The 121,896-nt window shown below is 50.3% G+C and overlaps 3 protein-coding genes across 5 annotated transcripts; 2 read left to right on the forward strand and 1 right to left on the reverse strand.

Annotated features, from left to right (window-relative positions):
* Window positions 1-1,093: 1,093 nt before the first annotated feature.
* FAT2 (FAT atypical cadherin 2) lies at window positions 1,094-59,203 on the forward strand. The gene is made up of 23 exons (XM_067567412.1): window positions 1,094-4,358; window positions 5,094-5,408; window positions 13,757-13,818; window positions 15,617-15,928; window positions 16,662-16,872; window positions 20,069-20,208; window positions 22,209-22,484; window positions 23,037-23,247; window positions 24,889-28,941; window positions 31,418-31,614; window positions 32,523-32,676; window positions 33,542-33,775; window positions 34,611-35,000; window positions 36,732-36,946; window positions 37,260-37,397; window positions 38,247-38,390; window positions 40,099-40,296; window positions 42,940-43,768; window positions 46,071-46,216; window positions 51,951-52,392; window positions 54,641-54,794; window positions 57,525-58,117; window positions 58,674-59,203. Exons 1-23 carry the CDS (start codon window positions 1,094-1,096, stop codon window positions 59,201-59,203), a joined length of 13,209 nt encoding a protein of 4,402 aa, XP_067423513.1.
* A 10,086-nt stretch (window positions 59,204-69,289) lies between these two features.
* Window positions 69,290-73,512, forward strand: LOC137165258 (melatonin receptor type 1A-like). Its single transcript, XM_067566441.1, has 2 exons — window positions 69,290-69,531; window positions 72,569-73,512. The coding sequence occupies exons 1-2, from the start codon at window positions 69,348-69,350 to the stop codon at window positions 73,351-73,353; spliced, it is 969 nt and encodes a 322-aa protein (XP_067422542.1). The 5' UTR covers window positions 69,290-69,347; the 3' UTR covers window positions 73,354-73,512.
* An 11,854-nt stretch (window positions 73,513-85,366) lies between these two features.
* On the reverse strand, window positions 85,367-121,516 carry LOC137165441 (proton-coupled amino acid transporter 1-like). Of its 3 annotated transcripts, none has more exons than XM_067566712.1 (11): window positions 121,446-121,516; window positions 115,467-115,605; window positions 114,138-114,228; window positions 112,612-112,700; window positions 111,179-111,274; window positions 109,318-109,402; window positions 106,199-106,417; window positions 105,681-105,779; window positions 103,024-103,190; window positions 96,362-96,531; window positions 85,367-87,173 (listed from the first exon to the last, which is right to left on the reverse strand). In XM_067566712.1, the coding sequence occupies exons 2-11, from the start codon at window positions 115,598-115,600 to the stop codon at window positions 86,911-86,913; spliced, it is 1,413 nt and encodes a 470-aa protein (XP_067422813.1). In that variant the 5' UTR covers window positions 115,601-115,605; window positions 121,446-121,516; the 3' UTR covers window positions 85,367-86,910. The 3 variants fall into 3 exon arrangements, with proteins under 3 accessions (XP_067422813.1, XP_067422814.1, XP_067422816.1); XM_067566713.1 differs by lacking the exon at window positions 85,367-87,173 and adding an exon at window positions 87,807-88,233; XM_067566715.1 differs by lacking the exon at window positions 85,367-87,173 and adding an exon at window positions 88,338-88,447.
* Window positions 121,517-121,896: the final 380 nt, after the last annotated feature.

The following is a 121,896-nucleotide window of genomic DNA, read 5'->3' on the forward strand; positions in this document are numbered from 1 at the left end:
GGAAATTGAACCAGTCCTGGTTTTTAGAGAGATTAATCTTGAAAAGGCATCTGGAAAAACAAGTCCTTCTTGTTTAAATTAGTAAGGTGCTAAACAACTGGCAGGTACTTGATACGCAATTTGAATTTAAAAGATGAAGGAATAGCCTCAGATAGAGATCTCCTGGGATATCCAGGGGCAATATAGGCATCTATAAATAGCCTGAATTATCAGTGAATATCCTCGGTTTCATCCCTTAATGCAAAGAGAAGAGCATTTACCTAGCTTTATAAAAGATACCCTGGCCATTTAAAAACCAGTCACCCTCACTAATAACATTTCTCCTTATTAATTGTGCATCTGCTGCCCAATTCCTTCAGTGATGTCACAGTCACGTCTTTGTGACATCACTGTCGCATTCATGGTGATAACATTATGAATCCACAGACTCAAGTGTGATGCTAGTGAAGGAAGCTGGCAGGCCGTGCGCTAGACTTGTAGCTTCCACAGAAACACTCATCTCTTGGTACCAGCACAAGGAAGGAACCTCACAAAGCACACAACAGCTCAGCGAGTTTGAATAAAATACAGGATATCGCCTTAGCAGGATTCAAAGAGGGACTGAACATTTATAGGAATAAAAAAAAAGATCATCCCGAATTATAATAGCGATTGCTAAAAGAGGAGAGTTTGGGAAGGGATATAAAATCTCATGCATCAAGGTTTAATGCAATGTCTAACTATTAGGGATTAGGATGAGATTAGGGCAGATTGTCCCACATCTCCCCGCTGTGGGTTTTCCCTGAGGCACCTGGTGCTGGCCACTGTCGGAGATAGGACCCTGAACTAGATAAACCCCGGTTCTGAACCCGTCTGACAATTCCTATGTTCCTATTTTGTGACAGTTGCTGGAGAGTGATACGGTTTCTCTAAATCGGATCCTGCTGGATCCGAGCATAATGGGTCGTTCAAACATGTCCTTAGCTTTTGTTACATCTTCCGTGTGCTGTAACTTCCTGAATTTAATAAAACTGCCCCCATCCATGTTAACCAACACACTAATTGTTCGTTCTTTGTTTCCTTTCAGGGTCCAAGGAGACAGGCACCCCACACCATGGACGTTGCTATAAAGCGGCGAGTCCTGAGCTCTGCTTTTATTCTGATACATTGTCTGGCCTGGGTGGGGAGCCCTGAGAAAGGCAACTCCTCCCCCTTGCACTTTACCCATCCCTTTTATAACGCCACGATCTATGAGAATTCTGCCCCCAAGACCTACGTCGACAGCTATGCCAAAATGGGTATTTATATGGCAGACTCACAGTGGGCCATCAGATACAGAATAGCTTCCGGGGACAGCGATGGCCTCTTTAAAACCGAGGAGCATGTGGTTGGGGATTTCTGCTTTTTGAGGATAAGAACAAGGAGTGGGAATATGGCGCTTTTGAACAGGGAGGTCAAAGACAATTACATGTTGATTATTCAAGCCACAGAGAAAGCCTTTGCATATGAAGCGTGGGCCAAGGTGCTGATCCACATTCTAGACAGGAACGACCTGAAACCTCTCTTCTCACCCCCCTCCTACAAAGTTACCATCAGAGAAGACACGCCGCTGAAAACGGCCATCGGCGTGGTCAGGGCTACGGATGCTGACGTGGGCCAGAATGCGGAGTTCTACTACGCCCTCCCGACTCACTCCCACTTGTTCATAGTGCACCCCACCAGCGGGGTAGTGATGACGGCCGGGAGGCTGAATGGGACACACCGAGGGAAACACCAGCTGCAGGTTCTGGCTGTGGACAGAATGAGAAAAATCTCTGAGGGCAATGGGTTCGGAAACCTGGCTAGTCTGGTGATACAAGTGGAGCCATCTGCCAGAAAACCCCCCGCTATAGCCTCAGTGACGGTGACGCCATCGGACTCTGCGGAGAACCTCCTCTACGCGACGCTGTTTGTGGAAGCTGGGGGTTCAGAAGCCGGGATCGACTCAGTTGATATTGTGGCTGGAGATCCAGGAAGGCATTTTAAAGCCATCAAATCCTTTGTTGGGAGCAACGAGTTCATGATAGTGTCAGCCAAAGAGATCAACTGGCTGGCTAGCCCCTCTGGTTTCAATCTAAGTCTGCAGGCCAAGGACAAGAGCAAACCACCTCTCTACTCTCAGATTAGAATTATCCACATACCACCTTCCAAGTATGTCTCTGCCAGATTCGAGAAGGAAGTATACAGGGTCCAGCTCAGTGAATTTTCCCCACCTGGTAGCCAAGTTGCTATGGCTAAAATCTCCCCAGTCTTTCCAAATCTGAAGTATGTTTTGAGACCCACTCCTGATAGCACAGGGTTTAAAATCAACCCTCAAACTGGGTTGATAACTACAGTCAGAACGATGGACTTCCAAGACCAGTCTCACTTTGAACTTGAAGTTACAACTGCCAACAGTCAGGCCTTCACTACTGTTGTCGTTGATGTCATTGATTGCAACAACCATGCTCCAAGTTTTACTCAGTCGTCATACCACGGCACCTTTGATGAAAACATGCCGCCTGGCACCAGTGTCTTAACAGTGAGGGCTACAGATCACGACCACGGGGAGAATGGTTTTGTCACCTACACCATAGCCAACAAGCGAGCAGTTCCATTTGTCATTGACCCATATTCAGGCATCATCTCCACCTCCAAGCCAATGGACTATGAACTGATGCAGAGATGGTACCATCTCCGTGTCTGGGCATCAGACTGGGGGTCCCCCTTCCGCCATGAGACTGAGGTGTACGTTTCCCTCGTCCTGAGCAACTTGAATGACAATGCCCCGGTGTTTGAGAAGGCAAACTGCAATGGAAGCATCCCCCGGGACTTATCTGTTGGGCACCCTGTGGTCACAGTATCTGCCATTGATGTAGATGAACTGCAGCATGTGAAGTACAAAATCATGTCTGGCAATGAGCTGCAGCATTTTGACCTGAACCCTGCCTCTGGAGTAATTTCCCTTAGAACCTCCCTCAGAGATCTACCTGCTGGGCAGTCACCCCTCTATTCTCTGAAAATAAGTGCAACAGATGGAGAGAACTATGCTTCACCTACATCCGTTAACATCACGGTGGTCAGTCCAGGCTTCCCAGTCCACATGCTGTGCGAGGAGACGGGGGTGCTGCAGCAGTTGACGGAGAATATTATCCACTCCATTGAGTCTCTGTCTCCAGACGAAAGTCTGGAGGAGGAAACCTCTGTGAATCTGCATCATGTGAATCATCATGCACCTCAGTTTGATGACAGCTTTCCAAGGTCTATCGATATCATGGAGACTATCCCAGTCAACTCAACCATTGTTGACCTTGCAGCTGGTGATCCCGATTCTGGCTTCAATGGCAAACTGGTCTATGTGATCACTGATGGAAATGAGGACAGTTGCTTTACTATTGACATAGAAATGGGTCTCCTCCAAGTTCTCTCCCCCTTAGACCATGAACGAACAAGCTTCTACATCCTTAACATTACTGTGTATGACCTTGGCACTCCTCAGAGATCATCATGGAAACTCTTGGCGGTGAATGTGTTGGATGCCAACGATAATGCTCCTAAATTCCCACAGGGTGCATATTGGGTGGTGATACCAGAAGATGTAACGCCCGGAACAACTGTAGCACAGATGAAAGCAGAAGATTCTGATACAGATGACAATGGGAAGGTAAAATATTCCCTCCTAACCCCCACGGATAAATTTGCCATTAACAGTGTCACCGGGGATGTGACGGTGACTGGCCCCCTGGACAGAGAATTGTGGCCTCGCTATGTGCTAAAAATAGAAGCCAGGGACCAGCCTAGAACTGGCCACCAGCTTTTTTCGGTCACTGATCTGGTAGTGACTTTGGAAGATGTGAATGACAATTCCCCACAGTGCATCCCAGCCCTGAACAATGTGAAGGTCCCTGAGGACCTGCCCCTGGGCACCATTCTGCTCTTCCTGGAAGCCTTTGATCCTGACGCCAGCTCTGGGGGAGATGTAAAATACAGCCTTATTGATGAGGAGGGGAGGACATTCCACGTCGATAGGCTGACGGGGGCTCTCCGGGTGGAGAAAGAGCTGGACTATGAGAAGAGGGATCTTTACAATCTGACCGTACAAGTCAGCGATGGTGGGCGGCCCATCTCCCGCTCTTCCTTCTGCCACGTGACAGTTGAGGTCCTTGATGTCAATGAGAATGTACACGCTCCTCGCTTTGCCTCCTTCGTGTTCAGCGGTTGGGTGCAGGAGAACAGTCCAGAGGGGACGTCGGTGATGATGGTAACCGCTCAGGATGGCGATAAGGGGAAGGATGGGGAACTCCAATATTTCATCAGAGAGGGCACTGGCCTGGCTGTCTTCCACATTGAAGAGGACACAGGTAACGATGGCCCAGTGTAAGGGTATATGGGGGGCACTGTGAAGATTGGTTTAAATGACATCCTGTGGTTGGCCTGGAATTTGACCCACCAGAACCTTTCTGTATTCTGTTTGCAAAGTCCATGGGCTCAAATCATCCTTGCTTGTGCAGGGAACTGCAATGTGCATCCCCTTTGGGAATTCATCCTAATGGGGAGCAGGTAATGTGTGGACCTCCTGCCTCCCCAGGGTTTCTGCAAGGGGAAGATAGCTTGCAAGGGCAGCCAAAGTCCCATAACAGCACCACAAGCTGAAGATGCCCAGGTGTGCTTAGGATTGGGGCACGTCCCAGACATGCTTTCCATGCCCCCTTCCTGGTTTTCATTGCCCACACCTGGGACTGCCTTGGCCAGCCGTAGGCCCCACAGCAGAGTGAGGTTTGCATGCACCTTGTTCAGTTGGACCGATGGGGTATTAAATCAAGGCTCCCTTCAGTCATCAGGATCTACGGCTGCAGCATTTCAAACCCTTTTCTCCCCCTCCACCACCCAACAACCCCAAGGTGTGCAAGCTTCATCTCTCAGATAATCCCTACCCCAGGCACCAGATCCAGTGCTGAGGCTCAGATCTCCTGCATGGTAACACACACCTGCTAGTGGGCCATGCACAATTCCAACCCCGAGTTTTTAAGGGGATAGTTGTGCATGTTTTTTTGGAGTTCTTGGAATCCACTGAAAGCTTTTTGTAACTCTCCTAGGTACAATTCAGACCGTGGGCCCACTAGACAGAGAATCTACGTCTCATTATTGGCTGACAGTGTTAGCCATTGACCAAGGTTCAGTTCCTCTCTCCTCTGTGGCTGAAGTTTATATTGAAATCGCCGACGTCAATGACAACCCGCCCCAGATGTCGAGACCAGTCTTTTATGCCTCTGTCATGGAGAACTCCCCAGCGAACATCTCTGTCCTTCAGCTTGATGCCTGGGACCCAGACTCCAGCTCCACAGGGCAGCTGACTTTCCACATCGTAAATGGCAACCCCCAGGGGTTCTTCACCGTTAACCCTGTCACAGGTAAGGACTAAGCAGACTCAGAGTCTCCATAGAGCACACAGAGTGTTGCACAGAGCATTCTCGGTGCGGTAGAATGCAACACTGCCAAATTACAGCTGGTCCCTGACCAAGTGTGTCAGTTTCACAGTGACTCTTCCAAAGATCCAAATTGCCAGGCACAAAGTCTGCTCAGAGGCTGATTGTCTGTAACTGGCACTTCCACAAGCGGTAAGTCTTTATCTGCAGCCAAGTGGCTCTCAGAAAGAAACAAGATTGTTTTACCTCTTTGAGAGCATCAAAGAGAGCCAAAGGAATTGTTTTGAATATTTTGCCTTGCAATCAACTGCCCCACTGCGCAACGTGAGCCAGTGGCAAGTGTATCAGCCCCAACGGGAAATGTTTTTCTGGAAAGTACTTTTTGGTCATAGAGCAGAACTGTCACTATAAGATGTAGTCAATACAAAAATTCTACTATACGTGGGGATTCCTCTGGTTCTCCAATGCTATTAGTGCAGTGTTGACTTCGCCTCTTCCTGCCATCACTTTAGACTACCTCTTTCATCTCAGCACTAATTGCCAGATCTGTTAGCGCCTTCCAAAGCCCACTGATGTTTAGTGTAAACAGCTTCCTAAAACTATCGTCTGACATTGGGCCGGTCTAAAAATGCAAGCTCTGCCATGCCTCTCACTGTATCAGCTCTTGGGATCCGAGGGGAGGGGGGGGCCAAGAACATGCGTATGATATAGGGTTAATAAATGAGTCTGGCGTGGCAGCACCAGGACAGTGCAACAGGTTGAAGTTTTGAACTATGCTTATTTCCTTGATCTCAGTCTGCTACAGCAGCTGGGATGTATTGAAGAGACAAGTGAACTAACTTGGCTCTTGGCAATGTGTGTTGTTCATCAGTCTCTAGTAACCGCCTGCCTGGCTTGTTGAGAAGGGGAACTGGTGGGATCCAGATGTTGAGATATTGTAGGGTTGACCTTGGGGTGTGGGAGGGCATAGGGAAAATATGATAAAGGGAAAATGGTGAAAACCTCCAGGTTTCAATAGAGACTAAGAGACTATTTATACTCCCTATAAGATGGCACTGAATGTGAGCCAGGAATGGTGGACTCCTCCCCTGCATCTGTCTTTTTTGGCAATTTCAGCTCTGCATTCTTCTGCACCGCCTGTAACTATTCACTCCGTTAGAGAGTTGCAGCATCCATGTAAAAACCATATCCTAATTTTATGTTGGAATAACCAGGCTTAGATCCAAATGAGTTGAATCACTTCTAAATACAATGGCTGCACACAAACGAAACTGACGCACTCCCATATAAACCATCTTCTATCCCTCTCTCTGCACTCTCCATCTCAGGGGTGATGTGCATCGGACAGAGATGTGCTTATCAGGCCTGTGAACACATGTGGTGACCTTATCCCTTGGGGGAGGACTCTTCTTTAAACTCAGTGCTTGGGAGCAGCAGGAGGGCCTGCTTCCAAACCTAATCCAGATTCCTTTCTCTTCCCCTTTCCTTGCATGTCATCCAAAAACAAAGCAATTGCCTGGAACCATTGGCAAGCACCACATGGATTACATGCAAGTAGATACTGAAATTAAAAACACAGCACAGATTGCTGTTGCCAGAGAAAGTCACAGCTTGTCTAAATGTCTGGGCTGTAGGCAGTTTATGGTTAACACAATACTGATTTCATGACGAGGAAGGGAAAGTACCGGTCACGGCACTAAAATGGCTAAAAATTACAATCTTCTCTTGTGTCATCCTGAGACTACCGGTGGCAGAAGGGTGGAAGGTGAACTGCTGCTCTTTATTATCAGTGACCATTTATAGTGTGATTGACATGGGGATCCACTTGACCATCTCAGGCCAGGGAAAAGCCATCATAGTTGTGCAAAACAAAACAAAAAAATCACCACAAAGTAATGTACAATGGGTGACTTGACTTAAATTTAAAGATAGGGGAAGGGGGCCCAGCGAAGTTTGTAGCACCATGAAGCCTCTGGAGTTCTTAACATGCTCTGAAGTGGTTTTTCCAATAGTCTAGGTTTTTATTTTGAATGCTTTTTCAAAGGTGAAAGGTGCCTAGCTTTCTTTACTAAATGGAGGAAAGAACATGAAAGATCCTAGAAAGGTTTGAATTCCAGAATTAGCGAAGTTCTAAAAGAGGTTAACCCTAACCACACTTACTCTGACGTCAAACTAGCAGGAGAATATTTTGAGTTATTGAAATTGCTGAGGCAGAAGTGTTTATGACGGGACATGACTGGGCATCTGACTTTCTCTATGTTCTTCGGTTATGAGCTATGAGTAATTTCAAGAGGAAACCATGGAGACTATTGTTGTTAGTCATGCGATTTTAGCAAATGCTGAAGAGATGAGAGTCACCATGAAGGTGTCAGGATCATGATCCAACAGCACACGCAGAAGGCAACTTCCTCCATTTGGAGACCACCACAGTCTATTTCTCCAGAAATATGTGGCCCCTCCTCTCCCCCAGTCTTCTTCTTCTTACAGCTTTTCCCGCACTAAGCAGGGTCCCCATGTTCCTACTGGGTTAATGTCATCCCAGAGGTAACTCCACTGTTCCCTACTTTTTAAGTGACCAGTTGTGCAGCCCTTCCTCACCCTGGTGTAGATAGCCCCATAAGGCTACATCTGCGAATACGTGCCCAGCAGCGTCGGTGGAGGTGACAGCTACGCTGCTGGGTCCTGAGCAATCTAGCTGTGGGCTTTGGGGAGTGAAGCATCCAGCAGGATTGTCTAAGCGTTTGGACGATATGAACCAGAGCCCTGGATCCCGACAGAGAGTAAAAGGGAGAACAGGATTTGGGGAAAGAGGCATGTCATGGGGTTCTCTGCTCATGGCTGTGGCACCTCTTTGCGGCTGTGTCTGGGGAATAGCTCTGCCTGGTCAGACACCCCCTTCTGTCTTTCTCACGCACTGCAGCCTCTCTCACACTCCAGCAGTTGCAGTGCTTCCTCTTTTGAGTCAGGCTGCTCCCTCTTCATGGCGAGGCCTTCCAGCCAGCTCACTATGTGTTTCCCCCTTCTGGGATATCAAAGTCTTTCCACATGAATTGTCTCAGGCAGCTTTCCAATTCACTGCCCAGGCTGTGCCATTTCCCTGGTGGCTAGTAGGGGAACCCGGCCCTGCCCACTACTCCAGGTTCCAGCTTTGGGATCCTTGAATCACCAGCCAAAGTCTGCACCATTCCAAACGTTGCCACCATTTCCCTGAGCCTTTTCCTACTCCACCCTTATCGGGCTTCTGCTCCATCATCCTTCTAGTAAACCCTTACATCAGGGCCAGGCTCTCAGAGCTTCTTCTCTCACCCTGGGTCTCCTTTCCCTTGCAAAGCCCAGAGAGTAACTGCAGGCTTCCACCTTGCAGCCCTTTTCTGCTGCAAGCTTCCTGGCTTTATGACGGCCTCACCTGCTCCTACTCAGCTGGGCTCCAGCCTTAATCAGCACTTGCTCATCAAGGCCAGCTCTCCCTCAGGTGTGGCTTATTGGGTTACTCTTGTGCCGCATTAACCCTTTCTGGTCTAGTGTGGGATGAATACCCATAAGAGGGAGAAAAAAGGAAAGATCCAGAGTTAAAGTCCGGAGGGGACCAATATATCATCTAGCCGGACCTCCTGTATGTTACAGGCCATTAACTTTCACCCAGTTATCCCTGTAATGAGCCAAATAACTTGTGTTTGGATAAAGCATCTCTTCCAGAAAGGCATCTAGTCTGGATCTGAAGGCATCAAGAGATGGAGAATCCACCACTACCCTGAGTACTTGTTTCAACGGTTAATTGTCCTCATCATTAACAATTTGTGCCTAAAGACAGAGAAATGGGTCTAATGAGGAGGAAAAATGAGAGAACAGAAGAAAAGAAAGAGGGGGAGGTAGAGTAAGAGAGGACATGAGGGGGGAGAAATGAAAGAGAGAAGAGGATGATAGATAAACTGGAGAAAGGATTCCAGGCAAGCAGCCTCCTCCTTTCTCAGGATCCTGTAATAAAAAGCTCAGGTGTCCTTAACTTTGGCGCTCCCTGTTTTCACTATTTGGGTTCTGCTTTTGCCTGGGCTGGGCATGAGGTAGCACCCCATCCCCAGCTCTGCCAGCAGAAGGTGTTTGATGTTCGCTGCTCCCAATGCGCTGTTGATCGCTGCTCCTGTTCCAACATGACGAGCTTTCTGTTCCCTTATTCTGACAATGAATAAGGCATTCTGTTGCTGCAGGCAGAAATGATCTGTTTCCCCGTTGCTCAGCATGTGGGCTCTGACAGGCTGCAAACACAGGGCTCATGCATTCCTGGCCTTGCAAACTTATCTCCCAACTGGGAAGAATTAGGCTTTAAAGCCGGTACAGGACATCAATTAGTTTGCAAGAAATAATCAGGACCAGCCTGAAGATCATTATTAGGAGGAGAAGATTTAGGAGTAAACGTGGTTGTGTTGGTTCTTGTACAGGAGTTTGTAAAAAGGCCACCCCACTTCACGATTAACCAGGGCAGTAAGAGCCTAAGGGAATTAACAGTTCCAGAGGCATCTAATCTCCATGTTGTGTTTAAGGGCTGAGTTGGCCTTTGGAACGCCAACCTCCAGGCTAGCCATCGTGCCTTTCCAAACGGTGACAAGGTACCTGAACTATTATAGTGCACTGGGGCAGAGACAAGGAAATCAGCCAAAAATCCCAGAGTGGATTTCAATTGCCATTAGAAAACCTGCTCCGTGTTGGCCAAATGAGAAAGGAAAACAACAATTACTAGGGGGGAAAGGTGCTTTTTCCCCGCTGCTCCTAGGTGGTGGTGGTTCAAACAGCTGCGTGTTGACATCTCTTCAGGGCACAAAAGCTGATGGAAGTTTCCCTTCAATAATGGTTTTACCTTCCACTCTAACCATCTGGCTTCAGGGTGCCTGTAACACAATGGCAACCAATAAAAATAGGTATTAATTCCAGCTGGCTTCCCCTGAACATCGCGTCCAATCACAGCCTCTGTGGCTCCGAGTAATCAGCTGCCGGAGTCTGCCTGAACACAGTTTGCATTTGTGTGTCTTGGCAGGGGCACAGCGCTAGGGCTCTGTTTGGGAATTAGAGTAATTAACCATTAACCACAAGCACTTTCTGATCTCATGACAGGGTGGTTAACAAACCATGGAGAGGCATCACCAGCTGCAAATGGGCATGGGGTGGGGGGCCTGGAAACAATTTTGCCCTAGTGGAACTTGCCCCGGAGTCAGGAAGAGAAGCCAACGGAAGAGAGAGAAACACCCACACCCCCCATGGTACACAGGAGTTATGGGCACAAAGCAAAATCAGCCAGTGATGACTTTTTAAAAGTGCTGGTGGTCGGGGTCCTCCATTATCCCCAGAGAAGGTTTGGCGTGGGGAATGATATATCTGCCATAGGATGACGACCAGTAGGACCCGGTCCACCTGCCTTCTCCTCCGTCATTTCCCAGCTACTGTGAGGCTGTGCTGAATCCAGTTTGTTTTCAGCTCCACCACCAGCCCAGCCCAGAGAAGGATCTCAGTTTGGCCTCTTTTTTGTGACTAACTTCCTACCAGTGTGACAAGGTGGGCGAGGTAATATCTTTTGTTGGACCAACTTCTATTGGCGAGAGAGACAAGCATTCGAGCCACACAGACCTCTTCTTCAGGTCTCAGAAGTGTGTCTCTCTCACCAACAGAAACTGGTCCAATAAAAGCTATTACCTCACGCAAAACACACCTTGTCTCTCTAATATCCTGGGGCCAACATGGCTACAACTACACTGCATACATTCGTACCGATGTGACGCTTCCACCCACATTCCCCCTTTCAGATCCACTCGCCCACCATGCATCCACCCACCTGCCCCATGTATGCACACATAAGCCAGTGCTACAGGATTCAGCCGTCGCACCAGGCCACCGGTGCTTATGACTCAGCATTTAGGCCCTGATTCAGCAAAGCACTTAAGCACGTGCTGAAGTGTTTGGCTAAATCAGAGCCTTACTTAAATTCATAGGTAGACTTGTTCATGCCTCAGCGTGGGGGGAGGGGTTAGATGATTTCTTGAGGTCCTGTCTAGCGCTACGTTTTTGTGATTCTATGACAAGGGATGGATTCAAAGATTTCTGGATTGCTGTATTATTGCTTCTTGCTCTTCTGCCTCTGCTTGGATGTAGAAATGATGATTGGGGGAGGAAATCATTCACTTGTATGCAAACACAGTCTGCTAAGCCAGGTTTACTGGTTTGAATGCATCAGATCAATGTTTATAGTGGCAGCTGACACAGCTGTGTGGTGTTTCCTGCACCCACATGTGATTTTCTGCTGCCTGTGGCACTTGGACACTTGTACACAAAAGTAACTATGACAACATTTAAAATAATAGTATCTATCCAGCCAATGCATTCACCCTTTGATCAGAAACAGGATATTAAAATATTTGTGTTGCTGCTTTTGACAGCCTTGCAAACGTCTGATGGCATTTGATGCATTCCACTCTCTTTTTAAAGGCAAATCCAACTGACAGCAGGTGGTGGAATGAAAGAAGGGATCATATAAGCACAGCTTTGCCAATGAGAATTATGTCTCTGTTAGACAGACAGCTACATGCCCGCACACGTGCGCATACATGCTCACGTATATCCACGCTACCACCCAGGCACTGTGTTCAAAAATTACTGTTCAGAAGTCCTGGGTCAGGCCTCAGAAATCAGGAGATTCACTTAAAATCATGAGTGTTTTTTAAACATAAATTTGGGATTTATTTGAGTTTGCCTTCTGGTTCCTGAACTTTTGGTACTCCTCTCTGCAGGGCAGTCATATCTAAGTCTAATAAACAAAGACAGACAAGGAGGAGGAGAGGACGTTTTTGTCATGCTCATTATAAATCATAAATAATAACAATAATACCTAGCTTTGCACTGGCAGATCTCAAAGTGCTTTTCAAAAGATGACACTATCATTATACCCATGTTACAGATGGGGGAAACTGAGGCACAGAAAGGGTAGGTGACTTGCCAAAGGTCACCCAGCAGGCCAATAGCAGAGCTGGGAATAGAACCCATGTCACCTGAGCATTAGTCCAGGGCACTAGCCACTACTGCCTAGTAACAGGATGTTAGTCTAATGGTTAAAGCAGGGGACTGCCAGAGAGGATCCCCAAATTTTATTCCCAGTTCCGCCGCTGACTTACTCTGTGACCTTGTGCTAGGTCCTTAACCTTCACTGCTTCCATTTGTCCATCTGGAATAAGGACATAAAAATACTTACATTGCAGAGATATTAAAGGTGCCAAAGCAGCTTTCTGAAAGTCTGGAAAGCTGTCTGAGTCTCTCAGATGGAAAGTGCAATAGATTGCAATTACACTTACAATGATAGGTTATTGTGAGTATTATTTTTGGTCCAAATCTGAGGTCCCTGCTCCCTGTTAGCCCAAATTCCCATTGACTTCAGGAGGAGTTTGCATGACTAAAGGCCCTCAGGATTTAGCCCATAACAAATAAATAATAAACCAAGCAGTGACTGCTGGTCGTGGCAGACACAGGGCTGGGACAGAGAGAGCTCATAGACACAAGGCTGTTCCACTGTCAGGAAGTCATGCATTATATATAAAATTTCCATCAGCTAGAAGAGCTGGTTTTGAAAACAATGCAGAGCTGGTTTTACCAAAGGTGATGCCTCAGCCCTTCTGAACAGGATCCCTGTTAAGACAGGAAAGGAGTCACCGCCATGATCCAGTCTTCATGATCTAGCCCTTTTGGAAATTCATCAATTCACCAATCGAAAAGCCAGGAAGGACCATTATGATCATCTGGCTTGTCCTCCTGCACGACACGGGCCAGAGAATTTCACCTGCTAGTCCCTGCAACAAGCCCATGTGAGAGCATATTTTTTGGAAAGCCATTGACTCTAGACCTAAAGACTTCAAAATGATGGTGCATCCACCATCGCTCTTGGAAAGTTGATCCAATGGTTAATTACTGTCACTGTTAAAAATGTGCGCCTTATTTCGAGCCTGGCTTTCTCTAGCTTCAGCTTCCAGCTGCTGGCTGGGGGAGATATTCTTCCCCTCCGAAAAAGGAACACCAAACATTTGTCCAAAATACTGTAAAATGTAGTGATCAGCACTCAAATTGAGCAGCAGGAGGTGACATTTCCACATTGTATAACCACTTCTACGTGCAAGCATGGGAAGTTTCCTAGGTTGGGACCAGGAAATGTCCTCCCACTGTCTTCTTGCTCATTTAATCGATTTGCTTAAGGAGTAATGTCGACGTTGGAGTCTCTGGCTCCGGCTGGCATGTCAGAAGAGCGATTTGTGCCTTCCCCTCCTATGGGGCTTGGAACTCAAAGATTATTTCTTTCTTGGCAGGTCTGATTTCCACCACCTCTCGGCAGCTGGATCGAGAATACAAGGCTGAACATATCCTAGAGGTGCGTAATGACGAAGCTGTAATTAGTTTTATTTACCAGCAAGTGTTTCAAGTCCTCAAAGAATGTTGCCTTGCAAGTTGGAGCACACACAAGGGTCTTGTACCATGAGCTCCCAAGTGCTGGGAAAGATAATTAAATGTTCCGCATCTTTTTTTTCTGTGTTGCCCCAAGTGCCAGCTGCACAGTGTTTTTGAAAAGTGCCTCAAGATTTCCTAACGGAAGAGTGGTGCAAGAGGCCTATTGCCAAGCTGTGGGCTTGAATGAAGGATGAGATTTGCAATTCTATCCTCTAACAAGACGGACAATGATTCGTTTGTAAGAGGCCAAGCCAGAGAAATTCACCCTTATTTATCTTAGAGTGCGACATTATGAGGGCCCAGGCCTCAGCTGCATTGAGCCCATGCTGGGTGCAGTTGGACTGGAGGGAAAGGAAGAGTGCCTCCCCAATCCTGGAACTCATCAGGGACCAGACTAACCCCTGGGACAAATTAGAGAAGGCAGAGCAACCCGATGATCCATTCCACCAGCCCAGGCTTGCCAGAGAACTAACACGGCCCCTACTATGCAGAAAGGGAAACAAGGGTGGGACAGAGCCAGCTGTGCTGCCTTTACATTACCAGGGGGTTCCCCTATAGCAGGGTGATTTCCATAAAGCTGAGATTCCCATTAAGCTGATGGAATCCCCAGCTGCCCTGAGGAATCAGCCATCTGCCCCCTAATAATAATGTTTAGTAATTCTAGAACCCTTTACACACACGTACTTTTTCATTCTCACAGCATCCCCGAAAGATCTGATTGTCTCCATTTTACAGATGGATGAACTGAGGCATAGAGCTGTTAAGTGACTTGCCCCAAGCCTCAGGGTGAGTCAGGATTAGAACTCAAAAGCTCTTGTCTCCAGAGCCTGTGCACAGTCGCTTCAGTATATGTGTCAACACCTTCCTTGTTTCTAAACACTCAATAGTTCCAGGCGAAGGTGAATTTTCCTGCCCCTTTTCTGTATTTTTGTGGATTCCATGATCATTTGGAAGATATTTCAGCACACTCTTTATTCTGCATCTTCAGGACCTTTGTGTTCCTTTTCTCCCACCCTTCAGGAATTTCAAACACATCAGTGAAAGCAGCCAAATCCTAAACAAAGACAAAGCAGCTCCATCCCACTTATTACAGACCCTGTATAAAACTCATCAATAACTTGTCACACCAAGGTCACAGGTCAGATCTGAGACCTTGTTCCCAGTCGAGATCAAGACACCCTTTTAATGACTTTGGGCACGTGATTGCTCATGCATCCAGAATCCCAGAACAATGTATACATTTGTGTAGCAATATTAGGACTTGAGTCAACCACACCTGTTTGACTCCACTGACTTCAGTGGAATAACTCCTGATTTATGCCATAGTTACAAATGGGAGGAGAATCAGGTTCTTAGAGTTTATATTTGTAATGACCCATGGCCTGCTAAAAACAGGTGTCTCTAGCCCATCAGCTCAAGGTGTAGTTGTAGTAAATGCACACCCTCTTATGTGGAGCAGCCCTAGACAACACCATGTAGTGTGACTTACACAACTTCTGCAAACTGCAGACGCCAGAGAACAACTTGGTCACATGCACTTGTATAGGTTTGAAATTTCATCCAGCAGGCGGAAGCGACGTTCATATCGTGCGGGGGGGACAAATGCACATATATGCAAACACCACAATATTTTTACCGCTGCCTTTCATGAGGGGGGTTGGGTGTCGTGCCCTGGCTCATGACAAGATGTTCCTTCACCGAGGCCCCGGGTTTGCTTGCAGGTGGCTGTTTCAGACAATGGAGATCCAACCCTGAAGTCCACTACCAGAGTCGTGATCCAGGTCCTCGATGCCAACGACAACCCTCCCAGCTTCCCCCACAAACTCTTCATGGTTCAGCTCCCAGAGAGAGCTGCTTCTGTGAGTCCACTGCCAGTCTGTCGGTTGCTTGCCTCAGACCGTGACGTGGGGCAGAATGGACAGGTCACCTACACCATTGAGGAGACTGATGAGGGGATATTCACCATCAACCCTACAACAGGCGTGGTGCTCTCCAGAAAGGCTTTCCCTGCCTCAGAATACAACATACTAACGGTGAGTGAGCATGCACCTGAAGGGAGCTGGGCAGCGTGAAAGAGGAGAGGGAAACGCAGAAGTAGGAAGGAGGGAGAAGATGAGAGAGGAGAGAAAGAAGGAGATGGAGAAGCTGAGAGGGACGCATGGAAGAAAGAGTGTGTGTGTGTTTGGGCGGGGAGAGGGGAGGAGAGATATGCACAGATGGAAGGAGAAAGAGAACCAGAGGAAATGAGATGGAGGTGTGAAAAATGGAATGTCTGAGGTGGGATATGTCCCATTCTTCCAGGGAGCCTATCATGCTCCACACAATCTCACCTGGGCTTGGATCTGAATCCGAACTTTCCTATCGTTTGTGGGGTGTTTAGATTTGGGGGTCTGGTTCCGGCCTGTTGCAGAAAGGAGGACAGGCCCAACTCACGAAGTTTGGATCCAGGATCCTGGCCCTGGTTCCACTCTGCTTTGACGCAAGCGTGGTTCTGATTTGGCGTGAGCCTGGGAAAGTTTGAGGGTTTACTCTGTGACCCAGAGGAATGTGGTTTGCATACCTGCGTCGTGAAAGCAGGTGAAACTCAGTCCCTGTGAGTGGGATTTGCTTTTGTGGGTTTTTGGGCACGTTCAGGCTTGAAACTCAAAAAGAATTTGCAAGGAAGTATCAGGCAGAGCCCTGAGAACTTCAGCCCAACCAGATTACTGTGCGGGATTGCTAAACCAGCGCTTTTCTTTGAAACCCGGCTTGTGTATTCATTGGCAGGTCAAGGCAACAGATGGTGGTAGCCCTCCACTTTCCTCCAGTGTGCGACTTCACATCAGTTGGGTCTCTAGCCCCAGCCCTTCCTCAGAGCCACTCGCTTTTGACGAGCCCCATTTTAACTTTGCCGTGATGGAAACAGACCCTGTGAACCACATGGTGGGAGTGATCAGCGTCGAGATTGGACCCAGCCAGCTCTGGTTTAACATCACAGGTGAGGCACGAGTGTGAAACCAGTGCTGGGGTGGCTAAGAGCTGGAACAATTCTGCCCCAATTCCCTTGGCATTCAGCAGCCACCTGCCCTGAGATAACAAAGCTGTTTACTTAGGATTAAAGGAGGATCCTCCATGTAAGCATCGAGTGGCATTCAGGCTGACTACACGGTAAACGTAGCTACCCCTCAAAAAGAGCTGGTGCCAAAGAACAATTACCTATCATACTATACAATGACAGTTCTGGCACTTGCCCACCGCTAATGAAATCTCTTGCACTGGAAGACGCCGCGGGGGAGACAGACCCACGTGGCTCATTGGAAATATGTGGCAATCATGGCCCTGCAGCCTGATAAAACACCTTTCGGGGGCCCTGAGTGGCTGACCTGGTTATCATGCTTGCTTTGCTCCGGGCACTTTATGATTCCTCTGGTAAAACAATTCTTTTTTGGCTCCTCCTCTTCTTCCTCCCTGAATCTTCTCTTCAGTACCCTATGCTTTCCATCAGCTCAAGCTTGTTGTAGATGGAGTGTCTTTCCCTTAATGCTGACAAAGGTACTTACACGTGACAGTTCTCCAGGTGAGGGAGATTTAGAACTCACCTCCGGGACAACGCTGTGGCAAGGCAGACTGTGGAGCTGGGCTGAAGGTGTCCATGGATCTCACTGGGCAGAGGTAGCGATTCACAACTGGCTTGTTTTTGAGTGTGGACTGTGCTCCTAGTATTATGTTGGGACCTCCTTTTGAAGTGACACACTAGTCATGTGCCCATTTGGCTTAGTCCCAGCTGGGGTCAAGTCTGCAGGGATTGCCCTTCACAGGCAGAGCTTTAAGTGTGTGAGTAAATACTTCTCCCTCTCGTGCATTTGGGCAAAGATACTGAAGTACAAATACAATTAACAATGAGGTTCGACACTGTACAGTGCTGACTATGCCAGTGCAACGTTTCTCTTGCATTATGACCTCTTGCCCAGATTTTGTAGCCTGGGGGATATTTACCTCTGAATTTAATCACAGCATTTATCTTCCCTTATAGCGCAGGCCCCTTTTGCCCTCCTGCGTGCTGAATGCCAGATTCAGAAAAGGCAGTTGTTAGTGCATTGGATGATAGTCGGTGCTGTGTGCAGTGCTGCATCAATTTGAATGTTGCATGCATCTGAAACCCTGCTTTTTAATTTATTTTATGCTGTTGATGACGTTGTGCTTTGCAGCAGAAGGCTGCACTGCTCATGCTGCAGAAATCAGGGGGCCTTGGTGCATAATCTGAGATTAGCCTTTCACAGTTCTCAGGGTTTTTCCTCACTGGAGGGCAAGGTTTGACAGCTGAGGGGGAGGGAGCCTAGATTTAGCCACCTAGAAGTGGGTAGCAGCTGACAGGAGAGGAGGGATTTCACATTTTCCTCGGGGGGTTATGAGCATCTTCTTTCTTCTCCTATTTGGTGACTGTACTTACCTAATTTTCTTCTCTCCTCTGACCCCACTTCCCCATGGAAGTGAGGAAGGAAATCTATGTGTCTATTTCTTTTCCACAGCCTCGGCATTTTTTCCTCTCTCTTGCACTGTATCAGTCAGGATTTTCCCACGTGCTCTGATAGCTGCGCCGTTAGATGCTCATAGGAAAACAAGCTTGATTCAGAGTGTCGGGGAATCCTGGCTGCTGCCTGGCAGAGGCGTTGGGCCACGCGATAAATAGCCCAAACAGCCTCTAACTGTCTGTAAACCAGACTCTTCCAATGGCATTTTGCATAGCCTATGTAAATAACCAGGAGATAGAGTGAGAGGCAATGAAAGGGCTGTCATCCTTGGGCTGCCTAGCAATTGCATGAGGAATGACTCTCTCCTCTGAGTTCCTCAAGTCAGTGCTACGCGGCCATCTGGGCTGAAGGAACGGGCCTTTGCTCACACTGGGAGCGCCGTCTGCTTCTGCAGCTGTTCGGCGTTGGGTTTCTCCGAGCACTTGCGGGCGCCCAGCCGCGACAGGGAAGGACACCACGAACTTACTGTCAGTGCGACCTTGAGTCTGAAATCCGTCCCAGCCTCCCCTTGTGCAAAGTCACCCCCTTTCCCACAGCTGACAAGACTGGAGCTGGAGCTCTGAAGCAAATGAGGTCATGCCCTAATTTTCAAATTTGAATATGCATGCCCTCATTTACATAAATTTGCTCTTCTCCCCTTCCCCTCTGCCTCCCATCTGAGATTTCCCTCACACCCCTTTGTTTCTGTTTGGCTATTTCACTGCTACAGTGTCCCCTGGCCAGCCCTCTGGCCTAGCTTCCCTCATCTCCATCTCCTTTCTGGTTCCCCTCTTTGTCCCTCCAGTTTCCCATTGACTACCCACAATGGGAGGCCCTGACCATAGAAACCCTGCCTGCAGTGCAGACCCCAGCCCGCCCATGGCTACAGAAGTACCGCTAAAGCAACTGCCTACATAGCACCGTTCTATCCACGACCCATCTGCTCGCCAGCTCTGGCTGTGAATGAGCTGAGGGCTATGGTCAACAAGGCCAGGGCTCTATGGTTACCATTCTGGAAGGCTCCTAGGGGTCTGTATGGTTTAGATCCCTAATGCTTCCATCCAGGGCTCTTACCATAGAGATGCAGCCTAGAACTCCTTCCTCCAAATCACTCCCCTGCTCTCCCAACGAGTGCAATACACGCCAGTGCCCAGGGATGGGTGTCCAAACTGGGGAGTCTCTGGCCAATCTGAGAGACTTAACAACTCTGCTTTCCCCCACCCAGCTCCGTGGACCCCAGGGTTCCCCTCGGGGAGTGGGGAAGGAGGAAAAGAGAAGGAAATGTAGTTAGTGCAGTTGGACACGTCCCACCCAATATGAAGCCAGCACATTCTGTCTCCCCTGACAATTCTAGGCCGGGGTCATCTTCAAATTCCTTCTTGTCCGCTGGAGATACGCCCACGTTCCCTCTGCCTCTGAGCAGGCCTTTTAGACTTTATACCAAACAAGAAGAAAAACAAGTATTTCACTGAGCCATCCTCCGCCTTAGACCACCCTCCTGCCCTACCTACAGACTTCTTTCCACGTCATTTAGTGCGCCTGCCAGCTGCCAAGGTTCCTTCCACTGCTGTTACCCTCGCAGGGCTTTAATTCACACACGTCCCAGCTTCCTCTGAGCACAATTCTTATTCTTATTATATTGCTTCCCCCCCGGCTCCATTTTATTTCTCTTCCCCGTCCCAGGTGGTGATGAGGACATGGATTTTGATATCGAAAAGAGCGCGGGCAGCCTGGTCGTTGCAAGAGCCCTCGATGCAAAGAGGAAGTCAAGCTATAACCTGACAGTCGAAGTCACTGACGGGTGGAGTACCATCAGGACCCAGGTAAGTTCCCACGCTTAAAGTTCATTCTTTCCACTGTCTTCAACAGGCGTTGGATTGGGCCCCAGGTATGCAAGTCTCATTGCACTGCGCCCATTCGGGCTGGGCTATAAATCCTTCCTCCTCCCCGAGCTCAGGGTTTACCTGTTGCCCTAGAGTCCCATGGTGCAGGAAGTTGAGGCCTGCGCCCTGAGGACTCTACGCTCTAATATAAACTCATAAACTCGTATGATATAAGGCAGTAGAAGCAGAAGAGCGCCGCAGGCAATCAACCAAAGTGAAGGAAAGGAGTTGCGGGGGAGAGTTAGGGGTAGGCTGTTTAATCCTCTTATCAGGGTCTTTTGGCTCTGCTCTCCCTGTTGAAGGAGAAAGGGTGAGACGGTCAGAGAGGACACGTAGCACTGGCAGAGCAGCGGGCATACAGCTCCGTGCACAACAGAGACGCGAGGTCCTGAGAACCGAAGGGATGTCCGGGACTGATTTAGGGGGCGACCCACCCATTGAAACGTTATTCCCGTTTCTTCCATGTCTGGCACTGAAGCTACCTCTCTCATTCTCGGCCCAAAGGGTGCTGCCCTCAGACTGGTCACGTGGAGAGGAGGTTGAGGAACAGAAAGGAGGAGAGCAGGCTTCTCTGTGCTACCCCTTCCTCAACGCTGTGGCCAAAAGCACAGTTCCTTTCCCCTTGTGGAGGTTGAGGATGTCCCACCTTTTACTGTCCCGGAGAGGGGTGTTCAGGGATCGCTCCATCTCCAACCGTTACCCTTCAGAGACAAGGGGAGGTCAAAAATCAGGAAGCCTTTTACACCAGGGCTCTGGCCTTGACTCATCCGTCGGTGCTCCTTGTGGTGACACTGTGGGACATGCACTGGGGTGGTTTGTAGGGGGAGGGAGGTCAACAAGGATGTTAGACGGGCAGAGGCTGCCAATCCACCGAAATTCACTGGTGACCAATTGCTGTCTTCAAGGTCACAAGCCATTGTTCCAGATAAAAAACGAACCTCACCGCGGCCGATGTGCGTTTCCTGCCTCCCAGAATCTCATCCTCCGTTTATTTTGGCCCTGGTGGCAATTGCTGGATGCCAGCGAGCTTGCTATTGCAAAGCACCGGGGCCTGTTCGATTTTGTGAAAGGAAGCAAATCATTACAGCGGGCTGGCACTTCCCAAACCGTGGTCAGGGCAGCGCTTAATTTGTAATGAAAGAGGTGCCGGGGCTCAGGCAATTTCTTTTACTTTTACAACTGATGCAGCAAGCCCGGAGGGGCCGGGGGTCAGCCCTAGCACAAATGAATCACTGGGTGAAGAGGTGCAGAGGTGGGACTGTAGTGGCGAGGGGATTCAGGACTGTTGGACAATGGAAGGAACCAGCCAACCTCCTCAGTAGAAATAGGGTTTGCAGTTTGCAGACTTTGCCAGAAAAATGCAAGGGGGCTTATTGTTTTGTATAGTAAGTGTAAGCTACAACGCTTGCTTTTGCAGCCATATTTCCATGCTGCTCCTGATACGAGCGAGCTCCTCTCTCTTCCACCCACCATTTCCACTCCCTCAGTTTCCCAATGTGAAATTAATGAGGAGCGGCATGACATCAGCCAGCAAGGCCAAGAACAGTGGCTGCATGAATGTTTTCAGGGCAAACTGTGAGCGTTTCTCCCTGCACCAATAGCAGACACTTTCAGTTTAAAAGGTTTTTTAGATTGAGAGATCAACAAAACAAGAGCAAGCAAAGATAAAGTCTCAAAGGAAAGAGCACAGTGTGCATCTTCTCAGACAGCCTGCACTGAAAAGAGCACAAAATGGCTGCCTCTCTTAGCGGAGTCCTAAGGGATTTAAAGGTGCAGCATTCAGAAAACAGAGGCATAACTGGTGCATACCTAAATGTACCACACTACCCAATATCTACTGGTCAGTCTGTGCTTTTAATTTTTCCTGCAACCCTTTGATTTGGGGGGATTGCCTGCCCCCCAACGGGATGCCCTTGCATGATACACTTCCTCCTCTGCAGGCCTACATCCATGTGATTGACATTAACCAGCACCGCCCCCAGTTCCTGGAGAGCCATTATGAGCTGACAATTCCTGAGGACACGCCGCCTGGGACAGAAATCCTTCGGGTCAGCGCAACAGACGAGGACAAAGGGAAGGGTTTGATCTACACCCTCCATGGCAGCGTGGATCCCAGAAGCACGCAGCTTTTCCAGTTGGACCCAAGCAGCGGCGCCCTCATGGCTGCAGAGCGGCTAAGTTCTCGATCCATGCTGCAGCACACTTTAACGGTGATGGTATGTTAGAGTCAAAGCAGCAGCCTGCCGCGCTAGAGCACGGTGTGGGGTCCCTTTGTCCGTCGGAAATATGGCCGGGTGACCTGAGAAGTTTAAACTGGGGCCAACGTTTTTAGAGGGGAGGGAAAGACAGGCCTTTAGCTTTCACCATGTAACACACCAGATAAATAACGCTGATCCACACAGAGGTTAAGAGCCTATTGCTACAACCACTGAACAAAGCTACGCCTTCAACTCAAGGGGTAGAGGCCTGGGCTTTGGCTCTGAAGGCCACCGGTTCAGTCCTTGCTGAGGACTCCCCCCAGTAGTGGGTTATTACAGTAAGGGTGACCAGATAACAAGCATGAAAAATCAGGAGAGGGTGGAGGGGGCAATAGGTGCCTATATAAAGACACAGCCCCAAATAGTGGGACTGTCCCTATAAAAGCGGGACACCTGGTCACCCTAATTACAGTCAAAACCTCTCAGTCTTGCTGAGCCTATGGAAGAGTAAGTGAGAAACACGGCCCTCCCAGGCATACTGTTAACCGGCTTTTCCTCTCCGCCCTTCAGGTGCGGGACCAGGAAGTCCCCATCAAACGGAACTTCGCCAGGATTGTCATCCACGTGGAGAATTGCAACATCCACCCGCCCCGCTTCACCAGCATCCACTATGAAGCAGAGGCACGAGACTCAGAGGCAGTGGGCACAGAGGTTGTACAAGTCAGAGCCCTGGACCAGGACCACGGAGCCAATGCTGAAGTCCACTACTCCCTGCAGGCAGGTGAGGGACATGAGGCAGGGCAGTGTTAGCTCAGAACAGGAGACAGACACTGGATCCGTCTTGTCCAGTTAGTGGGAGCCGCCATTCAGTGTCTGGACCTGTTTTCTGTGTAGCCTCACCTGCTGAACTCTTATGATCTGCTGACACAGAGCTATCTCCCTTGCTGCAGGGCATCAGGATCTATGCTGAGCTTCTGTCCTTGGGAAGCTGCTTTTACCTGCCTTGTAGAATCAGACCTCCTGACATACTCAGACTCATCCAATGTAGAAAGTATCTTTAGGAACCATATGCAGCGTGGGGTTGGTCATCCAATCTCATTCCTCTCTGGGTTCTGGTAGAAGGAGACAGGCGGCCCCTAGGCAATGGAGACAGATCCTAGAAAGTCAGCACTGTCGGGTGAACTGCAGAAGGAGACTTGCTAGGAATAATACCTCCTGGTGTTTCTTCCTCCTGCCCAGTCCCCTGGCTCTGACTGCAGTTCAGCACAAGCTCACGTTGTTCCCTATCGCCTCATATCTTCAAACCACCAGAGCCTAACTGCCGCCTGAACCTCCTTCCAGGGCGCATTTAACCTCTCTAGTTGCTGTGCAGCCTGACCGCATGCAGTCAGCGGAGCTGAACGAGTTCCAGATTCCTGGATACCTTAAAAAGGACCACAGCCTGCTAAGCCCAGCATAGCACTTCGTGCCCGTTCTGACGGCGATGCCTATCCCAAATCTGTGTTGGAAATGGGAGCAGTACATGGATGCACATTTAGAAATTGCTCACATTACAGAACATTAACATACTTTCTTAGAGAAGATCATTTCACCCCAGGTCACTAGTTCAAGTCTAACCCAAGACGGTAGTGACTGAAACACTTGGACCAGCTGGAGCAGCTTCCGGGCTGCTGTTTGATGGCCTGTGTGAAACAAGTGAGCCGCTAATGGACTGGTGTCCACATCCCCAAACTTATCAGCACCTTTCTTGCTGGCTGTCTCAGTAGATGTGCCAAGGAATTAAATGCTACCGAAACTGAAGTGCCTCTTTTCAACTCCTAAAGATGGTCCATTCAGTTCAAAGGCGCCCACAGACTGCAATGGGCACATAGTTTATCACTCTAGCAGTTAAAACACAAATACTTAAGGATGTGCCACATTGGGTCCTTAGATTGTCAGCTCTTTGGAGCAGGGCCTGCCTTTTTGTTTTGTGTTTGTACAGCACCTGGCACGTTAGGATCCTGGTCCATGACTGCAGCTCAGAGGTTCTACTGAAATACAAATATAATAATAATAATAGTAATGGCAGAGTAGGGTGAGGAGAGCTGGCACAGCCCACGCTGTATCTGTTCAGTACATAATTAGAAAATGTCAAGTGCGCATTAAATTCACCAGCATTAAATTCACCTGAATTAAAGAATAACTTTTCTAACAACCCTTATCCTTTATTTACAAGTTTACCTATAATTTACAGCAGGATTGTTGTGTTGACAGTAACACCAGCCTATGCATTAATATAGATTGTTATTTCCCAGTGAAAGAAACAGACAAGGGTTAGCACAAGTCATTTGATAGGATACCAGGAATGTCCCTGGAAGCAGTGCCAGAGAACGCAGCCAAGAGGTATAATCATTTCTTCATTTTGCCATTTCTTTTATTGCAGGTAACAATGAAGGGTTCTTCAGTATTGACTTGCTCTCTGGAATTATTACAGTTGCCCAGAAACTTGATCAGTCCAAACAAGACCGGTTAACGCTCATTGTAAAGGCTGAAGATCAAGGATTCCCCCAACTTAAGGACTCCGCAATGGTCCATATTCACATTAAGCCCTCCGACAGCACCCCTCCTAAATTTCCAGAGGCGGAATACGTCGCAGAGATCAGGGAATCTGCCACCGTTGGCTCTCCTCTTATTCTGGTTTCAGCCACAAGTATGTCACCTGTCAGCTATGAAATCAAAGAAGGAAATGGGGATGGTGTGTTTTCTATGAACTATCAATCAGGCCTTATTTCCACTCAGAAGAACTTAGATTTTGAGCAGGTCTCATCTTACCAACTGAAAGTCCGAGGCACCAACATGGGAGGAGCATTTATGGATATAATCGTGCTTATCTATGTCATAGATGAAAACGACAATGCACCTGCCTTTGTTAAGCCTTGTTTCTTTGGCTGGGTCAATGAGAACGCTCCATTGCAAAGCATGGTTATGGATGAGAACAATGCCCCACTGGTAGCACATGCAACAGATGCTGACCAAGATTCCAATGCCTTGCTGGTCTATGAAATTTTGGAACTGGAGGCACTGAAATATTTTAAAATAGATCCGAGCATGGGAACGCTTACCATTCGTGCCGACATCGATTATGAGCTCATCCCGGTTTTCCACTTCAGCATACACGTCCGTGACAGTGGCAATCCTTGTTTATTTGCATCCACGTCGGCCAAGGTCATTGTCCGCGTCAAAGACGTGAATGACTCTCCTCCGGTATTTTTAAAAGACACTTATGACCTTTCTGTCTTGCTGCCTGCCCACCCAGGCATGGAGCTTTTGGCAGTGCAAGCGGAAGATGCAGATTCAGAGGTGACGTACAGCATAGTGGAAGGCAACTTTGACAATGCTTTCAGCATCCACCCACTCACAGGTCTCATCTCAGTGCTTAATGCTACCCTCCTGGGACGTTATCATGAGCTCATGGTCAGAGCCGATGACGGCTTGTATAAGAGTACAGCTCTGGTCAGAATACATTTAACTGAAGCCCAGGTTACTGCCTTAAAATTTGATCAGGACACGTACACAGCAACAGTGCTGGAGAACTCTACAGATCCAAAGACTCTGATTGTTCTTGGAGTCAGAGGGAATCAGCTAAATGAGCCGCTCTTTTATTCCCTCCTAAACGAAAAGGAGAGGTTCAAAATGATCCAGGCTTCAGGAGTGCTGCAGACCAAGGGCGTGGAGTTTGACCGTGAAACACAGGACGTGTATGAGGTGGCCGTGGAAGTAAAGGACAGCAGAAACCCACCAAGGGTGACTCAGGCTAACGTCCAGGTTTACGTGGAGGATGTCAATGACAATCCACCACGGTTTGAGAATGTGCCATATTACACGTCCGTTCAGGATGGTACAGAACCAGGCGATGTCCTTTTTCAGGTATCTGCCACTGACATGGACATAGGAGATAATGGAGCCATTACTTACTCATTAGCAGAGTTCTATGAGTACTTCTGGATTGACCCCTATCTGGGGGACATCTCGCTCAAGAAACCCCTTGATTATCAAGCTTTAAATAAATACACCCTTAAAGTTATCGCTAGAGATGGTGGCGAGCCTCCCTTGCAGGCGGAAGAAGAGGTTTTAATCACTGTGAGGAACAAATCCAACCCTTTGTTCCAAAGTCTTTACTATACAGTAAAAGTGCCAGAAAATATCCCCCTCTACACACCGATTCTCCACACACAGGCTCGTAGTCCTGAAGGCTTGCGCCTCATCTACAACATCATGGAGGAAGAGTCCCTCAAACTGTTCAACACTGACTTCAAGACTGGAGTCCTTACTGTCACTGGCCAGCTGGACTATGAATCAGAGACAAAACATACATTTACAGTGAGAGCCACGGACACAGCATTGGGGGCTTTTTCGGAAGCCGTAGTGGAAGTGGAAGTGGAGGATATTAACGACAATCCACCCGTATTTTCTCAGATGCTTTACACTGCAACTGTCTTGGAAGGCTTGCCAGCTCAGACCCCTGTTGTCCAGCTCTTTGCTTCTGATAAGGATTCAGGAAGAAACAAAGTAATTTCCTACCAGATCTTGGATGACAGTTCAGACGCTACCAAGTTCTTTGATATGGACCCTAAGACGGGAGAAATAACAACGGTCCACGTGCTGGATCATGAAACGAACCATCAGTTTCTCATGAAAGTAAGAGCCACAGATCACGGAATGCCCCCACTTAGCAGCGAAGCCCTGGTGATTGTTGACGTGGCAGACATCAATGACAACCCCCCTGAGTTCAGCCAACCTCAATATGAAGCCAAGGTGAGCGAAATGGCCACCTGTGGCCACACTGTGATAAAAGTCCAGGCCTTGGACCCTGACAGTGGAGACACCACCAGACTGGAGTACGTGATACTCTCAGGCAATGACAACAGACATTTCACCATCAACAGCACCTCTGGAATAATTTCCATGCTCAACCGCTGTAGAAAGGACCTGGAATCATCTTACAACCTCAGGGTCTCTGCTTCAGATGGGGTTTTCAAGACCGTTGTGCCCGTGTACATTAATACCACCCATGCAAATAAATACAGCCCATCTTTTTGGCAGAATGTGTACGAAGCAGAGCTGGCTGAAAATGCTGAGGTAGGAACCCAAGTGATTGAGCTTCTGGCTATCGACCCAGACGACGGCCCCTACGGCACTGTGGATTATACTATCATAAACAAACTTGCCCATGAGAAGTTCTCCATAGACAGCAAAGGTCACATTGCCACACTGCAAAAGCTGGACAGGGAAAATTCCACCGAGAAGGTCATCGCTATTAAAGTCATGGCAAAGGATGGGGGCGGGAAGGTGGCTTTCTGCACAGTCAAGATAATCCTTACAGATGAGAATGACAATCCCCCTCAGTTCAAAGCCTCCGAGTACACCTTGTCCATTCAGGCCAATGTAAGCAAAGGCTCCCCGGTCATTCAGGTATTGGCTTACGACGCTGATGAAGGAGTGAATGCAGACGTCACCTACTCCGTTGACTCAGTGGAAGGCATTGCAGAGGATCTTGTTGAGGTCAATGCTGCCACTGGGGTTGTTAAAGTCAAAGAGAGTCTTGTTGGGTTAGAAAACAGAGCATTTAACTTCAAAGTCAAAGCTGAAGACAGCAGACCGCCTCACTGGAACTCTCTTGTCCCAGTGAACCTTCAGATTGTCCCCAGAGAAGTGTCCTTGCCAAGATTTTCTGAGCCACTGTATACATTCTCAGCATCTGAGGACCTTCCAGAGGGTTCAGAAATAGGGTCAGTTAAAGCTGTGGCGGAGGATCCCATCATATACAGCCTGGTGAAGGGAACCACCACTGAAAGCAATAAGGATGAGGTATTCGTGCTGGACAAGCAAACGGGGGCTTTGAAAGTCAAGAAGGCCGTGGATCACGAGACGACCAAGTGGTACCAGATTGACGTCATGGCTCACTGCTCACACCAGGAGACCGAGCTGGTCTCGTTGGTCTCCGTCAGTATCCAAGTGAAAGACGTCAATGATAATAAACCTGTTTTTGAGGCGGATCCCTATCAAGCTTTCGTCATGGAGAACATGCCATCAGGAACCACAGTCATTCAAGTTACGGCGAATGACCAGGACACAGGGAGTGATGGGCAGGTGACCTACAGCCTGGAAGCAGAACCTGGCAACATCAGAAGACTCTTCACCATAGATGGCGAGAGTGGGTGGATCACGACACTGGAAGAGCTGGACTGCGAAGCTCAAGAGAGCTACCGTTTTTATGTGGTAGCCACAGACCATGGCAGGAAAGTCCAGCTGTCTTCCCAAACTTTGGTGGAGGTCACCGTCGCCGATGAAAACGATAACGCTCCACAGTTCACCTCAGAGGTCTACAGAGGTTCGGTGATCGAGAACGCTGAGCCTGGGCAGGTCATTGCCACGCTCAGAACCACCGATGCGGATATCTCAGAGCAGAACAAACGCGTCACATGTTACATAACCGGTGAGCTGCTATTAATTTTAAATCTTGAGCTGGCAGGAATTTAGAGTATAAACTTAGGGCCAGATTCTGATACCTTTAGTCACACTGAATAGTACCTTATTCTGCAAGTGGTCCCATTGCAATACTTCCTGTGTGCATTGTATACATTTTTAAGTACTTTCGAAGAAGGGTGTTGCAGCAACCTCAGAGTGAGTCATAATATTTTGTTTCTCATGGAGGCTGTGATCTGTATTTAATGTCTTTAGTCCTGGTTTTCTCTTATAAGCCCATCTAGCCAGCACACACATCTGCAGACATACATATACTGTGAATGTATATGTAACACACACACACATACAGAGTATGTACCTGATTTTTTGGTACCGAACATGTTCAGAAATCAATGAGATCTATGAGCACATGGCACTTTTGAGAATCAGTTCTTATACGTCTGTAACTGCGCACGCTTACCCAGTAGTGTAGTCAACCCATTGTCTGTATCAAATAACGTCCAATATTGTTGTTTCAAACATAAGGAAGATTTCCACTATTAAGAAACCGTAAAGAGGTTATTGCACACCCAGAATGGAAGTCAGAAATAAGTCAGCCAAAAAAAAAGAATCCAAGTCAAAAGATTATTAAAAACTAAAATGTCCATACTTTATTTCAACAGGTAACGGCATGATTTTCTTGGGTGTTTTGACTGCAGGGGGGCTTTCTCAACAGTTAAACAAATGCTTAAAATTAAAATGTTTGTTCCAGCTCAGATGAAGACCCTGCAGGGTCAAAGCATTTAGCCAGATCATGCTGTAGCCTGTGATCTGTTGCAACCTTTTAAAACAGAAGGAGAGGATCTGTGTTTTCGGTCTCTTTTTAGCCTGTTATTTGAAGGCCTGGTTATTTTTAACTGATCTGACAGTGTGTTAGGCTGTTTGAATATTTCTGGCTACTTTCGGCACTGGTTTCAGATTACTTTATGCCCTTGAAAATGCACTTTCATGTTATTCCGGCCTTTTTTCTGTTTTCTCTATTTTGGGTTGGGCGGTTCCCTATGTAGTTAAAATTCTAAACAATAAATGTATGGCCCCAGGGCCTACAAACTGTAGCAAAATAACAGAGAAGGCAATCAAGAAGTGCTTATCCTTTAGGGCCCATAGAAGAGAAACCAGTTAGATCATTATTTTAGGGGGTCCTCTGATGCACTCTTTCCCTTTTCTCCCTTTAAGTGAACTGCCTGGTTTTTTTAGCAAATGGGGAACATGTATCAGAAAGAAAAGTGGTGTTACCAGGAGGCAGGTTGTAAACCGATGCCCAGTCAAGTGCTAGTGGACTGTTACAGGGGACACGTGTTTGTGGGTATTGCTCTTCTGTACGCCAAGGCCACTTTGAACTTCTTGGGGTCAGTGGTGGTGGAAGTCTAAACCCAAAACGCAAGGCTCTGTACTGCCTAAGGCAATGGTGAGTTTCACATTGTGAGACCTGTGGTTTTGTAGCAGGAGGATCTGAGCTCTATTCCTACGGCTGCCATGAAGTTCTCAGTGGCCACCGTGACTGCTGTGGATCCTAGGTGGCCACTGACTTGTCACTAGATATTTTAAAACATAGGGCAAGTTAAAAATAAAAATGCTAGGGCTTGATTCTCCTGGGGTGCAATGGAGAGAGCCAGTTGTGATTCCCTGATTCTCAGCCACCCAATCCCAGTGTAAACGAAAGTTGCAAGGAAGCAACTCTAACTTATTCTGCTGGTGTAAGGTGCTTCATGGACCTAATGTAGTGGTGTCTATATCCCCCCCCCCCAAATTCACTCCCATCACCCAACACACCCTCTGCCAGCGCATTTCCAGTGCAGGCCATCAGTTCTTTGCCACAGGAGATTCCCACAATATGGGGGAATTCTCCAGGATTAGTTTTTGGCCACCTTAAAATTCGCTTTCCATCATGTAAGTAGCATAGAGTGAACTTAGCAGATGGGATAATCTGGCCCGCCAGCATTTACGCAACTACCTTCAAGATTCACTTATTACATAATTTAAAAGAAGCTACAAGAGATCAGTTGCAACAGCACATTGAAAAATAAAATCTATTCTTTCACTGCAATAATGAATAATCAGCATAATTCTATTGTGTTTGGAGAGAGAGGGGGAAAGACAGACTTTAGGAAATGAGATATATTTTGTGCTTTCATGCTGGCTCATATGAACATCACTGGGACCCTTTTGAAAACACAGCTGAAGCATCCGAGGTATTTCCTGGGAGTTAATGCGCAGTGAGGAGGAGACAAAAGCCTGAGATGGAGACAATAGGACATTTCTGCCCGTTACTCCTTACAACTGCTACTAACACAAGCAAGTTCTGCAGCTTTCATAAGCAGGTTGCATGGAGTGGGTGAGGTTGTACAGGAGGGAAGAAGCATATTCATCCTCAGCCCCTATCCTTTCACGCTTTCAGTGCTCACTGTGTAACGCATTTCCTCACTCTGGCTTCTATACCTTTCCAGAAGGAGATGTTTTAGGACAGTTCAATGTTAAGCAGGTTCAGGAAGAGTGGAAAATTGTTTCCAAGAAGCCTCTTGACAGGGAAGATATAGAGAAATATCTCCTCAAGGTCACAGCGTCCGACGGGAAATTTCAGGCCGTCACTGAGGTGGAGATTTTTGTCCTCGATATCAATGACAACAACCCGGAATGCAAGCAGGTAAGGTGATCGTCTGTACCGGGGGGGAAAGGCACAGAAGTGGAACTGATGACAGATCTAGCACAAGTTAAGGTTGTAATTCTTGTACAGAGCTATCTCCTTATTACTTTGACCGTACTCACCACCTTTTAATTAAGCAACATGGTAACGAGAGGGTCAAACCCACACTCCAGATGTGTAAGGTAGCTGTGGGTTATGACACAAGCAGTACGACGAGAACATATAGAGACAAAAAGTGGGGTGAGTTTTCTAGGTAGGGGTATATAAATGGACAAACCATGTATCCCATTAGGCTAAAGGACGGGGGATGACTAAGGGGTTTGGCAATAGGATAGAGACCTGTAGGTCACTGGTGTGAATCAAGTTCATGCTGGTCGTGATCCAGAGTTGTTACTATCTAAGGGATGTTCAATGGTTTATGTGAAATGAGTTTGCTGACGTCAGCCCGGTATCCAGTGGGCAGATTTTCTCATCACAGATGCTAATTAACAGCCTGGAGGCACTCTCAACACACACACACACACACACATCAAAAAGATTTCCCATTGTATCAAATGGAAGCAACGAGTGAGATCTGAGGGGACCTGCTGTGCAAACCTGAAGCAGTGCAAACCTGATCACCCAGTGTTTCAGAAAACTCTGCTAAAGGCTCCCGCAGACAGTAAGAACGGACTTAGGTCACCAAAGATGTGACTTCTCCATGTCCATGTGCTTGGAGAAGACGTGAGGGAAAAGTAGGAGAAGGCTGGATGAGGTCAGCCTTTGTCTTACCAGCTCCCCGCCCACCCCCTTTATTTGAAATCACAACATCTAGCCATAAGCTTTTGTTATGTTGGCTGAAGCACGCATGTTCAGTACACAGAGTGATACCACACCTGCCTGATAGTAGTAACATCTCTCCTTTCCAGATTCTCTACACAGGGAAAGTCTCTGAAGATGCCCTCCCTGGGTTTTTCATTTTGAAAATATCAGCCACGGACTCGGACGTTGGCAGCAATGCGCAAATAACATACAGTCTCCATGGCCCTGGTGCCGAGGAGTTCAGACTGGACCCCCACACAGGTAAGATCTGCACCTACCGCGCAGCACTTTGCAGGGAACTGCGGGTTTATATTCTCTTCCCCACCCACTGAGTTTAGAGATCAGCTTGCAGTTGCAGAGGAGGCTCCCTCAAGCTGCCTGCCCCTTATCTCTTGTTAAATAAACAAAAGAGCCCTTGATTTCAGCTCTGCCAAGGTAGCAAGGGATGAAAGAGGGACCCTCCTTAGTTTATTGCAGTATCTTTAGAATACTGGTTCTGTTCTGGAGTTAACCGTGTGCCCTGCCCACTAACTTCCTTTCAAAATGTTTGCAGTTACTCTGGTGGGTTTTCAGTTTTGTGGAAGGGGAAGGACTGATATTAACTGTCTTCAGCCAGGCATAAGAGGAGAAGGTAGGTGTTAGGGGGAAGGGCTGAGTCAAGAGACCTGGGTTCCCTTCTAAACTCTAGCAAGGTCTTTCTGCGTGACCTTAGGCAATATTTCATGTCCCTGTGTCTCAGTCTCCCGGTCTCTAAAAGAGAGATAACACTTATCTACCTCTCAGGGGTGATTAACTCTCAGGAGGCTAAACTCAATGTTTGCAAAGACGTCTGAGCTCCTGCTGTCCAAGTGCAATTTATTGCAGTGCGGACACATCCTGCGCAAAGTTCTCTTCCATAGAGTTTGGCCTGTTCTGGGCCATTCCTGCACAAAGGCTGACAGTAATATCGGAATAGATTGTAGCACTAAGACATGGACGTTTTCACACAGCTAACTGGGCTGGAGCTAGTTTTGAACCCAAGTCTGCTGTCACCCAAGGCTCGTGCATTGACCTAGTGTGCCGTATAGCCCTCTTTACCAACATGCTCTTCGACTGAAGCCGTGTCTGTCTTTTATGATTTCACTAGGGGAGCTGACCACTTCTGCACCTCTAGACCGGGAGCAGAAACCTACGTACCATCTTGTTGCCAAGGCAACAGATGGTGGAGGCCGTTCCTGCCAGGCAGATATAACCCTAGTCGTAGAGGATGCGAACGACAATGCTCCAAGGTTCTTTCCCAGTCATTGCGCAGTAGCTGTCTTTGATAACACCACAACGAAGACACCCATTGCAGTGGTCTCTGCCAGGGATCTTGACGAAGGTGAGTCGGAATGGGATTTCTAGCCCGAGTTCCTTTACATCGTGGATAGAAGTTCTGAAAAATACAGGGAAGGGATGCTGCGAAGGACATAGACGGTCGTGACTTGGTGGAAAGGTGCCTGATCTCTGAGCCAGTCTCTGCACTGCTTACACATTCCTGAAGACCCTGTAGGAAACTTGATACACATGTAAACTTCAGACGATACCAGCTGAGGGTATCTTAGTAGCTTAGACGTAGCACAGTCAAGTAAAAGACTCAGATTCCAGTCTCGACTGGCCTCTTTCTCGTTGGACTAGTAGATGTGGGAGTACCGCAGAGCTGCTGGATGCAAATACCACCACTGATGGAGAATGGGAGCCAATGGAAGTAGTGATGAATGCTTATAAATGAGGGGGTAGGCGGTGGAAGAGAGGGTGAGGGAAGAGAGATAAAACCGGTCTTTATGAAGATGCTCAGATTTTTCTTGTGACTCCAGGTTTCCTGAACCTTGGATAGGGCTCCTGGAAGAGTTCCTCTGTGATGATTTGATTTACAGGGGGTAGATATGTGAGACTGTGAGATCTGCTTTTGGATGAGGGTGGAAATAAAAATAATGAATTCAAAAAACAGGGAGCACCAGCACCTCAGAGACGAATATCAGACGGATGGCTGCAGGGAAGGATAAAAGGTTGGATCCGTATATGGATGGGTGCACACATGAACTGGGAGTTAAATGCAACCGTCTCTCTCGTGGGTTTAAGTTCATTTGGGTATGCATAGTTCTACTGATTATGAAATATGAAACGATGTCAGTCCTGCCACATGATTAATCAAGTCTGCCCCGTTATCCTTCCAGGCTGCAATGCAGAAGTGATCTATTCTCTCACTGATTCAGCCAATGGACACTTTTCAATCGAGGAGAGCACTGGGGTGATCCGGCTAGAGAAACCCCTGAAGGATACTCAGCTCTCAGCATTTGAGCTGACAGTTCGTGCGACAGACCGGGGCTCCCCACGCCCCCTCTCCGCTCTCTCCACCGTCACGGTCTCGGTGGTGGATCTGAATGAATACCTGCCGGTTTTCCTGAGCACCGAGTATGTGGCCATGGTAACGGAAGACGTGGCCGTGGGCACCGAAGTCCTCAACCTGTCCACACTGACGAGGGATGGTGCTGAGAACACGGAGATCCAGTATGAAATTGTGAATGGGAACGATCACGGGAAATTCCAGCTCAACTCAAACACAGGTAGAAGGTCTTGTTCCATGGCACGTCCTGGCAGGACTGGCACAATGACACTGTCCTAGTCAGTGCCCGTTTTCCTGTTTTCTCTCTGTCTGCCTCATTCTGCTTCTCCCTTTCTCCTCCATATTGTACTTCATGCCGCTTGTTTGAATTTCATATGCTCTTTACCTGGCTTCCCTCTTCTATTCTAGCCCTTCTCCTGAGCCTTAAAACTTTCCTCTCCTCTCCTCTTCCTCCCTTCCCCCCCTTATCTTTCTCTGGAGGTCTTTTCTTATCTTCTTTCATTCCCATCTGTCTCTCCCCTTCTCTCTCTTTTGATCTTTCTCTCTCTCCTCTCAAATCTTCCCTGCCTTTGTTTAACTTTTTCCTCTGTCTCTCCCCCAAGAGCTTTTTTTTAAAAATCACATTTCATATTTTAAAATAGCTTCTCTCCGCTTCCCCAGCTCAACCGCTCCCCGCCCCATGCCCTGTCACCTACCCTCAGCTCTGTGCTCTTTCTTACCCAGATCTGTAATATGATTTCTGAGGGGGGAGGGATATGTAATTCTCCACTACAATGGGAATGATCCAAAGCCCACGGAAGTCTACAGAAAGTCTCCTGTGTGCTTTGAATCAGGCTTCTGGAGGATGATGCATAAACAGAGAACAGAGTGTGGAGATTTTTCCTCTCTGAATGCTCAAGGTGGTTTAATTCCCTTGTGGTTTGGTACGGTAGGAAAAACACTCCACCCTGAGCCCACAGGGAATCTGAAGGGCCCAGAGTGCTATAATAGGTTTTATTAGGTAGCTGTTCAACAAGCATGGATAAAAACGGAGCTATTACTCATGCAGCAGGTGCTGAGTCAGTTTTTACTAGCTAGCGTCATGCGCTATATTGTTTAACCAACGAGACGATAAAGGCTGCTTATAGCAAGACCAATTCCAGCTGCCCGGAGATAACCACTTTGATGTGACAATGGATGTCTTCAACCCTTAACTATATCATCCCAATCCGAGATGCTGCCCTTACTCCTTATCTCTATCACCCAACCTCAAAACTCTCTCTGACTTTTCCACAAAGATCACTTCTTCAGAACATCCATCCTGCTTGGAACAGAGTAATTCCCAGGGAAACGTGGGACTTTGCTAATAAGTTCATCTTTGCCTTCATGTAGAGCTTGGTTTCTCTCCAATCCATTGAGATATACCCTACCCTTCTGCTTATATACCCTCAGGCAAACCCAGACACTTGTGCCACCACTTTCAAAGGGGACAGCTCATGATAACCATTTGATACTTATCTGCCAATTGTCTCTCATACGTACAGCTAGGCTTCAACAAGTACCTTTTCTTTCCTGCACATGACACTTTTGATTGAATACCTATCTTGTTCTGGTTTCATCAGAACCCAGCTGATCACCTTATGTATCTTTCTACTGCTCTTGTTTTATATTGTCCCACAGCTCTTCCACATATGAATCCAGAAGCTTTTATGCAGTGAAAAGATATTTTACTTCTTCAAGCATTTGACAGCAGCGTTGGGCTAGTTATGACAGAGTCTGTCTGATTATTGCTAACTTTATGTGAAGTCACAATTTTTAGTAGCCTGATTTGATGGGACAGAGCTGTGGTCAACATGGCTTTGTCTGCTAGTGGTGTGCCAATCATTTCCTTGATCGATCTGGGTCTCTGTAAGACACTACGTGCCCTGCGTTCAAAGCATCTCCTCTCTTTGCTGTCTGTACCCATATACAGGTATCTTGTACGTTAACGGGAGTCTGGATTTTGAAGCGAGCCGTGAGTATTACTTATCGGTTGAGGGCACAAGGAAGGGCTCGGCTTCTCTCAGTGACGTCACCATGGTGGTGATTAATATCACCGACATAAACGATCACGTGCCAAAGTTCACCCAGGATCCTTACATCACCGAAATCCGTGAGGATGCTGCTGTTGGGGAAACTCTCCTTACGGTAAGATGGAAAGGAATGACCCTTGCTTAGAACCTTAAAGGAAGGCTCATGGCTTCAACCAAGTATCCATCCGCACTCTTATTCGCACTGTGGTAGAACCTCTGTTAGGGATGGAGATTGATTAGTGGATCCCCACCCCAAAGAGCTTACAGGCGAAGTGTGTGACTGGAGACAACAGGGGGATCCAGAAAATGAGGGTTGGGGGGGAAAGCACAAGACAACAAGCTCCCACCCCCCAAACAACCAGCAAGATTTTTGCCTCTGTGAAAGGAGACATTTAATCAGGAGCCCCCTCTTATAACGCCCCCAATAGGTGTCCGCTGATGACCTGGATGGGGCGATGAACAATCAGCTCACATATTCCATTGTGGGAGGAAACCCACTGGAACACTTCGCCATCCACCCCACGAGCGGACAGATCCGTACTGGCCAGCACCTGGACAGGGAGGAGGTGAGTTGCAGTCCCTGGATAAGGGCCACCTCTGGCTTGACGCTGCAAATGGGCGAGTTGGAAAACAAGGTTAAGTCGCACCTCCAGGAGGAGGCTGAAAAAAGACTGGGGAAGCGCACTGCGCTCCTCTGTCTGCCAGGCTGGGAGCCGTCCACTTGAAATATTGTGGACATTACCCTGGCTTAGCCGGCCAGGGTAATCAGTTGCCAGGCACATGAATGCTCTGGACCCACAGATATTGCTGACGGGTCAGGAACAAACAGTGGCATACTGAGTGGGAGGTGTGAGGGGGCCATGCCCCTGGGCACCGGTTTGGGGGGGGGGGGGCGCCGGCCAGGCCCTCCTTGGAGGAGCCGCCCCCCCGCTGTCGCAGGAGGCCAGGGGCTGCCAAGCATTAACATTCCCGGCAGCCGCGCTGATCCCAGCTCAGGCCTCCCAGTGGGGCCAGGCAGCCAACCCAACGGCAGGGTTGTAAGTATTGGCCTCCAGGTGCCGGAGATCCATGGTATGCCACTGGGAACACAGGCTTTGGCAGTGTGGTGTAATGGTTAGCGCACTGGACTAGGAGTCAGGGGACCCCTGTGTGATCCTCAGCCAGTCCATTCCCATCTCTGTGACTCGGTTTATGCACTCCTGAGCAGAGGACAGTGATATTTACTGTCTTGGTGACTCACTTTGAGACAGACGGATGGAAAGCTCCAGAGAAGGGCTAAGCATGAGTATCATTAAACCGTACCTTACCTCGTGCTCTTTAGTAAGCCTGCACGTGGGGACAAGAAAACATCAGGACACGACACCCAGGCTTTCCTCTGCTTCTCTAATAATCAGCGTGAGCCATGTACCTTCTAGATTCCCAGCTATTCCCTGACGGTCCGAGCCACAGACAGCGGCCAACCCCCGCTGTTCAGCGATGCTGCAGTGCGCGTCCGGGTGACCGATGTCAACGACAACCCCCCCAGGTTCTTCCAGCTCAATTACAGCGTGGTGGTGCAGGTAAGGCAGAGCCTCTGTTCATTTCAGAACACCTAAGGGACCCTCCGTGAATTACACCGGGGCTGGGGGACAGGGAGGCGGTGCTGGTTAGCTCTGAAGGGAGATTCAGCTGTGTGTTTGTGACAAGCAATAAGCTAATAGCACTGGCCAGAGGCAGATATGCTGCCAGCAGGTGCTTTCACCCCCCACTAGACCTGCAAGCACCTTTTGGCCCTTTCAGTCCTGAGCCTTCAAAACCCTTGGGTCCTGACCTGCAGCCCCCTCCTCCCTGCTCTCTTTGGTCTATCTGGCATCTCCAGGGATGCAGGAAGGAAACAGTCCCTGTACGTCTTCCTGGTCCTTCTGCATGCTGTGCCTTCCCACACCACAATCTGCTCACATGTCATAATAAAGGCAGCTTTGTACTACGGGTGACCTGGGTTCCCTGGTTAAAAACTGCCCAGGGCTTTATGTAGTTTGGGGCATTTGGTGGGTGGGTGGAATAGGAACAGTTTAAGAGCTACAAGAATGATTTGTGGTCTTACAATACAGGACCCAAAGAAGCTCAGTCTATTTCAGGGGTGGGCAATCATTTTCGCAGATGGGACACTCCACAAATTTGGTAAGTCGTTGCAGGCTTGGGCCACGTCCAGCTTCTGGTCACATGACCGTAAGCAGGCAGTTCGGGATGCGACTGGCCAAAAGCTGCCTGACACTCCAGAGTATCTTAAGCAGAGTGTCGGCAGCAGAGGCAACAAATTGGGTGGGCCTGCTTTCGCCCCTGCATGGCGGGCCAGACAGAAACGTTAGATGGGCAGGATCCGGCCCGCAGGCCGTATTTTGCCCACCCCTGGTCTATTTAGTTAAGAGGCAATTTAAGTATGGTTTATACGTACTAAGGGAGAAGACGTGATAGTAAAGGGCTCTTTAATCTGGCTGACAAAGGCACAGCAAAAGCCAATGGCTGGAAGTTGAAGTCAGCAAAGTTCAAACGTGAAATAGCACATTTTTGACAGTGTGGGTAATCAACCATTGGGACAGAGATGCCATAAATTCTCCATTACTTGGAGTCTTAAAATCAAGAGTAGTTTTAGCCATTGGTTGTTGGGCTAGATGCAGAAATAGCTGGGGTGAAATCTATGGCCTCGGTGATGCAAGAGGACAGAGTAGATGGTCCCTGCTGGCCGTCCACTCTGTTGAACCTACCCAACTGAATTCAGTGAAAACCTTGAGAGCTGCCAAGCCATGGGCTGCAGGAGAGGCTAAGAGAGCCAAAGCTGAGCAACCACATGGCATTCACATGAAGGCCAAGACAGTGAAAGCCCAGGGAGAATTTTAATTCCTCGAGAGGCAGGGAAGGTTTCCATCTCCTCCCAAAGTTACAAAGGGCAACGAGAAGCCTAAGAGACTTCAATGGAGTTTCAGCGGTTAGCCGCCGCATTGCGTCCAGCTCTGCTCACCGTTCTTCCTGTAGCACAAGCAGAGTTGTAGTTACAGGAGCTACGTTAACAGTTATTTGGAATGTAAAAACTGGGGTAACAAGACCATGCCTGAGCTGCTGCCTATTTCCTTTTATGTTTTCATAGACGTCTTCTCAGGTCACCACGACCACCCTATGCCTTTTCAGTGCCACAGTCAAACAGCAACCCTCATGAAAGAGCAGTTCCACCCTTATCTGGGCCATTTATCTTCCCTTGCTTTACTCAACCCCTTTTCTCTCATATTTCAGGAGAATGCCCCAGTTGGCACAAGTGTCCTGGAGCTGATCATGAGCGACAGAGACTCCCCTGAGAACGGGCCACCGTATTCATTCCAGATCACCGAGGGAAATGACGGGAAAGCCTTTGATGTGACCGTGGATGGTCTGCTAGTGACATCATCTGTTCTGAATAGAAGAACAAAAGAGCAGTACCTCCTACAGGTCCAGGTATATAAATTCACCAAGGCCAGGGCAGTAACAATGGAGGCAATGGAAATTACAACCAAAAGCCCCGACATAAACACCTCCAGTCTTTGGGGAAATTTGGATCCATCTCCGGAACTCACTTCTCAATACCTTGAAACTGGGGGGCCAGCTTTTCCAGCAGAAAACCTGCTGGTGTAATCACGGGAACCTCTGCGGTGCAAATGACCCGGTATGATGCTTTCCCTGACATAATTCTAGTGAGCTCCCATTTCAAGTGAGACTCACGTCTGTTCCTGAAAGCATCACCTACGTACTCCAGCAAGGAGCTGTTCATTTTTATTCACACTCCCATCGAGTAACCGAATGAAGGGAAAATACCTTCTTTTCAGCCTGACCCGGTTTTCCTGAGGGAACAAATCAATGGGGGTCGGGAAATTATTTTTTATCTGTGAGTTAAAAAGCCTGGGCCGGCTTCACCCTCACAGCTCTGCCAGTGCTCCTCAGTGCTCTGTGGCAATGCTCTCTGCTATTCTTCCCCCCCCCGGCGCCTCCAGCAGTTTTACTTCTGGCGCTCTGCTGAGCCCAAACCGACCATTCTTCCAAACTACATGGAGGTTTGGTGATGTGCCCAAATTCAGGGATTCAGATAGGAGCCATCAAAATCACATGCTAGTAAATAATGAAAACGAGAAGCCACGGCCTCCAGAGATGCATTGACGCACTAATCCACTGGGCCACCCAGAGCATGAGAAGAGGGTAAAAAGATTAGAGAGCTTGATCAGGTTCCCAGTGAAAGGCGTCACCAGCTCAGTTGTGGAGGCACAGAGCCTAGGACTATATATACTTGAAGAGGAGAGGATTTAGAGGTGACATGACAAAGAAATATGAAGTGTTGGAGCCATGTTGGACCCAGGACATTGGAGACACAGACCTGGACTGTAGATGAGATCTGTGTAGCTCAAAAGCGTGTCTCTTTCACTAATAGAAATTGGTCCGATATAAAACATTATCTTACCCACCTTATCTCTCTAAAGAAATATGACAGAACAGATGCTTCAGAGACAGTAACTTAGAATCTCTTATTTACCAATACTAGTTCTAGGGATCACCCAAAGTCACCCTAAATTTAACACGGATCAAAGAAAATGCTAATTTTGTTTTTATATAATGAGTAATTAACCAATAGAACTCTCCACCTCCAGGTATCACTGAGGCAAAACAGACAAGATCCAGAAAAGGATTAGACATTGATATGATGAAGGGGCATCCACAGGAATAGTCAATAAGCTAAAAACATATCAGGGATCTAAATCTTCAGTAATAATGGATATCTAAAGAGCTGTCTTATTATTAACAGCACACTGACCTCAACCACAAAGTGCCAGAGGTCAGGAAGAAACATCCCCTATGGTCTGATTGTTCCATAGTTGTCCATTATGAGGTTTCTTTGCCGCTAGTGCTGTCTGGCCACCATTAGAGACAAGGCCCCGGCCTAGATGGATCGCCGCTCTGATTTGGCGTGTCAGTGCCCCTGTAGAAGGTGTGGATTGTCAGGATTGTGTTTATGTGTACAACTGCATCATACAGCTGTGCATTTCATATGGAGGTACAAAGGCTGCAGCTGCACGCACAATCGTAGTAATTTTGCACAGAACTTGGGCATCCAAATGCCTATGTGGTTTTGCACGCACAGTTGGAAAAATCTGGACTGGCCTTTTGATTCGTCAGAAGATCGGCAGGCATTCCTGCGTTAGTCACTGGTGTTACGGCACACCCCCAGCAGCTGGCAAGTGTGAGGCTCGAAACGTTGAAGCCCAGAGGAGTGGGTACGGGGTTTCTTTTGTGAAACCTGAGTAACCGCAAATCTGCCTCTGGGGCTGCTGCATTCCCACGCGTTCCATGAGCGTTACTGGGGAGACCCTCTTAGACGGTGACTTGCAGTCACTATTCCTGTAAGGGATTTTTTTTCCCAGCCTTGGAAAGCCAGGCTGCTGCATCATCCCCTGCTCCAAAGAACGTCACTGAAGAGCCAAATAAAGCCCAAGAAATCAGAATTGCTGAGGCCTGTCATCTGGTGACGAGCTGCACGCCAAATGTAGATACATGCCCCGGGTTAACTCTGTTAATGACCACGCCTCCCTCCGCTGCCTTCAGGCTCCCAGTTCTTTCCTGGTGAGGCCTGGTCTCAGGGGGGCACTGTTTCAGACCCACCAGCCCAGCTCCCTGAGAGTTGTGATTACAAAAGCCATCTCCAGACTCCGCCCTGCCATTGCTGCCGGCTGTGCCCCGCTGCTAATCTTCCTCCTCCATCCCGCAGCCCCAGCTCCTGCTCTCCCAGCTCCTTGATACAGGAAGCGAGAGGAGCTCTGCCCCAAAGCACCCTTCTGCGCCCATCTGATGGGGAGTGGGGGATGAGACACACCAAGTCTCTAGAGACTTTTGGTTCAGCCATAGAGACTAGGAGTGGGTTGGGGGAGGGGGAGGAAATAGGAAACCGGCTCAGGATCAGCACTGAGATGCATCAGCAGAGCAGCCTGGAAAGCCGGCCTAGCACCTCAAACACAAGCAGTGCCACCCTCCTCTTGCTCCCCAGCCGAGGGGCAGGTGAGCTGGGAATGGGACTCAGCACAGGGCTGTAATGGGTCCTTTTGTTCTCCTCGCCAGGTCTTGGACAGCGGCATCCCTCCTCTTTCGTCCTCTGCGTTCGTGAACGTCCAGGTGATGGAGCAGAGCCAATATGCACCCTCAGCGCTGCCCTTGGAGATATTCATCACCACCAACGAGAGAGCTTTCCGAGGTGGCGTTCTCGGCAAGGTCCATGCCACGGACCGAGACCCCCATGACATCCTGGTGTACACCCTGGGGGCAAAAGTGCCCCCAGAGGGACGCTTCTCAGTGGGAGCTACGGATGGCAAGATCATCGCGGGCGAGAGGCTCCCCCATGGCCACTATGCCTTGAACGTGACGGTCAGCGACGGCACATTCACGACCACCACCACGGTCAACGTCCACGTCTGGTGTTTCAGCCAGGAGGCCCTAGACAAGGCTGTGGTCCTACACTTCCGTCACCTCTCCCCCGAGGAGTTCGTGGGTGACCACTGGCGCAACTTGCAAAGGTTTCTGGGGAAAACCCTGGTCACAAGACGCCAGAACATTCACATGGCTAGCCTGCAGCCCGCAGCAGCCTCTGATGGTGTGGAGCTCCTCCTGGCCGTCGGCGAGCCCCACGGCTCCTTCTATGAGCCCCACGGCTCCTTCTACGAGCCCCACGTCCTAGCAAACAAGATTGCTCTGTCAGCTGGGGAGATGGACCAGCTGGTGGGGCTCCAGATGCAGAAGGCCGTTCACGTGCCATGTCAGGGGCCTGATTGCTCCCGGCGTGTCTGCAAGGAGACAATTCAGCTGAACCCGGGCCTGGTGTCCACGTACAGTACTGCCCGGCTGAGTGTTCTGACACCCCGGCACAGCCTGAAGCAAATTTGTTCTTGCAATGGTGAGAAATCCTCCTTATCGCTCCTGAATTCTCCTCCTTAGGAAAACGGTGCCAGTCTCTAGCATCCTTCAGCATAGAACCATAGAAGGTGAGGGTTGGAAGGGACCTCAGGAGGTCATCTAGTCCAACCCTCTTCAAAACAGGACCAACCCCAACTAAATCATCCCATCCAGGGCTTTGTCAAGCCAGGCTTTAAAAACCCCTAAGGATGGAGACTCCACCACCTCCCTAGGTAACCCATTCCAGTGCTTCACCACCTCCTAGGGAAAAAGATTTTCCTAATATCCAACCTAGACGTCCCCCACTGCAACTTGAGACCATTGCTCCTAGTTCTGTTATTTGCCACCACTGAGAACAGCCTAGCTCCATCCTCCCTGGAACCCCCCTTCAGGTAGTTAAAGGCTGCTATCAAATCCCCCCTCACTCTTCTCTTCTGCAGACTAAACAAGCCTAATTCCCTCAGCCTCTCCTCATAAGTCATGTGCTCCAGCCCCCTAATCATTTTTGTTGCCCTCCGCTGGACTCTTTCCAATTTGTCCACATCCTTCCTGTAGCGGGGGGCCCAAAACTGGACACAGTTCTCCAAATGAGGCCTCACCAGTGCCAAATAGAGGGAAATAATCACTTCCCTCGAGCTGCTGGCAATGCTCCGACTAATGCAGACCAATATGCCATTAGCCTTCTTGGCAATACCTTGTAACGCTCGGGGAGCTCTCATGCAGTTACCCTGTTCCATTAACTGGCCATTCTGGCTTCGATTTCAGGGCCTAAGTTAGTATCCTTGAGTTTTAAATTTCCATCTGGCCCGCAGGAAGAATTCCATGGGCTAATGCTAAGCTCCTACCCTATGTCATTACATAATAACAGGACCTACGTTGCCCCTGAAGACAGGAAAGTCACTCAGACATGGAGCAAAACGCTCTGGGCACTGCAGGTAGAGCTTCAATCTTTGGGTTCCCCTGCCCTGTGCCCAGCGAAACCCAGACTATTTAAAGGCGGTGAATCAAAGCAAGCCAAAGAATTTGTGCTCATGTTTTAGGTACAGTAGATTCCATTTAATAGCAACCCGGCTATCGACAACTTCCAGTTAGCAGCAGCCTTTTGCCAGGCGCCAGCCCCAGTCCCATTCATGGGATTCGGGCATGGACAACGGCATGCTGCTTCTTACCAACGGTTTCCAGAAGAACGGCCCTAGCAGCGGGCAGGGAAGGAAGTGCTGGGACGTGCCTTCTCTGGCGGCAGCCCCACAAACCTACCTGCGTCTGCAGCTCAGCCCATCCCAGTGCTTCCTGCTGGGACTGCAGCCTTGCACACGGGGACCACCCAGGATGTAAGGGGCTTTGGGCTGGGAGGGGAGGCTATTGGCAGGGTAGTAGCGGGGAGGGGCTGCAGCCCGGATGCCAGATACCCTGTTGGGGGACTACACACAAGGAAGGAAGCACTGGGACGTGCTGAGCCCATAGGTGCTAGGAGGAGGGGGGCGGCTGCAGCTCCTGGCGTGAAGTGGTTTCCCGCCTATGTATGGTTTAGAGTTTGGTTCAACAGCTTTCAGCACCCGCACTATACAGATTGTTCCCGCCCCTCTGGCTGAGCCCTGAGCCCCGGAGAGTGCAGGGAGAGGCACTGTGATGCTTCATGGGCCCCCAGTGCCTCCGGTCCCCATGAAAGTCCAGCATCCAGGCTGCAGCTAGGGAATGTGTGTCCCTGGGCTTCCTCTCCGGGCTGCTGCTTATTAGTAACTGCTGGGTAATAGCAACTCCTTGCTGGTGACCAAAGGGTTACTAAGAAGTGGAATCTACTGCGTGACCACATTGCCCAGGGCAGAGCAGGGCTTGGCAAACTGGGAATGAGCTGTCCCGGTAAAGCTGTTTGCAGCCCCCTCACAGGACTGTCAGGGGACGCTGCAGGACAGGACGGAGATGCACAGGCAGAGCCACATGTTATAGGTCAGGAATATCAAGAGAGGCAGCAGCTCGGGACTGAAGTGCATTGGCAGAGATAGGGACGGCTCAGGCCAGGAACAGGAACTGCTGCAGATCAGGACGGGGTTGCAGGTCATTATGGTGGAAGTGCTGTCGGGGGTTGCCCAAAATGTGAATAGCAGGGGGCATTGCAGGTCATCACAAGCTTCTCGGGCAGAGCTGTGTGGGGACAGGGGGCAGCAAAGACTACTGCAGGTCAGGCTGGAGTTACGATGGCTGACAGGGGGGAAAGCCCAGAGCTGGGGAAAGCGCTGGGTGCTGTGGGTTGAACACAATCCAGAATCTCAGGCTGTTTTCAGATGACCTGGTTACATTTCCAGGCACGGCTGTGAGATTCAGCGGACACAGCTACGTATGGTACCATCACCAGGAGAGAGGGGACTGGCAGCTGCAGGTCCGCCTGAAAACCCACCAGCTGCATGGTGTTCCGCTCTTCGTCAATGGGACCAACACTGCCGTTTTGGAGGTAGGCTTTGCAATAACCTGAGGATTTATTTCTGCACTGATGAACAGTTCCGTTGTGCACTGGCAAATATAACCAAAGAGAGGCGCTGACTGCTCAGAGAAATACCCGCCTGTCTGTAGGTGTCAGCCATTGTAACATGCCATGTTGTGAAGCCCAGTTGGTTACTGTGCAACTTGGGATGTTCACCTCAGCAGGTGACACGTTGTGATGGGCCTTTTGCACCGATGGATTGTGCCCACCCCTAGCCTGTACCAAAGCAGCCTTGTAATACTGCCTCTCTTGCTTTACCCCACCTGCTTGTTTGTTTCACCCTTCGGTTACATCTGATCTATTTGGCTGTAGGCTCATTGGAGCTATGACTAGTATGGGCGGGCGGGTTTCAAAAGCGCTTTGCTCCCATTTCGCCCAGGGTAAAATTCCCACCGACTTGAACAAAAGCAAAGTCAGGCCAGGGCTGAGCACCTTTGAAAATGTTGCCTTACACGTTCGTACAGTGCCTGGCGCAATGCGGCCCCAACCTTGACAGCAAGAGGCCTGCAGTGCTGCTGCCAGAAGCAGGGCCCCCACCTGTGGGGGGGAAGGGTACACTTTACCAGGGCCTAGAGGCCCTGAGAGGCCCAGCCCAGGTTGCAACCCCCATTACAGGAGGGGGCCTGTATTAAAAGTTTGTACTGGGCCCGAAAAAATTATTCTTGGGCCCTGGCAATAAGTAATAATAGTACTAGCAGCATAGGAGACAGCTCAGGAACGCCAGAAGGTAGAGTTCCCATATACACACAGGAGTCACCCCGGGAGCAGGAGGATCCAGATTCTCGGCTGGTGCAAGCTGACACAGCTCCACCGACTTCTGCAGAGCTGAACCGACTCACTCCCACTGAAGATCTGGCCCGGGGTCCCTACATACGCACAAATGGCTCATTCAAGGGCCTGTGAACATGGTGTTTCCACCGACCCACGAGCTTGTACGTCAGCAACCCGATCCCACTTACCCCCCAGGGAATTAGTCAGGAACTCCTAAACAAGATGTTACCCATTAACTTAGCAAAGGAAACAACAGCTGCTTCTTCTCGTTTCCTAGTGGCTGAGGTGGGCTGAGCCTGGATCCAGTGGCCATCCAAGGAAATACAGAGAAGGTGTCCAGATGGACACCGGTGGATTAAAGGCCCTTGTTTTAATGGAGGGCAGGGAGAAGGTGCAGGCAGGAGTCTTATAAAACATCATCTTGCACCATGTGCTCTTTCGTGAGCGATCCAGGCATCTGGAGGCAGTGGAAGGGAGCAAACCACTTCAAGCTTAAACTTGCAGGCCTCTTAGTTTACGTGCCCTTCGTGGGTTTCGTCATTCAAGGCAGCTGCCAGAACCAGGCACATCATCATCTGAAATCTCCCCTTTCTTTGGCCGCACTTGCTGAATCGATAAAGAATTCAAAGGAGCGTGTGTCTGCTCCCGTGCACCTTGGCAGCAGAAGGAAAGCAAGAGCCCTCCAGAAAAGGGCTTTTTGTCTGTTCCTCATTAATGATAATGGGCCTAATTTACGGCTGAGATCTTATAACTCTCTTATTGACTTACTGGGGGTTTTTCCTGAGCCCATTGCTGTGTAATCTAGACTTACAACATATATTAAATACAGCGCCATGCTAATTTAAAGGGGCATGGTCAGTTTTTAAAAATATCTTCCAGTGCTTCTCCAACCCCTGAATCCCCTGCCTATTTCTTTGGCGTTTTCCTATTTTAAAATAGTTTTCTCTTCACTGCTATGGCATAAAAGACCCACACAAACAACAGGAGAAACGGACTGGCAAAGGAATCAGTGGATCTGGTTACACACAACGTGCTGTCAACTGAACAACCTGAAAAAATTCAGAGAAAAATATGGTTTTTCTTCTCTAATTTCTTGCTGCTAGAGCAATTTTAGCGGTTACTTAGCACAGTAGCGGGTAAATAATATTCAGACAGGAGGATGGGTTTTTAAGATGACCTTGTCCATTTAAAACTGCTCAGAAAAGGCAGAGGAATGACCCCTTCCCTGAACCACATGGCGGCTTTAAGCCATTGGCCGTATAGTGTGGGGGGAGATGGGGAAAGGGTCTGCTTTCCGGCAGGAATCCCTGGAGGAATTGTCTCAGCCATAATTCCTTCCTGGCCCTGAGGATGAGGACGGTAGGGCGGCAGCTAGAGGGTGCGCCCCTTCGCAGCAGCTCAGATCTGCTGGCCCCTCTGGTTGAAAGCAAGGCTGGTGCTAGTCTTTGAGCACAGAATGCAGGGACCGAGATTGCCCCTGCCCATTGCACAGGAGTGCAAAAGCTGCAGACGGCCCTGTATCCTTTTCTGCACCTTACGCAGCCAACAGAGGCCAGAACCAGCCGATGCTTGGAGCAAGACCGTGACATAAGCAGGGGCACTCCAGTGAAAGCACCTTGCCTCCAGGTCTCGAAGCAGCTCACTAGAGACTGGTCAATAAAATCAGCTCGATTGATATCCTCCTCTTTCCTCAGGTACCATCCTGAGGAGTGCACAGCACCCAAGGAGACAACTAATTAGCCAACCCTGACACACAGGGCCCGGGGGCAAAAGGCTAGATTATGACTGAGTTCAAGACATTCCCCTGCCAAAACCCTAGTCTTCTTTAGCTATAAATAGACAGAGGAGCCTGTCCAATGGGTAATAATAATCAATCCTCTGCCCTGCAGCTGGAGGGGCAGCGATGCCTTTGACCAATTGCTTTGTCACTCTATTCATTGAGATGGACCAAAACGTTGCCAGCACATGTTGCCCTCAAGACTGCAAACATAGACAAAGACGCACAAGTCACTATCATCGGTTATTTATTCACTTACGAGATTTGTAGTTCGTGTTTTGAACAAATTCCTCCCTGGGAGAACACACCTTCCTCACCCTCATGTTCTTCAAGCACTTCAACCATGCTGAAATGGCATTTTGCAACAAAAGGAGGAAAAAGACAGTCTTCCTGGAGGAGATTTGTAAATCCATTTCTTTTTGCTTCAGGGGCGTTGAATCCTAACTTGTCCCCAGAATCTGAACAAGCCACTTACTGATGCTCATCTCTGAACCCATCGTGTGTTTAAAACACAGGAGAACTACAAAACCTTCTCTGATGTTCTCACCCCACAATGGAGATATTTACACACACAATTCCCCCAAGGGTCACCCCGTGGAGATTATACACCAGCTTCTACTAGTCCTTCCAAAACAGATTTCCCCTTGTCATATAGATATATATTCTTTCAGATTTATCCAGGTGCATTCCCCTCTACCCGCTAGGGATTCTTCCTAGAGAGATGCATTCTTCTAGTCTGCTTTGGGTTCATCCAAAATAGTCCCGGGTTTGCAACCCGGGTAGAACTGATGCAACCTATGACCTTTTCCTGACTGCTATGGATTCTTCCAAGGAGAGCCCTGCCATTGTTATCACCATGAGCTAAGACTTGCCTTACGGAGAAAATTGCTTTGCCCAGGATGAATCTCTCTACACCATATGGAATTAACTAGCAAGCTCCGAAAGATCCATTTGAGTCCCTAATGGAGCTTGCACCAGCTAGACAAATGAAGGTTTGAAATTCTACCTGTGCACTCTCCCTGTTCCTGCTTTCTATTGAAGATGCTCCCTTACGAATCAATGGGGAAGGGGGAAAGAGGGATTTTCACCTGAATTCACCCTGAAGCCACAATTACATGTTTCTTTCTTTTTTTCGCTATCCCATCAAAAGTTTGAAAGAGAAGTCACAGGTTAGTTATTACAAGCTCAATGATCTGATTGTGTCATGCCCAGCCCCTGGTGCTGGGGAGGGAGTATTGGGTTGCAGAGTAGATTAGCGGCTTTGGCCCTGGTTTCCAATGTGCTGATAAAAAGCTGGGTACTACAGCAGGTTTCTTTCTTTCTTCTTCGCCCCCTTCACCCACTCCTACAACATAGCACTGCCAGCGGCTCTTGCTTGCCTCGATTCTTTCAGCACTCCTTGTTAATGCCAACAGAGGAACCGCTCCGGCCGGGGCAGCTTCCACACCAATTACAAGAGACCAAGAAATCACTTGGCAAATGGAGTTCACCTGTGCCTGGTGGCAGAGGCACGGGCGTCCTGAACGCCAGCACTAGAGTGATCCCAATTAAACCCCACTGCGGCAACCAGCTGGGAAGTAAAGTCATGCAACTTCTGCCTACTGCCCACCATGATGCCCAGTGGCACGATGCTGTGTTGTGAGAGAGGCGGCTTGGTCTGGGACACGGAGCACAGAACTGGGGGACAGATGTCTCCTTAGGGTGGCATGTCTCTCACTGTGCCTTTGTACAGCACCCAGCACTGTGGGGCCCTGATCTCTGTTGTGGCCTGTGGATGCTACAGTCATCCATATCATACTTATTACAGCATGATGAATCACAGCACAGAGACGATTCCTTCCCACCTCCTGGCTCTTTACAAAGGGAGGCAGGAGGAACTAAATACTGCCTGTCCTGACGCGCGTCCTGAACCGATGGGGTGATGCAAGGAGTAAGTTGGAGCAGAATTTGGCCTTGCGTGTGACAGGAGCCCCAGGGGCAGTTAACAACATAGATTTGGCAGGACATGACAGGAGCTGGGTTTTAGATCCAGAGAGAACGAAAAACAAAGGAAACAATCAAATGCTGTTTGGTCTGTTCACATTAAGAATGGTTTTCTCCTGCCCCTCTTCCTCCGCATAACTGGAATGGTCCAGCAGTTAGAATGCGATGATCCTAGCACAGTCCATACCACTGCACGGCCGCGTCCTCTAGAGACCTCTCACTTTCCAGGTCACAGACTGCCCAGCTGGCCCAGCATGGCCATCTGCCCACATGGCATGGCTCATTTATAGATGCAGTTCCCATCTAGCTGCTGGGGAAGGCGCTGAGTCCCTCATGCACCCATATGCGGAGTACTTCATCTCCTTTAAACGCTGGCTAAAATTAGGGCGAAGCAGCTCCTGGCTTTGCAGGACATCCCGTGAACAGCTGGGATTCCCTCTCCACCTACCAGTCAAGGGCTGCAGGTGAGGCCTGAGATAGAACTGTGTGGGCAAGATGAGGAGGACGAGTCGTTTTCCAAAATACGAATGTAAACCTTGTTTTAAAGTAGGTTTTGATTCTTGGGTGTGAAGTTTAGCACTGGCAAAAGGGGGCTGCCTTCTCCAGGCCAGCACCGACCGACCTATTCGGAGGGCAAGCTTCCCACAAGACCGCCCTCCCAATGCGCCAGAAGGACGGTTGAGCTGAGGTTGGTCCTGCTTTGAGCAGGGGGTGGGACTAGATGACCTCCTGAGGTCCCTTCCAACCCTCCTCTTCTATGATTCTATGAGTCTAACACCTTGGGGGGGGGGCAAGAGAACACTTTCATTTGCAAGGCTCATGAAGCCCTTCCCCTTCCCGCTAAGGCTGCCGGCATTGTTCACGGTGAAGGTGGTAGTTCAGGCCACCGGGAACTTTACTGCAGTGAGACACGTTTAAATGCAAAGACGTGCACGGGCGTCCCCATGTGGACAGGCCAGTGTGCTTTCCATTTCTAAAGCCAGGCAAGACCTCAGGATGTTTGGCTGGTGGGAAGGTCCCATTGGCTGAACATTCTTGGGTCCTGGAAACGATTTCAGGAGTTTGCCTCTTGCCTTGCACAGAACAGCGGCCACGGGGGCGTTTGTTGAAAGCCAAGCGGCACGACGGCATGTGCATTGCTGCTAATTCTGCCTCTTTGGGTGTGTTTTGCAGCTCGTTAATGGAGTGCCTCACCTCGGACACCGATGCAGCGGTAACATGAGCGGGAATCTCTCCTCCTTGGGTTTTGTGAGTGACGGAGAGTGGCACTCGGTCCTTCTGGAAGTGAAAAGCACGTCCCTCCGCTTGCTCGTCGACAACTTGGGAAACACGTCTCTCCGCCTGCCTGTGGCCTGCAGCGTCTCCCCTTCCAGGAGAGATCTGTTCTTTGGAGGGATTGTCCAGTCCCGACAGCCTCGGCGGGTCACTCAGGGGTTTAGAGGCTGCCTGGATGCTGTCAGAATTGACGGTGAAGACGTGATGCTCCTGCCTGGGGACAAGCAGGCAAACGGGATTGTGGAGGAGGTGGGGACAAAGCAGTGCTGCTCGCACGCTGGCGCCTGCAGCAGCAGCCCCTGCCTCAATGACGGGATGTGCGCCGAGATTCACAGAGGAGGTACGTGGCTATCCAGCCGTTCCATTCAGGGCAATAGGAAATCCGTAGTCTGGAGACGAGTGTGGAAAACAGCTGAACATAATGGAGGGTTTAGAGTGGGCTGCCCCGCAGTTCTGGACTTTCACAGCACTGCGTCCCCCAGCTTTGTCAAGGGGAAAAGTCCTCACTCAACCAGTGAAACAGCGAGTCGGAAGCCTGACGCCATCCGACTATGCAGTCACTGGCAGATCGGACGGGTGGCACCACTGTTTCTGGGAGGAGGGATCTGGGCCTGGTATTTGGGCAGGACGTGAAAGGTTTGGATTCAGTTGTATTTTCATTCAGGCTTTTTCAAAGCCTAAAAGAGCCCTTTGTGGGGCTGGAATAAGGTGAGATCTGGTCGTCCTGGGATGTTTCACTCCCAGAAGGTGGAAACACTGTGGCAAGACAAGATGGATTTATTCCTGTTTTATAAGTGACTCCCGGGGGTGGGAACCCATGAAAGTCATTTAACACAAGCTCGTGCCTGCAATTTTCGGGTTCATTTGAGCCTTGTTTCTCAGCAGTTATTTGTATTTCACCATATCACATCGAAGCTGTGTCTCTCTGTGCACCTCATCAACGTATCTACCTCACAACCCCCCAGGAGGCAGGGCACAGCTATTAACCTTATTTCACAGAGGGGGCACTGAGACGCTAAGTGACTTGACCAAGGCCTCACAGGAAGCCTGTAGCAGAGCTGGGAATTGAACTCACATCTCCCAAGTCCCAGGCTAGCACCCGAACCACTGCCCCACCCTTCCTCTCTGGAAGAGCTTGCTTTGATTTCTGGGGTGAACGCAGTGTGAGGGACTCCCGTGGCGAGATTGCAGCACTGAGCTCCTTGAGCCAGACCCTGCCCATCTCAGGCTTTCTTGCTGCGACTTCCATTCCCCTTCCGTGGGGGCATCCAGAGGGGGCCTTGATATGGCTACATGGTGAGGTGAGATGCACACAGGGGAACCCTTTGAACGGCCGACTGCTTATTGATTCCTTTGTTTTTCGGCCCGAGGCCTGCTGCACGGTCCCACGCCCTGTTGGGTTAGCAGCAATCAAAGGGCTGAGAGCACACCTCTCTCTCAGTCCCTGCCTCCCTGTCCGAACCCTTGGGCAACAAGATTTAGATTCCTGTCAGCTCAGCAGCTGTTTAGCTCAGGTGAACTTGTTCGAGATAAAGTTCAAAGACACAGGGTGCGTGAGCGTGCAGGCCTGCAAAAGGGTGCTTGCCTGTGTGCACGGGCGGGCAGGCGTGCACACGTGCATATGTGCAAAGGCGCTTGTGCAAGATTGTGTGTTTATGCTTGAGTGCAAGGGTATGTGTGTGTGTGTGTGCACAAGAAATTGCGTGGAGGTGTAAATGCGTGTGGATCTCATGCAAATGTCACAATAAGGCCAACCAGCCAGTGACTGGTTCAAGCTGAAGGACGCAGCGTGCGCAGGTGTGTAAGCTTATTTTGCATGTCTGGCTGCTTGCACCTTCCATGTGCATGAGCGTGTGCACACGTCTCTACCAGTGAAGCAGAAGCGAGCTTGAGAGCTCGTCTGCCCTCTACCCACAGAGACATTTATTTTGTGGGTCATAATCAGGGACTTTTCTAGGATGATGCACGGTGGAAAGGCTGCACTTCCCCAGCTGCACTCACTAGACTAGAGAATGGTGCGAAAGAGCTCAACAAAGCAGTTGAAATTCCCATGATCAGAGCTAGATTTGGACAGATACCAGAAAAATAGACTCCCAGCCACCCAACCCATTGGGTTTTCTCTCCTGCTGTTGACATGACAGCTCCTACAGGGAAGAGGAACACAGCATGTCCGGACAGGCGCTGCCTAGCACATGGCCTCTTGCTGGGCTGCTAGGCAGGCTAAAGACTGGTGAGAACGGAAACCAGTGTTGGACTTGGGATCATGTTTAAAAGCCGGTCAATCGGCTTTGCCCTCTCGGAAAGGGGGTGGCCACCGGCTACGTTTTAGGACCTCCCTTGAGCCAGACGTTGGCTACCCCAGAGTTACAAGACGACGCCTCTTTGCTCTTCCCATGGTGCATTCAGTTGAGTCTCAGTGCTAGGAGGATGTGGTGTGTCTTTTTATGCACCCTCAACCTCAAGTTCAGCCCCGCTGCTGTTTCCCAAGGTGTCAGATTGTCTGTGCTCTCTGGTCCAGAAACCGTCTCCAACACCAGTTCCCTCCTAGCTGGTGCTGCAACCTCACATTTCTCTATCTCCCTCTCTAGGTTACACTTGCATCTGCCCGGAGCTGTTTTCTGGTGACCATTGTGAGCTGGGAGACAGCCCATGTGAATCCAAGCCCTGCTTGCATGGGGGGACCTGCATCCTCTCCAAAACAGGCTACACCTGCCACTGCCCAGATTGGTATCTGGGGGAAAGGTAAGACCAAGGAATGGCTTTTGACCACGTGTTCCCCTGTGTGGAGCCCTCAGATTACAAGAAACATTTAACCTTGGGCACCGTTTCTCATGATGGGGGTGAATACACAGGAATTGCCTGTTCCGGCAGCGTACCTGGTCATGACCCTTAACAGTACCCGGCCAGCCAGTCCAAGACTGATTGCCACATCACATGCACTTTTTGGATTGCACTCAAACTCCAGAAGGCAGAAGTAACCAGACAATGAATTAATTTCTCTCTTTTTGCATTGTCACCAGCGGAGCTAAGTACACACAGTTATTAGAGCCTGAGAAAATAGTCTCGTTTACTCAGCGCTTCGCTGGATGTTTGTGAATGTTTTGTTTGGTGCCAATTCAAAGTGTTTCCTTGTGACAGGGTTGTTCCCAGAACTGTTCTTTTAACAAGTACACACTTAACTCTGCTGCGTTACAAATTACCCCCGACATGTCAGGGCTCCTTCTTGAAAATGAGCTGACGAGCACAGAGGAGGCATTGTTCTGTTGGAGACCGAGGACACCACTGTACCTGACACAATAGAGTTTTGTAGCTGAAAAGCAAGTTGGTTAATATCAGCCAAGAGACAGATCCTTGCAGTTACCATGTCAGTGCTGGTGGAGACATCAGTCCTGATACTCCAGGGACCACATCTGCCAGACACCAGGTCTGCAGTGCTTAGGAACAGAGGCATGTCTACACTGGATCAAACCCAAAGTCCATCCAGCCCAGTCCCCTGTCTCTGATCATCTCCCCAGTTTCAGAGGAAGGTGTAAGAATCCTATAGCAGGCAGATGTGGTATAATCTGCCCCCACACTGGGTCTCATCTTGGTCTCTAACAGTTAGAGACTGGTTTAAGCCCGGAAGCACAAGGTTTAATGCCCCTTCCCAAATTATTGTTGTCATTAATTCTGGATAGTCTTCATATCCACTTTAGTGCATGTTCAGAATAAGCATTCAGCACTACAGCACTGAAAGAGTTAACACGGGTCCAGAAGTCGTTTTCACTATCCATGTCACCTTGAATCATCAGTAAGGAAGCAGTTATGCCCGCTGTGGCACATGTCCCTTTCTGGGCTCTTTGCGCCTGCCTGCCCCACAACATGACAGAAAAGACCCCAGCTCAAGTTGAATTTGAAGTGGATCTAGTGCGTCTCTGCTGCCTTTGAAAGTTGGCCCCCATGCGGACGGCTCTGTGGATATTAAGGTTGAACTGATCAACCCTGTTAATGGGGAAATATGCAACTGATCACCAGGTGGCATTGCTGCGCCTGAAACAACCGCTCTCTGGTCTGACAAGGTTGGGAAAGGTAATATCTTGGACTGGATCCACTTCTGTTGGTGAGAGAGACAAGCTTTCGAGCTACACAGAATTCTTCTGCAGGTCTGGGACAGGTACTCAGAGCGTCACAGCTAAATACAAGGTGGAACAGATTGTTTAGCATAAGCAGGTAGCCTTAAAGCATGTGTGAGTGTCTCCGTTACATAAATCTTTATGCACAAGAAGCATTGAGGGGAAGCTGAAAAAGAAAAAATACTGTGATAAAAAAAAAAAAAGACGTCAGTTAAGGGTGGTGGAGCTGTTGCTACTGGGTGGGAGGATCCCAAAGCCACCTTTCGAACCTTGAAGGAGTTCAGAGTTCCAGAATCATTTTGAAGTTTATGGGATTCCTGTTCTGTTCAGGAACGGGAGAGAGTCAGGTTTTGAAATGGGGGCGAAAAGAGAAATCAGTATTTTGCTCTTGATTCCTCGGATTTTTCATAAAATTTCTAAGTGCCTACGGGCAGGTCTGTACTAGAGCTCTTAGGAATTCACGCCTTTGTAAAAGCTAGTCTGGACACGCCCCAGATGTTTGTTCCAGGCTGCAAACATCTGTGGCTTACCCTCCGAGTCAGCCTAGGGTACACTACCTCTGAGGAGGTTTCTTAAAGACGAATGCAACTCCAAGTGTCCCTGTGTTCTCTAGCCTGATTTATCAGAGACTTCAAGAGTAGAGTGGTTCCCAGCACCCAGTTTCCCACAGCAAAGGAGAAGGGTTACTGGAGAAGAATCTTCCTCTGCCTTTGGAAGGAAGATTTGTGCCTCTGAGCCTTTGGTATAGCAATGATTCGGTTTATGTCTCTGTGGTGAGGTGAAACGTACCGAACAGCTGAGGGAGGCAGAGGCATTTTCGAGGTTGCTGAGGGGACATGAGGGGGTAATGCAGAAAACCAGGGAGAAAGGACTTTGTGGTAGCCAGTGCTACCATGAAAGGACTTAAAACGGGGGTAAAGCAGCTGCTCTGGACCTAACAAACTGCAAATGCGGATAACATAAAAGAAGCAGAGATAGCGTGGGTCCAAGTTTGCCTTTATGAGCTGGCCACTCCCCTGCCCCACCCCACAACCCTCCCGCTAGCCGGCGTAACTGGGGACGAGGCAACTTTGCAACAGTTCCCTGAAAACTCTCTTAACGTATTGCCATGGACGTGCCCCTGTGGTTTTCCCCTCCCTTCACCGTTAGAGGGAGCAACGCGCCACATTCCTGAGAAAGGCCCAGTCAGAAATAAACCTCCCAGGCCTCCCCAGCTCCATCAACGCTAGACAACTTGGGAACGTGATTGACCAAAAAAAAAAGTCCTACAAAATCCCCTCACTTCAGCTGGGGAGAGCTTCTTGCAGGTGCACCCCCCAGCAGTGGCACTGACGGCCGGTGTCTCCCTCCCTCCCCGCAGGTGTGAGAAGGTGGCCGAGGAATGCCAGGACAACCCCTGCCAGAACGCCGGGCGCTGCGTGAACGCCGGCGGCTCTCCCCGCTGCATCTGCCCGGGGGAGTACCAGGGGGCGTTCTGCACCCAGAGGATCGTGACCCCGGACATAACGCTCGCCGAGTGGGGGATGGGTCCCGAGGAGATCGGCGAGATCGTGGCCGGGGTGCTGGGCGTCGCCATCCTGGCGGTGGCCTTCGCCTTCGTCCGCAAGCGCTACTGCCGCGGAGTCAAGGCGCACAAGGCCGTGGCCAGCGAGGACCCGGATCTGCTCTCCAAGAGCCAGTTCTCCAAGAGCGTGGGGGTGGCCACGCAAGCCCCGCCACCCATCGAGCTCAACATCCTCAGAAACGGCCCCCACAACAACCTGGACCGGGGCCCACCGGACCAGCGCAAGCCCGTCTCCACGCCGGAGCTGCTCACCTTCACCTCGGGCCACGCCCAGAAGCCCCGGGCCACCGTCGTGTGCAGCGTGGCCCCCCACCTGCCGTCCGCCGTGCCCTCATCCAACTCGGACAACGAGTCCTTTATCAAGAGCTCCTGGGCGAGGGAGGAGATGGGTCAGTGCACCACCCTCGCGCTGCCCTGCCTCCTGAGAGAGGCGGCTCCCCAGGGAATTTGGGGCTTGGGCATCGTGAAGAGCCAATGGCACGGGTAAAAAGAGCCAGGCCTAGGGTGGGCAGATGCTGTCCGAGCCGACGCCACGGCCCTCACATTGCAGTTCAGTCCCTACTGCTACACCTGGCTGCTCCCCCCCACGGCCCCGCCAACGCCCTTCGATCCTGACCTGCTACACGCCCTTATCCCCCCCCCACACAGCCCTGCCAACGCCCCTCACCTCACTCCCGACATGCTACACCCCTCCTTTCTCTTCCTCTCTCTCCTGTATGCCCAGATTTGGGTGGATGGAGGGGGACAGAGAGAGGGATGGCCTGAGAGGAAGCCGAGGTAAAGAGATGCTAGGTGACGACATGTATACTTAGGTACACTTAATTCTCTCTCGGCATGGGGGATAGACCAGACGGCCTCTTGAGGTCCCTTGCTGCCCTACGTCGCTGTGATTCTATGTCTGAATGGCTATGGACAGTTGCTAACATGGTTCTGATTTTATTCCAGTATATCCAACAGAAACCACCTACTGGCCACCCAGGTATCGGCCGTCGGACGTTCAGGACCATCTCCACGGTGACGTCACTCAAGGCCCTCTTCCGCCCTCTCCCCGTCCTCCTCTTCTTCCTCCTCCTCCCCAAGTAGACTCGGAGCCAGCTGGCCTTTACGGTGGCTTTCCCTTCCCGCTAGACCAAAGCAATAAGCGGGCCCCCATCCCGCCCCGCTACAGCAACCAGAACCTGGAGGACTTCCTGTCCCCGGGCCCCATGGAACTGCCAGCCTCACAGTGCCAAAACGAGTACACCGCCATCAGCTACTACCCTTCCCAGCTGCTGCAGAGCGAGGGGACCCCCCACCAGCCGGACAGCGGCTACAAAAGGGTGAGCATGCGCCTCAGCGTGGCCCAGCCGTCCTACGCGGACTGCGAGGTGGGGCGCCAGCCTGGCTTCAGGGCCCAGCCCCTGCCCCCCCCGAACTACGAGGGCTCCGACATGGTGGAGAGCGACTACGGCAGCTGCGAGGAGGTGATGTTTTAACGGGGAGGGGCGAGAGGGGGAGAGGGGCGGCCGCCTGCTCGAAACGAGACGGAAGCAGCAGATCCAGGTTGAGCTCTGGAACGTGCGTGGAAGGAGGAGTGACCTTGGTTTCGTCCCCTCGCTCCTGGGACATACAACTCTCCCCATCCCCTGTTAAGAGTTTCCCCCGCCTGAATCGGCCTGTAATTTAGCACGGACTCGCGTCCCTGGCGTTCTATCCATCGCTCCTGCTGCTGCTCCGGCGTGGATCTCAGCTGGGGGGAAGCCACGCAGGCGGCTGCCAGGAAACGCCAAGGGAATTCGCGGACGCCAACAGGCGCCCATGGCAAGTCCCTCCTCGTGCCAAGTGTACTTCTGCAGACATGGAGGCAGCACCTCTCCCTGCCCGGGGCATGGAGCCTGGCAGGGGGAGAGAGGACCACCGAACTTTGGGACTGTCTGTCTGTTGCCGGGGCAGCAGGAGGTGGGACTGGACGGGTTACTCGCTGGAGTCCAGGGAGATCTGATGGGTGGGAGTGAGGGGTCCCTTGTGCCTGAATCCAAGGGCTTACGGTGGGCTAACAACTCCCCTAGCAGTTTGGATGACAGGCTGCCCTCGATGCCATCCGTCCTCCAGGCTTGCGCCCCTCATGGCCAGGATGAGCGAGGGAGAAGGGGGGAATGTAGCTGTTACGTCAGTTCATTCCCGGGCTTGTCTCCCTGCAACTGTATCGAGTCCCCCCAAAAATGCTCATTTCTGCCGGAGAAACTGAGCAAAGAACCCCGCCTCCCTAACCCACATCATGAGGTACCACAGGCGGCTGGCAGTAGAAGGCCCAAGATCTGCAGGTGGGCCTAGAGTTCAGAGTAGGTAGGTGTTTGATTGGATAAATACCTGTGCACCTTCCCATCTGGAAATCTGCCAGGCCGCATCTGCACTGCAGGTGTTACCCGTTGTCGACCCCCATCTATAGCATCCCTCCTGCTGGGGACATGGCTCCGTTGTCATCAGAGAAAGGAGATTCTTTATTAAGGTTGCTGGGTCCAGACGGGACCCCGGGGCTCCCTCTGGCTTGCTCATGCCCAGACTAAATACAGCCGATGCTGCCTAGATCTCCACCCAGGGTGTCCCCGAGTCCTGGCCGGGGGATGACTGTCACCGAAAGGACTGCTGACTACATTACAGCAGCTCACCATGTGCAATGAACCACAGACATGTGAATGCGAGGCCTGGGCGTGTGCGTGCATGCGTGTCTGTATGTGTATGTGCACCTGTGAATATGCACACGTCAGCCGGGGGAGGAGATTGTGTGCTCACTTCTCCTAGGTCCCCTCCTGGCAATGAGAGGGTTATTTAATATGGAATTCAGCTGTATCTCCTTGTGCTTGGGCATGTATTGTTTCTCTGAGAGAATTTATCTTTTTGTTTGGTTGGTTTTTGAAAGCAATAAAAAAAAAAAGGATTTTTTTTAAATTATTATTTTCCTTGAAAAATAACTGGGGCTCCTTTATAAACATCCGGCAGCTGTCTAGCTCAGAGGAAAGACAGGAGTGGGGTGCAAAATTTGCGTCTGGATTTCAGAGCACCCCTAAATTTCAGGCAATCAAATTCTGGCTGTTGATTCAGCCCATTTCAAAGACAGAATCCAACTGCAAATTTTGGCTCTGGATCTACCTCAGATTTCAAACATCCTCAAAGTCTGGAGGCATTTGGATCACATACGGACAGGAACAAAACTCCAGCTTCCCTACATGTTCTCCTAGCGGTGGGACCGAGATCCCTCGGTGTTACCAAGGGAGTGGCCAGGACTTAACACCCTTGGCCAACTTCCCCACGTCCATCAGAAAAGTGATTTTTCCAGGAATGGGACATTTCACATGAGGCTTCCTTTTCACGTCATTTATCGGGCAGCTGGAAGCCATTGCATGTCGTACGTGGAGGGCTTGCAAGCAATGTGACCCCCTCCCAGCATACCCAGGGGCACCCCCAAGTTGCAAACCCAAAGGCTTGCACCACGAGACAGTAGGTCACAAATCTGACTCACTCCCAGGCCAAAAAGATCCACAACGCAGGACGTGCCCAGCCCAGGAACATTCATTCGCAACCATTCAGAAGCCAGGTCACTGGACAAGGGGAGAGGAAGATTGTCCCTGGTGCTCACTGGCTGGCATTACTAGAACCTCTCAAGTCCCGAACTGATACATACATGATTAATTTGGTATTAGGAAGGCAAGTGGTGGTGACCCTGCCCACTCTCCTAGACTCCCGGAGGGTCATTACGGCCCTTATAGGAACCAGTTGTCCCAGCAGGTGCAGGAAGGTTTGTTTGGACAAGATCTGCACTCAGGGTATGTCTCCATTGACGGCGGCAAAGTCGCCGCCGTCAGTTCGACCTATCTGAGTGGTCATTGAAGACCTGCTCAGTTGATCCAGCAGTCGACGCAGTTAAACCACCCCTTCAAGTGGCATAGCACTGCATTGATGGGAACACGGTTCCCATCGGCGAGGTGCAGTGAAGACGCCACGCAGAAGGGAAGCACAGCAGTTGACAGGCGTTACGCAAGCTACTCTGCGTAGCTTGCATAACTCCCGTCGACTGCCGCCGAATCGCCCGGTAAGTGTAGAGCAGGGCTCAGAGAAGAAATGCAAATAGCACTTGGTTGTCCCCGGACAAATGCCCTTTGGAGGGCTGAGTGCATCCATGGTTAATGACGTTCTAGAAGGACATCGTGCCCACATAAGAAGCAATAGGTAGGCTGGTCCAAAGGAATCCCACAGGTATTAGAGCAGTAGACGGAGCAGGCCTGGCAGACTGGGCCAGGATCAGGAGGAAGACCATCCCAGAAGAGCAGCAGAGGAAGCAGAGACACCCCCCGAGGACACAACGATGCACCAGGCTTTGCTTGCAAAAGTAGGGCACAATGCAAAATAACAGCGCCCAGAGACAGGCTCACCCCACAAACCACTGAGCACTGCATCACGGGCAGTGGAACTGCGCTCTCAGCCAGCAAGCCGCTCGATCCTGGTCAAGTGGAAGAGGAAATACAGGACGTGTACGGCTTGGTCCAATACCCCATCTCCAGTCGACAGTGTTCTGCCGCAGGGGTACTTTGGGCATGTTTGCCAGCGGGTCCATTGTTAACGGCGGGAGGATATGTCAGATTTCAAGACGGCAATCCAAGAGCTTTCCTCTGGCCCAAGCTCCCATCTGCACAGCTGTTGCGAGCACTCATGACTTGCACTTTCCATGTGTAAAACATCCCCACTTGTACAAATTCAGGGGCAGCGAAGACCAAGAGCCGGACACACCGATCAGAGCAGACGTGCATTTTTATTGGAAGGAATATTGGTAGATACTTGTTTGCATTATTCAGCCGGCTCCTCCAGGGGTGGTGCCCGTCCGGATGAGCAGGGAACTCCCCCTCTCCCAGCCATGCCAGCCTGATGGAGCTGCAGATACAGCGCTGTGATTGCGTATTAACCCCTTCCAGGCTGAATGAAATGGGGCTGTCTGGCACAGATGGCTACGCCCAGGATGTTGGATGCATCGGAGGTTTTTAGAGGGAGATGGGGACAAAAAGCAGAAGCATTTATCCAGCCCCCTCCCCCCTGCTGCTTTCCTGCAGCTGAACTCCAGGGGCCTGATTCTGTTCTCACCCTCCACATGCCGTATTGTCAGTAAGCCCATTAGAGTCCAGGGAAACATTGCAGTGCACGTGAGTGGATAATCCGGCTCTCGGGCGTCAGCCAGCATTCTCTTCCATTCTAGGTCGGTTCTTGTCCTGCCCTCGTCACCGTAGCACCCGAGCGCCTGCCAGCGGCATGTAAAGCAAGAGGACTGGACTAACTAACCCCTGTCCCGTGTGCTTTGTTCTCTCTCCCATGCTCCCACGAGCTCCGTGTTCACAGTAAGCCTCCCCAGGCAACAAAAACGCGGGACCTTAGGACAGAGACAACTTGTCTCAAGGCTTCTCAGATCTTTATTGCACGAGTGCACGTCAGAGGCGGGGCACGTTCACCCCGGGGGCCAGGGACGTTCCCTCGAGCCAACCGGCAGAGCAACTCTTGAATGGTGCGCGTGACCTGGAACCCTCCCAGACTGCATGTCTACGCAAGCCAAGAGATGAACGTGACCTCGCGGGCTAGTCACAGTGTGGGTCCCACGAAGAGAGACCTTGGGTAAACATGGACTGACTGAGACGGTTTCGACCGACATGCCGGCACTAGTTAGATCGCTAGCACTGCGACAAACAAAATAACCTTCCCCCTCCTGCCAAGGCCTTTTTGGAAAACGGCTGCTTTTTCAGGGCTTCTCTCTAAGAGCCCCTGGCTCAATGATCCCAGATGTGTCACTAGGAGCACGTAGACGTGTCGTCCTTTGAACTGGAAGGATAGCGGGATGATGGAGGGAAAGGCTCCCCTAGGCAGCACTAGAGGCTCTGGGAGCTGTGAACTGGCCCTTGCAGCTCCATGGGATGGTGTGAGCTGCATGAGAAAACCCCATGGGGATGATAGAGCTGGAAACAACTGCTCCACTCATCTGAGTGGGTGGGGTCTGCATATCCCCCTCCTGAGTGCTTCAGAGCCTGTGATATGCATGAAGTATGCGTGTTCTCAGCTCCCCACCCAACGGGGCAGAATTTCCCAGAACCTGGCTCACATGGGGGGCAGGGAGGAGCCTCAGCCCCTCCCAGAAAGGGCAGCAGCATCCCCAGAACCCGGCTCACAGGAGTGAGGGGTGGGGACTGGAGTCCAACACCTGTAGGTGGACATGGGCCCCTCAGATCCTAGAACACACATGGGGCCAGCAAGAGGGGCTCAGACAGCCCCAGAAGGGACCCCCGTATCCCAGCCCATAGGAGGGGGACAGGGAAGTGAGCTCAAAATACCCAGGAGAGGCAAGAGCGCCCCAGGTCTGGGCACATACATGGGAGGGCAGAATGTGGGGCTGAGAGGTGCCCCTCCTCCTATTTTACCCCCGTTACTCTGCCACTCACCCCTTCCCAATGTCCCACTCCTCCACTCCCTCCCCTGAGCCCCCCAAACCGCTCTCCTCTCCCCTACACTCATTCCCATTTATCCCGTGACCCTGCCCCCTCACTGCAGCCCCAAACCCCTCTGCCCCATTGCCTCTGCCCCCTGATACCTCTTCCCTCCCAGGAAGCAGCCATATGTCTAATTTCCCCCAAAAATACTTATATTGCATCCCTCGCCTGCATAAAATCCCCATGCATGGCTCACAAATCCCAGCACCCTCCAGCCATTCAGTCCCAAACTCCTTTTGTCTTAGGAGGGGGGTTAATTTACCTTAATTTATCTTCAGTTATGTTAATTGAAGGGTGAATGCACAGCCAGCAATCTCAGTGAGGTTGTTGTGACTCAGTCATTCCTGCCTCTCAATTCATAGTACAAGATAGTAGAAGGAAAGTGGCTGGGGGCGGGGTCTGTAACTTGGAAACTCCTCTGTCAAATGATCCCCAGTTTGGATCACCAGCCCTATCCCACGTCCCCATGAGACGCACCAAATTTCAAAGCAATCCAAGTAACCACTGGGCTTTTAGAGCACTTACAAGAGTCAAGTTTTAGAGCACATACAACGATGAGGATGGGAATTCTCTTGCCGTTTTTCTCTATTTACACATGCACAGTCTATAAAGGTCCCTTTCTTGAAATACCGGTCTCCGTTTGGGTCCCCCAAAGATTGAGGGGATCCACACCCCCCTTTGGTAAAGGTCAATAGCTTGCGGCCATTTTGACCTGCATCATAGCAACAGTTTGCTCTTCAGTTCTGTGCAAACAAAAAACCGCCAACCTAGAAACTTTTTGCAAAATGGCTATTTTTTCAGGGCTGATATCTTTGCAACCCCTAACTCAAATGATCCCAACTTTGGGACACAAACTCTACCCAGCACCCTTCTGAGGCACACCAAACCTCAGAGGCATCTGATGAAGCATGTCAATTTTCAGAGGATTTAGAAAGGTCGACCTTTGAACAGAAGTCATGATGCAACCTTAACTATGGCCACTCTGCTGTAACCAGCACTTCCTATTAAGGAAGGGTGACATTGAACTGCACCAGAGTCAGCTTTGAATGTGTCACACAGGCGAGTTTAAGGAGATGGTCTTGCTAGGAAAAATCAAAGTAACACCCCCTTCTCCAACCCTCCAGCCCCCGCAGTGTGCTGAAAATGTGCTTGGAGTGGTAGGGAGTAGGGGGTGGACAGGCTTATTCTCTAAAGGAGCCTTTGTTAAGGAGGGCATCTGCAGTTTATTACTCTCCCCTCCCGGCTTTCGGTTGGTGTACAGAAAATGAATTGTTCTTTATTAACAGCCTCTTCCAAGACACACGCTGTGTGACTGCGATTCCCCCCCCCCCCCTTTCGTGTAAAAAATTGGACTGATTGGTTGGGGGAAGAGGGGCGCCTTTCGTAGGTCAGTGTTAGGAAATCTCTCTTTGTGCCGGGCTAATGAAAGTGGGAACCAAATCAGAAACGCTGGTGTCTCTTTGGGATGAGATCGACGGAAATGCGGCTGCAACTTAAATGATTCCATCCCCCCCCCCCCTTTTTTTAAATTGACTCTGCCATTGGAAAAGGGAGCGCTCTTGCTCTCTCTTAATCTCCCCCACAAAGGAAGGGCTCAACCTCCCCCGCCACCCTCACCAGACCCCACGGGCAGAGCCACGTAACTCGGAAGCCACAGTAAGGAAGGTCGGCTCGGAACTAAAGGGAGAAGCTACTGAATGCAGCACGACGCACGCAGAGGAGGTGGCCGCTTTCCTTCCTCCCTTTTGAAGAGGCAAGGCAGGAGAAGTGAAGTGTCAGAGGCCAGAAGGGGGTTCTCCTCTCAGATCATTCTGGGAGGAGAACGGGGGGATGTCCATGTCTCCCACCACCACCAGAAGGAAGAGGGGTTCCCGCCATCCCATGGTCTCACAGGATGCTTTGGAAGCCAGTCATCTGCTTGTAGGCTCTGGGCTGACTCCCCAGCCCACGCCCCAGGTTTATTCCAGGGGCAGATGTCCGTAGGCCTCTATGGACAAATTCCCATAGTGCAGAGATGGCTGCATTAACTCTCCGGCATTGCTTGGTGATGGAAGGGGCAGAGATGCACGCCCCACACACACACACACACACACCCCCACACCCACTGGCCCTGTCTCCAACCCTTCTGCCACAAGGAGCTTCTGCCCGACAAAGGCCACTTGACAGGGACCCGGAAAAGGGGAACCCCAAATCCCAGAGGTGGCTGACCCCCCCTACCACCGCTCTCCACAAGAATGGAGGGTCTCCAAGCAGGGTGGGTCCTTTCTGCACACTGATCACTGGGGGACGATCCCGCTTTTGGATTGTTTCCTCCTTCTGTGAGCCCGAGAGCCAAACTCCACCCTGGTGGAAGTGGATGCTGCAGCTCCATTGTCTTCAGTGAAGGTCTGCAGAGGGTGGAGGGCGCTCAACCAACCCGTCTCGGGGTGTCCGCTGTGACCATCCCCCCCCCCAAATGCAAGAGAACTGGCTCAGCCCAGGGTCAGTCTGGGTTTGAGACCGTGACCTTCTCGTGAGCAGGGGATTGAGGGAGTGGCTCCAGCCCCACATCCACACCACCGTACCCCCGAAATGTGAGTTACGGGTGAACAGCCAGCAGAGCACCCAATGCCCTGATGCCGATGGCTGGTGTGGATTGGTTTAGCGCTCCGCACCTCTCCTGGCCCACTGTGCGTCGTTGACTGGCCTCTGCCTTCTCCCCAGCTATGCCTTTTCTGAGCACCCTATTGCTGGCAGGCATCCACCAGCCTTAAAGGTCTTGCTGGTTTTTACTGACCACGGGCTCACTGCCGCTCTCTGCTACACCCTGGTCAATCAGGAGTGCCCCGCTGGCCTCCCAGCAGGTTTACACCAGTATCCGTGAGACGGGATCTGGCCCTATGAACTCAGCTGGTTCTCAGTCTCCCCAACAGCAGTGGATGACCTCAGCACTGACGCCTAAAACTGATTTCGATGTCAGAGATGTCACCAGCGGTTGCCATGGAGTCAGACGAAAGGGAGAAATGAAGGGGCTGGCCTCGCATCCCAGGGCATAACTGACGGTAAAATCTGTCACTCCGCCTAAAACCCCCTGCAATCAAACTAACCCTCAGCACTTTGTGCCCAGCGACGGACAAACCGTTCGGGCTCCGCTCACCCCTCAGAGCACTACGGGGACCACGTCGACATGGGGATACTCGGGAAAGTGCAGGCGGAATGGCCTCCTGCACAAGGCGTGTGAAGAAGGGGCATCCTCCGTGCAGGTTTGGGTCCTGGGCCGTGCCAGGCATGTGTTGCATATGCAGACAGCATGCTGCTGTTGGAGGGGGGGGGGTAACAAATGTGCATTGAGGTCACACCTGTGGTTGATTTCCCTTCACTTTCAGCCCCCAGATCCAGTGGAAAGTGGATGACCCAGGTGAGCATCCCCCTCAGAGCAGCAGCAGCAGCAGCAGACCAGGATGACACCGTCCCCTGTGGGAGACCCAGCCTGGCTCCTGGAGGCCGGAGGCCACTGGCACATGGCTCCCCGGTGCTGCTTTGGCAGCTGGCTCTGTGGAGTTCGCCCCAGCCTCCCTCTGGCTGGAAGCGCGCACACAGGGAGAGGGAAAGGGTGGCAGACCCAAGTGGGAATCCCGGCGCAGGGCCTTCCCCTCCAGTGACCAGGCCCCAGAAAGGCAGGAGCAGGGTACGGGGAGGGACAGAAAGTGGCCAAAAGAGGCCGAGTTTAGGCAGCCATGATTTGCAGTGATGCCTTTGATAGTTGGCTCCGGGCAAAGAGGAGACGCCCGGGTGGGTCTGGTGGCGTGGCCGTGGCCAGCTGTCCGGAGGGTTCCTTTCCTTTCCTCGCACCCCTGGTCACGCCTGCAGCGAGGCCGGCTGGGTGCGCGTCTGGCCAGTGGTGCGCGATGCGCCGCTGCTCCGCGGGCGGGGAGGAGTTAACAGCCTCTCGCCAGGAGCCGGAGGAGCTCCATGAGCGCACGTTAGCCTATAAATGCGCCCAGGAGACGGCTGGGCTGCCGCGGCGGTGCGGAGGCTGAGCATGGAAGAGCGGCTCCAGGGTGGCTGACGAGGCTGTCCTGGCCCAGAGCTGCAGGTCAGGGGCGCTCCCCCTCCCCCCGGGGGGGCTGGGAGAGGGGCTGGGGGGGCCCAGGGGCAAAGAGGAGAGCGTGATCAGGCAGCACCGCAGGCAAGAGGGGGACTGGAAGGCGCAAAGCCCCCGGCGGGGCTCGGCCAGCGGGGCCCCGGGGGCAGCGTGGCGCACCGGCAGCCTGGCGCACGGCGGCGGAGAGCGGGACGAGGGGGGACCGGTTCCGCCGCCGGCTGCGAAGTTTCTGCCCACTCCTGGAGAAGGGGAACGGGGCTGAAGGGATGAACGAGGGGGGACGAGCATCAGTGCGCTGGAGAAGCGCCTGGAGTCCGCCCCCGAGCCGGGCGCTCGGCACCCGGAGCGCAGCGCGCCGCAGGAAGCGCCGCCGAGCAAGGGGCCGGTTGCGCTGAGCTGGGAGCTCGCCTGCCCCTCACCCCGGCCTCCTGGCGCTGCCTGCCGGAGGGGGGCTTTACCAGCCAGCCCCGCACGGAGCAGCTGACCTGGGAGGGGGGCAGCCCCGTCCGCCCTTGCCCCGGGAGGCGAGCTGGACGCAGCGGCTGGAGATCCGTGCACGGCGAAGGACACAGCCTCGGGGAGGGAGAGGGGCCGGGGCCGGAGCGCTGGAGAGCAGCAGAGCGCGCTGCGGGGCGGGTGCCGGTGCGCACCGTGGCCTCCCTCCGGCCCCAGGGCGAGAGACGCGTGTGCGCAAACCTGAGCTTCGCGCCCGGTGCCCGAGGCGACGATCGGCCGGAGGAATCCTCCTTCCCCGCCGGGGCCTGCGGACAGTCTAAGAACTCAGGGGACAGAGGCATCCCCGGGCCAGAGAGGAGTGACCCTGGCACGCCGGAGGAGGGACAAACTCCTAAGGGACTTATCCGGGCGGGGTAGCGCCAGTCCCGGGGCATGGAGGGGGCAGTGACCCTTTCCTTGGTTGAGCCCTGACCTCTTTGCTCTCAGGGCCTGGAAACTCCTAGTCCTGACCCGCTGGGGACGCTCCCAGACAATCGGCTCCGCCCTGCCGCCCCCAGGAGGAAGGTTCGATGCCGGAGGATGGAGGAGGAAAAGGCTCTGCTGAAGAACCTGTCTGCTGGCTTGGGAAGGGAGGCTGGGCTCTACCCCTCCTGGGTGGTGACCACGCTGGCTGCCATCCTCATCCTCACCATAGCTGTGGACATCCTGGGCAACCTCCTGGTGATCGTCTCTGTCTTCAAGAACAAGAACCTGAGGAAAGCAGGTAACGGCCTTGCTGGGACACGGGGGCTTCCATCTCCAAGCATCCGCAGGGCCTCCGGAGAAATAAACCAGTCTCCCACCCCGCTAGTGCAGCGACCCTCCAGAGCGAGCGGAATCTGTCTGTGTGTCTGTGTGTCCGTCTGGGTGTGTAAACTTCTCCTGCCCGGCACAGCTGGGATTCAAAGCAAACTGTTTGTGATGGCCGAGAGCCTGGCGTTGGCAAGGGTAGTAAAGCAGGGGAAATGCAGCTGTTCATATTGATCTAGTGGACCCCTGGCTTCTATGCCCCAAATACCTCACACCCACTGGTTCACAGTCGCAGCCAGATCTGCGGCCAAAGGGACTAGTGATTCCGGCTGCTTAACTTGAGACACCTTTTAAAAGGGCCCAGTTTTTCAGAGGGTGGGTGCTCAGTGCTTTCTGAAAGCCCTTTTAAAGGAGCCTCAGCTGGGGTACCCCAAAACCTGAAACGCCCCAAATCACTTCTGAAAATCTTGACCCAGATTCCACCAGCAGGCTTCAGTGCTCAGCAACACCCTCTCCAGGGGAATTCTGGCCTCATTCCTTGTGGGGTTAATTTCTTCTGAGCTCAGTTAAGGTGTTTTGAAGATCTAGAGCTCCCCCCGCCCCCCCAGCCTCTCTGATGCTTTTGTAAGTGCCTGCGTAGAATGTGACACAAAATAAATTACAAGAATTGTTCCAGCTGTCACGCTGGGAAACACAGCTCTTTTCCACTTGCACTGCCTGATTCTGGCAGCGGCTAGAATCCAGCTGGTGTTCAATAAATCAGGGTGTCCGGGGTTTTGTCCATCTTCATGCACTAGGAAAGTTACCAGTAACTCTCAGGTTTAGGTTGCTTCTTCTGCAACAAATCAGCCAATCTTTCTGACCTCACACTCCGCTTGCACGCCTCACATAGGTCGAGAGTTTTTCCATCTTCTCTCGCTTATAATAAACCCAGGTTACAAGCCAAGGTCTTGGTTAATAATAATTAGCCTCCGTCTCTGGAAAAACCAGCCAACTCCGTCAGTCACTTCAAGTCACAATACTTTGTCCTTCTGCAGCTTTGGACCCCAAAGCATTTTCGAAGAGCAGCTAACTAAATCCGACTCACAACGCCACCAGGAAATTATTTTACGTTGGGGGGAAATGAGGCACAAACTGTCTGTGTGGCTTATATTATCAAGAGTTTCCACTAGCTTTGGGTGGGGGGACAAACAGGGCCTGATTTTCAGAGGTGCTGAGCATCCACGAATCCCAGGGACTTCAGTGGGAGCCAGGCAAACTCCACGCCTCTTAGAAGCAGGCTCTCTCCTTCTCAAGCTGGGCTCTCCAGAGAAAGTGATCCAAAGATAGCATACTTGGGAAAGCTCAGGTCTAAAAGACAAAGCCAGGAAAGGAACCGAGCCGTCCTGACTCCTAGTCCTGTTCCGTAACTGCTAGACACACTCCTATACATCGAGTTGTAACCTCCTTATCTTTGAATGGGTTCTCTCCCTTGCAGGGCAGTGGCAAAGGAGTCCTTAAGATATTACAGTCTTTGCCGTGGAGCGGTAGAAATGCCGTGCTCCAGCACAACTGAATTCATTGGCATGACCAGTTATGCAAGTGTCTGTCAGAGGTGGATCCGCTATGGCCAGGGCTGAGTTACGTGCTGCAGGGATTTACTCGCCAGCAGGAAGGTGTTTGCACAAAAGTCAGTGTGGGCTAACTCTCCGCCTCTTCCCTTACACAGCGCCATCTGAATGGTGTCCTGCAGCCGAGACTTTGCCCTCTCCGTGCTGCTGGGCTTTGGCTTTCCCCTAACACCGAATTTTCTACACCACCCAAAGCCCCATTTCCTGAGAGCTGCCCAGTGCTTAATTTGTAATGAAAGAGGTGCCGGGGCTCAGATCTGGCATAAATGAAGCATTGGAGCTGCCCCCAAGAAAGGCAAAACCCCACCTCTCTTTTGTCATGGTGAGAAAGAAAAAACCTCCATGAGAGAAGACCCTGCCGGGGGGTAGGGAGTCCTCTTTCTTGGGGGAGAGGAAGCACAGATAGCTGGGCCAAAGGCGACGTTATCCCTTTAATTCCCAAATCAGCACAGCACAGAGCACGCACATGACTGTGGACCAAAGAACTGCAAAACACCCACTTGGCTTTCCTTACCTGAGTGATAGACGTGAGGCTCTGCCTGGAGAAGCGACTACGGAAGGGCCAGCTGGGGCGGTTCATGTTGGCTTTTGAATGAATCCAGATCGAGATAAGAGTAAAAAAGTTGCCCACCCTCAACAAATTCAGTCTGAAGCTGGGTTTGCTGTAGTTCAGGTGTCACAGCTCTGGAGATTCTGCAACTTGAATTCAGTTAGGACCAGAGAGCCGGGGAGATTCAGGTTCGATATCTGGCTCTCCCACAGACATTTTGGGCAAGTAATTTACAGCCTGATTTTCAAAAGTGGGTTTCACTTTTGAAAAAAATCTAGCCATTAGTCCGTCTGTACCTCAGCTCCCCATCTGTCTTAGGGGGATAACAGCACTGCCCTGCCTCCCAAGAGCATATGAGGATACATATATTAGAGGAATGGTCAACATTAACATTATTTAAATTGTAGTAGCACTTAGAAGCTCCAATTAGGGAATCAAGGCGTGGTCATGCTAGGTGCTGTACAAAATTAATAAAACAGTCTGTTTCTGCCCCAGTGAGCTAAAAATCCAGGATTGTGACAAGATGCAATAAGGGGATAAGCAGACAAACAGAGGTGGGGGTACAAGGCAGCGGCGAAAGTGGGTAAGTAGTCTTGATAGTTAAAGCGGTCATAGCTTAAGCCATTCTGCTGATGATGCACAAGACAGAACAGAATTCAGCTCCCTCCCCCGGACCAGTCTCTGCCATGTGTAGAGAAGTAAAAAGTCAGTAAAGCGAGCAGATGTCATTTGGAATAGGCACAGGAAGCTGATCTATTGAGCAAGGAGAAGGCGTTTTCCTGGCCCATATCCGCTGCGTTATGATCATGGGTTCTAACTGGGTTTTGTTTTTGGTGTGTTCCCCTCCCCAGGTAATGCCTTTGTGGTGAGCTTGGCCATTGCAGACTTACTGGTGGCTTTTTACCCCTACCCCCTGGTCCTGACGGCTATTTTCCACGATGGCTGGGTGATGGGGTACCTCCACTGCCAGCTCAGCGGCTTCCTGATGGGCATCAGTGTCATTGGCTCGATCTTCAACATCACCAGCATCGCCATTAACCGCTATTGCTATGTCTGCCACAGCCTGACGTACGAGCAGCTGTTCTCGGGCACCAACACCCTGTGCTACGTGGGGTTGGTTTGGGCCCTCACTTTGCTGGCCATCATGCCGAATCTCTTCATGGAGTCCCTGCGGTACGACCCGCGAGTCTACTCCTGCACGTTCGCCCAGTCAGTCAGCGCCCCGTACACCATCGCCGTGGTGGTCATCCATTTCTTCTTGCCTATCGCCATCGTCAGCTACTGCTACCTGAAGATTTGGGTGCTGGTCATCCGGGTGCGGCGCAGGGTCAAGCCGGACACCCAGCCCAAAATCAGGGCCCATGATTTGTGGAACTTCCTGACCATGTTCGTGGTCTTTGTGCTCTTCGCTGTGTGCTGGGCGCCGTTAAACATCATCGGCTTTGCGGTGGCGGTCAGGCCCACCCTAGGCTCCTCGATACCCGAATGGCTCTTCACTGCCAGCTACTTCATGGCCTACTTCAACAGCTGTCTGAACGCTGTGGTTTATGGGGCGATGAACCATAACTTTAGGAAAGAGTACAAGAGAATCATACTGACTTTGTTCCAACTGGCTTACAGGACTGATGGAGACTAATACCAGTGCACTGAGCCAGAGGTGGTCCGGTTTTGCAGTATACACACACGATTTTGCAGTATACACACTGCACACACACGATTTTGCAGTATACACACTGATCCCCTGCTTCACTTTTAAGTGAAGTGCAAAGAGTGCAGCCAGAACAGTGAGCAGTCAGCAGAGGACACAGTTCCATATATAAGCTGCCTGCAACAAGAACAAGCCGGCCCACCCTCTTCTGCAACTTCCCATCTCTTGAAAACTGCCCCTTCTTGCTTCATTGCACTGGTACGGCTCACCCCCTCCCCAGCCTCAGTGGGATAGGTATGCTGGAAACAGTTAAGGCCGAGAGCTTCGTAGTAAATCATTTATTCAGTGAGCGGCATCTTACAATTTTCTCTAATTGTCCATTATTCGCCAGCTAATTGTGTGCATCTCAAGAATGTTTGAGAGCAGCTAGCTGAGTATTAGATAACCAAAATTCAAGCTATTTTGACTGGCTACATTTGGAGCCATGGAATAATTACTGTTGAGCAAAATTCCTAGAATGAGGTTTCCTGCGTGAACACTCACATCTATGACTTGGGATCTGTCTTCCCTAAATATTATTCCCTTATTCATTGACTATGTACTGTTTCTGCTACTACCCTACCAGCGAACTTGTGTTGGCTCCAAGGTTACTCCAGAGTGAAAACAGAAAGGGGTGCAAACTCAGCCAAAGGGAATTCAATATTTGTATTGAAGTGGTGTTACAGTGAGAAGTCCGGCCCATCTATCTCCAGTAACTTTATATTTGCGCTTACCCCAGACCCAGTACTGAAGACATGGCTCCCAAATTGTTCTGTCCGAAGTGTAAAAATCCCATCAGTAATGGAGAAATTAACAGGCTGCCGCCTGTCCCCGCCTTGAACAATCATCGCATTGGTGCTTTTCTCTAAGAAAGATCCTTCCCTTCCACCTACCCCCGCACTGTGTTTAAAACAGGACGGGCACATTCACCAAGGCCCCTGGAGTCTAGGCGTAAAGGAGAATGTTTGGGGTACTCGCCCTGCGGCTTTGGATTGTTTGATCAGCAGCTGCTGCAGCCTGCGATAAATCCACTGCTATCAAATTTCTGAATGAGCTCGGGGCAGCAGTGTAATCCGTAATCCAGGACACAACCTGGCTATCACAGAGCCCTGGGCTTGGTTCCCAGCGGCTGGAGGTGCTGCCACATGCTGTGCCTGCTGGCGGCCAGAGGAGAGAAACAAAAATTGGGCAGGTGAACTCATGTTACAGGCAGCAACGTGGTCAAAGCAAGGCTAGAGACACTGATTCAGGAAATCACTTTACTGAGGATTAGTTTCGCTGTCCAGAATCCCAGTCACCGCCCGGGATCCTGGCTGATCTTTTAGCTGTTTATGTAAAGCAAAGAGGCATTCATGATATAAAACCAATGTGAGCCATCTTCAGGTCTTGAGGTTTTGTTTTAAAACCAAGCTAGATCCTCCCAGGTTAATTCATAGGGTGTTGCCAGACTCATGCATTTTGGTATCTCTCAGAGAAAAAACAGACAGTCCCACCACTCGGTCTCTGCTTCTCACACAGAGAACCCAACCCCAGCCACATTATTTTAGATCTTGAAAGAACAGCGGCCTCTAAACCTACGAAGGTGTCACATCATCCTCTTATCTTAGTACATTACACTTGGGGGGGGCGAGGTCCCGAAGCAAGTGGCAGGGAGGGGGGCAGAAGTTACATCCCATAGTGATAGAGACCTTTGATGCTCTGAAGCTGCTCAAAACTAGTCAGTCACGTGACACACTGTTAAAAAGCAAACACTCGCTTCATTGATTTGATTTTTACCCAGCATTTTATCATTTGGATTGCATTACTGCAGAGAAGCTCTCTCCCTGTCAGATAAAATGAAGAGCGACCACACACTCAGAAACAAAATCAGCTCAGACTCCGCCACACAATATAATTTGGGACCAATTAAACAAACAGAAATCAGTCGTGATCCTCTCCCGCTCCTCCCCAGTATATCAGTTGCAACTCCACCCAAATTAAAAACTTTTTCTGACCCACCCCTCTCACAGTCATTTCTGTCACCTTCACAAATACTGTTCCCCAAACCAGTCACACACTCAACCTTCCCCACAAAACCACTTTGGACAGCTTCACACAAATACCCCCCACAATAAACCCCTCTAAATAAAAATCACTTAACACCCCACCCATGAAATCATTTCAGACCAAAGACCTCAATAACTGACCAGCAAAACAGCTGGGCCTCCAACACACACCAAGCGAAATCACAGCTGATCCTCCACAATAAAATTGTTTACAACCCATCCCCTGAAACCATTCCTTATTGGCCACAGAAAATCAGCTGCAGTTCCACCCTGCATGCACACACATTTCTGGTGTCCCCGCCCCCGAAAAAGCTGCAATTCCCCCAAACAGCAAATGATACCCAGTCCGAGCTCGCCCCCAGGAACCCCCATCACAGCTCCCTGCCTGCCCCCTCAAGCTTCTGTCTCAACCTGCTAGATCACAAAGGAAGAACTCCTAAGAAAAAGTTAGTGACTCCAGCTGTTCAATCCCCTTCCTCAGCCCTGCACCACCAAGGCGATTCTCTGTGGACTAGAAACCCCGACTGGCCAGCAAAGCCCTCCCTTACGGGCCAAAAACGTCCCTTCCCTGGCCCCCATGGCCCCTCTTCCTACCTGGTTCACTTGCTGCCTGGGATCTTCCTGGCGCACTCCTCCAGCTGGTGCTCTCCCATACCGTGCCGGCAGGGGGTGGGATGGCGCTCTGTATCGAGGCTGCTCAGATGCCCCGCGGCAAATCCTTCGCCCCGGAGGGGTAGAAGCAAACAGCCCAGGAACGTGCTCTGACCTCAGCCCTGCGCCCTGTTTTCAGGGGAGGGAGGTGCTCTCTCTGGGGCGGGAAGTCACTTGCCCAACCCAGAACGTGCTCCGCCGGGCTAGACCTTGGCAGCTCCTCCCGCCCAGGACTTCGCTCAGAGAGCTGGAGAGCCCCGGTCGTCCCCCGCATCCTCCGTGACCCAGAACGCACTGGGGAAAGGGATTGAACAGAAAGTTTGTTTTTCAAGTGGGGCTGAGCCCCCTTAGACCCTCCTTCCTGGCTGTCCCAGGATGCTCTGCACTCGGTGACAGCATGCCAGGGCGTCCTGTGGGCAATCCAGTCACTTACAACCGGGGCTCGTAGGCCTCGTGCCTTCGTATCATTCTGCCGCAGCTGCTGCCCACTCCCCTTCCCCAGTCTGTGTGTCAGACGCCAGGTACAGGCAGGGCCAAATACAGCAAAGGTCAGAGAAACAAGGGAGCCTGGAGGGGCTGCAGCACCTCACCCCATAGGGGCAGGAGACTGACTGTTGGGGGGAGAAGAATCTGCTGTAAATTCCAGGCTGCAATCAGACCAGGAGTTAATACAGCTGGGAGCTGCCCGAGGGTTCCACCAGTTGCAGCACGGCTCCTGTGGGAGGTGGGGGAGAAAGCGCCTGGAGCATGGCTGCCCTGTCTATGCAGGTGGTGCCTGGCTCCACGCAGCACTGAATGAGGCAGGGTCCCGCGGTCCAAAACAGCGCGCGATCACGTCGCTGCAGACTGTCCGACAATGCATACGCGCAAGGGGACAAACGGGAGGTTACACACGCAACCTGAACTGTGGCATTTCCTAACTTTTCAGGGCTTGGCTTTGGACCTTAGTGGTCTTTCAATTAGGTTTTTCGGATGTCACTTCCTACGTTTAAAACTTAACACTGGAAAAAATGTTCAGCACGTGGAACCATATTGATCCCCCACCAGGAATCATCTGCAGGCTTGGACTGCTCAGATGGACAGCATAGATCTCTACCACCATTTGAATGGACGGAGTAACTAGTAGCAGTAGAAGGTTATCTTCTCTATGGCCCTGCTACTGCAAGGGGATGGAGAAACACACTTTGCCAGAGGGGTTCAGAGCTCTTCATTAGACAGCAAAAAAGGCAGACACTTGGCAATAATGGGTTCAGTTCCATGGAACCCTCCTGTTACAGCCTTTCTCTTTCCAGCTGTTTGCCCTCCCCCTGCATTTCCTTCCTGTGAGCCTTTATAGTGCCTTGCTAACAGCCCAGCAGCTGCCCCCTATCAGCCCACTCCATGCAGGCTTACTCAGCCGGCTCCAATTCTCCCTCAGTTAGGGCTCCGGTGGCACTGGGCTGGCCCAGCCTGTTTTCACCCAGCCCCGTCACAGCGAGGATCCATTTCCAGCCTTTTATGACACTGCACGCTCCAGAGTGCCTCGAGTGCTTCAGAGAAAGCAAATGCAAACACAACGCCTGCACTTGGGGAAGGCGAGCGGAGGAGACGCGTGTTCTGTTAATATACCCAGCCGGCTCTTTCACAACATCGAAGAGTGAAGTTCAGGGTCAGGAACTGCAGGGAGACCACATCTTCTCAGAGCTGACGTTACCATTAGGACTCTGACCTTTAAGAATTAAAAGACAAGCGGCAACAAAACTGCACTTTCCAGCCTCAAGGGGACTAGAAAGAGAAGACGTAAGACTAAGATTTCCTACCCTGGCTCAGACTTCAGTCACTGCTTGATGCAGCTGCTTAGAAAGAGACAGCAACCTGCACTGCATCTGGCTGATTATTGTACAGCAGTGTACAAAAATCCGTCCTTAATGCCTGCACTCTAGCAGTGATGGGAGCGATCTCCTGAGTGTATATTGTAGGGGGTCTTTAAAAGCCTTATTATAGCTTGTGAAATAAAACTGACATCACAAGCCAATAGAAACTGAGACAGCTTGAGAAAGTTGGTCACAACTGTGATTTGTAATCAAATTCCTTGTTGAAGTTCAGGGAGACACAGCAAAGAAGACCCCAACTGCAGAGATGGTTTCCCCTTTCCTCTTCCTCCATGCTTTGATCTTGAACTAATGAAGTCTTTGGGATTGTTATCTTGGGGTAACAACGATCGCATGGCCTCTGGAGCTGCCAGAGGTCCCAGTGTTTGCAGCTGGCTGTGACATTCCCTGTTGAGGTCATGTGGCAGGGGGCGGATTGGCTAAAACTAGTAAGCTGAACTCCAGGCCTGAAGACCTCACTGCGGCGTGGGAGCTCAGTTTAGTCTATTCCTGCCCTTTAGCATGGTCAGAACCTCACTCCAGCCTGGGATGTGACCTAGCTCAGAAACTTGTTGCAGCCTGGCGGTTTAGAGCCGCTCCAGTTCTGGGAGCCCATCCCAGTTTCAGAAGCTTAATTTGAGTTAGGAGCTCAGCCTAGACTAAGCTGCTAAATGTTAGGTAAGGGTTTCAATTAAAAAGCCTTCTCCTCTTAAGGCAGGGGGATTTCTTTCTTTAGAAGCGGCTAGTGGGATATGGTAAGTTAAATGAACAGATGTTGTGGGATCTTACATTAGACATTCTTTATTTTCGACTGGACTCCTGGCTTTTTTCCTTGACCCACAGCTCCATGCAAGGATGGTAGTGTAACCAGAAAACCCACAGGCATTTAACCCAACGTAAATACAATGCATGAAAAAAAAAATAAGCACTCTCCTTACACTTTCAGTGAAACATGTAGAGGTGGCAAACAGACCGAATCAAGGTCTCCGAGCAAGCTCAACTGATTGCCTTCAGCGCGTGCTGAGGACACCCGGCCTTTCAAATGAAAGCGACCTTAAATTAGTAAACTCAGATAGAGTCGGAAGTGATCTAGTAAGGGCAGCTTGGCTCTGAAGAAAACAAAGTTCTATTAATTTGTAATCCATCTGAACCTGGCTGGGCCTAGGGTATCCCCTGCTCTACTAAACGCCCACTCACACTGCGAAGGAGGGGGAGAGCTACTTGTGAGAGCAATGGCCATACTGTACATGCTTCATTCATGCCCGGGGACTGCTCTCAAACTGATTATTTAGCTTATGTAAACATTGGAAATGTATCATCTTTCCATTAATACTGAACTCATTCCAGAGGGTAGCATCGTTGCCTGGCTCCAGTGATCAGTACACAGAACAAGTCACTAGTTGACTCTCCTCCCTCAAAATGCAGAATTCACGTTGTTGAACCTGGAGATTATCCCTCCCCCTTGCCCAAGGCAAAGCTGACCCCCTCTAGTCACGGATTTGGGTTGGTCACTTAGAAGTCTGAACTTTGTCATCTGGCTTGAAGAGGTTATCCTCCAAGTGCCAGGTTCACTCAGTTCAATGCAAGGATGTTCCCTCTTCTCCCACAACCCAAGTGGCTGCCGGAATTACAGGAATGGGGCCATCCACACAATGGATTGGTTTACAAAAGACACAAAGGGCCGGTGGGTGCCCACATTGCTAGCTGTGTCTTCGGCAATCTCTTTCATAGCAGTTCTCCAGGCTGCGTTCTTGTCTACCCCTTTTCCCTTTCCACCAGAGATGGCCACTGATGCAGAAGCCAATGGTAGGGTAGGATGCGCTCTCAGAACTGCTGGCTGGCTGCTACACTTCCTGGCTGGAGCAAAGGGGTCTTTGCTCCTGTTCATGGGGTCATACATCCCTAGGGGCCAGGCCTTCCATCCGGTAAGGATAATTTCTTTTGCTTGGAAGCCAAACATCTTTCATACAGAGAGATTCATTTCCTTGGAGTTGATTTCCCAAAGAGCCTGACAATGACATACAGCAGCAGCATGAATTATTCAGCAGGATCTGCAGCTAATTCAAGTTACAGCATTGTTGCCATAGTTTCCCAATGAATTACTATCAAAGAGTGCAGGTTGAATTTCAGTTACTCTGCGAGTCATGTCACCCCGTTGGGTGGATCGGGTACAACTCTGCATCCAGATGGCCCCAGACAGACAAAGACCCATACACAGGAGGTGGATCTATTGACCTTTCTTATATTGATACCTTCTGAAAACCCTAGCTGCATTTGCTGTTTAGAAAGAAAACTCCATGTCTGTACTATAGCAAGGTGACTATGTCCCACACTGGTCTCCCCCACTGAACTGAAGAACAAATGAATTTCAATTTACAAGTCACAACCACTGAAGCCACAAGCATGACCTGCTAACTGAAGATCAAGCTTTTGCTTCTGCTTCACACACTGGAACCAGCCGTAAAGATTCTGTAACGAGCATTTAGGCAGCAATTGCGTTGATCATGCAGCAGGCCAGCAGAACGCAGCTAGTTGTCCTGCAATACTCATAGGAAAACGTTTTGACTAAAACTCGACAGCAAAATGAACCGAACCCAAGCCTTCCACACAGATGCAGAATTAAGGCATTGTTTTAGTCACTCTTCTTCCAAGGAGGTTATAAAGTGAGGTGATGGTCAGAGCTTATTACAGGAGAACCATGGAAAATGTAATACTGAATACTTGTAAGTCGGGCAGTTTACTAGAGAGGAAAAATCATCTTACAGTGCAGGCACAAGGAGGAGGAATCAGGACACCAAGGTCCTATTCACAACTCCACTGCAGCTTCCACCATGACCTTGAGCAAATCACTTAAATTTCTCCCTGCCTCAGTTTCCCCACCTATAAAATGGGGATATATGAATTAACCAGCCAGTTAGTTCATTAGTGTTTGTCATGGCTGTGAGATCCCCGGACATGGAAGTGCTATACAAGTGCAAAATCAATTCACGAGGTGTACTGTACAGCTTCTCCTGTCAGCACGGGCTGTTAAACTCTCTGCACTTCCCTCCTCTTTGGCTGGGTGCTTGTCTACCCTGGGAAAGTGACACTGGCATGGTAACGGTATTAAACACCACATAGCATTCAATGTTCCCAGCTAGCTTGCTTGCAATTCCCCAGTGTAGACAAGCTCCTTGGACAAAAATAAAAATCAGGGTCATGCCACACGAGGGAAAACAGGCCAGGGTCTTTTCATGAAGCACTTCCTTAGCATAACGCCCAGTGACATTAGCAGTTTCTGGGCCTCCTGGTTTGCATCTCTTGGGCACATCGCAATGAACACATTCAATAACCCACCCCTGACCAGTTCCTGTTGAGGGAGTATACATTTCTTGCAGAGGAAGAATTATCTGTGAATTATCCAATGATGTAGAAGTCGTCACACATTTAGATACAGTGCTTGAAATTGCTGGATTTACAGGGTCTGCATGTCCACGGCAGAAGGGCTGGCTTCAGTCTCTCTCAAAAGCACTATACTAAAAAGTGCTGGGGACAGGGAGGAGAGAGGGTTAGAAGCAGTCGACAGAGATTTTCAAAGTAGCCTCATGACTCAGGAGTGTAGGTCTCCTTAGAAATATCTAGGAGCTGGGCAGCTATTTCCCCTGGTGGCTTTGAAATTCCTGCTCCCCCAATGCACTTTATAGTCATTATGGCCTCTTCCCTCCCGGTCAGGGGAGAAGGAACCAAGCTGCACACATCTGGGATACTTTAGAACCAGTCACAGACTTTCTGCTAAAGTCACAAGCTCATTTTATGTCGCACCTGCGACCTCCATACCCTCACTCCCCTGCCAGCTGCCTTCTCTTTCGTTTTTCCCTTCCCGTCATCATCATGACCTCAAACCTGAGTCCCCAAGGTTCCTGAGGGTCAACACTCCACTCTTGCTAGCATCAGCTAGAACTGAGACTCCTTAACGCCCAGCTCAGCTAGACAGCTCCACTCCTGGGCCCCGATTAGTGGAACACCAGAGATCCTGACTAGCCTGCTTCCTCTCCCCCCCACCTCTTCCTTCTCCTGACTTAAGTGGGGGAAGTCATCTGTGCAACTGAGCTTCACCCTGCTCCCCCAGTGTTAACCGCTCCTGATCCTTACCAGCCTGATTCCTGGTAACGGACTCAGTTCCTGACCTCAGCTCCTGGTTCTGAAGCCCATCTGGCATGGAGACCCGGCCCCTGCCCTACACTAACCCCTAGGCCCAGTCACCTACGTCCCACACCTGACAGGTGTTTCATCATTTACGTGCCAAGCCCTTTGGGAACCGGGACCCATGGCTTAAGGTCATTGATAAAGCTCCTTGCACATTTTGGGTGCGAAACAATATTTAACCGTGCTAAATAATTAAAAACAGCCACCTGGTAAATACAAATTATTACCGCCAGTTAAGCAAACTATGGACATTGAACCCAAAGGGTAACATATATCCAACATCTAAAAAAATTAAGTTATTAGTGTAAAAAGGGCATCATGGAAGCCTTTAATAAAATAAAAATAGACCTTATTTATTGAATAAAACAGAATACATGATCCAGGTACAGCACCAAATACAAATACGTTCTTTCACTGTGCAGATATACATACTGTGTGCTAGCAGCATACATACATACTGGCACAAAAAACATACACATCAATAGATTCAATACATATAGACACTTTTCCTGGTCACTGACCTGCTGATAATACAGAAGTCAAGTGGAAGGTCTCCCCGACCATCCAGTCTAATGTTGGCTGTGACTACCTTATGTCAAAATACATTTCACTCAGCTACTATTCAGTCAGTCATTCATGGATAAGTGTATCCCCAGGTAAATGCACCCTGCTTCTCATCCCTTTATTTTCATTTAAATACAGGTGAAAGGCCCAAAATTTAAGCTATTCAAAAAAATTTGAATAATCTTATCCTGATCATAAGAATCTACAAGCACCTCAAACGTGAGGGTCTCAGCACTGATTACAGTCTAAATTCACAGCTACTTGAACCGCCAGGTCAATCATTTATTCTGAACACCAGGGCCCAAATGCTGTTCTCATCAGGGAGTAAATCCAGCAAAACTCCATTGACTTGGAATGGAGCTACTCCTGTTACACAGGGATAGATCTAAGCAGAATTTTGTCCTGGGTTTCTTTACTATTGCAGAGGGGTGTGTCATACACTCCATCCCTCCACTGTGCCATGAAATGCCCTTCTCATTCCCTTGATTGGAGATGAGTATCACACCATAACTACAGCCCCAATGGGATTGAAGAATGAGAGCATGATATGCATGTAAAATGAGACCAGTGGCTCCAAAAGTAGATATGACCATTTCTGTAACATCCTTTTAAACATGATCAGATGGCCAAGGCAGTTAGTACCAAGAAGACCGTTTTCCCCCTTTTCTGAACGAGCAGCGAGTTGCTAATATTCAGAGCAAATAATCCCATGGTATCCAAGTGCTCTGCAAAGTTATATTTAATCTATGTTGTGTTCTGGGCAAGAGTGGCCACTGAGCCAGACCCCAGATCTCTTCAGTAAAGTGCCTTTTCCGTACAAGGCTGGTAATAGCAACAGCGTTGAAATGGAGATGGGGGAGGAGGACGGAGACTATAAGTTATCCCCCCCCAACAGTACATGTGACATCAGCAATAATTCTGACATGCGTATTTTACATGGAGCGAGAGAGGGAAGGAAGATGTAGTGCTGGGGTTAACTTGAACTGCCACTTTCCCCTGGGGAAATGGAGAAGACACAACCCCAGTTGCCGATCAGGACTGCCGGGAGGCCAAGAGCAGCACATGTGCATGGGTAGGAGTGGCCAAGGCAGCAATACACCCATTAGTGTTCCATCCGATGCAATAACCCTTACACTGGCTGGCTGGCCAGGAGATCATGGTTGATAACAGAAGGCAGTAGGTAGTGGCTATCACTTGGCACCAAGGAGACAAAGCCATGAAGCCAAGAGAAACGGTTCCCCGAGACTCCAGCATGCAATGACACTGGGTAGAAAAGGCGAGGCACAATGATTTGCATCTCAGCAACGAAATCAGACACTGGAGAACAGGCAGAGTAGGTGCTATAGGAGTCAGTCTACAATGACCTTCTTTTACGGTGCTCTGTCCATATGTAGTGTGCGCGTCGAACTCCATTCCTCGCACAGGTCCATGGAACAGGAGCCTGCTGACCCTGATTTCAGCGCAGCTACTTGCAATTTACACCAAAGCAAGCGACGTCGGAATCAGATCCTTGGTCTTAAAGGGGCGCTGCTCCAGCTAGACGTCAACAGGCAATTCAAGAGCTTCACCTAAGTAAACAGTAACGAGCCCTCGCTGGCTGCTGGGGTCGCTATACCCTACTGCAGGAAGGCTGCAGATGGCACAAGGTTTTGCTTTGCAGCTGGAGTTGCCCCAGATGATGCGAATAGCAGTAAACAGGTAAATGAGCATAAGCTATAGCTACCTGCAGCTTAAAAACGCTACGCAGGAAGACACCAGGCCTGGGCGCACTGGCGTAGAGGTCTCTACAATGTACGCACAATGCTGAACTGAAAGCAATTTCTATACAGCGTTCGCACGGCAAAGCAAGAGGGGCTGAGGTGCAGTTTATTACATCGATGCTCATCTCCAGATGGTTTCTCATGCTGGCGTTTTTGTCTTCCCTCAAAAAAGATCTAAGCGTAGAAACAGGAAGCCAGCGTGCAAAGTTTGCCTACATTTCCTCAAGTTCACTTCAAACCAATCACAGTATCCCTTGCTCAGCGGAGGGCTGGCTTGTTCCTAGAATCTGCTGGCTACAGCAGAGATAGTGGGATATCTGCAGGAGAGAGGGAATCACTGAAAGAAAGCGGGGCCCCTGGGGAGGACGCACTTTGAGGATTCAAAGGAGAGGTAGACTTATGCTAACCAGAAGGAAAAGATTTAAGGCCTTGCCTACGTTAGCACTTATGCCAGCAAAACTTTTGTTGCTCAGGGGTGTGAAAAAAACCCCCTCCCGAGTGACATGAGTTTTGCCAGCATAAGCGCTTGTGCACCTGCACTACGTCGACAGGAGAGAACTCTCCCGCTGACATACCGCTGTCCACACAAGTGCTTATGCAGGCAAAACTTATGTTGCTCGGGGAAGGTTTCCACACCCCTGAGCGACAAAAGTTTTGCTGACATAAGTGCTAGTGTAGACGAGACCTGAGTCAAACTCTGTATCCATGTCTAAGATTGCTTATTCTATTCCTCTGGTCACTGACATACTGTTACAAGCTGCATGAATGGGAGATACGATATAGCGTCGAGCCGTGCCTTGCCAAAGCATGGCAGTGGCTGAAACGAGATTGAAACGGCTTATCGTTATCTAGAGATCCAATGCAAAGTAAAGGGAAATGAATGAAAGAGGAACACGAAAGAGACAGCTCCCTTCCCTCACTAATCAAACCAAGTTGGTAGAACAGATCATGCTTCTTCCTCCCTAACAACTAGGGGGGTCACCACTTAACTAGTTGGAGAACAAGCCAGATCTAGTGGGGGAAGAGAAGAGGAATGCAGGAACATTATAGCAAAGTGTCTTCGGTTCTCGTTTACATGATTCAACATTTGTGTCATCAGTGATTTACAACAAACAGTGAGGTAGCCCTGCCTGCAGGGTGCTAGCCATGGTGGGTGTAAACACAAGGTATCTCCTTTGTGCCGGGTGCATTCCACAGGGTGGGGGTGGTGTTTAAAGAAGTAGTGCCAAGGGGACATCACTGTCCCATGCACTTTTTTGAAAAAAAGATGTGAAGGAAGGTTGGCTCCTACTTCAGGAATAAAATAACTGCCTCAGCAGATTAGTACTTTGAGCCTCCAGACATCACCACAGCCTGCTTTGTGCATACCTTGTTCCAAATGCTTCCAGTCAACCCCACATCCCTTCTACAGTCGAAAAAGGAAAACAAATCCCACCTACATTGAGACAAGGATTTAGCACGATCCCTCAATTCCTCCCCCAAACGCGCACAAAGGTTTGCCCATCCCACGTCCAGCCTCTGCAGTTCTGCTCACCATAAAGCCCAGGAGCACCTCAGACCTAAGATGAACGGAGCCTGAGATGGAGTGTGGACAGGATCTAGGCTGAAAAACACCCAGAAAGAAGGGTTTGTAATGTGGCTTCCAATAAATAATGTCATCTAATGCTAAGTGCTGCGGTCCCCATCCTAGAGAGCGCTCTGTCCACTGAGGCCCTGCTCATACACAGTGTGTGTCAGCCAGGGCTGTGACTGTCCACTTGCCACGACAGCGCACACGAGAGATGTTCTCTCACTGTGCAGTTTCCTGCTCTCTCTTCCCCTTGTTGCCATTGTAATTTTCCAGGTCATACACCACTGAGAGACGAGGGCTCTATTTTGTCGCTCGCCTCCTGGCTGAAGCTTCTCTGTTGCCATGAATTCAAGTGCTGGAAAAAAAAAGAGTTGGCACAAGAAAAGACTGGCACGGTCTCTTTTTCTGGGGAGCGGGGAAGTTTGGGAAGGGCAGGGGGATGGGGGTTGTGATGCAGTCATCTAGATCCCTGAAAGAGTCCCAAGGTTTCTTCCCAACTCTTGGTACTCTGTAGCCTAGAAGCATGTCCACTTAAAACTGGAGTACCATGGCACCTGTACGTCTGCCACCTTAATCTGCCAGAAGGATCGCTGCGGCGCAAAGGCAGGCATTCCATCCTAACCAGGGGCCACGAGTCACCTCTGCAGGGCGCCCAGACCCAAGCAATAAGACCCCCGAAGTGGGAATTGCACTCTAAGAGGCGAGGAAAAGGGGATCAGGGTCCTGCCTTTTCAGGTTGTGCACTCACCCTTGCTTCACCTGGACAAATGCATGTAAAGAGAAGGAAGGAAGGGTCGCTGCAACTCCCAGGATGAAAACCCAGTGAGCTACCAATAGGCTGCATGGCGTGGCCGGGCTGGAGCAGGGAAAAGGAAAAGGTGTCAGTGGCCCAAAGCTAGGGTGGTGTTGGAAGCAGGGGGTGTGGCCAGCGCCCAAAGAGACTCATAGGTCCCCACCACAAAGCCCAGAAAGCCAAGGATGCTGATCAGGAGGTCTTTGGCAACGGTGATGGGGTGCATGCCTTCGGAGTAAAACGTGGCGATCTCCAGCAAGGGAGGGATGATGAGGGCAAGTGCACTGCTGCTCACGGACCCCACCAGAGAGATGACGATGTCCAGGCGGGGGATCAGGATTGCCAGCAGGCCTGGGAAAGACAGAAACACACAGTGCTGTGAGTGCTGGCGAGAGCACGCCGTCCTCTCACGAGGTGGGAGCAGACAGGCCCTCGCGCTGTAAGGTGAATGAAGCAGCAGAGGTCTGCGTTTGGCCCTGGGGTTCTATCTGTGCCCCATCCCCCCAGTCAAACCCAGCTTTGCTGGATGCCAGCAGCCCGGATGTCTCTTCCCGCCTCCCTCCCTCAGAGACCGTTAAATTACAGCCCACGTCTAGCGTGCAGAACAACCCGATCCAGGCACAGCCTCCCCCACCCCGGAAATACACTTGAGGCAGCACAGGCCAGTGGATAGGGCACTCCAGCGCCCTGGGCTTTCCTCCTGGTTCTTTCTGCCAGCTGACTCAATGCAACTTGGGCAACTGCGATTTTCTCCAGGCATCCTCCGGGGATAGCTCTATATAAAGCTGAGAGTGCTACAGACGAAGGGTGCTCGTGTCGTTAACCAAAGCAAGCAGTAGATTTTCAGTGGTTGGTCCTCCTGACCAGCCCACTGGCTTTCTGTGTTTAGAAGCCATCTGGAGCTCCACCTTGGTCCAGCGCACACACAAGATTGGTCACCGTCCCTCTAGCCAGATAGGAGGATTCTTCCTCCCGGCACGCGTGAGGGTGCCCAGGGGAACCATCCCGCACAGGGACTGGGCATCGTCATTCCTGGACTCACAAAACGTATCATCAAATGATGAGAGACAGGTGTGGGGCAGTGCCCAGAAACCCCCAGCCTGGCTGCTTCACTCTGGGAATCAGTCAGGTTCACGGTACCGAGAACCGTGGCCCTTCTCTCTTCCCAGAAGAAGACTGGCACTTGGCCTTGCCCTCTCCCCTTCTGCGTGGGGAGCTTGGAGTCCCCTCTGGCCACCAGACTGAGGTGTTTTGGTTGAGCGGGATTCAGATCCATGCCATGCTTCCAGCTGGCTAGGCCCTGGAAAGGCCTGCAGCCCTAGGGGTCAGTGTCACCTCAGCAATGGGGAATGCTGCTCTGCTGCAGAGGACAGGTTCCTCCATCCTTGGTTTCTGGACTCCCTTGACCAAGCTGAACATAAGGGGGAAAGCTAATTTAGAGTTTAAGCTTAGGGCCTTCTACTGCCATCTTAACCCTCCCTGCTCCCCCCGGGTTCTGCAGTTTCTGCGGTAAGGTAGGGGCTGGATCATCAGTGCAAAGAGCTGCTTGCGCTGGAGGCCGGGAGGAGTGACTCAGCCCTCTCATCAGTCAACCATTTACAAGTTCCAGTCCCGCCCCGGGTAGCCTGTGGAATAAAAGCCAGCTCATTAGGGTTCAGCGAGGCCCTGACGTGGGAAGCAGGAGCAGCAGCAGCACACACCGGGCAGGATGCATTCAGATTGCGCTCTGGAAAAATGCACGTTGAAGTGAGCCCCATTAATGTCACCATGGTAACAGGGCTGGGCGAATTGCAGGGCTTGAGTTTTATGATAAGAAGGGCTTATTGAGCTTATTTCTAGAGGGCCCATGTCGTGGCAAGACACCCGCTTATAGACAGAACGGCGCTCCCCCTGAGAACAAGAACTGAAACGCAGCTTGACGCTAAACAAGACCCTTAGCATCGTGCCCTGCAGCCTGCTGGACTCCGGCTCCGACAGGCTACAAAGGGGAGCGAGCTCTCAGCTGCGAATGCTCCAAGGCCTTATCATTCTGCGCACAAACGGCGCTTTCCAGCTAATCTGGAGTCACGTCCCACCCGTGCCAATCAAGGACACCATTTTCAAAATCGAGGGGGGGGGGGTGTTAAGTTCAGATCTAGGTGCCCAACTTCAGGAATCCACGCTCGACATTTGTGCCAACACCACAGAAGTTGACTGCGTAACAGGTGTTCAGATACTACGCTTGTGGGGACCATAACAGCAATAAAGAGGACTTCTGAGAGATATTGATCTTCCAGGGCTGAGGGAGGGTTCAATAAGCATGGCCTGCTGCGTGTAAGGAACACCAACAAATCCCGTCCCCATAGCTGAAGGGTCGAGGTAACACTGCCCTTGTAGGTTACGAATCGTGGTTATTACGATAGAGCCCGAAGAACCAACCGTGGCTGGGGCTCCGTTATGCGAGGCCCTAGACAGTATTATGGGGGGAAAAGAATATGGAAGAATGATTAAAGGCCAATTACAAGAGACACCTGCTTCCTGCAGGACACAAAGAAACTGGCCCTTCACCCTTGTTCCAAAGTGCAAGTGTGTATCAGAGAAAAGCCCGCCTTGCTTGTATAAACAATTCAGTCAAAGGATACAGTCCTACGGGCAGCAGTGGCACAGTATTGCACCAGGACTTTAGAAAACCGACTATGACCCAATCCCTTATTGGAAAAAACATTCAAGCAGTTACTGAAAACTCAAGCCGATTGAACTAGATTCGCTGTACTGGAGCGAGCTGCATGGGAAGTGAGGGGCTCGAATCTTTGGTATGCCTGCCATTAACAACTCTCTCTGCTCACTTCCTCTCCGCATCCCATGGGCCTGCCTCCCCATAGAGACTTCAAGGGATTATAATTAAACTCAGTAGGATTCCCAGCAGCGTACAGAGTCAGTCTCTCGACGCTGGTCTCTGGTAAGACTTACAAACACTCAAATACTAGCAAGGTAGACCGTGTGGCCCAGTTACATTGAGAACCAGGCTCATTCAAAGGCAGGTAAAGAGCCTATAAATAAATCTAGAGAGGATTTTAGAGTTAAGAAATTCTTTTAAAAAAATCCAGAGATGGCCTAGTTATTCATCTGACCCGACAAGTGCCCCCAAGGCAGTGCCAGGTTCATTATTCTGAATTTACTCAGTTGCTGGGGAGAAGTGTTCCCAAGATGGCGTACGTCCCCCCCACCCCTAGCCATTGATTGGGTGAATGCAGCTCTTGACAGGATTTATATAACTGGTTGAAAGTTTTTTATTGAAACGCTATCCAGGAAAACATGGCTTTTTGTTCAGGACAAAAAGAAAATGTGGAAAAATCTGTTTTGGTCAAAATTTTAATGACTGAAAACCCTAAATTGACAACTGAAAAATTTAGGATCCTCTGCCCCCAAGCCCACTCAGTTTCCCCCTGCTCTTCCAGTTGGGGGGAGATGAAAAAAAAAAGACAAAACCTCCCAAATTTTGTTTCAAGCCATAGTTCTGTTTAGTAAAAACCCACAAAATTCCATGGACGGTGTCAAATAAAACAAAAATCTGGTTCCCCCCTTTAACATTTACAGAAAATACTTACCATGGTTTGACTGTCCCTAACGACTTCCCTCACTGAAGTTGCACATTGGGCCCTGGTTGTGACTCTCTCTCCTCAACAGAAATGGAGAGAGAAACTCCAAGCTAATTGTGGAACGTTCTCTCAGCTGCCAGCCACATTAGCCTGGGTACGTGCAACGTCACTTTTGGTAATCTTAAGCAGAATGATGAACTTACAACACTGAAGAGAGACGTCCCAATGGTCAGGGTACTAGCCTGGGATGCTAGAAACCGGGGCTCAATCCTCTGCTCTGCCACAGCTGTCATGTGTGACCTTAGGGGGAGTCACTTAGCTTTACCATGCCTCAGTTCCCCATCTGTAAAAGGTGATAATACCACTTCCCTACCTCATGCAAGTTTTGTAAAGATTAGTGCATTAAAAAGACTAAGGCCAGATAAGTACCATAGATCGAAGTTCAATAAAGCAATTTAAAAAATTGCTTTAAGTGCCAAAGTTCAAGACAGCCAACTTATTAGGAAAGGAAAACACAAGGTGGGTAAGCCCTTCAGCTCTCTTCATCTTTGGTGCTCAATGGCATTGTTAAGGCCTTTCTTTCAGTTACAGAAAATCCTAAGGCAGGCAGGCAACTGGGATTCTGCACAACAAAAAAGACTCAATGAAAGTAGGGCACTTCAAAGCGTAATCACCATGACCACAGAGAAAAGGAAATTGGTTGATTGCTTTGATAACATGGCCTGTCAAAAAAAATATTGTCTGCTACACGCTCAGGGGTGGGGGTGCAACTCCTTGAGCCCAGGATATAGAAAAAAACAAAACAAAATTGAAGGTCTCTAAACATTGCATTTTTGCACCCAGGGCTTATTTGTTTTAATATGGGTCACCCAAAAACGGATCTCTTGGGCAACAGAACAAGAAGTGTGCTGGGAAGAAAACGTGGCTTTGTTCAGTTGTATCACAGCCCCCAACACCAAGGACTTCAGTCCAGGGGTCGTTCTGCCAAGACAGCTGCTGTAGGAGGGCTGGGGGCAGTCGCTTAACGCAACCACCTTTCATCTCTGGAGAGAGGGCAATTCAACTCTGCTACAGCCACTGGATCTGAAGGATCCGACACCTCCTTGTCCCACCCCAGAAGACTGCATGTGACTAAACAAACCAGCTGCAGCTGCCCAGACCAGGAGCCTGCATCTAGTTTGGTTGCTTAGCTGTCCGGTGACATTCAGAAAGCGAAGCACAGATCCTCCGCTGCAGGCACCTGGCACGGGTTAGCTCTTCGGCCAGAGCTTTCTACTGATGTCACAAGATCCGAGCCTTGGAAGTTACAGCATGGGCAAGCCTGACTGGTTAGCTAACGGTTGGCCACCTAGGAAGTCCAGAGAGGGCAGAGGAGTTACATCAGAAATCTGTTCTCTATCAAGTTTTGCTGGAATTAAACACAAACTGATGTGTCATAACACAAGAAACAACTCCTGAGTTAAGGCCCGTTCATCATCCTTCAGTGGCTCCGGTGTGCTTAGACAGCACAGGACCTTCTCTAGCATAGGATTTTGCAGCTATATGCTACAGTCAGTCTCCTAGTTAGGTTATAGCAGCATGAGACCAAGTGCAGAGAGCTCATCCTACCCCTTTCCACTGTAAGGGAGACCTGAAGAGAAAAATCGGGTCTGTGCCCTTGCCTCACTTTGCAACTTATGAAAAAAGGGGCGGGGAAGTAGTCTGCGGGTTTGTCTACATGTATAACACTGCGCTGTCGGAGTGCTTAGCAAAGGCACTACCTATGCAGACAGGAGAGCTTCTCCCATTGGTGTAGGTACTCCATCTCCCCGAGAGGCGGTAGCTATGTCGACTGGAGAAGCTGTCTGCACCAGGAGTTATGTTGGTATAACGTCTGTAGTGTAGACCAGTGCCAAGTCCGGTCTTCCACGTTCTGCTGTAAGTCTCCCTGGGAAGAGTAGGAGGACCGGAGCTGAAAGCGGTCCAGTCAGACTGAGCTAGAACCGTCTGAGGGACAGAGGTTCTAAAGCACATGGACTGAGGCTCTTATGGTTTGGAGGTGTGTAGCAAGTAGCCACAATCCACTCCGCCGGCTGGAAGAAGCTGTTGCTAAAGTTGGCACCAGGATTCTGGGACATTACGGTGCTTTCCTAATGACGCGACATCTTTTTGCCCGTCCACGAGAAGACATGCAGTACATAGCAAAGGAGACCACACGTTCACTGATTAAACAGCAAAGAGGATAGGACAGATTATCACAATCAAGCAGCTCACCCTAGTAACGTGAGAGATTCCTGCTACAACCTGTTCATAGTACAGCATCCTCTAACGCCAGTAGGGGGCACCTTTGAGCAATTTAGGAACTTGTAGCATTCCTGTATTACTACCACAGCACACTCAGCCTGGAGTTCTGTGATTTGTTCTAGACAAACATCTGTGCATTTAACTTTAGTGCCACCCTGTTCACCTAAACCTAGTAAATCAGCCCCGTAAGCTTAACTCAAGCACAGGGCTTGTGCAGTTTTGGCTCAGGCTAAGGGTTTGAGTGGATGGGAAGGAGGGATGCTTGCTGAGGGGTAACAGGAGCCGGGCACTTTTGCACTCACTTTCCTCTCTCCTCTCCTTCCCCCCACAAAAATAATCCCCACATCTCCTGCTTCCGAAGGGCACAACCCTACAGAGACAATTCACAGGACAAGCAGAGAAACGGGCTGCTAGATGTGCCATCGTGAGCCGCCTACAATTCCTTGGATTGTGACGGCTCAAAGTAAACCAGATTAAAACCCCACTGAAAACAAGCAGCAAAACTAAATCACCAGCTGCAGTTCCTCAGCCTCAGGGGACAACTGGGGTGCTTTCCACGGATATTAGTTCAAAGCGCTTTTAACTATGTAGGTTTTGAAGTGCTAAGCTAAAAAAAATCCAAACTGCGCCTCTCTTTGGACACTGAAGCGATGACGCAGGCATGTTCCAAGGCCATGAGATCATTCCAATTAATATTCATGCAAATGACTGAAGTGCTTTTCTCCTCTCTGAGAGCCTGCGCTATCTTACACTCACACCCCACCGATTGCACAAACCTATCAGGTGCACCTGTGCACGACAAAGGAATCCCCACCGTCCCCTTAGTTGTGACTATTGTTAATCCACCACCTGTGGGATTGCTGCAGTCGCATGCTGATATAGCTACCAAAACCCTTCTGCTTTAACCTTTGTTCTTTCCCAGCCTCTTTACATATCTGCTCGCTTCCAGCCTTGAATTCACACCAACCTAGTCCACTCAGCTGCTTGAAATTGTCAGGTCCGGCAACTCTGACCTGGAGAGATTGCATCGTACTGCACGGCTGAAGCAGTCATGGCCGGGAAGCGTTCCCTGACACTGGGGGAATGTTCCAATAGGAATCTCTGTTCTACCATGGTCTCCCGTGGTAAGGAGTCCTGTAACACAGGAAGGTAGAAGGGTCCATTTTTTTGTGCACACACCCTCTCTAATTCATCTCTGCCATCCCACTCTGGCACTCCTGATGCTAGCAAATTCCTATCCTCTTTAGGACTGGCATTCAGAAGGATAAGTATGATCCTTCCAATGTTATCCTTAGTTCAAAGAAGAGTGGAAAAGGAGAATACCATACCTGCCGTGAGATCTTTTTAATTCCACTTTCTGTTGGCTACATCTCTTTTCAAACTCAGGGAGGAAGGAATAAATCACTAGAGAATAAAAAACCCCACCCTGATCATCTGGTTGGACAACAAGTCTCAGAGGTGTGGTGAATGAGATTAAAACCTTTAAGACAAACTCTTCTTGTGTCTCAGAGATCAAAGCTGGATCTGTTCTGAAGAGTGGCAACTAGAGCAGCAGGGGGGCTCACCCTGGCTGCACCAGGAGAAGCAAGAGCTCAGCACCCCACAGACCCAGTGGGGGTGGGGGGAGAGGAAGTCTGCTTCTAGCAGTGGATACTGCTGTTGGGACAAACTCTGGATGCAGGAAAATAAGCTCCACTGAAGTTACTGGTCATAAAATTGTTTGGAACAGGGGTGGCACTGATGGCTTTGCCTTGCAGCCATCCCGCTCAGCTTCTTTTGGTTTACTAAGTCAGAAGAGAAAGCATCAGCCAGGTGTAGGGACCATCTACACAGCAATTCTCACTGATTCAGTAACTCGGCTAGATCCCATCAAACACAGGCCCCACCTGGGGAGAATTGCTTGGTACCAAAGTCTTTAGCCTGTTGCAGAACCTAGAATTTCTAATACTCACCACTGTGGTATCTAAAATAATCTAAGAGAGCAGGGCTAGAGCAGTCTTGGCAGCAGCAGAGTCTCTGCAGCCCCTAGCATGGAAGGCTATTTGTCTGCTTCCAGTCTTTTAGGGAAGACCTGCACACAGAAGCATGCCTTCGCAAGATCCAAGTGCAGAGCATGCCTTGGGCAAAGACACACTACTAAGAGCTCGTCAGCCTCTGTATCTGTGTTGCCTTGCACAGAGAGGTAGACCAGAGGTACCTGGCGTACTGACAGCTTTGATGAGGGCCAGGATGTTGAAGAAGATGCTGGATTGGATGGGGAGCATCAATACAACAAGCTTTCGATTGGTCTGTCCTAGGAGACTGGCTTACTCTTGCTGTTGCTCTAAACAAAGTTCCTGCAGTGACTCAAGATAGAGGTGACACACATTGTTATGATGGCTAGGTCGGCATCTGAGGGGAAGGAGCTCTGTCTTCCCACTAGCCGGAGATGGGCTGCAGCATCTCTGGCGGCTGTTAATAACCGAGTATCCAGGACAGCGATAAACCCAGACTCCAAGATTTTCTCTGCAGAGGATGAAATCATCATTGCTGCCGATTCTTTGATGCACAGGTAGTCTGCACTTCTTCCAGGCAAGACCAACTCTAAATACTTGCCACAGCACCTGCTCTCTTAGCCTTAGAAGTTTCTTGAGGTTAGGGCTTCTTTTTGGGCTAGTCAGCTTCCATGGAGGAGACGTAGGTGAGCCTCTAACCCTGCCCGGAGGATTGTTCTGTTTCATTTAGCCAGTTCTCGGTTAAGATACTGTGAAGTAGGTCAGTTATATATGAAAGCGTGTGGCTGGCCGATTTAACATGCCCCCTCCCATCCAGCTACTGTATTAGCCAGCAACTTCTGACTCACTGGAGGAAGTTACCTATTTGTGAGGGGCTCACAAGCTCTGAAGCATGAAAGAACAGCTAGAAACGGTCTGCAGAGCGTGTATCCGTCAAATACGTACGTGCATTAGCTCCACCCAAGGTTAGGCACACACCACAGGGAATGCGCTGCACTGTGTACCCAGTGAATCCCTGATATCTGACCTACCACGGGTAAGCGTTGTGCAAGCTTCCTCCATGCTGCTCCAACACACGGTGCCTGCTGCTCCCATCCTGCGTGCACGGAGAGCCAAGCATGGCAGCCTCTGATTAGGGCGAGTGGCAGGGAAGGGACAGATGCTGGGCAAGTTTACACTGCACAGTCCTAACCTGCAATACCTCTGCTCCCAGGCCACTGGCTCTCCTGGGCAGAGCCTAACAATTGTGCCAAGTGGTGTCAGACTGGCCGGTGGATTTGTAAGCGTCCGGCAAGCACTGAGTGAGATGCTGGGATACACTGCCAATTCTTTCACACAGGTTCCCACAAACGATTCCTCCCCTGCCGTGAACTCTGCGTCTCACGGATGCGTGCGCTCGCCCAGGAGAGACCATTTGAAAATGCGGACGACGGGAATAGATTCTCCAGAGAGTCTCTAACCACAGCCAAGAAGGCGGACAAGGACCGTAGCCTGAGATCATGAGGGGAGAGGAGTTGAAGACCTTAGAGGGGGCATAGCCCTGCCTGCCGCCTAGGGGTCGATTAGAGATTTAAGAGAGGGAAACCACACGGACCACAAGCTGCTCTGGCTTCTCGAGTTATTTAGGTCTCCCCATCCCCGCCCTAGAAGGGGAGCAAACCGAACGGGTTTGGCTCCTACTCACATGTTACGCAGACGAGGCACGTCCTTAGCAGCAGGTTGATCCACAGCGCCCAGCGTTCCGGCACCTGGGAGACGGCAACGGGCACGACGATCTCCGCGGGGACGTAGAACTGCAGCGCGTAGGTGAAGAAGATCCCGATGGAATAGAGCAGCTTGACAGATTGGTATAGCCTGCAAAAGGAACAAGGAGAGATCCAGTTAGCGCCACGGACGCTCCCAGTCCCCTCCGAGGCAGATTTTAGACAAAGCAAAATAAAAACTCAGCGACAAAAGTGAATTTAGAAGGGAGAGAGAAATGGGCTTAATCCCCTTGTCCGTGAAACAAGGCAAGACGCGTTCATCCTGCCGCGTGAGCCCAGGGTAAGGGGTGAGCGAGCATGCCATTCCCGAGTCAGGGCAGCACTACCCTAAGGCACTCAGCATGGCGACATGGCTCGAGGAGAGAGATCTCAGTGTGGGCTGGTGCCCTAAGGGACGACAGGACTGGAGTTGTCGAGGACTAGCGTTTCAAGCGCTCTGATCCCACCCCCACCATCGTGAAGGTACAAAGAGTCAGATTTACACAGGTATTTAGGTGCTTAAAGATGCAGCTAGGTGCCTGGGGGAATTTACAAAACGGCCTAAGGTAAGAGCCTGCCATTGCAGACAATGGGAGTTAGGTGCCTCGCTGCATTTCCAGGTACCTAAATACCTTTGGCTTCTGTGGAAGCTCTGTGGGCCACACGTTCAGCCCCTGGCTTAAAGCAGACTGCTGCTACCCAGTTCCTGAACTCTGCAGCTTGCACATGTGTCTTCTCCCACTGCTCTGTAAGGGGGACATTTCACACACTTGTCAGGGTGGTTCCTAAGGGCCAAGGATTTGAACTTACAAGCACCTGCACACACAGCAGGACACTGTCTGCAAAGCTCCTACTGACTGGAGTCCAAAGGCTACAGGAACAGAACGGGCAGCATGGGGGGGAGGGGGGTAAATAGGTGCCTATATAAGAAAAAGCCCCGAATATCGGGACTGTGCCTATAAAATCAGGACGTCTGGTCACCCTACCACCAGCAACCCACGCTGGCTGTGGGCCAGGGACCTAGAATTACTGAAGTTGTACCTTATTACCTGTTTCCTGGGCTCTCTCTCATCCCTACTTTTGCTAGCAAAATTTGGGTTCTTTCTGGGAGGAAGAAAAAGCTCCTTTTCTCCTCGCTCTGCGGCAAGCATTTTACTCAGTTCCTTAAAATAAAAAGATCAAGGATACCTTCAAAGCGGTTTATCAGCTTTAGACATGAATATTCACAGTTTTTGATTGCTGCCTTTCCCCCCAGCTAGGGGGAAGGACTGCACTGCCAGGATTAGCACAGGCTTAGGAAGTTAAACGCAATGCAGACGTCACCACCGCCTTCACTTTAACCTGCTCGATTAAAAAAAAAAAAAAAAAAAAACGGGCTATTTTTGGAGCTCTACACAGAGCGTTTGGGGGAAGGTGCTACTAAAATGGCCACTCTGGGCTAGTTCTGGGGCCTGGTAGAGAACCTCGCTAACATATCAGTTCCCAAGTCAGAAGGGGTCTCCCTAGGCACTCATTCTACAGCAACAGACACCAGAGATACAAAGGGAAGGAATTTGTCTTCTCTGCTTGAGAATGACCCCTGATCTCTGACCAAGGATGGCTGGGGGATGCCAATTGCCGTGCAACGTCAAGGAGTCCATGGGCAAGAGAACCAGCCTTTTATAAGAGCGCTGTATAACCCGGGCCAACCAGCTGGCTAGATCCCAGGATTGCATGTGCCAATCTAAATCCCCGTCACCAGGTCAGGCTTCCAGTTAGCATGCCTGTGTGTGTGCATGCCTGTCTGTTTGGAAAAGTAGGAACATGCATGGGGGAGCAGAGCTAGACAGAACTTGTGTGGCACTGGGGAAGACAAACGGAAGCTGGAGACACAAAAACTCCAGCTAGGGCAGGAAGGGCCAGCCATCTTTGTATAATCCTTTAGCATCCATAGGCTGGAAGTGCTGCCCCCCAGTCATTATCCAAGGTAACAAAGCAAAGGATGTTAGGAATTGCAATGCTCTGAAGTCAAGGTTGGTGGGCGGGGGGACCTGAACACATTCACATGGGCAAGGGACTTTTGAGCATTGCAAACCACCAGTGAGATATTCAAATCCAGGAGCTGGGCAGCTGGGGTAAGGGGATGAGAACCACCTGATCGATGGCGCACAGAACCACTCTTAAGCAGGAGGATTAAGCACTTTGCAATTCTAACCTACAGACAATCAAAGTAGCCAATAAAAATCTCTCTTCCCTTTGGGAATCAGTTTCGAGCCGTGCTGCTTCTCTGCTCCATGCACAAGCTGAGGGGGGTTGGGGTGAAATGACATTGTTACTGCTTTAGCTGGGAAGATCAACTCAGTGGTGGCAGTACAGGGAGAAAAACTCCACCCTGGCTCAGGAAGTGAGGCGGACATGTGAGATACAAAGTGCAAGCCATACACAGGAGCTGTATTGGAATAGGTCTCCCCTAGGTAATTCCTCTGTAAATATGCCTGGAATTTCTTTTATAAATTCTCTAGTTACTTCATGCAGTCTTCTTCAGATAGCCGGTAACTCAAGAATTCTGACTACATTGCCCACGGGGGATTTACAATTCATACGAGCTACTGAAAATGTCCATACCTTATCAAGGCAGCTTAATGTGTGAACAGCTACGGGCAAAGTTTTCACACTGGTGCAAATGCAACTTATGGGTGTTAATACCTAGGTGCTTATGCACATTGGGGCTTGGGGGATAAGCCACGTTTTGCATTGCATCCAGGTATGTGAGTGCGCATCTGAACATAAGTCACTTGTTTCTGGGTTTGGTTTGGTTATAGTCCCACTGTGTCACACTAAGTGACTACCAAAGATGGGGAAAGCTACAGGGCACTGGCTCCTATAGCAAGAGATCTGTATTATTGTAATGCACTTCTGCAAAGATGCAGGGCAGGCTAGCCCAGAAGGACTCTGCGCAGGTCACAAGGAGTCAGCAACTTCGCCCCTGCGCTGGTCCCAAGCACAACAGCCACCTAAGTGCAGAAAGAGAGGCGGGGCCGGGTGGTGGGGGGCTTTGGGGCCAGGAAGGGCTAGGAGCCACAGCTCAGCCTCCACCCACAGCAAAGATGGCCCCGTTCAGGGACAATCATGGAGTCACGCAGACTATGTATGGTGCACTCTGAGGAGCAGACACGTCCACTTCAGAGGTCATGCTCCAGGACGTCTCACAGAGGCTATGTCCTCCACACCAGCCCCCACCACGGGCTCTGTCACAAGGTCACAACAGAGCTCAACAGAGCTTGATTTTTGTTCTATTTCCAAGTTATCAATACTTATTTACAACTTGCTCCAAGTGTTCTGACTGGAAGTGAATTCATGTTTGCACAGCGCTTTGAAAATGCTCTGCAGGCCAGGTGCGGAGGATTCCATTTCCCCAGAGACTGTACTTTCCACCTCATGAATAATCCACATCATGCTGTACTTTGAATACAAAGCATAAGAATGTGGGATAATCCTGAGGATTTACATTCATATACACACGATCCTTTGATTATAGAGATCAGTTCACGTTCTTCCCTTCCACTCTAGGGGGTTTTGTGGAGATGAGGGGGGCAATTGTCCTTTAAAGGGAAAAGAAAGCAATGTTCCTTTAAGAAAGACATGCTGGGAGTTTTCTGCTTTCAAGAGTGCTCAATCTAATGCATACTCCAAGGACGTGCAGGGGACCAAGACGTAGTTCAGAATCCGGATGTTCTGCCCAACATTTTTTTCCCACCTCCTCAAACCCAACACCACAGAGTTTGGAAAAAGCCATCGACATTTTAGAAAGCGGATGGTCTGCACAGAGGAAGGATGGGTTTGTAGTTAAGGCACTGTGGAGAGCTGGGTTAAATTCTTAGCTCTACCATACATTCCTTGTGACATTTTGGGCAAGCTACTTTTGTTTCTCTGCCCTTCAGTTCGCCACCTGTAAAAATGGGGATAGTAATACTTCCTCTCCTCTACCCTTTCTCTTGCCTGTTTAGACTGTAAACTCTCTGGGGCGAAGACCGTCTTACTGTGTGTTTCTACTGCACCTAGTAGAACGGGGTTCTGATCTCAGCTGGGACCTCTAGGCGCTACCATAACACAAAAGCATTTTTTTAAGTCTCTCCTGCACCGCGCTGATTGAGTGGCAATTTCTAAATAAGCACCACACGCGCATAAGTTCTGGTAACAAGGAAAATAAGACCAGAAGTTGGAGTTACTCTGCATCCCAGTCCAAGGTTATTGTCCCAAGAAGGGAGACCTACTGCACACCCCACCAACAACCATCTTCCTGAGTGGCGGAGGTAGAAACCAATGTCAGGAAGTCGAGACAAAAAGGGGAAGTTACACAACATGCTTTCTCCAGGACTTCAGCTGGCAAATGTTAAGCCTCAGACAAACAGTTTCAAAAGCCTCACATCTGTGGGCCTTATTTAATCAATTAAAATAGCCTTCAAGTTACAAGTAAACGGCAAAACGCAGCCCCTAGCTGCGAGCAGACAGCACTGGGCTTTTCATTAGTTCCTACTCCTCCGCTACGTTAGTTCCTTAGGGTCCTTTGAAACCTGCCTCTTATAAAAGAGAAGGCAGCTGGAGGATTTAGATTAAAGCAGCTGGTAGCACCTCTGTCTGGGTCCCCGGGAGCCAAGCAATTTCCTTTTGAATCTCATTCTCTATGACAAGGCTAGGGTGACCAGAGAGGAAGTGTGAAAAATCAGGACCGGCGGGGTAATGGGGGAATAATAGGTGCCTATGTAAGACAAAGCCACCCTAAACTTTTCAAAGATAGGGGAACTAAGGCAGCAAAGTTAAATGATTTGTCTAAAGCCAAAAGAGAGCCCTGTTTACAACCTGTCTCCCACTCATACCTTTCCCAGTAACCTACAAGTCAGGCACCCAGCAGACACTGAAGAACTCTCTTTAGCTACCAACCATCAACTCCCTAATGAAGACGTTAAAAAAATCCCTTTGGACAAAACTGCCACTTTCGGATTCAAAAGATCAGCCATCCTTTTAGAAGAGGTGTGACAAGGCCCCCACCCTGCAGTCTAGCAGTTAGATCGCTGCACAGACTTACAAAAAGTTTATACTTGATTCTTGGTCCACGGGCCTGCCAGGACTAGCAGCATTTGGAAGTCTGAGCACTTGGCTCCTTGAAAGAAGAGGTGTAACGCATCCTGCTTGGCAGTCGCCTTCTCTGCCAACTGGAGAACTAAGTTGAGAGGAGACTTATCTAGGGGCTGGTAAGTGCAATGCAGAGCTGTACGTGTGGGAATTCTAGGGCCCTACTGGGGATACAGCACACGTGGTTATACTGTGGCCCCTACTTAATTGTTCACCGGGTTTGACTTTTAAAATAATCTGTGTGTGTTTAATTTGGAAAAGATAAGCACTTGTGCTGCTTTGAGATCTTTGCTGTTCCTTCCTGTGAAGCAGGATTGAATTAAGGAGACTGCTGGATCCTCTCCCCTGCATCAGGTGTGATGAATTGGAAATCCCAGCAAGGTTTCCACAACAGAGAGGCTCGGTGTCCAAGGGAAAGGGACAGAAGTAGCCCTTAACCAGACGTGTGCCAGGAGAGAGAAACTCTGCAATCGAAGCACCAGCTGGGGAGCCGCAGGTTCAAGACCCAGCAGGACCAAGCTCAGTCCGTTTACACATGCCATTTAATGTCGGTCTTCTGGAGGAAAGCTTTAAATTAAAGCTTCTGTGGCACTTTTCATCAGGAAAGACTTGGTGACTTTGGCCAAAACCTCCCCTTCCTTTCATGACATGCTACATTCCACACCTGGAGTGGCTGCATTTCACGGATGCATTTCACAGCCTATGGCGCCTTTGGGATAGAAAGTGCTGTGTTCATATTAACCCTCCCTCTCCGATATCCCTGTGTGACGAAAACAAGTAGCAGGCTTCATGACGGTAGAATGCATGCATTACTCCTACACGTACAGTGGAGAGATCAGGACAGTCTCGGACCCAAACTGCTATGGAAATGGCAGAGATGCTCACTTTCGCTCTCCCGCTACAGAGGAAGTGACAGCAGACATGGGACAGGGCGACGGCTTGGCAGGGCCATACACCAGCGTCAGTCATACCAGGCGTAGGCCAAGTGGTATCCTGACAAGCTCCTCGGGACAGCAGGCAGGTCTGGTCAAGGTACACAGAATGTAAGAACGGCCAGACCAGGTCAGACCAATGGTCCATCTAGCCCAATGTTCTGTCTTGACAATGGCCACTGCCAGCTGCTTCAGGGGGAATGAATAGAAGAGGGTAATTTATTGAGTGATCCATCCCCCGTCATCCAGTCCCAGCCTCTGGCTGTCAGAGATTCAGGGCAGGACACTCAGAGCATGGGGTTGTGTCCCTAACCATCTTGTCAAATAGCCATTGATGGACCTGTCCTCCATGAACTTATCTAGTTTGTTTGTTTTTAAACCCAGTTATATTTTGGCTTTCACCACATCCCCTGGCAACGAGTTCCACAGGCTGACTGTGCGCTGTGTGAAGAAGTCCTTCCTTCTGTGTGTTTAAAATCTGCTGCCTGTTAATTTAATTGGGTGACCCCCTGGGTTCTTGTGTTACGCAGAGGGGTAAATAATATTGACTGGAGACTCACCAGCAGTCGGGCAGGTTGAGAGTAATGCTGGCCTGGATGCTGGCTCCAAATCGGAGGTACCCCAAGGCCCCCAGGCTGATGTACAAGAAGGTGACTATTCCCATTCCCACGTACAGGATCACAGGAAAGTGCTGGGGATTCTTCATTTTGTTTTCCAGGGGGAGCACCTTGGAAGAGGAGAAAGACAAACGAACAATTCATTTCCCTACCCTTCACCTCACAGGTTCCAAATCTAGTGCACCACTTCTGGAGCCAGCGTCTTCCTGGCTGTGGCTTATTCAGGAAAACTCCTTGGGTCTGTGCCCCATAGTCAGAGGAGACTAAGCGCAGCGAGCAGCAGCCCTGGCACACAACTAACGGTCGCTTTCAGCCAGCTGCCAACAGTGCAGCAGCCGGACAGGACAAGAAGCTCCCCGGATCAAGGGTAATCTCCCCCACCTATGCCGCGCTGCAACAAGACTCAAGGAAACGGAGCAGGGAACCGTGTGACTGCAGAGACTAACCAAGTCACTATCTCGCTGAAGAGTTAAAGAGGGGGGACGGGAACAGTCGGATGAATACAGGCCCAGGGTGGATTACATAGTTGAAAACTCTGGTATGAGATATTCAGGCTCCCAGGTATCATGGTCAAATCCTAATAGGATCAACTCATCCCTTTAACCTTTCATAAAGAAACGGAAGAGCGTGCCACGCAGCGTAACTAACATAGCACTGAAAGCCCTGCTACCATCTCCTCTGTGCCATTAAAGACCCATGCACTTATTTGTTTTAAATCCTGTTCTGAAGCAAGATTCCCCTGTTGCATGCGGTGCCAGCTGGTCAACACCCTCCACTCCAGAGATGGGCATTATCCCCCTTTCCAATCCAGTCTCCCAGCACCGTTGGCACTCAGAGAACCACTAGCTGGGAATGCTGGGAGATTCTATCGCAGGGTGGCAGGCTTCCTGCTTCTGACGTCCTTAAATTTTTGCTGTTAGTTTTGGTGTCCTTAGCTAGCTGCTCTTCAAATTCTTTCTTGGCCTGCCTGCTTATGCTTTTCCACTTGACTTGCCAGTGGTGCTTTTAGGTTTTCAAAGACAGATGCCTGTGGAATGCTTTGATAGCTGCTATGTCTTAGATGGCACAGATTTTTAAAGAGGGAGCACCAACAGTGTCACAGTAGCATAGCTGTTGAAGTACAGCAGTGTCTTTAAACCTTTGCAGACTACTATAACCCTTTCAGGAGTCTGATTTGTCTTGCCTACCCCAAGTTTCACCTCACCTAAAAACTACTTGCTTACAAAAGTCAGACAAAAATACAAAAGCATCACAGCACACTATTACTGAAAAATAGCTTACTGTCTCATTTTTGTCATATAATTATAAATCAACTGGAATATAAATATTGTACTTACATTTCAATGTATGGAACATAAAGCAGAACAAACAAGTCATTGCCAAAACGAAATTTTAGTTTGTACTGACTTCACTACTGCTTTTCATGTAGCCTGTTGCAAAACTGGGCAAATATCTAAATGAGCTGACATACTCTCTAGAAGACCTTTGCATGCCCCTGGTTGAGAACCACAGGAGCAGAGGACTGCGAGAGAAGCAAAATAAGCAAAAGTATTTATTCCCACCACCTCATGCGTGCTTTGTGAATACTGCTAGCGACAGAGAGCTTGTATACCACCACATACAAGAGTCCTTACAGTTCTGTGCAGTGTGTTTTGTCAATATTCTTAGATGTCTTAGATAAGAATTAGATAAGTTCATGGAGGACAGGTCCATCAATGGCTATTAGCCAAGATGGGCAGGGATGCAACCCCATGCCCTGGGTGTCCTGAGCCTCTGATTGCCAGAAGTTGGGAGAGGATGATAGGAGATGGATCACTCGATGATTGTCTGTTCTGTTCATTCCCTCTGAAGCACCTGGTACTGGCCACTATCAGAAGACAGGGTACTGGGCTAGATGGACCCAGTATTGCTGTTCTTTTGTTCTTAATGGACTTATTTCAGCTCAGGTGTTTATGTGGCCAGCTAACACGAAGAAATGAAAACCACTGTCTTCTTAGAAAGGGGGCTCTCGGATATAGCCTATGATGTTTAACCAAGATAATGATCAGTGCTCCACCGACCCACCTCCTCCTCTTTCATATCAGCATGCTGCTCTATTTACAGCACCTACAAGGAGGTAGGCATCCATAACTGGCAACACAGGAAATTGAGCCGAAACCGCTGGGAGATAACAGGCTACTCAAGTGGCGGGAATAGACCCGTCACTTTGTCTTTTCTGTCTCCAACGAGGCAGCTTTAAAACCAACCTGGTATAGCTATTCAGGGAGCTTCTCTCCTAGAGACCATACTCCTCCACCACACAGGGAGCTTCCAAGCAGGTCTTTAAGTCAAAACACCTGGTCTGAAAGTATTAGATCTGAAGAGGAAGCAACTGAACAATTGCTGCTGTAGTATAAAGAGCTTGACACCTCTGCACTCCCCTAGTGGCAGCGAGGTTTGACAGAGAGGGAAGCTGCGTCTGTCTAGTGGATACACAATGAATACCTGTCACCCAGCTCAAACATTTGGCTTATGAGCATAGAGATTTATCTGTATATGCAGAACAGATACTGCAGAGAACACTACTGGCAGCTGATTCTTGCCCTGCCTACAAGACTTACCACTCCGATGCCTTCGAAAGCAAAGATAGCCGTGCCAAAAAACAGAGGGTAGGTCTTCCAGCCCGCTACGAGAGGCAGGTTGCTGGGATCTGGAATGCCCTAGAAAAGAGCAGCAAGAGAGACACTGAGGCCTGCATCAAAAGTTTCTTTTCTGTGCCCCTTGCTCAAAGTTTCAGATCACAACCAGCCAGTCAAAACGTGGCCTATGATGCTCCTGAAAGCAGGCATAAGCCCAGCATTGTAAGAGCTGTGTAAGTCTCCCCCTGTACAGTGCACTTAATGCTTTACCTACAGTAACACTCAGGTAGTAGGGGACCTCCTCCCCGCACCATACACCCACTCCTCTAACAGTCTTGACCTGCAGCAACCCGTAAGGATAGTTCAGATAATGGAATTTCTCCCCCGCAGAAGATACCGACATACCACGGCACCACCACACCATCCCTGAGGGAGTTCTGGAAGGTGGGGGAAAGATCATCTAGACTGAAACGGCGTTTGCTTTTGGCCTTTGCACTTACCATGATGATAAACCGGTATATCATGATGAGACTGCTCAGCATGGCAAGGTTGGCCACCATGGAGAAAACGGACAGGAACTTGAGACTCCGTATGTACACGAGCAGCACCAGGAACGGCAGCAAGGAGAGAATGAACAGCCGGGAGTCCATGGTAGGAGTAAGCACCGTGGTTTTGTTGGAATGGCAGTCATTGGAGGTGCCATTTGCTGCAGAAATCACCTGGAGGGAAGTGCCCAAAAAAAAAACCCAGGATCCTGAACAGTTCCTTGTCATAACATGAACTTGGCAACTAAGCGATGGCGAATCCTAGCCACACAGTTATGGTCTCTCAAATTAAGAGCCACAGAGCCTTTATCTTTTAGAGTTGGATTGCATTTGCAAACTTAAATACTGCAAGTTCTTTTAATAACCCAACACACCACGCTAGGGCAGGGAGGGAGAGAACATTTGACATGGTTTTCCTACGAAAAACACTTTGAACATCTATAGCTGCTTTCATGTGAATTTTACAGAGCTTCATAAATGGCAAATGAAACTCAAGACACCCAAGTGAGAAATGTTATTGTCCCTAGATGGGGAAAGTGGGGCTTAGCGATCCAGAGACTTGCACTGAGGTCATACAGGGAACCTGAAAAGCTGAAAAACAGGATGAATACGGCCCAGCCCTGTGTTTTATACCCAAGAGCATCCTCCCCCTGCCACGGTCATACATCCTGGGTACTCAGAGACACTTGAGACAGACACCTCACCTATCACCTGAAGAGCAAATCTGTGTCAGATTGTTGGACAGATGAGCTGTGATTTCCAAATAAGTTGCAAATAACCCTTTTTAGTCAAACAGCAACTAATCTATTAAAGGACAGCGCAGTACATTTTTCCAAAGAAATCAATGCGTGCACACACACTGCATAAAGTAGAAACAGAGTTTCTTTTTTGCCACGTGATTGGATTAAAGGCACTTTGGAGTTTGCGTACAATGTATTACCCAAACCATAACCACTCCTGGTGTGACTAACACAGCACAACATATAAACACATATTTTGCAAAGACTTCATGCTTGATAGCAGCCTTTAGCTACCTGAAAGGGGGTTCCAGGGAGGATGGGGCTAAGCTGTTCTCAGTGGTAGTAGATGACAGAACAAGGAGCAATGGTCTCAAGTTGCAGTGAGGGAGGGCTAGGGTGGATATTAGGAAAAGGTTTTTCACTAGGCGGGTGGTGAAGCACTGGAATGGGTTACCTAGGGAGGTGGTGGAATCTCCATCTTTAGAGGTTTTCAAGCTGCGGCTTGACAAAGCCCTGGCTGGGATGGTTTAGCTGAGGTTAGTCCTGCTCTGAGCAGGGGGCTGGACTAGACACCTCCTGAGCTCCCGTCCAACTCTAGCATTCTATGATTCTAACTAGCAGCTAGCTGCATTTGTCCACCTGCACTCTATTCAAGACTGAGTCTGACGGTCTGTGAGGTGAAGAAAAAACAAACAGCCTATCCTAGAGAGAGCACACCAATGCAGACCAACCAGTTCACACACTAATTCACTGCCCTGTGGAAACAGAGACAGAACACCCCCAGGAGAAGAAAACGTAATGCCATGAAGGGCATGAAGCCCCCAGGAATTCATTCATGTCTATTCCCAAATGCGGTAACTGGGAGATCCTCTCCCCACCTCCTGATGCTATGATTTTCATGACATTACTGCACAGTTCTTGGGAGTGACCTGACGCTGTCCTCTCCCCTTCCACCTGCATCCCGTCCCAGACGAGGAACAATTTACATTGTTCTGAATAAAACCCAACTCAGCATGCCCACCAGCATCAGACAGACCAAAACATTAGCTGCACCGGTACACACCTGTGGATGTCTCGCTGTGACTAAGCTCACTGCAGAGTGTTTATTAAGTAGGCACAACTGCTGAGGCAGTCCCCTTCCAGCCACTTAAAGAAAGATGCATCACAGCATCAAGGGAGCTCCCACAGAAAAGTTCCCTACATGCCAGGGAAGCGGGTGGGCAGGGTTTTCCTCCAATGCTTCGTGGGACAGTTTGCAGCCCCCCTTCCCTATCCCGTTCCCCCAGTATGCTGCTTGGCTCAGAGCACGGGGCACTCGGTCAGATCTTCAATGCTCAGCATGCACTTATGCTCCCTCCTACGTACCGTCCCACGAGAGGCATCACCATGAAGGGAATCTCCTTGGTCATTATTTATTTAAAAGCTAGAGTCCATTCATTTTATGCCCTGCCTGCTGGATTCCAGCCATTTAAAAGGAAAGGACTGACTGGGATGGAAAGGTGTGCAGGGGACCCCCCATTTGCTCGGAAGTTTTGCAAATGCCTGTTTCCAGGCAGTAATACTTTGGTCTAATTTCAGCTGCTGGGTGTAGTGTGGGGGTGCTGGGTGGTATTGGTGGCTTGTGATATACAGATGTCGGTTGAGGTGATCTAACGGTCCCCTCTGCCCTGGGAAGTTTACAGCCCAGAGAGAAGAGACTTAGTTTGTTTCTGTTTAAAAGGGATCTTGTTGGCATCATTCTACAAGAGGAACCCCTTGAAATCGAGATTGTCTCAGTAGGAGATTCTAGGTGCCCCTGTGCTGTCTAGTCCATCTAGTCCAATATCTCATCTGATCACGGCCAATACCAACAGCTTTACGGTAAGATTCCCACAAGAGGCTCATGTAGGATAATCCCCTTCCCCTCTTAACCCCTGGGGCTTGGGAGCATCCAAAGCCAACAGATGTGGCAGGCAAGTTTTTATCTATTGTAAAAAAAATTTTCCCAGGTCCTCTGCAAGTGCAAGGAAAACAGGAGGTCTAGTAGCCATTTATCACGAGGTCTAGTAGCCATTTATCATCTGTGACAAACACCCGGCAGGGGGGAGTATCTGTCACTTTTCCACTGTGCAGTGCAGCAGGGATATTGATCTTTGCCTTGGGCTGAAGGGTTAAGTTTTCTTCTACCGCTTGAGTTACGGAAGCAAGACTCCTCTTCACTCCTCTGGGCTTGGGTTTTAGTTTGTAGGAGGACCAACAACCTGAGCTCCTCCCTCCCCCCCAAATCTGGAATAGACTTTTTAAATAAGACCTCCCCTCCCTACCCCCTTATCACCAAAAAAGCCAAAATCATACCTGTTTCAGATTGTCAGCCAGAAATACGAAATACACACAGCAGAACCCCAGCTGGGTGAGAATCAAGAAAAATCCCACTACATACCTGGGGAGGGGGGAAGGGAGGAGCAAGAAAGTATGTTTAAAAACATCACTAATGTTAAAACCCATGCAGCCTGCAAGACACTGACTCACGCTAAAGGTGCATCCCTTGCTCCTAATGCTACATCAACCGTGTAAGTGATTCATTGGCTGGGAGGCTGCAGTACAGATTTAGAGGTCAAAGGGTGAGCTGGATTACTGTTTGCTTCTGCTGATGGGAGGAGGGAGTGGTGCAAGAGGTAGAAACTTCCCCTCTCCCTCCTTTTCACCAGGAAGCTCACAGCAGGAGGTATTTTTGTGTATTCTCAGAACTTTTTAAGGTTGCTCCAGCAACTGTCAAACTAAAATGCTCCGGGAAGGTACAAGATGGAATCTCTCAACTCAGAGACGAGCCAATACTTGGAACAGGCCCAGCAGAAGCAGCAGCAAGCAGAGAAAGGTGCGTGAACAGATCTCAGCGTCACAAGAGTGGTTTCCAACCACTGTCTCAGAAAAGGGCTAGGATGGGATCCTGCGGCTTGTGCTTAAAAACACATAGCTCGTGGTTCACCTTGTCCACCCGCATCTCCCATTTCAAAAGGGGTCAGTTTCCTGTGCTAGGCATGGGTATGTTTAACGTTGTGTCTGCTAGAGATTTAGTCCAAGAGACCTTTAAAGGCATCTTAAAGATGGTGGCCGAGGAGGGGACATCACCATACAGCTTGGAGAGGCACAGAGTTTAAATGGGGTGGGAACAACGATCTGGACCCCAAAATTAATAGATTCCAAGGCCAGACGGGACTACTGTCCTCAAGCCAGAGAACCCCCCAAAGTAATTCCACAAGCCAATCAGTTAGGAAAACATCCAACCTTGATTTTAAAATTGCCGGTGCTGGAGAATCCACCACAACCCAGGGCGAATTGTTTCAATGGTTAATTACCCATAGTCTTAATTGAAGAGGATCCCTCCCCACCCGCGTGAGTTTGGATTGCCCTTTCCATGGAAGGGATCGGCACCGTCCCGCACGAGGAAAGCCTAGCAGTTTGGGAGATTCAGTTACTCTCACCCTTTTTGCTTTAAAAGTTTTCCCCTCCTATTCAAAGAAACACCTCCTGCGGTGACATTACAGGCTCCTGTTCAACAGAGAGGCACTGAGCTGCACCCGCACTGTCACTTCGTGCAACAGGCAGACTGCTAAAGTACGGACTTTGGCGACACCAGCATACCTGCAAGCCAGTGGAGTTACTGGCTGCTAAGCTTTCTCAGTGTCTGCTGGTTGACCGGAAGAGGCACCAAATATGCGATAAGAAAATTAGCATGATTTGTCCCTTCCTTGTGAGGCTACAGAGCAAACAAGTTTACTTTTCCCACTCAGATATGTGCAGGACAACTCTAAAGTACCACATCTTCCCTACGTCACCACAGCTGAGCACATGGGAAAGGACAACCTCCAGCATTTCAAGGCAATAAAAACCAATCGTTTCAACGAGACAGAGTCCAGCAGCCAGGGGCATATGCAAGCAACTGCAGAGCACACAATAGTAGCTGTGTTTGCCTAGAGCCTGGCTGGAACTTAACACTTTGCCTTACATAGCCTCTCCGAGGGCAAGACGGGGCCTGCACACAAAGCCAGACCCACTTCAGATGGGGACAAGGCCACGAATGTGGATGTTGCGTTTCCCTGAACTGGAGGAACCGGTTAAGTCTCTTGTTTCACTCACTATTTGATTAGCATGTTTTAGAGACCATCCAGCTCTCCGTCTCACAATCCAAACCCAAAGCAAGAAGAGAACTCGGTACCTTCCCCAGATGGAGTGAGTCCGAAGCCAGGCGCTAGGGCTGGCTTCTAATCCGTACATCACAGCGTCTCCATAGTCCACAAAAGGCCTTTGAAATCTGAAAGGAGAGAGGAAGGCGATGTTGGTGGCCCAATCTACTTTCAGAGGAACACACAGGGGGAACGCCGCAAGATTGCTGCTGGTAGACATTAAATCTGAAGATATTTCTGATTGGCAACTGCTAGGCATCTTGGTTGAACCCCAATATTATATAAAGGAGATGGAAGCTTCAGAAGTTTGCGAAACTACCAGCATTAACCCTGCAGTATCGGCTCCAAGGAAGACGGGACTCCGCCCACTGCAGGTGTGAGTTGGGGACTCAAACCAACAGAAAAGGCATGTTCAGAGCTACACACTTGCAAGCGGGGAAATAATCTCCAAATCAATCAGGCCATGTGAGGTTACACTGGCTTCCTCCATTCCCTGTTTCGTTCTTTAATACTTTACCTCTCTTCAATTCTTCCCAACCCGTGACCTCAAGGCACATCCCGGGGTCTTAGTGACTTGCGCCTCACAAAGCCCCTGGGAGGCATCATCAACCCCGTTTTACAGATGGAGAAGCAAAGGTGGAGAAAGATTAAGTGATTGACAAAGGAAGTCTGCAGAGACTGGTGGGGCCATTCTTCCTCTGAGTCACTGCATCATGGCGGCACAGTGAAACAACAGATTCAGCCAACGAGGCTGTCAAAGACCAGGGGTCAGATCTAGTTTAGAGCCAGGAGTGAGAAGAATTTGGTGCTGTCATCCCAAAAGCATGCGGCAGTTTGAGAGCTCAAGGATGGAGCAACAAATACAGTGCGTCAGATGCACTGTTCGGCTCAGCTCTGGGATACAAAGAGGCCAAGTGCTAAACAAGGACTGAGGAGCACAACTGTAACATGCGGTGAGTGTGACTCTGAGGGCCAGGCAGGGCAAAAGTAGATGTTGTACACAATCACCTTTATAACAGCCAAATGTAAGCCCTCTCTCCTTACCCGAGGTACAAGCGTTCCTCCCCATCAGCTCCTTCTGTCTAACAAACCCTCCAAAAGTTTGTGTAATTTACCTAACCCGGTAGCTTGCAAACAGCCTCTTCCCAATCTGAGGAACTTGATACAATGCTCTGCAAAGCTAGTTACAATATTACAAGGACAACATCCTCCCCAACCTGCTCCACCCACCACCCACCACACCCAGGGATTCAGGAAGGACAGCTTTCTGTCCACAGGTTGCACAAGGGCTTGTAGCACTGTGGCACACTTCCATGGACAGAAGGCTGCCTGGGGAGTTTAAAAGCTGTGTCACAAGGGAGCCCCACATCTAAAAGGGTTCAATAAAACTAAGACAAAGGGGTGGGCTAGGGAGGGGATAGGAGGCCAACGTTTCAGGCACGACAGCAGCTGGAGTTTCTCTTACTTGTTGCAGAAGTGGTGAGCGCATTTCACCAGGATGCCCATACAATGCACTGCGGTGATTCCCATCACAAGCAAACTGAGAGGGCCCAGCTAGACAGCAGGAGAGGGGAGAAAGAGAGAGAGTGCACTCTGATGGTTAAAATGAGACTGGGTTTACATTAGCTAGCAATTTACGGAGAACCAGCATTAGAAGAGCCCACCAAGGAATCCATCAAAAACTAGTAAACGTGGGACACCACTCTGACCCCGGCACCAAAACTGCAAGGGGGAAAAGCCTTTAGGATCCAGGCCCTGCCTCTCCAAAGGCTGGTCACAGGTTTGGGGCAAGCGCATGGCTTCAGAATGGCGGAGAGCAGCAGAAGTCCCAAGCCAGCTATGTTGGCTTCAACACATGCCAAAGTACCTCAAGGAGCTGTACAGAAGATGGACAATATTTAAACCATCCGTGGCACCAGATTAGTAGCAAAGTCAAGGGGGGGAGGGGAAATGGAACTCTTGGGGTCTGACTTCATGTCAAAATCCCCAGCATCTCTCTGGGGCTCCCTGTCCAGGGAAAGGGTGGAATGGTGGCCTGCTCCATCCAGAGGCTGAAGCAATTGACCGAATACGGCCTGTCACAGATACGGGCGAGAGCAGCACATCTGAGGGTTGTAGGAGCGGCTGGACACAGAAGAATTTTAATAAGCAGGAAGGCTCAGTGGCACCCGAAAGGTAACAAAGCACCTGACTGGTCAGGAATGCAGCTCCGAGCCGGAGCGTTCCAGGTGCTTTTGGGGCAGCGTTAACACCCACGTTCCACCAGCTGGGCTAGGAGGGCATGATTTTATCACGCTGCAAGATTTCGTTTTCGGTCACAACTTACACGTGTACGTAATTGACAGGAGTGGAGACAAGACCACCTGATGTTACACAGTGGGGTTTCTCAGTCTAGAGGGGGGGGGGGGGGGGGAGAGGACACCTTCTTGCAGCCCGAGGCTTTACCGTCGCTGGGCTAACCACAGCATGGGAGAGAGGAGACGTGCACAAGGCTAAGGGTCGCTGTACAATTAGCAAAAACACCAGCCAGACAGCTGTGGAGTCGGCAGCCCTCCATCTGTCAACGGCACGGTGACCTCAGCGCACGGGCAAACCTTCCCCGGCACCCTGCTTCAAGCCAGGGCAGGGAAAATGGTAACAAGGGGAATACGGCAGCAAAGCCTCCCTGGCTACGTCTGCTCACCAGGAACCAGCCCCACGCCGCAGCTCTTCACCAAGGCTTCTGAAGAGCCAGCCACTCGACAGCAGGGACGTGCAACCACTAATGACCAAGCAGGGAGTGGAACCAGTGACCGAGGGCTGGAGGCTTTCTAGCCTATGACCACCCCCGGGAGCCATCTAAGCAAGTGGTTTTAGACACACAGAAGGCCTGAGTCCAAGTCAGCAACATGCCACTGTCTAAAACCCAAACAGGAGCCCCTGGTCCTCCCTTTCCCTCCCCCCCCATTCAGTTTGGGTGCCTCTGAGCTATTAGGGAAGGCGCCATCTTACCACAATGCCGGCGTTTTTCACAGCCAGGGGCAGTCCCAGCAGGCCTGTGCCAATATTCCCTTTCACCAGGTGGATCAAGGTTTGAAACCATCTGAGGACGAGATACAGAGACTGTCAGGAGTGCCACAGGAAATCCTATCCCCAGAGCCAGTCCAAAGCCCCAGTGCAAGTCTGCCAGTCCCCACCGCACGGCCGTTCTAGTCTGAGGCTGCTCTCGGACAGAGATTGCCAATGGTTGTGAACAGGGGAAAAAAACCCTTGTAGGATCTCTGAGAAGCATATATGTCTGTTTGCCCAGGCAGCCTCGTGGCACAGCTCAGCACCCACAGGACTTAGTAAGGGAGAGTTGGCAACAATCCCTTATTAGATGGAACGTCCCTTATTTCTTCATCTCTGTACAACAAGATCAGGAGTTGCTGAGTGCTGGAAAAAGCAGCAAGAAATACCCCTGGCAAATGTAGATGAGTGCTGCTTAGTATTATTTATTGATGATGATAATGATACAGGGAGAGGTGGCGTGGGGGTATAAACCCAGCTTCACCAGCAGGTGATGGTGCAGTCCGAAGCAATTTACACTGAATGGGTCCATGAGAAATTGCCAAGGAATGGAAACAAGCATCCTGCACTGCCATTCAGGGAGATTCTGAGTCGCCAAGAGCAGACTCTGCAGGTCAGGAGCTTCCCCATAAGGAGATCTGGAAGCCCAGAGTATGAAATCATTTTTTATTACAGCTGCTTCAATGCTAGCTGCCCCAGAGGTGCCCGTTTGCTTGCACTGGGAGCAAGGAAGATGCTGAGTCATTACTGCAACCGTGACACCAATTTGCTCTGAATTTGGGCAAGTCATCTGCCTCCCATGTCCCCCAGTGAGGGGTGGCTGGAAAAAAAGTGGCGGACTGGGGTGGAATCCAAAGCCGCTTTAAAAAAAAAAATGGGATGTTACCTCTGAGTCAGGCTTTCTGGGGAAAACAAGCTGCCAAAAAAAAAAAAAGAGATTCCTGCCGAGACACGGCACCTGTGCAAAGCATCCAATCTAGCCACACATGGACTGAGCTTCCAGCAATCCCGGAGAGCCGAATGTTTGCTCCCAGAGGCCTGTACGGACAGGTATGAGAGTTTGCAAAGCCAGCCGCCTCCTTCGTGAAAGGGGGGTAGTTCTTTACCAGTTACAGAACACATTTCATGCCCAAAGGATCCCTGAACATCCTCTGTGGAGTACAGAGGGGTCATGGTACCCAGTACTCTAATGCAGTGCCCACGGTCAGTGACACACAGACAGTCTGCACCAGCAGTGCAGAGACAGGAAGTGGTTCTGAACCAGTCACTTACGTTGTCCCGTTGCTCTCCCCGAGCCGCTGGTAGGACTCAGGAGAGGCAAAGCCTTTGGGGGGGCTGCCTTCAGGTGTGGCATCCGTGGAGCTGTAGTCGCTGTAGTCCTCACTGCGCAGCTTCCTGGTGGACATCGTGGCTGTGGAAACAGTTGCATCAGGAAACACGGCTGCTAACTCTGTGCTCCCTGCCTGGGCTTTCTTTGGATCGGCCATCGTCACAGGACCAGCTCACTGTGTGATTGCCAGAGCAGGCTCATCCTGCCAGCCTTTTATAGGGCGCCACCCCACCATCCTGACCAGGAAGTCTCAGCCTCAGCATGCCTGAATGGAACCTCCAGGCCAACCGGAGAGCACGTAGGCCTGCAGAGAGGTCAATGTAGGTCCCACACTCCTCCCCCAAGTTAGACACACCCACCTGGGATGTACCCAGCAAGTCCTGCGTGTACAGATCACTGGAACGTGACCTGCATCAGATGGCAGCAGCAGCAGCACACAGCCCTCCATCTACTTGCAGGTCACCATTATGGACGGCTGTGGACAGGCTCTCAGAATGGAGGGCCCTGGAGCTAGATGGTGGCTGTAATACAGGTCCACCAGGGAGTGGATATGCTCAGGACTGACGGGCACCCAAAGGACTCCCAGAGAAGAGACACTTCTATCGTCTGTTAAATGATTTTTGCTGCATGTGAGCAACTGCCCCACATGCAGCCAGCAGAGCCCCCAGCCGTCTTTCATCGACTGTGTCTTGGTATTTTGAGATCCGTGTTTGCAACAAGCAGGTCCCGACCCCCACTGGCAGGGCCAGCTGCAGGAATCTTTACCCAGGGTTCAGGATAACCCTCCCCCACCGATGGGGTCAGACTGATCAAGATGGACTTGATCCAGGATAAAATCTGACAAGAGAAAACAACAGAGGCTTTCAGGAGCCTTCCTTCTCTGTCAGGCCTCTAGCAACCAGGTGCCCCACACACTATCATCTAAAAGGAAGGCCTTTTACTCCTGGGGGGCAAGCCAGATAGCCAGCAGCTGCTTAATTCCAAGATAAAGCCGAGTGAGTCTCCAAATGCCTTTGCACTCCGCATGCTGGCTGCAGACCCAAGCATTATTCCTCCCACCTGTGATGTTTGCTTGGTCTTAAGATGGTAAAGGTTGAAAGCCTGTAAATGCAACTAAGCAGCTTTGGAGGTTTGCAGGAGGATTGGGAGGGAAGGCATGGAAATCCACGCAGCATCTAGTTTCACAGCTGCTGGCCCAGCTACAGCAATTCCACTTGGACTGAAAACGTCAGGCAACCCAAGACAAGTCTACCGCTGGGGTGACCAATGGGTGCAGCCCCACACAGCTGGAAGCTGGTAGTTAATTTGCAGAGATATCGAGAGAGAAATAAGCTGACCCAGGCTGGGTTTCCACTACTATCACAGGAGTGTCACAATGCACCTTTAAGTAAGAAATAATAAACCCCAAGCAGAACCGGCAAGCATCACAGCCTAGGAGAGATGCAATATACACGCATGCCAGCTGTGCAGCACCATGCCGCTTTGATTCCCTCTCCTGGCCACAAGGGACCTGGCTTCTGCTCCTGTTGAAGCAATTGCCAGACTGCAGTGAAAGCAGGATTGGGCCCAGAGCAAACAGCCATTCTCCCTGGACTACAGGCACTCAAATATTTGCTATAGCTTATGGGCTGGTAGGGGAGAACAGTGCAGAGAGGAAGAGAACAGACTCAGGAAAGAAGATGTGGCAAGGTGGAATGTATCCTGAAGAACGCTAGGGAATTCCCACCAGGCACAACTCCCTAGTCTTGCAGGACACGGAGCTTTTCTAGCTCCCCCCTATCCGTCCAGTCACTTTCCAGCATTCCCTTCAGGACACTCACCAACAGCTGTGTGCGCTCTGCTCCCAGCTGCCCTCCTCTTCCATACTCTCTCTCAAGTTAACCTCCTGGCTCCAACTCTACCTTCTCTTCCCAACCTGGGGTCTGTCTCTCCAACACCCTGGACATCCTCTGGCCAGCTCACACTAAATGGTGAGCAATCTAACTCCTTTTAGTCACTAAGACAAGGCCACTGTCCTTTTCCTCTTCACTCAGGCTCACAGACTCCCCATCACATTCAACTCTTCATTTTCCTTCTGAACCTCCCAGCTGTTTCCAATAGCCACGGCAGCACAGAAACGAAGGGGTCCCTGGAAACATGCCACATTTGCTTTATAGGGATGGGGGCTGTGGAGGTAGGAAGAGGAAGGGAAGGAGAAAAGACGTCTAGAAACAATCTTACCTAGTGAATCTCACACAGCATGTATGAGAAAAGCTTGCACATCAAGAACACCAAGATATGGGGACAACAGAGTGTGGCATCTTCCACCTCTGCCATTATCTAAAGAGATCTGTGATGTCACACTTTAAGATCCCTCATTGTAATAAATCCAGCAAGCAGTGACCTCCGTTAAGTAACTGTCCCAGTGCCTCTAAAATCTATTCCCTGAAGTTTGGAAACAGTTGCCCGTGGAACAGAGGGGGACATTGCTCTGGCTGGAACCAAACATAGCACAGACAGAAGTCACACAAGCTTCCCCCGACCTTAAAATCTCAACCTTAAAAGTATAACCCCTGCTATTCCACTCCTGGCTCCCCACGCTGCTGGGAATGCACCCCTCTACCCTCTTGATGTCCCCTGCCAGCCCAGTATACGTTGGACCATAAACATTATCTGTCCAAATACTCCCAGCAAAGTGTTGGGTTTATCTCAGTTAGAATTGTAGCTGGAGGAGAGCAAGGCTTCGCATACAAACTATGTGTATAGAGCACATGTAATGAACGTGCTCCTTCACGATCTGACACAGCGATCACTCTTAAGAGGTTCATTTCAACACAGAACCCTTTGCTCCAAGGCAGTCAATCACCTTATCCCCTCGCGGTCTCCCTGTGGTTCGAGTCAAGTCCACATGCCTCCTGCCGGTAGAAGTTTTGCAGCCAGGGAAAGCACACCCTAGAATGATGAGGCAGCACTGGAAAGCTCAGCTCCTGGTTGTGTGTGTCCCTTCCCCTCTCAGGTTCCAGCTGTCCTTGCGGCTACTTTTCCCCTTCCCTAGTCAGCAAGGCACCTATTTCTTATCATCTACAGTTAATTTACATCAGTCCCTCCTGTCCTGGAGACCCAAGTGGTTCACCTCTTCTTCAGGAAGATTCCCCTCAGATAAGGGGTGTTCTGGGAAATCATGACCTCTCTCTGTACTGCTCTTATTTCTGAGCAAGCTTTAACCAGAAAGCAGCCGACACAGAACACGTGTGGGCCACCACAGTAGCCTACAGGAAGTCCACTGCACCAAGCAGCAATGCAGGCAGGTTTGCACTGAGGACAGGCAGTCACGTAAGGCCAGCACACTACTGCAGAAGTGGAGCTTCTATTTTCCACCGTAAAGGCAAGACCTACTGCTCCACAGCAGCATCTAACAAAGCAGGATGACCCCCTTCACGATGGGGAGGGGAGATTTGCTGACAAGAGGAGTGAGCCAAGTTATCAGGATGGGCAGACGGGCTCTTCCTAGAGGTTAGAGAGATGCAAACAAGCACTCATTTGAAACTGTAACTTCATAGTTTAGAGGGCCAAAATCCATTGAAGGCCAGGGTGAATTTATCCTCCAAAGTGTGCGTTTAAGCTTCCAGCATTAAGCGAATGAAGGAGAGGGGCTTACACAGAGAAGAAAGTGGAATGATATTCTACAAGGCTTCGAGAAGAGAGGAGGGACAGCATCGAGCAAGATAAGTGAAGACAGAAAGCCAAGTCTTTGGGCAGGTGCAGGCTTGTGCCAGACCCCACCACCCCATAACCCAAATAATTACCTCCCTCACCTAGAAAGAACAAAGTGAGCTGTCCCTTCAGGTTCTACCATAGGTGCCCAATACAAGAGCGATGAGCAATCTCCTTCATACTTAGCCTGGCTTCAGCCAAGCCACTAAAATGGGGTCCTGCCCAAAAGGCAATTAGCAAAATTACAAATCCAGTCACTAATGCAGCTCAATCCCCCCAGCTCACCTGCAGATTCATTTCCAAATTCTACCCATGCCCTCCAAAACAATTGGCGATATTTTTACAAGCAGCATCCTATTCATTTTCAGACCAGGAAGATTTAAATGCCAGTGGAGAGTGCATTGTTGGTGTATGCACTGTGAACAGTAAAGGCAATTGTCAGCCTGGGGATCAAAGAGAAACTGTTCCAACAAAGCCATCTGACTGTAATTACAGCTGCGCTACCTACTCTGCATGGCTCATCTACAAACAAACCATTAGTGGAGCAGGAGCCTGATATGCTATTTGAAGCACACATCAGTGATGTTCTCTACGCAGGAAACAACATAGTTATGGTACACAGCTCTCCAGTCAGCACTCAACTCCTCCCTTTAATTATCCCAGAGCAGACCTAGATGTTCTTGTCTTTTGAAATCCAGGCAGATGTGCCCATCATAACTTGACATCTTCATTTCTGGATCAAAGATTGCACAGTAGCAGGAAGCACAAGTGGTCAATTTCCACACAATCAGCAAGAAGGAGAACCACTAAGACACAGTTTGGAAAAGTACTGAGGAGAGAAAACGGGTCTCTGTCTCACCCATGTAGGGAATGTTCTCAGCCAAAAGTAACCCCCCCCCCCCCCCCCAAGTTATTTCCTCATCACTACAGAGAGTCGAGACAGGGACATTCAGTCCCTCCCCTGACCCTGATCATGCAGGCAATTTTACACAAGAACAGTCCCACTGAAGTCTCTGGGGTTAGAGAGAAGTGTGGGTGTACGCACTTGCAAGTTCTACTCTTTTAAGGTCAGGATTCTACCTCCAGAACTGAAGTAGAGGAGCCATTTCCTCCGTTATTACGGTTTCCTCCTTGTCAGATTTGGACACGAAAGGTCGGGGGATGCTATTCCTTTCAAAATTAAGGTGATGCCCAGACCGCTGGAAAGACCTTCCTTATTTGAGCCGTGTGTCAGATGATCAGCGCTCTTTTCAGTCAGGACCCACCTCACTCTTACTTCCCAAAGCCTGGAAAGATGACAGGCAGCACCAGGGCTCCAAAAGCCCCTGCACGGTACTTGCCTTTCCCAGAAAACCTGTATTTAGCATCCTGCCCTCATGCCTCCAGCTTGCCCACACGTGGGTGGCCCTGACAAGCATTTTCTGCTCTCGCTAGCTAGTTTGCCTTGCCTCTGCCTGACACACACAGCCCCAGCGCTCCCTGCGCCACAGCAGCTCCAATGCAGAGGAAACTTACTGCAAATCAGGCGGACAGGCATTGCCCACGGCTCATCCTTGCCTAGGCTGCCAACCCCCCCCCCCCTACAAGTGGCACCTTGGCATATGGTCATCTTTGACCGGCACTACCCAGGCACAACCTCTATGCCGGGCAAAGGCCACCGGGCGCACGCTCCCCCAACACAGCCCCCCCCCTGCACAGGACAAGCCCTTCCCCCCCCTCATCGATCCCCTCGTTTGCTGCATGCCCCCACTTCACACCCACCCTGGAGCGGCCAGGCCTGGGCTTTAAACCAGGGTGCCCTGTCCCCTGCAGGCTTCAACCCTCTGCAGGCTCCCCCCCGCAGGGCAATGCCCCCCCCCCCGGTGCACGCTCCCCCCACCCCCCGCAGGGCAATGCCCCCCCCCGGTGCACGCTCCCCCCACCCCCCGCAGGGCAATGCCCCCCCCCGGTGCACGCTCCCCCCACCCCCCGCAGGGCAATGCCCCCCCCCGGTGCACGCTCCCCCCACCCCCCGCAGGGCCCCCCCCCGGTGCACGCTCCCCCCACCCCCCGCAGGGCAATGCCCCCCCCCCCCGGTGCACGCTCCCCCACCCCCGGCAGGGCAATGCCCCCCCGGTGCACGCTCCCCCCACCCCCGGCAGGGCAATGCCCCCCCCCCCCCCGGTGCACGCTCCCCCCACCCCCCGCAGGGCAATGCCCCCCCTCCCCGGTGCACGCTCCGCGCTCACCGGCCGCTGCCCCGCACTCAGCGGCCCCGCCCCGCCATCATGGTTTTCCGGGTGCCGGCCCGTCACCTGACTCCCTGTCACGTGACGCCCCGGCTCAGCTGACTCAGCGGCCCCCCTCCGCACTTCCGCCCGGCGTCTCCAGCCTGCGCGTGCGCAGTAAGGGCCGGTGGGGGGGTGGTTCGCTGCGCCCACTGGCGGCCGGCGCTGGCGTTGCGCAAGGTGGCCGGGCTAGGCGGGCTAGAGCCCTGCCCCGCGCGGCATGCCCAGGCGCGCTCCAGCAGGACGCTGCTCTGCTGGTTCCGGGGGGGGGGGGGCGGCTCCCCTGGCACCCAGCCCTCCCTGCAGTCAGCCGCAAAGCCCCCTGCACCTGGCCCGCGCCAGGGTCCCTCTCCCCGCCGGGCTGGTGCCCAGCTTCCCCCCACACCCCCAGAGTCAAGGGCTGGCCATGCTG

This window comes from Emydura macquarii, unplaced genomic scaffold (assembly GCF_026122565.2).
Source record: "Emydura macquarii macquarii isolate MOO-44397 ecotype Brisbane River unplaced genomic scaffold, CSIRO-AGI_Emac_v2 contig_2768, whole genome shotgun sequence".
Lineage (NCBI taxonomy): Eukaryota > Metazoa > Chordata > Testudines > Chelidae > Emydura > Emydura macquarii.

Bases quoted from the DNA above. Each gene is read 5' to 3' on its own strand.
- FAT2 (XM_067567412.1), top strand. From the start codon at position 1,094: ATGGACGTTGCTATAAAGCGGCGAGTCCTGAGCTCTGCTTTTATTCTG. The intron at 23,248-24,888 runs GTGAGGGACATG...CTTTTATTGCAG, and splicing joins CCACTACTCCCTGCAGGCAG to GTAACAATGAAGGGTTCTTC. The intron at 35,001-36,731 runs GTAGAAGGTCTT...ACCCATATACAG, and splicing joins CCAGCTCAACTCAAACACAG to GTATCTTGTACGTTAACGGG.
- LOC137165258 (XM_067566441.1), top strand. From the start codon at position 69,348: ATGGAGGAGGAAAAGGCTCTGCTGAAGAACCTGTCTGCTGGCTTGGGA. The intron at 69,532-72,568 runs GTAACGGCCTTG...TCCCCTCCCCAG, and splicing joins CAAGAACCTGAGGAAAGCAG to GTAATGCCTTTGTGGTGAGC.
- LOC137165441 (XM_067566712.1), bottom strand. From the start codon at position 115,600: ATGTCCACCAGGAAGCTGCGCAGTGAGGACTACAGCGACTACAGCTCC. The intron at 112,701-114,137 runs GTAAGATGGCGC...CCTGCTGTCTAG, and splicing joins TGAAAAACGCCGGCATTGTG to CTGGGCCCTCTCAGTTTGCT. The intron at 109,403-111,178 runs GTACCGAGTTCT...CCCCCTCCCCAG, and splicing joins ACTCACTCCATCTGGGGAAG to GTATGTAGTGGGATTTTTCT.